This window comes from Muscardinus avellanarius (genome assembly GCF_963383645.1).
Source record: "Muscardinus avellanarius genome assembly, chromosome: 12".
Lineage (NCBI taxonomy): Eukaryota > Metazoa > Chordata > Mammalia > Rodentia > Gliridae > Muscardinus > Muscardinus avellanarius.
In genome coordinates this window covers 74,020,462-74,141,333 of record NC_137798.1, presented here as the reverse complement: position 1 = coordinate 74,141,333, position 120,872 = coordinate 74,020,462, and the positions used below count along the sequence as shown (strand labels likewise).

The 120,872-nt window shown below is 48.5% G+C and overlaps 1 protein-coding gene across 1 annotated transcript; it reads right to left on the bottom strand.

Moving 5' to 3' along the window:
* Positions 1 to 28,080: 28,080 nt before the first annotated feature.
* Positions 28,081 to 120,588, bottom strand: GALNT16 (polypeptide N-acetylgalactosaminyltransferase 16; the record flags this gene model as incomplete). The annotated part of the gene is made up of 15 exons (XM_080708108.1): positions 28,081 to 28,218; positions 31,966 to 32,091; positions 32,483 to 32,624; positions 34,930 to 35,013; positions 37,080 to 37,172; positions 38,925 to 39,051; positions 43,788 to 43,891; positions 44,213 to 44,297; positions 46,234 to 46,321; positions 49,523 to 49,644; positions 51,922 to 51,987; positions 52,729 to 52,796; positions 53,569 to 53,667; positions 57,369 to 57,526; positions 120,412 to 120,588. 15 exons carry the CDS (start codon positions 120,586 to 120,588, stop codon positions 28,081 to 28,083), a joined length of 1,677 nt encoding a protein of 558 aa, XP_080564234.1.
* Between the last annotated feature and the right edge of the window lie 284 nt (positions 120,589 to 120,872).

The following is a 120,872-nucleotide window of genomic DNA, read 5'->3' as shown; positions in this document are numbered from 1 at the left end:
AGCAGATGAAGGGGACAAGCTTTTTAAAAATGTATCAGCTAGCTGGGCGTGGTGGCGCACACTTATAATTCCCGCGCTTGGGAGGCTGAGACAGAAGGATCGCACAGGTTCGAAGCCAGCCTCAGCTACTTAGTGAGGCTCTCAGCAACTTAGTGAGACCCTGTTTCCAAATGAAATATAAAAATGAGTCTGGGAGTATAGCCCGGAGGTAGAAAGCCTCTGGGTTCCACCCCCCCACCCCCCCATACCACCAAAAAAAAAAAAAAGTATCAGCTACCTGGGCGTGATGGCTCATGCCTGGAATCTCAGTACTTGGGAGATTAAAACAAGAGGATCACAGGTTTGAAGCAAGCTTCAGCAACCTAATGAGTCTGGTACCAAGGTAGAATGCCCTGAGTTTAACCTCCAGTACTATTAAAAAAAAAAAGCAGCAGCAGCCAGGTGTGGTAGCACACACTTGTAATCCCAGCACTTGGGAGACTGAGACAAGAGGAGCTCAGTTTCATGGCCAACCTCAGCTTAGTGAAGTACTCCACAACTTAGTGAGACCCTGTTTTAAAAATAAAGAAGAAATAAACTGGGCATAGTGGTGCATGCTTGTAATCCCCGCTCTTTGGAGGTGGAGACGGGATGGCGCAGGTTCGAAGCCAGCTTAAGAGACCCTGTTTCCAAATAAAAACATATAAAAATACGTCTGGGAGTGTAGCCCGGAGGTAGAAGGGATTCCAGGAACACCAGTACCACCATAAATAAATAAATAAATAAATAAATAAATAAATAAATAAATAAATAAAATAAGAAATAGAGCTGGGGGTGTGGCTTGGAGGTAGAACACCCCTGAGTTCTACCTCCAGTACCAAAAAAAAAAAAAAAAAATAGTGGCAGTACACTTGCCTAGCATGTACAAGGCCCTAGGTTTGATCCTCAGCAACACACACACACACACACCAAAAATCAATTAAAGATATAATTAGACAGTTAATGTTGAAAGATTGCAGTACCATTTGAAGAAAATACTTGTTCCAATGTACTAATAGAATGATTAACCTCAAGAGAGAACGTGAGATAAAAATGGACAGAGTTTGTATTAATATTTTTTTGTTTGTTTGGTTGGTTGTTTTTTTGTTTTTTGTTTTTTGGGTTTTTTTGGTACTGGGGATGGAACCCAGGAGCATTCTACCTCTAAGCTACACCCCCAGCCCTATTTTTTATTCTTTATTTTGAAACAGGGTCTCATTGAGTTCCAAAGGGCCCCACTAAGTAGCTGAGGCTGGCCTCTAACCATGAGCCTCCTCTCAGCCTCCCAAATATTGGGATTACAAACATGCACCACCACGCCTGGCTATGTATTAATGTTCTTCATTTAAATAGGTTACTATTTTGGAGAAAGAAAGGAATAGATATATCAGGGACCCTGAAGCTAATGGGGAACACTTGGAACAGATGGAGGGGGTATACAGACATTAACATGTTTTAGTAGAACTAGCTAGTACATTTTGTGGCTTTCACTGGAAGTATTCAACCAATAAGGACAGAATTAGATAATGAATGCTTTTTGTTAAATAAATTTAAAAATATCCTGTTATGATGGTCTGCACTGCCCTACACAGAGATACTTTATATGAATATCCATCCTCTCTCCTCATTCCTACACAACTGTTCTCATTTTACAGTTGAATAAACAGATTTAAGAGCATTTATCCACAACCATGAAATAAAATTCAGATCTTTCTGACTACAAAGATCACATTCTTTCTACCACATGACACTCAGGGATCCCAATTATTGGTCTACCAACTGGTACTAAGGTGTGTACAGCACAGGTGGGCGTGGTGCCGTATACCTCTAAACCCAGTATTGATAGGCTGAGAAAGGAAGATTGTAAGTATGTGGCCAGCTTCAGCAACTTAGACCCTCTGCAACTTAGTGAGACCCTATTTCCAAATAAAAAATAAAATTCGGATGGGGGAGGGGGAGATATAGATAAGAGGTAAAATGCCTCTGGGTTCAATCCCCAGCACCACACGCACACACACAAAGTCTGCAGCACGATCAGTTTGGAACTTTTCATCAAATTCTCAGGCCTCCATTCTAGGTTGAATTAGCAGGTATTTCCTATAAAGGACCAATGGTAAATACTTTAGACTTTGAGGGACAGGGTGTGTGTGTGTGTGTGTGTGTGTGTGTGTGTGTGTGTGTGTTTAAAATGCAAAAACCATTCTAGTTTGCCAACGTACAAAAATAAATAAGGGTCTGGATTTAGTCTGTTAGCTGTAGTTTTCCAACTTCTGCTGTAGAGAATTTGATTTAGTCAGCCTGGGTTGGGACCTGGGAAAATAAGAAATTATAAAGAGCTCCCAGGCTTCAACCTCCAGCCATAATAGAATAACAAGGACCAGACTTAATAATTAGAAAGCTGAGCAAAATAAGTGAAGGTTCTAATTTTCAGAAACCAGACAACAGGCTACATAAGAGTTTGAGCGCTGAGTGAAGGAAAACAAGAGGAAGCCCTACACTTGGGCCTGGAGGCATCTTTTGAAAGGCAGGTACAAGGAGAGAATCTGAATAGCCCAGCCGCCTCGCAGAACTGACAGAGTTTGAGAGAAACTGAGAACTGGAGGGCAAAGTTGTGGAAAGGAGGGAACTACACAGAAAAAGTCCTCCAGAAATCTGCATGTAGACCCCTTGACATGTTTGCTGAGGACCAGACTGAGCAGACACAGCAGGACACCTCCCAGAGCTGCTGCAGGGTGGAGACGTGCAAGGTCTGAGCAGCCAGGATCCTGAACGATCGCCCAGGGTACGCACTGAAGCCCCAGTGCGTTACACCTCGCTGCTCAGAAACCCCCTCCAGCAGAGGCTGCTCAGACCTTCCTAGCGAAGTTATAAATAAGAAAATAGGTCTTGAAGGGGTCAAACTGGTCCACAAATAATTGGAAGGCCAAAATAAAGCCCAGTATTCATTAAAAGATGAATAAAGTAACACCCACAATTGTCCAACATTCAAATTACGAGCCATGAGAAGAAGCGGAAAGATATTACTCAACCAAAAGTCTAAAATCAGTCAATAGAAATTGATGTAGAAATGAGAGACATGGTGGAACTACCAGACAAGGACACTGAAATAGCTAGTAAGGGTGGGGTAGCCCAGTGGTAGAGTACTGGCTTGGCATGTGCAAGGCTCTGCCTTCTATCACCAGCACTGTAAAACAAAAGAAAAGCACCCAGGCATGGTGGCTTACGCCCGTTACCCCTGTACTTGGAAGGCTGAGACAAGAGAATTGCAGATTCAAGACTAGCCTCAGCCAAGACCAGCTTAGCGAGAACTTCAACAACTCAGTAAGACTTTGTTTCGATTTTTTTTTTTTTTTTTTTGGTGGTGGTACTGGGGTTCCTGGAAGCCCTTCTACCTCCGGGCTACACTCCCAGACCTATTTGTACATTTTTATTTGGAAACAGGCTCTCCTAAGCCAGCACGCGCGGCTGGCTTTGAACCTGCGGCTGGCTTTGAACCTGCGCGATCCTCCTGTCTCTGCCTCCCAAGCGCGGGGATTACAAGCATGCGCCACCACGCCTGGCTGTTTCGAATTTTTTTTTTTAAAGGGTTGGGTGTGTAGCTTGGAGGCAGAACACCTCTGGATTCAATCCCCCAGTACCAAAAACAAAACATTAAAAAAATCAAACTATTATAAATACATAGATATATTTTAATGGGATTTCTAGAAATGAAAAGTACAGCAGATTGAGAATTTCACTGGATGGCCTATAGTTAACAATGTACTATTGAAAATCAATGAAAAAAGCTGGACATGGTGGCTTGTAATCCCAGCGCTTGGGAGGCTGAGACAGGAGGATCGCACAGGTTCAAAGCCAGCCTCCCCTTAGTGAGGCTCTCAGCAACTTAGTAAGATCCTGTTTCCAAATAAAATATAAAAAAAAGGTCTGGGAGTATAGCCTGCAGGTAGAAAAGCCCCTGGGTTCCACCCCCAGTACCACAAGAAAAAAGAAAAAAAAGAAGAAAAGAAAAAAAAAATCAATGAAGCCAGGCATGATGGTGCATGTCTGTAATCCCAGTACCTGGAAGGCTGAGACAAGGACCACAGGTTAGAGGACAGCCTGAACAACCTAGAAGGACTCTGTTTCCAAACAAAAAATAAAGAGGGCTGAGGGTGCAGCTCAGAGCAGGATGCCCCTGGGTTCAGTCTCCAGTTCCAGGAAAAAAAAAAAAAAAATTAATAAGAGTTGGGCACATGCCTATAATCTCAATACTTGGGGGCTAAGTCAGGAGGATCATAGATTGAAGGACCGCTTCAGCAAGTAGTGAGACTCAGCAACCTAGCAAGACCCTATTTAAAAACAAAAAGAAGCCAGGCGTGGTGGCGCACGCTTGTAATCCCAGCATTCGGGAGGCTGAGAGCAGAGGATCGCGGTTCGTAAACAGCCTCAGCTACTTAGTGAGGCCCTCTGCAACTCAGTGAGACCCGGTTTCAAAACAATAAAGAATAAAAAATAGGGCAGGGTGTATAGCTCGGAGGTATTCGACCTTTTTTCCTTTTTTCATTGATTTTCCTTTTTTCATTGATTTTCAATAGTACATTGTTAACTATAGGCCATCCAGCGAAATTCTCAATCTGCTGTACTTTTCATTTCTAGAAATCCCATTAAAATATATCTATGTATTTATAATAGTTTGATTTTTTTAATGTTTTGTTTTTGGTACTGGGGGATTGAATCCAGAGGTGTTCTGCCTCCAAGCTACACACCCAACCCTTTTTAAAAAAAATTCGAAACAGCCGGGCGTGGTGGTGCATGCTTGTAATCCCCGCGCTTGGGAGGCAGAGACAGGAGGATCGCGCAGGTTCGAACAAAAAAATAAAAAAATAAAAACAAAAAGGGCTGGGGGTGTAGCCCAGAGGTAGAAAGCCCCTGGGTTCAATCCCTAGTACCATGAAAAAGAAAAGAGTAAATTTCAAATGTTTTTACCACTTAATGATAAATATGTGAGGTTATACATATGCTAATTGACTTAATTTAGTCATTTCACAATGTATAAATATTTTAAATCATGTTATTCATAATAAATATATATTTGTTAGTTAAAAATTAGTAATTCTATAGTTGGTGTTAAAATGTAATAAGAATTATATGTATAAGCAAAAACTCACTGCCTGAGATTTATAGCAGACTACGCCAAAAAAAAAAAAAAAAAAAAAGCCAGGCGTGGTGGTGCACGCTTGAAATCCCAGCGCTGGGGAGGCTGAGATAGGACTTCAGGTTCGAAGCCAGCCTCGGCTACTTAGTGAGGCTCTCAGCAATTTAGTGAGACCCTGTTTCCAAATAAAAAAGTATAAAATAGGTCTGGGAGTACAGCCTGGAAGCAGAAAAGCCCCTGGGTTCCACTTCCAGTACCACCAAACCACAACACAAAAAAAAAGTGAACTTTTTAAAGATAGGACTTAAAATTCAGGGGAACTTAAAAACTGAAACACAGAGGACTTTAAATAGATGCATGTGAGCACAGTCTCAAGAAAAAGAAGGCAGAGGTGGAGAGAGAAAAAATGCTGAAGAAATTATGGCTGGAACTTTTTTGTAGTTGTTAAAAAAAACCTAACTCAGATTCACCAAGTTAATCCCAATTATGATAAATATGAGAAACATACACCAACACACATAGTTAAATTGCTACAAACTAGTAATAAAGATAAAATCTTAGCATGCAGAGGAAAGCCAGACAGAGGGACAAACAAGAATGACAGAGGACTTCTCTTCCGAAACTATACAGGCCAGAAGACAAAGGAGTGACATTATTTAAACGCTGAGTAGAGCCAGTTGTGGTGGAGCAGTACTGAGCACTGTAACTTGAGTACTTGGAGGCTGAGACAGGAGTATATGGGTTCACGGCCAGCCTCAGCTACTTAGTGAGGCCCTCCACAACTTAGTGAGATCCTGCTTCAAAGAATAAAGAATAAAAATAGGGCTGAGTATGTACTTCAAAGGTAAAATGCCCCTGAGTTCAATCCCCAGTTCTGAAAAAAAAAAAAAAATGCTGAAAAGAAGAACAGTCAGCTCAAGATTCTGTAGCCAGAAAAATATGAAAAAATAAAGGCAATGGTTACCATGTACAAGGCCCTGGGTTCAAACCCAGCACAAAAGGAACACAACCCAAACACCTGGGAATAATAAAGGCGAGATAAAAGATTCTTTAGCACTGGCTTTGATAATACACATACTAAAATAAAACAATACAGAGGTTATCCTTGAATCCTCTGTGCAAGGAAGATATGCAAATCAGTGATATGTTACTTTTTGTGTGTGTGTGTGTGTGGTACTGGGGGTGGAACCCAGGGGCTTTTCTACCTCCGGGCTATACTCCCAGACCTGGTTTATACTTTATTTGGAAACAGGGTCTCACTAAGTTGCTGAGAGCCTCACTAAGTAGCTGAGGCTGGCTTCGAACCTGTGCGATCCTCCTTTCTTAGCCTCCCAAGCGCTGGGATAACAAGCATGTGCCACCATGTTTTTTATTTGAAGTACTCTAATTTTTTATTTGAAGTGTTCTCAATACAAAAGAAGCATGTAAGATAATGCTTATGTTAATTAGCTTGATGTAGCCATTTCATAATGTACACATATTTCTTTTTCTTTTTTTTTTTTTAGCAAGGCTGGGGATCTAACCCAGAGCCTTGTGCATCTCTAACCCCGTTATACATTTCAAAACATTATGTGGTATACCTGTAAATACATGTATATATATACATATATATAAGCATATATATATACATACATATATAGACTTTTTTTTTAGATTGGGGTCTCACTGCATTAACCAGGCTGGTCTTGAACTACTGGACTCAAGTGATAGTCTTACCTCAGTCTCCCAAGTAGCTGGAACTACAGGTGTGCATCACCATACCTAGCTCCAATGTATTCAGTTTTTATTTCTCAACTTAAAAAACTGAAAATAGGTCGGGCGTGGTGGCGCACGCTGTATTCCCCGCACTTGGGAGGCGGAGACAGGAGGATCGCACAGGTTCGAAGCCAGCCGCACTGGCTTAAGAGACCCTGTTTCCAAATAAAAAATATATAAAATAGGTCTGGGAGTGTAGCCCGGAGGTAGAAGGGTTTCCGGAACCCCAGTACCACCAAAAAGAAAAAAAAAAAACTAAAAATGTTAAAAATGTTAAAAAAAAAAAGGTTCTTCAGATCTGAGATAATTGGTTGCTAGCCTTCTTGTGCTAGAAGAAATATTAAATTCCTCAAGCAAGGTAAATAAAGACAGATGGAAACTTAGATCTACACAGATACATAAAAAGCATCAGACATAGTAAATATGTGGGTAAATATAAAACCCTTTCATTTTGAAGTTTTTTAATAAACAGTACAAACATAGCCAGGCGTGGTAGTCCACATCTGTAATTCCAGTACTTGGGAGGCTGAGACAGAAGGATCACAGGTTCGAGGACAGCCTTAGCAAGTAGTGAGACTCTCATCAATATAGTGAGACTCCATCTCAAAAATAAGGTAAGGCTGAAGATGTATCTCAGAGATAGAGTGGTAGAATGCCTCTGGATTCAAGGTTCACCCTCAGTACCACAAAAAAGAAAAAGGAATAAAAGAAAAAAGCCACCTGAGCATGGTGGCACACGTCTATAATCCCAGTACTTGGAAGGCTGAGGCAAGAGGATTGCAGGTTCAAAGCCAGCTTCAGCAACTTAGTGAGAAATTTAGTGAGACCCTGTTTCCAAATAAAAAATAGGACTGGGAGCCAGCTGTCCCAGTACTTTAAATACTTGGGAGGCTAAGACAGGAGGATTGCAGGTTTGCAGCCAGCTTCAGAAACTTAATGAACTCCTCGGAAACTTGGTGAGACCTTGTTTGGTTTAATTTTTATTTGTTTTTTGGTACTGGGGATGGAACCCAGGGGCATTTTTTCTCTGAACTACACCCCAGCCCTATTTTTTTCTTTATTTTGAAACAGGGTCTCACTGAGTTGCAAAGGGCCTCACTAAGTAGCTGAGGCTGTCCTCAAACCATGATCCTCCTGTCTCCGCCTCCCAAATGCAAGGATTCCAAGCGTGCACCACCATGTCCAGCTGAGACCTTGTTTTAAAACAAAAAGTAAAATCAGTCTAGGGATATAGTTCAAAAGTAGGATGTTCCTGGATTCAATCACCAGTAACACACACACACACACACACACACACACACACACACACACACACAGCTGGAGGTATAGCTCAGGGGTAGAATACCCTTGGATTTAACACCAGTAACAAAACAAAAAAAAAAAAAAAAAGGAGGAAAGCCAGACATCTGTAGCTCTAGCTAGGTGGGAGGATCACTTGATCACTTGAACTTGGGAGTTCAAAGTCAATGTGAGCAACATAGTGAGACCCCATCTCAAAAAAAAATTTTTTTAAGATAAAAAAAGGGTAGGGTATCAATATAATATGGAAGTCTAGGTATGGAGGAGTTGGCACAGTCATTCTGACCTCATCTTTACCTACTGGCATTCCAGGACTCCCCAGAACACACAAAGAACAGGTCGGCAAATAGATGAGATGTTAGATTTAGACTCAGCCGTATTAATAACCACATTATATGTAGATGGTCTAAATACTTCAATTGAAAGACAATTTTCAGACTGTACCAATAAAGTCAGACAACTGTATGTAGTTTACAAAAAGCCCTCCCTTTTTAAATTTTTAATTTTTTGGTACTGGGAGTTGAGCTCAAGGAATCTACCTCCAAGATACACTCCCAGCCCTTTTTATTTTGAAACAGGGTCTTGCTAAGTTGCTGAGGTCTCACTAAATTGATAAAGCTGGCCTCAAACCTATGATCCTCCTGTCTCAGCCTTCCAAAGTACTGGGATTATAGGCATGTTACACAACACCCAGCTAGAGACCCTCTTTAAATATAAAGACATAGAGCTGGCTGTGGTGTGCACACCTGTAACACCAGAACTTGCAGGATCGCAGGTTCATGGTCAGCCTCAGCAACTTAGTGAGAACCTCATGAATTTTGTGAGACCCTATTTAAAAATAAATAAAATAGGGCTGGGGGTGTAGTTCAGAGGTAGAACACCCCTGAATTCCATCCCCAGTAACACACACACACACACACACACACACACACACACACACAGATAGATGATGGATAGACAGACAGACACAGATTACAAGCAAAAAGATGGGGATATGCCATGTCAACACTAAACATAAGATGAGTGGCTCTCTTTAGTATCAGGTAGACTTTGTAACAAGAAGCATTACCAAGAATAAAGAGACATTATATAATGATAACGGGAAAAAAATCATCAAGAGAAAATAAACCTAAATGTATATGCGCCCAATAACAGAACTTCAGAGTATGTGAGATAAAACGCTCAGGAAATTCAGATGTGTGTTAGTCCAGTGCATCTCATCCCGAATGGTACACACCTGGGCATCAGCTGGCCCGAGGTGGGCTCAGATGTTCTGCATCTTTAATGAACTTCCAGGTGACCACACTTTGAGTAGCAAGGTGTCCTGCACCACACTTTCCCTGTGATAACATAGGAAAGTGTCTGGGATGCTGAGATGTCCAGTAATTAGTGGTAGTTTCTGACCAAGCAATGCAAGGCACATAAGTGGCTTTGAAAATGAACAAAGAACAACCTCCAGCAGTATGCATAGAGAAGAGCTTAAGCTTTTGTACCAAAAGCGTATAAAATTGTTCTGGGAGGGACAAAGGGGACGCGTTATCACAGGTAACAAGCATCATGTGTGAAGTCTAACCGAGCTCGCGGCTAGGCATCAATGCAAGGAAATAGGAAGGGCTGAGAGCCTGCAGTCAGGACATCTGAGGGACAGAGAAGTTGGAAGAAGCTAGCTGATGGTCCAGGGCATCTCAGTGTTAGACATCTTGCAGAGGATACCATCCTAGTGACTCACTTTCCTGTCACCTCCAATCCACAATTGACTTGTAAGCCTACTCTAAGAAAGATGCTTTAGAACCCCAGTACTTGGGAGCTTGAGATGGGAGGAATGCAGGTTCAAGACCAGCTTCAGCAAGTAGTGACACTCTTATATACCTAGTGAGACCTGTTTCAAAATAAAATAGGGCTGGGGCTATAGCCCCTGAATTCAATCCCCAGTACCACAAAAAAAGAAAAGAAAGGAAAAGAAAAGAAGAGTAGAGAAGAAAAGAAAAGAAAACAAGCCGCTTTTCCTTCGAAGACAATAGCAATCCCTTTGGCTACACTTAGAGAGCTGTGCCAATGCATCTAGCACACATGCACCTGTCTTTTTTGTAATTATATGCTTCCACTGGGTGCAGAATTTGAGACATTGTGAAAAGTTTGGTTTAAAAGCCTCTTCTGTGTCAAAGGTAATTTGCTTTATGCTTTTCAGGAGAGAAGGAAAAGGACTAACAAGAACTGATTACATCACTTAACTGAGACAGGCCCTAGGTCCTTGTCAACAGAGGTTTGAATTTAAGGTCTCTGGACTATAATTTAAAAGAAATGGAATAGATCATGGTTTCTTCCCTGGAAGTCTGGGCTGGAGGGGTTGCCATGGTAATGCTAACTCCTAACTCCATCTTCAGGCTTCTGTTGGGGAGGATCCCCAGGCTTGGCCAACTATTGCCTCTCTGGTGTTGGGGCAAAAGAGAATGTCTGAGTCTTCTAGGGTCAGTCCAGGGTGAACAGGCAGAAGTGTTCCCCACAATGCTGATTCCTTTCCCTAGAGGCCCTGGCCATCCCAGAGATCACTTTGCCCCGATGCTGCCTGTAAGCCCAGATCCTTGTCAGAAGCATGCCCCCCACTTCCAGCCACAGCGCAATTCCCTCCCAGTCGTGAAGCCAGGCCCCAGAGGCAGGGTGCAGGTGTAGCACAGAGAACTGTTAAGGAAGGGTTTGAAGGTGCTGTACCGAACGCCCTGAAGGACATGCTTATGAGAAGAAAGTCCTGATGTGGCTCCAAGGGGCCTGAAGACGCAAAGCCTTGACACCCCGGGAGACGATGGCTTCTCTCAGCCAGACCCCTGGGTTCTTTCAAGTATTTGGACTGAGCAATGGCTTTCTTCATGTGAAAGGCTGTGGTCACCACCGACACAATTACTTGAGAATGGTATGACCGTGTGTGGCCAGTGAACATGTCTGTAGTGTCACCCAGTTATTCCTGCAGCTGACCAGCACAGACACTGTGACGATGAGAGATTCTGGGTCAGCACTCCAGCAGACCCCCAGCACGAGCATGCTGCCCTGAGAGCCCGTGGGTGGGAGGATGGCCCGGGCTTCCGCACATGGCCACCCTCCTCCCCTTGATGAGCTGTCCTTGGAGCCCTGGTAAGTGTCAAGAGATGTGATAGAAATACAAGGTGTTGACACCCAACCCCTCGCCAGCAGCCACACTGCAGAGACATCTCCTGTGCCTGCTCAGCCTCTGACTCCCCTGGCCGCTCACACCTGCTCACCCAGAGTCGGCTTCACATCTATGTAACCAGCTGTCCTAATAGCAGTTTCTACCTCATCTTCACCATCTAACAACTGGTAACTGTGATTATAAGACCACTGTTACAAGAATTTTGTGCACGTCCTATATGTGTATTAAGCTTTAATAAAATTAATTCAACCAGGAGTGGTGGAACATGCCTGTAATCCCAGTACTTGGAAGGCTGAGACAGGAGCATCGCAGGCTTGAGGACAGCCCCAGCAAGTGGCAAGACTCTCATTAACCTAGCGAGGCCCTGTTTTGAAACAACAACAGCAACAAAGGACTGGGGGTGTAGCTTGGAGGTAGAACACCCTTGGGTTCAATCCCCAGTACAACAAAAAATAAATTAATCCCTAGACATATTTGTTAATACGGTAGTACCAGAGGGAAGTCTAAAAACATTCACATGACCATGAAGTTACTTCTGCATCGTCCAGAGGCCTGGGACCCTCAAGCAGCCCCGCCATGTGCTACTTAAAGAAGGAACAGAGTTCACCTTTGAACATTTCGCAGTTCTCTTCTGGGCTGTTCTTGTAGTACAGCTAAGTGCTAAAAGGTCTGATAAAAACATGAGGGCTGTTTTGTTTTTAAGTGTATCTATTATGCTACTTGAAGAACTGTTTTGAAATTGCGAAAGTTCGCCAGGCATGGTGGCGCACGCTTGTAATCCCAGCATCCGGGAGGCTGAGACAGGAGGATTGCGGTTCACAGACAGCCTCAGCTACTCAGTAAGACCCTCCACAACTTAGTGAGACCCTGTTTCCAAATAAAGAATAAAAATAGGGCAGGGGGTATAGCTCAGAGATCAAAGGCCCCTGGATTCCATCCCCAGACCCGCAAAAAAAGAAAAAGAAATTGCTAAAGTTGCTGAGACACATCAGAGATGATGCTGCCGTGGGCCATTCTGCCTTGCCTGGGGCCTTCACCCTTGTGTTGCTTGGTATTTGACAGTGTTCCCATAGAGACGATGGGCAAATGAGTGTGAGATTCCATATATCCTCCACCCTTTTGCTTATCATCTACCCATATTCTTATATTTAAAGAGGTTTTCTAGCCAAGTACAGTGGCAGACACCTGTCATCCCAGTCCTTGGGAGATGGAGACAGAATTGCAGGTTTGAGGCCAGCCTCACCAACTTAGCAAGACCCTGTTTCAAAATATAAAGGGCTTGAGCTGTGTGGTGACACATGCCTGTAATACCAGTACTTGGGAGGCTGAGTCAGAATGATTGCAGGTTCAAGGCCAGCCTTGGCAATTTAGCAAGACCCGCAGAAACTTATACCTTGTTTCAAAATAAAAAATAAGGTTGGAAGTGGAGCTCAGAGGTAGAATGCCCCTGGGTTTCATCCCCACTACCACAAAAAGGGGGATTTGAAGTCTAGCTTAGAGGTAGAATACCCCTAGTTTCAATCCCAGTACAAAAAAAAGATTCCATCAGGATTAAAGAATTATTTTTATTTTTATTAGGTTTCATAATAATATGGCTGTTTTATTATTATTATTATTATTAGTAGTAGTAGTAGTAGTAGTAGTAGTAGTAGTAGTAGTAGTTTTGAGCTTTTGAGGTGCTGGGGGTTGAACCCAGAACCTCTCCTGTGCTAGGCAAATAGTCTACCATTGAGCTACACCCCAGACTCCAATATGGCTATTTTTCTAAGTTATCTTTTAGAGTATCTCTAAATATCTCTGAAGTATTTTCAGATAAAATGACAGTATCTGGGATTCAACGAATCTTTTGGGAAGGTGTAGATGACACAAGAATGGCCACAACTTATCATTTTTTGAAGCTGCCTGGCTAGTCTTAATCTTTGCCTCTTTAATATGCTTGAAATTTTCCACAATAACAAGTTTACAAAGATAAAAGAGATTGAATCACATGGCCGTAGTGCTGAAGCCAGTAGGAGCATTTCCGACACTGGCAATGCACGCCCCCCCCCCCCCCACACGCTCCAGTTTGCCATTTGCAGGCCCTCACTCCCACTGCAGCCTCAGGGAAGGACCTATTGAGGCCACAAAGGGAGCCTTTGCTCTGGACTGTTGGCTGGCCACCTGGCAGAGGAACTTGCAGGGAAGCCCAGGGGCTCTGCTGTAGGCCTGGGAGCAGCAGGGGATGTTAGAGCCGCTGAAGCAGCATTGCTGGCATGCGCTAACGAGCCTCGCCTGGGGATGTGAACAGAGCGCTTGGCACCAAGGCCCGGTGACATTTCACAGCCTTGCTTACCCACCTCCCCAGACGGCTTCTGGCCAGACACCATGTGCCTTTATAAAAGCGTGCATTTCCCACCTCCAACGGCGTTCCAATGCCAGTTTTTATGAAGCTGCCGACTCTGCCCAGCCTCTGCATGAGCACCCCCAGAGGAGAAAAGTAAACGTGTTTTTTGAATACTCAATTTCAAGCCTCTAAGCTGGTCTGCATAATCTTTGCATCTGGCCCAGGAGTAAGCTGTCACATGGGGGACCCTGGAGGACTCCTCTTCTGGGAGTCAGAACAGCCAATGTTGTCCCACTAACTTTGGGCCTCCTAGTCGAGGAACACTGGTCCCCGGGGTGGTTGTGATCATTGCCTATTTGCAAAAGTAGGTCTTGCACCAGTGTGTGGAGAGACTTGGAGTGGGTATAGATGCATCAGTCTGTGAATTGTGTGGACAGAACCAGGGTCAGGGTGTTCCTCATGTAGATCAGCCGACTGCCCGTTCCCTAAGACCGGTCACTCACCTAGAAAACATGTCAATAGTTCAAAACTGAACTCCTCACCCCTCCCTACTGGCCTCATCTAAAGCAGCTCTTCCTGTCTTCAAAGGGTTGCTAGCCAGCCAGCCTTTCAAACCCGAGACCTGGGTCTAAGGTTTAATTTCTCACTTTCCGTATCCTATCAGTCGGCCTTTACCTAGCCTTTACCTGCATCCATTTTATCTCATTTCTTGCAATCATTCCTAAGCAATTACTACGTGCCAGGCCCAGTGCTGACATCGGGGATATGACTGTGATCGAGACAGTCTTCCACCATCTCTGCCTTAGTTTCTTACAGGTTTTCCTGTTTGGACCCTAGTCATCCAGGGCCTTGTTCAGACCCTCATCAGTTCTCAGCTAAGATTCTTTATAGTATTAGCATTGAGAGAGAAATGTGGAAGTTGTCAGAATTAAAATGGAGTCATGTGTGTCAACTCTACCAAAAAAAAAAAAAAATACTGTGGTAACCAACACAAAAGCCTGCCAGAATCACAAGTTTTCAGAGAGGCCACCACAACCTCATATCAAAAACGCTTCTACAAAGACGTCACCCAGCAACTGCCAGACGCCGCTCGGTGAGCTCAGAAGTATATTCAGCCCCGGCCCGATGCTATTCTTGTTATTAATCATTGTGACCAAGGGTTATTGTTTCAAAATATCTGCCATAAGACCTCAGTTTTGTTTTTAAAAACTTCCCCTCAACCAACATTTGGGAGGCTGAGACAGGAGGATCGTGGTTCCCAGATGGCCTCAGATACTTAGTGAGGCCCTTTGCAACTCAGTGAGACCCTGTTTCAAAATAGAGAATAAAAAATAAGGCTGAGGGTATAGCTTGGAGGTAGAATGCCCCTGGATTCTATCCCCAGTACCACAAAAAAGAGAAGAAAAAAGAAAAAAGAAAAAAAAAACAACTTCCCCTCAAGCTGGGCATGGTAGCACACACTTGTAATCCCAGTGCTTGGGAGGCTGAGACAGGAGGATTGCAGGTTCAAAGCCAGCCTTAGCAATTTAGTGAGACCCTCCACAATTTAGTGAAACCCTGTTTCCAAATAATAAATTAAAATGAGCTGGGGACATAGCTCAGAGGTAGAGTGCCCCTGGGTTCAATAAAAAAAAAAAAAAAAACTTCCCCTCAGCCAGGCATGGTAGGAGGCTGAGACAGGAGGATTGCAGGTTCACAGCCAGCCTCAGCAATTTAGGCTCTCTGCAACTTAGTGAGACCCTATTTCCAAATAAACAATAAGGTCAGGCATGGGGGCATATGCCTATAATCCCAATATTTGGGAGAATCAGACAGGAGGATCACAGGTTCAAAGCCATCCTCAGCAATTTGGTTAAGACCTTGTTTCCAAATAAAAAAATAAATGGATTGGGGATATAGCTTGGAGATAGAATGCCCTGGGTTCAATCCCCAGTACCACACACATACAAAACAATAAATAAATAAATAAGCTACAAATAAAGAATAAAATAGGGCTGGGGGTGTGGCTCAAGGGTAGAATGCTCTTGGGTTTAATCCCCAGCACCACACACACTAAAAAAACTTCCTCTTACCCTGTGCATTGAGCGCATTCAACATCTGTGAATGCGCTCATAATTTACTGTGGCCTGTGTATTCACATTAAAATCATCTGCTTTCTCAAATGATCATCAATATTCTTTGAAGAGTCTCTTAGATTGTTGTTTTGGAGGGTGTGTGTGTGTGTGTGTGTGTGTGTGTGTGTAGTGCTGGGGATTGAATCCAGGGACATACTACATCTGAGCTACACTCTAGCCTTTGTTTTTTTTGAAACAGGGTCTTTCTCTAGATTGCTGAGAGACTCACTACATTGCTAAGGAGGCTGTTCTCGAAGCTTTGATCCTCCTGTCTCAGCCTCCCAAGTACTGGAATTTACAGGCGTGCGCTATCGTGCCTGACTTTTATTATTTTGAAACAGGGTCTTGCTAAATTGCTGAGGGTCTTATTAAATTGTTGAGGTTGGCCATAAATCTGCAATTATCTTCTCAGCTTCCTAAATATTGGGATTGTAAGTGTAGGCCACCATGCCCGGCTATTGTGAATAATTTTAACAGAATTACCCAATACTTATTTGTGTACACACACACACACACACACACACACACACACACACCACGTGTTTGGTTGTTTTGTTTTGTTTTTTGGTATTTGGTGGTACTGGAGATTGAACCCAGGAGACTTTGCCACTGAACTACATCTCCAGCCCTTTTTATTTTGAGACAAGATCTTGCTAGGTTGCCCAGGCCAGGCTTGAACTTGCGATCTTCTGCCTACCCCAGCCTCCTAAAATGCTGGGATGACCGGTGTTGTCTAATATATTTGAAATATCTTTGAAGAGCTATAAAGAGTACTTTTTTTTTTTTTGCAGTACCGAGGATTGAACCCAGGGGCATTCTACCTCTGAGCTACACCCCCCAGCTCTATTTTGTATTCTTTATTTTGAAACAGGGTCTCACTGAAGGGCCTCAATAATTAGCTGAGGCCGTCTGTGAACCGCAGTCCTCCTGTCTCAGTCCCCTAAATGTTGGAATTACAATCGAGCACCATTACACCCGGCTCAGAGTAAATTTTTTTTTTTTTTTTTTTTTTTATGGTACTGGGGTTCCTGGAAACCCTTCTACCTCCGGGCTACACTCCCAGACCTATTTTATATTTTTATTTGGAAACAGGGTCTCTTAAGCCAGCGCGGCTGGCTTTGAACCAACGAGATCCTCCTCTCTCCGCCTCCTACACGCGGGGATTACAAGCGTGCGCCACCACGCCCAGCTCAGAGTAAATGTTTTACAGAAATAGTACAGTTGGTTTTTTGTTTGTTTGTTTGTTTGTTTGTTTTTAATGGTACTGGGGATGGAACCCAGGGGTATTCCTACCTCTAAGCTACACCCCAGACCCATTTTTTTATTTGTTTTGAAACAGGGTCTAAGTTACAAGGGGCCTATGTTGCTGAGACTGGTCTCAAACCTGTGATCCTCCTATCTCAGCCTCCCAAGTACTGCGATTACAGGTGCACGCTATCACGCCCAGCTAGAGAAAATGTAGTTTAATAAATTTGAAAGCCCCTGTGTTCCACCCCCAGTACCACCAAAAAAAAAAAAAAAAAAAAAAAAAAGAATAAATTCTGAGTCAGACATCCTTGTGTTCCAGGCCTTGCCATTTCTAGCTCTGTGACCTTGAGAGAATCACATAACATCTCTGAATCTTGATTTTCTCATTACACATGACGGTGATCATGATGTCTAGACCATAGAGTCAACCTGAGAATTACGTGAAGTAATACTTAAAACACTTGGCGCAGGTCCTAGATGCCCTAAAAAGCCAGTTCGATCAGCCAGCCACCCACTCCCCCTCCTTTGTCCCTCTCCACTCTCCTGTGGTGGAAAATCTGGGTCACTGTGAGTAGCTGCTAAGTGAGAAGAATATTGAGGAGAAAACCTAAGGAATTATTGCCTTTAGGGAAGCAATAACATTTCACTTAAAAATTGCTTGAGCGAAGACGTTGTAGCTGTTCGCAATTTGTATGCAAATAAACGGAAGACTCCTCTGTCCTGAGATGAGACGTGGCCCCAGGCAAAAGCTTGAAGAGACTACAGCTGCAAAAGCTTGAAGAAGACTACAGCTTGGGCCGCAGAGAAGCCTCTATCAGTTTCTCTTTGCTGCCAGTGCAGAGGAAACCCTTAGATAATTCCAAAGCTGCAGCCTCCGCTGCCTAGCCCTTTAAGGAAGTCATTAGCATGGAAGGCTGTTTTCTAACAAGCACGGGCATCCCCATCTGTATTTGCAGCATCTTCTCTGCTGTATAATCCTTACTCTCACATTCATTGTCTGTTTAATCAGGCGCTAATTTGGCATTAATTTGCAAATGCTGGGTCTCCCACAGCTAATGAAAAAGAATTTGCACTGGGCCAAACCTCACCTGATTTTATGAAGACCCAAGTCAATAGCCAAATTAGAAGAGAAAGTTGAGAACAAATGGACAGGTGTCCCAAACCCCAGAGACCCTCAGAGTGGAGCGAAAACGATTCTGTTATACTTATCTTCACTTGTTCAATCATTCGGCAAGCATGTGTTGAGCACCTACTGTGTGCTAAGCTCTGTACTAGCTGCTGTGGATAAGTCTTCCTGCAGTTTGCAGTTCAATGAGAATACAAAAGAAATGTACAGACCAGTCCAATACAACCCTTGACTCAAGGCAAAAGGGGGAATTCTGTGAGGCGTTTAGGGGCTCCCCCAGGGACCCCACTGTGGTTAGGGATGGGAATGGAGAAGCTCAGATAAGCACTTGGCATTCTGGCCCATGAACCGCATCATTTTCTCATCTTTAGGATCTATCTTTGCCAGGATCTCTCTATCTGCAAAGTTATCAAGTGCAGTAGGTGCTTGTCTTGAACACCTACCTTCTTAGTCCTGCAGATCCTGGGCCGGGCCTTCCTGAGAAGATCCTTTAGGCTTGCACTGAGTCTCACACATTCATTCATTAGCAAATGCTTGGTGAGCTCTTCCACACCAAGCTCTGGTGGTCCCACTCTGAGCACAACAAATCCTTCTCTCTCAGAGAGCTTGAGAACTCCTAGGGGCACCAGTATTTAGGAAGCTGTAACAGAAGCATTGTGGGTTCAAGACCAACCTCAGCAACTTAGAGAGACTCTTAACTTAGTGAGAGTGTTTCAAAATACAAAATAAAGAGGGCTCTGGGTATAGCTTGGCGGTAAAATGTCCATAGGTTCGATCCCCAGTGCCAAAGAGTGAGGAAAAAACAGTCACCTAGTCTCATTCAATCCGTAACAAGTCGTTATTATCCTTGTTTTACCAGCAAAGGTACCAAGTTTCAGAAAGCAGAAGTAACCTGCAGCAGGTGGCCCGGCTAGTGATCGACACAGCCAGGCCTGAACTCTCCACCACCAGGCCGAGGGTGAAAAGTCCTGGCCTGGGAAGGAGCCCCCAACAGCAGCGTGCTCTGTGTCGCTAAACATCTGTGGGTCCTTCTCCACAGCGAGCATGGCCTTGCGCTCCTCCCTCAGGCCTTCGCACAGCGCCCAGGCCGTGCCTCGTGTGGCAGCCCTCTCTGCTGCTCTGGAGGGGGGGGCAGGAAGCCCAAATCCTGTCAGGCAGAGGATGCAGAGGATGAGAGGGGAGGTCAGCTCTGCTCTGAAAACCCCAAGCGGAACAGCTCTTCCTGCCTCAGAGCTCTCCCTGCTGACCCCAGTATTCTGCAAGCTTTCAAGGCCTGCAAACAGCAAATTCTCTGATTTTTTTTTTTTCTTCACGTAGGTGAAAGCAATTGCCACACACAAAAAAAATGTTTGCAGCCAATTCAGCAATCTCCAGCCCGGGAAGGGAGTGGATGCCAGGTCATCTGCCTCTTCTTTTCCTGGTCAATTTCTTACCCCTCGGCCACCACAGCTGAGCTGTAAGGCATTGCCTTGATGACTGGGAATGTTCTGGCCTGCTGGAGCATCCACACTTGGGGATCTAGCAACTGTGGCCTCCCTGGGCAAGAGGAATACTCCTTAAGAGCCCTCAGACCGCTGTGCGTGCTTCCCAGCGTACAGGGTCTGGCCTCAGGCCTTCCCCCTTCGATCTGTCGGCGTCCTGCCCATCTCAGCCGAGAACACTGAGGCTCAGCGATGCTCAGAGGCTCACACATGGCTGGGTGATAACTGGAGTGATTGTTTTGCTACAGGCTGGAACTCTCTCTTCTCTATCCTGCTACTGCGAAGCAAAGCAGCCAATGAATAACTTGGACACATTAGATTATAATAAGTTCAAAATAAGACCAGCTGTTTGATGGGCACACAGAACCCCGAGTACCTAGGGCAGAGGGTCCCCGAAGCCCCCCTCCAACCTCCACCTTGGGTGGACAAACCACGGGACAGGACACACACAGGTCTGAACAAACACAAAACGATTGTCAGAAGTCAGAGAACCTCAATCCAGGAGAGCTGTGTAAAACAAGGCCTGGCCAGGATGCAGGGAGGAGCAGCCTGTGCCAACCAGCAGCCCTTGGCCCTCAGGGCCAGACCATTCTGGTGTTTCCCCTCCTGAGCTCCAGAGAAGATGCCAGCCACCAGGCCCACCAGCAGCAGTTGCCTTGGGCCCCGTGTCACGGAACATCATGTTCTCAGGTGTACCTTGTCCTGGGCTCCCAAAGTCCTGCCCTGGGACTCCAGGTGCCTCTCAGGCTTCTAAGAATCAGCCAGGCAAGGAGGTGAGGTGTAGGCGATGCACCGGGCTCAGAGTGAGACCATGCAAGCTCTGTGGGGGCCCTCTGGGTAGCTGGGGTAACAGTCTGTGGCCTGGGTAGCAGCCCAGGTAACAGCCCAGGGCTGGCCGCTGGCTAGTAGGGAGTGTTCCTCGGACCCGGAGCCTCAACTGCGGCATGAAGTGACAGCTCAGAAGTTTCAGGGTTGGTATGAACTCCAAAGGCCATGAACTCAGAACTACGTCATGCATAGCAGTATGGGTGGTAAACAGTATGGACCCTGAGTCAGATTTTAAGATTTTTTATGGTACTGAGAATAGAACCCAGGGGCATTCTACCTCCGAGCCATACCCCAGCCCTATTTTTTATTCTTTATTTTGAAACAGGGTCTCACTGAGTTGCAAAGGGCCTCAGTAAGTAGCTGAGATTGTCCTCAAACTGCGATCCTCCTGTCTCAGCCTCCTGAATGCTGGTATTACAAGCGTGTGCCACCACGCCCGGCAGACTTTAAGATTTTAATTCCTGGCTCTACCTCCTGCCAGCTGGGTAAGCTCATGATGGGCATTCTAACTCTGAGCTACACCCCCAGCCCTATTTTATTTTTTTAAACAGTCTCACTAAGTCACTGAAGAGCTGACTAAATTGCTGAGGCTGCCCTTGAACCTGCGATACTCTTGTCTCAGCCTCTTAAGTACTGAAATTCAGGTGTACTTGACTGTGGCCAGCAAGGGGGTGATACTGAAAACACCTACCTGAGTTGTGGTAAGGATCTAGGAAGTTAAAATGTGTGACTGTCAGCACCAGGTCAGTACGTGGTAGAACTGGCTATAAAGATCATCGGATGGAGGATCCATAGAAGGAACTTTGCCATGTACCTTATGGTAAAATGCACACCTACTCTGCAAGCTGCCTGGTGGGGCACTGATCTCCTGATTGATGGATCTTCTGGGGTAGAAGCTCTTCTAAACTGAAGTCAGCCATACGTGGCTGTGTTGGGGAGGAGACTCATAAATCACACAAAGCAAGGTTGGCATGTGGCAGCTGGCTCAGCTGTAACCCTCGGCCCAGCCTTGTGCCCACCCACCCTTGCCCCAGAGGGATCCATCACTGCCCACAGCCCCGTGCAGGCAGCCTGCTTAGAGGGGAGACCCCACAGCACACAGCTCCTACTGTGCCAGTAGGCAGTGACTCATGGCCCCCGTCAGGACCAGACGCTCGCGCAGTTGCTGAACCAGTGGCTCTCCAGCTTGAGTGGGTATCAGAACCCCTTGGGCGCTGGCTAGGCTCTGCTGCTAGGCCCCAGAGCTTCTTATTCAGTAGGTCTGCTGGAGCTAAAGTTTGCATTTCTAGGCATTTCCCAGGCGATGCCCAATAGTCTAGGGAGGCTGGAACTGGAGGATCACAGGTTGAAATGCAAAAAAGCATTCTTGCATTTAGGAATTAGTACTTTCTTTTTCCCTTTTGCAGTACTAGGGATCAAACCCCAGGCCTCCAGCCTGCTAGGCAACCACTGAGTTATGCCCCCAGTCCCAAATGTTTTATCTTTAAAATAAAAATATTGGAATCATATCCAAGAAATCACTGCCAATTTCAAAAAAATAATGAAATAAAATAAAAATAAATAAGCACAGCTTGAATGCTTTATCTTTTCATTCACTTATGCATGGCTGTGGAGGCAGGAAGCTGGAGTGGGCCTGGTTCTGAGAAGACAAAGCCCAGAGGAGACAGGTGTGCAGCTTCAGGAGGAAGGTGAAGACTGAGGCAGGGGCCGGGAGAGGTGGTGTGCACCTGTGGCCCCAGGGCTTAGGAGGCTGAGACAGGAGGATGACATTTTTGAGGCCAGCATGCTGTAATTTAGCGAGACCCTGTTTTAAAATTTAAAAATGCTGTTTTTCAAACAGGGTCTCACTACGTTTCTGAGGCTGTCCTCAAGCCTGTGATCCTTCAATCTCAGCCTCCCAAGTACTGGGATTACAGGCGAGCATCACAGTGCTTGTTTGGAGAGATTCTTTTAAGGCAGAGAGGTTTCCTTGCAGAAGCAGCATTTGTCTGAGCAGTACTGGGCCCACCAAGAGAGCAAGGTAGAGGGCAGAAGGAACAGTAAGAGCACGCACGAGGGGAAGCAGGAAGTATTTGGGAAGCCGCTGCAGGCCAGTCTGACTGGACTGCAGGTGAGGAAAGGGGGGAGGCTGAGATTGGCCAAGTGGCCTGGGCCACAGCGTGCAGTCTGCAAGGTCTAGGCAGGGCATCCCTGAGGGGTCCCGACTGCTGCCCAGAGCCCACTCATCTTCCCAGCACCCAGGAGCATGGAGGAGGCCAGTGCCTAGCCCCTGCTTGATGGCAACACAACCAGACACGCGGCACACCCAGAGGAAGCCCCCAGTGCCACTCTGCCACCCTTGCTGTGTCCCCTGATCTGATTAAGCTTCACACCCCACTTGTCCACTTCTGTGAAACCCGGGCCTGGCCATGGGAAGTGGAGAAACCCAGAAAGGCCCACCAACACATGGAGGGCGCCAGCCTCCTGCCTCACCCGGAGGCCCCTGACCACAGGTGGGGGGGGGCAGCCGGGGCCCCACTGGGTGGTCCCATAGCATCCGCCTCCAGAGACTCTTACCTCCTGGTTCAGGGCACTCTTCAGCCAGCCCCAGGGACTGGTGTCCCCAGTCAGTGCAGGGACTTCACCATTGCTTAGCTTGAGCCGCTAGCTCCTAGCTCTGGTCTCCACACTCTTCCGGCTCCGGGGTGGGGGAAAGGGGCGGAATGAGGAGAACAGGGAGGCCTTCATTCCCCAGGCTGCCTCTTGCAGCATACTCTACCTGGAGTCCCAGCCTGATTGTGCCCCACATGGCTGCCCCCAACCCCCAACCCCAGGGCCACCAGCTCTCCCTCCTGGCACAGAGAGCCGAAGACATAAATGTACACACACATCACCTGGGCCACTCGTTACAAATACAGGGATTTTGCCAGGTGTGGTAGCACATACTTGTAATCCTGTAATTTCAGTGGCCTGTAATCTCAGTGTTTGGGAGACTGAGACAGGAGGACCACAGGTTCAAGGCCAGCCTCAGAAATTTAGTGAAATCCTCAACAACTTAGTGAAACCCTGTTTCAAAGTAAAAAAAATTAAAAAGGCCAGGCGTGGTGGCTCACGCTTGTAATCCCTGTGCTTGGGAGGCGGAGACAGAAGGATCGCGCAGGTTTGAAGCCAGCTGCACTGGGTTAAGAGACCCTTTTCCAAATAAAAATATAAAAAATAGGTATGGGAGTGTAGCCCGGAGGTAGAAGGGTTTCCAGGAACCCCAGTACCACCAAATAAATAAATATAAAAATAAAACAGATATGGGGGTGTATCTCAGAGGTAGAATACCCCTGGGTTCAATCCCCACTACCACACACAGAAAATAAAGAGTCCGTGCACCCAGTCCACTCTTTGCACACTTCACGGGTTGAATTCAGAGGGAGAGGGCTGTCCCCAGATGGCTCTGGAGCCCTAATGCAGTTCAGCTACGACGACAGTCCTGCTGCCTAGCCAGGAGAGAGCAGCTGCGCGGCTCCATCCCCAGGTTTTTGCTAAGTGCCTGGCAGTGAACAGCCTCTGGCCATGAGAGGTCTGCCTGGGTCCCCTCCCTCCTTCCGGAGGAACACTGACTCAGACCAGCGCAGGGACACACAAATGCCAGACACACGAGGACATTCTCTGGAGTGAACATTTGGACATTATGAACTCCAGTCTTTCCAGGTTTCCTTTCTGGTCCTCTTGGGGGAGAGGACCACACCCCATCTGGTGGGGCAGAAGACATTCTCCACCAGACACCTGGACAGTGATAGTGATGCCCAGGTTAGTGTTTGTGTGTGTGTGTGTGTGTGTGTGTGTGTGCGTGTGTGCATATGGTATCAAGGGTTGAACCCAGGGGCACTTTAGCACAGGGCTACATCCTCAGCACTTTTTTTTATTATGAGACTGGGTCTTTACTAAATTACCAAGGCTGGCGCTGAACCTGTGACTCAGCCTCCCAAGCTGTGGGATTACAGTCATGAGGCCCTTTGTGAAAACATAAGCCATGGGGCTGAGCGAGGTGCAGGTCAGAGGCAGAATACTTGCCTAACACCAAAGCCAAGTCTCAAAGGCCCAGGATTCAGGATCCAGGAACCACTCCCTGCTGGACAAATGGGCAACCAGCCCCAGTGTGAAGTCCCTTCTGCCACCCAGCCCTCCTGCTCTGGGAGACTCTCCCACCAAGTTATATAAAGCCCATTAACGGCCAGCTGGAGGGATTTTGTGGATTTAGGGGCTGGCTAAAAGTTAACAGCCTCAATTTTTCTCCCAGATGGGAGGTACAGGAAGGAAGCCAGGCACAGTGACGCACACCTATGATCCCAGTACTTGGAAAGCTGAGACAGGAGGATCACAGGTTCGAGGCCAGCTTCAGCAAGTAGAAAAACTCTCAGCAACCTAGTGAAATGCTGTTTCGGTTTTTCAAAAGGGATGGGGTGTAGCTGGGAGGTAGAAGGCCCTTGGGTTCAATCCCCAGGACGCAAACCAAAAAGACCCAACAACAACAAAAAGGGGACGGGAGAGAAAATGGGGCTCTGAAGAGACAGTTTTGAAGCATCAAAAGAAGAGAGCCTGACTCTGGAGAAGTTGGCGCCCAGCCCCTTGTGGCTGGCGTGACAGTGGGCAGAGCGTGGGAAGCTGTCCCAGCCTGGACTGGGGGAGCCTGAGAAGATGCTGGGCAGTCAGAGGGGACAGATGGATGGACAGACTCTGCAGCCAGGGACTTGTGCGGTAACTCGTCTAAGTCCCAAGCCCGCTGGATGCTGTGGCCAAGCAGTGTGCGCTGCAGCCAGCCAGGGCTCTGCTCCAGGGGTCAGAATCCAGGTCAGTGTGTGGGGGGGGGGTGGAGATGGAGAAGTTAGTGTACCCTGGCCTCCCCACAGCAGACCCTATGCGCATAGAAGCAGCGTTTATTTTTACCTGGGTAGGTTCAGCTTCTGATCACAGAAATGGCGGGGGTTTCCAATTGGTTTCCATGGCAACATGAAGCAGAACATCTGCTACCTGATCAAGCAAGCCTCGGTTGATAGGACTCTTTCTAGAATTATTTTACTGCCCCCCCACAAGAAAAAATGAATAGCCTGTCTAAATTTTTACCACTGGTTTCTTGTGTGCTGGAGAAGAAGGACATCTCAGAGAGGCTGGGGCTGGCTCCCAGGGAAGGAGAGAAGGTTGGCCAAAGGTGAGAGTGATGGAGGAGCCCTTGGATTTCTATTTCCAACCCCCAGTAGCATCCGCGATAAGGCACCAGGAGCCCAGGATGAGATGGTTCCTGAGCTCCAGTCCCAGGCCTGCCTTAGGAGCGGGCCACCTGCTGGCTCCTCCCCACAGAGCGGCCAACCCTGGGTGCAGGAGAGGGTTGGACTCGAGCATGGTCAGTTTCCCTTTGATGGAAGGCTGAAGCTCCCGGACGGCTTGGCCCTGGATTCAGGAGGAAGGCACTGGTGCACATGAGCATGTAAGAAGTGGTTTTATTCCAGGTGTATATTTCATAAAGACAATGCCCTCAAGGACAGCTAGTGGCACATGCTTTGGTCAAGAGGAAAAGCAAAAACAGAATTGACCTGGGTCCCCACAAAGGACAGCTGACAAGCACAGAGCCTGGTCTAACCACAAGATATGAGGGCGAGACCCTCCAAAGATCCTCGGAATGGCAGTCCTCATTCTGGCTCGCAGCCCCAAAAGTACATGATTGAACATGGCGGGTCTGTCCCAAGTCTGTCCCAGGCTGCAGCAGGAGCTTCTCAGAGAACAGGGGGTCTGAAGCCAGGCCGGCAGCAGTGGAATGACACAACAGAGAATGGGAGAAGCCTGGCTGCCAAGCCTATGAACATACTGGGCACAGAAGCACTGCCAAGAGGGTGCTGGTGAGGGCCGGGAGGAGAGGGGAAACTGCTGGAGGATCCCCCACAGTTGGTGCTGTGAACCGCACAGGCTGGGCTCCCAACCCCCAGGGCCATGTGGAAGGGAACCGGGCAACAGAAGTTTGGGTATAGCAGGCAGACAGGGATGGCAGCGCAGGTGGATGGTAGCCCCCATCCAGAGCAGAGGTGTAAACCTTTGAGAATCAGGGATTTTAAAAAACTAGAGAAATCCCTCTTTTCCCGGAACCCCAAATAAATGCATACATGTATACACAAACAATAGTTGGAGGACAGCTTGGCCTTCTAGAATCTGTGAATTCCTTTGACTGTGCAGCCCCCTTTCCTATGAAAGAGGGCTAGAAGTGTCCACCCCAGGCTGGTTTGCTTTGGGAGGGAGTCCAGGGGTCCTGATTCCAATAGTCCTTTGCCTATGATCACCTTCCAAAGCCAGTGGTGGGTGGGTGGGGGGGCAGGGATTAGCAGAAAGGATTCCACGACCAGGCTGTGGGGGAGGTTTCATAGGTGTCTTCTCAATGGCTGGGAGAAGGAACTGGACTCCTCCACGCACACAGGAGCCACCAGCCAGCCTCCCAGGGCCTGCCATGGCTGATGCTTTGAGAGAAGCTCTCCCGTTAGGGGAAGGGACCGAGGATGATGCTTAGCCTATGTGACTTGGCCCTGGTGACTTAGGGGATACTCATGCCCCAGAAAAGAAGTCCCATTCTTATTGGCCACCATGACACATGATGCTGTATGTACAGAGGCAAAGACCTTTCAGAAAGCAGGGGTGCCAAACTACAAGCAAGGATGGGGCTGCCCAAGGCTGCATGACAGCTGCCTGTCCTCCCAGTGGGCCCAGGCAGGGCAGACAGGGCACCAGCTGGTCATCAAGGCCCGAGAGGTGTCGGCCTAACACATGGCCAAACAGAAGTGGAGTCTGTTTTATAAGCTGTGCTCCACGATGGCCCTTAAAGACCAACCCCTCTGCAGCCTCCTTCTAGGACCATGGGCACCCATGGGGGCAGGGCTGGAGGCATGTGTTGGGCTCATGCCCTGTGGCTGGCAAAGTGTGGGTGGGATGATGTTTGGGGAAGAGACATCATCTCTTTTCTTTCTGTTTCTTTGCAGCATCTCCATCCATGTTCTTCTGCAAATTCTCCAACCTTTGCCCCCAAATCCCATCTCCCATCCCCATCCCCTGGGTTGGCGTCTGTCAGGCCCTGAGCTTCACTCCTCCCTCCAGTTCTCCACCTGCCCTTGCAGGGGGCCACTCGCCTTCCTTCCCTCTTTCCCCAGCCTTCAGCAGCTCCACAGGCTGTCCACTTTCTCCTCTCACACTGTCCCCACCAGCAGGCCCCATGTCCCCACTAGGCCCCTGCACCCATGGGCAACAATAGGAGGGTGCACACACCATGAGTGGAGCCCCAGGAAGGGCCAAGGGAGAGGACAGAGGGCCAGGGGCACCTGCCCAGCCTCTGACCATCAACAGTCTGGCACCCTGACCATCTCCTCTCCCTGGGCAGGGCCGGGAAGGCAGAGGACAGTGGGCGTGCCCCGGTACTCTCCCCAGAAGAAGCTTTGGTGAAATGTGTGTCGTGGCAGGGGTGTTTTCTGATGGATCCGGCAGAAATGTGAGGAGATGGAAACGGCCCGCTTGACACTCCCCCACCCTAACCCCCTTCCAGTCCCAAAGTCTCATGCAAAAGGAACAGGAGGCCCTGGGGCCACTGTCATGTGTGTGGCAGCAGCTGCCACTGCTGCTCCTGGGCGTCAGCCTGACACTTGCCGGTCACCAGCTGGGCAGGCTTTGTCTCCAGGCAGAGGCCGCTGACTGAGTGCTGGATGAAAGATCCTTTTCTCTTCCATTTCTAGGAGGAAGGAGAGAGGTAGGAAGGTGTTGAGAAAGCAAAGGCTAAAAATAATGTGTGTACCTTCATTTTATATAACCCTACATATGCCTAGGACATGCCCTCCTCATTTAAAACAGACTGTGTCCCATGGGTTAGGGGGCCGCCCACCCCATTCCTCCCAACGGGCACCTGCTTCTGTAGTTTGGCCTTAAGTTGCTGTCTAGATTAGAGAAGACAATGGATATGCCCATGAGCTAAATCCAACCCAGGGATGTATTTTGTTTGGCCAGAACCATGTTTATTTCAAGTTTGGCTTAGTTACTACATATAAATCTGCATTCTATCTTTGTTTGGGGCACTAGACTCAAAATTTATTAGGAAGCATTGGTTGGTGGGTTGATGATTTCCCTGCCATCTGCTGTAGATGGGGCTCTAGTTCTGCACTTTGCCATAGTTCCTGCCTGATCCTAATTCTTCTAGGACTTCCCCACTAGCTCACTATAGGCACTTGAGTTTGCGAGTCCTGGCCTAGGTGAATCTCTTACTTTCATGAACAAGATTACTCCTAGCCAGGCATGGCGGTGTACACCTATAATCCCAGTACCTGGGAGGCTGAGATAGGGGGAGTGCAGGTTTGTGGCCAGCCTCAGCAACTTAGATGCTTTGCAATTTACTGAGATGCTGTTTCAAAATAAAACATAAAATAGGGCTGGGGACGTAGCTCAGAGGTAGAATGCCTCTAGGTTCAGTCGTCAGTAACACACACACACACACACACACACACACACACAATGTCTCCTTCCTGAAGCCTTAAGCTTCTAGCCTGGCCTGTAGCCATCAGGCTGTTACCTAACCCTCTGGTGGGAATTGGTTGCCATCTCTGCAGACATGGCCCATCCCGGTAAGATGGTGAGAGTACTTGAGTTCCTCTATCACAGGGTCATAAAGAGACTTCTGGATCACCTCCTGGTGGCTTCCTCTCCCAGGTTTGACAAGGGGAAAAGAGTTATTCTGTAGAACATTTTAGAAGGACCTGGATGGAGGATGGAGTGTCATCTAGAACTTGGAGGAGAAGGAATGAGGGCTGAGCCCAGGTTTCAGGACTCAGGGAAGACTGAATATCGAGCAAAGTCTGTTTGAGGTTTCTCTCCTGTTTGTTTTCCTGCTGGTTAACCATTTCCCTCTTCCCAAATCCACCTCGTTGTCCTCAATAACAGGTGGAAGCACTTCTGACTACATGGACGGAGCCCAGAGGCCTCTAAGGGGAGAGTCCACATTCTCATCAAGCAGCAGATGAGCTGCGCCCAGCCTCGGGGCCAGGGCTAGAGCTGCAGGAGCATGTGGGGTGATCAGGGTGGAAGGTGGGGGGCTGTGGATCCCAGGCTCCCTTTGGGAATGTGGAGCTGTGAGGGTCCAGGCTGAGAACTAACCTCTTGGGCCTGAATGGCCCCAAGGGTCAGGGGTAGTAAGTGGAGGAGCCATAGCTCCCTGCAGTCGCAATTCACAGCATGTGATCGCACTCTTCTACTTCCACCTCCATTTAACTCACTCCCCTGATCATATGGAGGGGGCAGGTCCCTTCTCTGGGCCTGCAGCCCCAGCACCTAGCCCTCTGTAAGCGGCTGCCCCTTTCTGTGCCTCCTCCATCAGCCCATGGGTGCCTTGGGGAGTCAAGTCCGTGACCTTCTTTCACCCATGTTGCCAACCTCATCTGTATATCCCTGAGCACAAGGTGGGACCCGGTGTGGTTTTATTTTGTGATAAATGAATGAATCACCCAATCATCAGGAGGTGCTCCCCAAATGGCAGGACCCTCACTTCCTGCCACTGCTACAGGCCTCCTCTGGGCCCCTCTCAGTCTCCTCTCAGTCCTGGGCCTGGCCAAGGACACAGTCTAAGAGACACAGTCCCATCTGCATAGTCTCTGCTCTTGAAGTGCCTTTCAGGGCAGGCAGGGGAGGGAGCCCTTTGTTTTTTTAAGTGAGGAGACTGGAGCTCAGGGAGATGTAAGGGATGACCCCATTGTACTTGGTCTAATGGACCTGAGACCCAAATGTCCTTGGGCATGGGGCTGGAGGGGAGCCATGAAGACAGGCCCAGACTCCAGAAGGCTTGGCAGTGGGCAAGCTGTTCATGCCTTCCTCCTGGGAAGGGAGGGACACAAGTACCCAGAGTGCTCAAGCCCTGGTAGGACTTGCAGGTGCAGAGCGAATGAGGCCAGGGAGAGTCCCATGGGCCCCAGGCTGGGTGAGCACAGTGGGCAAATGGAGGTTCCAGCCCCAGAGAAGCATTTGAGTGGAGGCTGCCAGGCAGACATGTGCAGCTCTGGCTTTACAAGGAGGGGTAGGTGTGGGCTCAAGGCTTTCCCCTAAGGAGGTCTGTGCCAGCCCCACCCGGGGCCAGACAGAAGATGGGTACCTCAGGGCAGAAAGGACAGTCAGATAGTGCTTCCAGCTGGGTGTGGTAGCCCACACTTGTAATCCCAGTACTTGGAAGGCTGAGACAGGAGGATTGAAGGTTTGCAGCCAGCCTCAGCTACTTAGGCCCTCTGCAACTTAGAGAGGCCAAGTTTCAAAAAAAATATGGCTGGGAGTGTAGCTTGGAGGTAAAATGCCCCTTGGTTCAATTCCCAGTACCTAAAAAAAAAAGAAAGAAAGAAAGAAAGAAAGAAAGAAAGAAAGAAAGAAATAAGAAAGAAGAAAGAAAAAAGAGAAAGAAAAGAAAAAAAAAGTGCTTCCAAATTGTACAGCAGCCCCAACAAGTGTCTCTCACACACTACACACACACACACACACACACACACACACACACACACGGCTGGAAGGAAGCACCTGGCTGCTTTTCCAAAATGGAATAGCAAACTCCCAGTCATCCCTAAAAAAAGAGCTGACCCAAGCAAGTAGGAAAGGGGTGGGCGGAAAACCCTGCAGGCAGAAGTAGAGAGCAGGCCCCTCCATCCCCGCTAGCCAGGTAGGGAGGCACTGCGGGAGGGGGCAGGGGGAAGGACCAGCAGCCTCTGGCCTTGGGTCCCATTCCTTGGGGAGTGGGCAGCCTCTCCGGCCAGGGAGGGAGAAGCGCGGAGGAGTTCAGCTGACTCCAGCAAGCTGGCTTCTGGCTCCTCTGTCACTGCCTCTGTATGCCCCAGGCACGTGACTTCATCTTTCTGAGCATCAGTTTCTCCCTGACAGGTAGGCCTGGCATGTCTCCAGGAAACTGATGCATCTGGGTCTTAGTTTCCCCAGTCAGTCAGCAGTCAAGAAGTACCTATTAGGCATCTACTATGTACTTAAGAGTCACAGGGACCTGGGTTTAAATCCTAGCTCTACCCTTTAACAGACGTGTGATCTGACTAATCCCCCTTGCTTTGCTCACCTATGAAATGGGCTCACTACTAAAGATGTCCCCCTCACTGGGTGGTCAATGATTGGACACAATGATCTATGTTAAACTCTTATAGCTGCAGTGAGAGCTAACACTTATTCAAGCTGTGTGGCTGTCAGGGGCTAGGGATACAGCATTAACAAGACAAACTACTGTCCCTACCCTCAGACTGGCAGGACTAACATTAAACAAAGACCCAAAGAAGCATTTCCCCATGAGCAAAATAATAGGCTGGACCTAGACGTTGACCTGGGCCCCGGGGACCCTCACTCTGGACTGCTGATCCGAGATGTCACAACTCAAGTGGAAGCCTCTCATGATCTCTCAAGCCTGCAGGTCGCCCTGGGGGGCTGCGCCCAGAGGTGGGGGAATGGGGAGGCTTACCTGCTTGCTTTCTCTCGGGTTGCACGTCTGCAGTGTGACCGGGGAGCCAGGGGAGGACGTTAAGGTGGAGGTAGCAGCCAGGCACTTCCCCTGCTGCTGGATGAGATGGTCACTGAACAGCCAAGCCTGCAAGACAAGAAGAGGATGGCTCTGATGGACAGATGCGTAGACAGCAAATCCAGTGTGTGCTTTTGAAGATTTCCTACAAATAATCTCAGAAGCCAGGGGTCAGTGTATGGGTGAGTGTATGGGTATAGAAAAAATTCAAAGAACTGTGCAGTTCTTTGAATTTTTCTATATATTTGGAAATGTTCATAATCAAATGCTGGGAGAGGGGAGCTTAGTTGGACTTGGGAGGGCAAAGAGGTACCAAGGGACACTGCAGGGTGGAGGGAATAACAGGACATGGGACCAGGGCAGCCAGGGCGCTGGTCCACACTGGAGTCTCCATGCCCTTGTGTTGATGAGGGTGTGACACTCATGTTTGCGCATGACACACAGGCCCAAAGCACCTTACCTGGGGTGGAGAGGGATTCTTGGCAGACCCTCTGCAGAGCCCCATTCCAAGCAGGAAGTCACCGGCTGTGTTCTGGCCCTGGGATTCTAAGCAATTAGCACCCTGCTTAATGATGCTAGGAAGTGCTTCCTTCACAGGGATCCTGAGAGAAAAGGCAGGGGTCAGGCTGATCCTCTGTCCTTCCAGCTTACCCACCCCCTCAGGCACGGAGGTTTCTGTGACCTGCAGGCCTGGCCAGCAGGGGGCGGGCAGGAGCAGCCTTGGCCTCCAGGGGTTCTTCTGAGAGCCCCAGGGACCTCCCTGGAGACCAGGCCTGGGATACAGAATCCTGGGCACTCTCTGTGGCGGTAGCCCTGGGGCAGCGAGCGGGTGGCGGTCATCACCAACTTCCCCAGCGACCTGGCAGAGCTGTCCTGCTGTCAGGGGCCCTCTTAAGTCTCACAATGATTCCCTCTCTATGGGTCTTCTCTAAGCAGGCTGCCATCAGACCTTACGATGCCTTTCTAGAAATACAATAGGTACCCATGCCTCAAGCCACTTTTCTTCTGTTAAAAAATTGTTATAATATGCTGGTTTGGTTAGAAGACGGGTTCATGCTATCTGCTTGGGTTGTGTGTGTGTGTGTGTGTGTGTGTGTGTGTGTGTGTGTATGTGTGTTTGGCAGCACAGGGGCATTCTACCTCCAAGCTATACCCCCAGCCCTATTTTTATTCTTTATTTTGAAACAGGGTCTCACTGAGTTGCAGAGGGCCTCACTAAGTAGCTGAGGCTGTCCACGAACCGCGATCCTCCTATCTCAGCCTCTTGAATGCTGGGATTACAAGCATGCGCCACCATTCCCTGCATGCTTGGGTTTATTGTAATAAGCGTGCAATGTCCACTCTGTGGCCAACACCCTCACAAATGTGGTGTGCTTCTGAGATACACAGCTTGCACACCTATTCCTGACAGTCCTACTGAAGGTAATAAATTAGCAGCTGCTGAGGTCAGCTGCAGGGCTCCCGCCTGGGCGAGGGATGGGGTTGTGGCAGTTGCGGGCAGGCCCAGGGAGGCAGAGCCTTTTCTTTCCGCCTCTTCAGTCTCCCTGTGACTTTCTGAGCAGTGTGGACCACTCTTAGGATCCTCAGTTTCAAGGAAACCTTGTCTCATTTGGGCTGATAACACTCCTTTGTGTGTGTGTGTGTGTGTGTGTGTGTGTGTGTGTGGTACTGGGGATGGAAACCAGGGGCATTCTAACTCCGAGCTATACCCCCATCCCTATTTTTTATTCTTTATTTTATTTTAATTTTTTTGGGTACTGGGATTTCTGGAAGCCCTTCTACCTCTGGGCTACACTCCCAGACCTATTTTATACTTTTTTTTTTAAAATTTGGAAACAGGGTCTCTTAAGCCAGCACAGCTGGCTTCGAACCTGCATGATCCTCCTGTCTCCACCTCCTAAGCGCGGGGATTACAAGTGTGCACCACCACGCCTGGCTCTTATTCTTTATTTTGAAACAAGGTCTCACTGAGTTGCAAAGGGCCTCACTAAGTAGCTGAGGCTGTCCGTACACCGCTATCCTCCTGTTGATGACTCTCCTTTCTAACCATCATTGTTGACCCGTGCCTGGCCCCTCACCTTTGGGACTGGGGGTGAGGAATCTAGATAGGAATGAGTCGTTGAAGCAAGAGAAGGGAGATTATGCTACTCATTTAACCCAGCAATGTGTGTGCTATATAATATGTATAGGTACAAATATATATCATACATGTAATTTTAATTATATATTTATAATATTGTGCATTATAACTACAATTATATGTTATGTAATTTATATATAATACATATAATTGTGTATATAGAAAAAGTTTATACACACACACACACACACACACACACACACACACACAATGTTTTTCCTTGCATTACGAGGGACTGAACTCAGGACCCTGGCCACGTTAGGCAAGTGTTCTACCCATGAACTACATCCCCAACCCCTTGTGATTATAAAATTAGTAGGTGGGCAGTATTTGTTTAAATGAATGTGCTGGGATTCTGTGAACGCAGCCCCTATCAATAGTTGTTTCTTATTCTGCTGCAGCTGCTGCTAAGCCTGTAGTATCTCAGCATCTACCTGTCAACGCCCCACCCCCACCCCTACCCCCACCCCGCCTTTGGCTGCTTTATGTCCTCAGGATATGCTCCCAGAAGGAAGAGAACAGAGTCAAAGGTGCAGAAGGCTTCTGTGGTTTTGGCTGCATAATGCAGTGTTGTTTCCCTAAGGGGACAATATCCGCTTCTATGTCCAAGACCCAGTCTGTTAAAAACCTGGTTCCTCTGTGCCTAATTGACAGTTCCTGGTAGTGCCCTCTCAGTTTCCCCAGGGCCTCCTCTTGAAGACAAACCTGGACAGCTAGAAGGAGCCAGACAAGGGGTGGGAGCGGGTGGCATGGGCAGCCACACTCACGTGAGCTCTGGGTAGACATTCTCCAGGTACCAGCGGAAAGACTTGCAGTCCATCTTCTTCCTCTGCTCGATTCGTGTGGCCACACTGAAGGGAGATGAGGCTGGGTAAGGCCATGTCATGAGGAGGGAGCCAGGGAAGGAAGGTGGCCCTCCTCAGGCCCCAGGTGGGTCCCTGGCCCCTACCTACCTGAGGCAGCAAGGGCAGGAGCCAGGCAAGCCTGCCCTGTCCAGCCATGGCCTCCTGTCGCCTCTGACCTACAACTTCAAGTCTCCTGTGTCTCCCCTCCCCTCTCCTTAAGCCCTTCCCTGAGCTCATCTTTCCAAGAGGCCCACGGGGCCCACGCTTTACCCTGGACTTCTCGCCCCTGAGACCTCAGCGTGCAAACTGCTCCTTATTTTCATAGCCAACAGAGACTTCATGAACTAGTTTTCCTTTCCTGCCTTCTGGTTTGTTTATTTATTGGGTTCAGAATATTGAACCCAGGGGCATTCTACCTCTGAGCTATACTTTCAACCCTTTTATTTTGAAACAGGGTCTTGCTAAGGTGCTGAGGGTCATACTAAGTTGCTGAGGCTGGCCTCAAACCTGTAATCTCCCTAGCTCAGCCTCTCAAGTACTGGAATTAGAGGTATGTACCAGAATGCCAGGCTCTGCCTTCCAGTTTAGGATAAAGGGTCTAATGATACGGAGAGCATGCTCTAAATATCTTTCAGTAGTTCTGGCAAATCAGAATCATCCTCTGGTTCCTCAGCATGCCACAGTTCAACCTGGTCACCCTCCTCAGCTACACCAACTGCATGGCTTCTGGCCAAGGACCCTCATTGCCACCTAGCCTCACCTGTGTCTTTGACAGTAAACTGCAGACCTACTCACCTCAGAAGGTTTCTGTGAAAATCAAATGAATTTAAGAAAACATGGAAGTGCCTAGCCTAGAATAGGTCCTCAGTAGGCATTAGTTCCCCATTAAAGGAAATAGTGAGCCGGGCATGGTGGCACATGCTTGTAATCCCCACGCTTGGGAGGCTGAGACAGGAGGATCTTACAGGTTCAAGGCCAGCCTCAGCAACTTAGTGAGACTCTGTTTCTAAATAAAATATTTAAAAATAGGTCTGGGAGTATAGCCCAGAGGTAGAAAGCCTCTGGGTTCCACCCCCAGTACCACCAAAAAAACCCCAAAACAAAAACAAGGAAATATTGACATTACTTTTTAATTAATTTTTATTGTTCTTAGTACTGGGGATTAAATCAGGAGCATCCTACCTCTGAGTGACACCTTCAGCCCTTTTTGTTTTTTGAAACAAGGCCTCACTAAGTTGCTAAGGCTGGCCTCGAACCTGCAACCCTCCTGCTCAGTCTCCCAAGTACTGGGAGTACAGGCATGTTCCACCACAATCAGAAATATAACTCTTTCAAAAAAGGATAGACATAAATAAAGGAAGGGAAGCTGATTCATCCATGATTGATCATTAACAATGTTTCCAAACTATTCTGGCCATATCCTTCTCTTGGAGGTAAATATGTATCTCACATCTTCCTCAGTGTAGCACCCCAGGTACACACCTGAGCATGCGCGCCCACACAACTGAAATGAGAGTTTCTCAAAACAATACTTACCCTTAATTGCAATCAACTCTGATTCTCTATTCTGTTCTGTACTAATCTAATCTATGGCATGTTTCTCCTCCTCTCTCTTTCTCTCTTTTTTTGATGCTGGTCACGACTCACTGAATTGATTTCACAACCCATCTGCATTTTGAAAATGCCTAACTAGACTGCAGTCATAACAGTCCACGACAGGAAAACAGGCTGACAGGTCACAATTCTGAGCGGGGGTGGAGGCAGACCCGAAATGTCTTCTGCAGGCGCTCCTTCCTAAGTACTCCCACCGATGCCCCTCTCCTGGCGGGCGGCTTGTGGACGGCCACGCGTTCACAGCAAACCTCTTACCTTTACTTCCCCAGCGTGTGTGCCCCTCGAGGACCAGGTCTGGTCCCTGCATCGAGCACCCTCCCGGGCCCAGGGGAGCCCATGAGCAGCAGAGGTCAGTTGCCAGGGAGAGTGTGAGCAGCTCCCTGGGCTGCTCACCACTTTGGGATTTTCTGGGGCTCTGGTGGAGGGAGGCAAATGCGTGGGGCAGGTTGGAGGCCCACCTGCCGAAGGCCTTCCCGATAGCTGAGGGCCGAGCCTCGTAGTAGTACTGCTTGTATTCATCCATCCACACCTCTGCAGTGCGCTTGGTATTCCTAAAAGGGTAGGAAAGAGAAAACAAGGCTACCAGTGAAGTGACAGGGTTTGGGTTAGGATCAAGATGAGCTCTTATAGAATATATATATATATATATATATATATATATATGTATATATATACATATACATATATACATACATATATATATATACATATATATATATGGAAAAAGAGTTGAGCTCTGTGCAGGAGTATATGCAAAACAATACTATTTAGGGTGGCAGAAATCAGTACAGCCTTCTGGGAGAACAGCCTGTCAATCTCCACCAGTTTTGAAGGTTCGTGTATTCTTTGATTCTCCACTTGAAGAAATCTGCACAGAAAATACCTGCCTGCGGGCAAAAAGGACGGGGCAAGACTAGTTGTTTAACAAACACTAGTGACAACCGAGACTCCCTTCAGTAGAACAGGCCACTTCCATGTGATGGAGAGCGAGGAGGCCTTGGGCAGGGAGGCCGTGGTTGGTGTGTGCTGTCCTGGAAGGAGGTGTGTGAGAGAGTGCCTGGACGCAGGGAGCATGCTGCTGAGGGGCACACAGCAGGGCCGGTGACACAAAGACAGAAGCAGATACGGGCGTGTCTCTATATACACGCACTGCATATATGAAAATGTACTTAAGGCCTGAAATGACAGACCAGCAATCTATTAAAAGCACTTTGTTTGTTTGTTTGTTTGTGTACTGGGGATTGTACTCAGCGGTGTTCTACCTCTGAACTATATTTCTACCCCTTTTCATTTTTTTAATATTGAAACAGGGTCTCGCTGAGGCTTGCTTCGAAACTGGGATCCTCCCCTCTCAGTCTCCCAAATACTGGGATTACAGGTGTGCATCACCATGCACATTTATTTAAAGGCCTGAAATAATAAGACTAGCTGCTATTAACAGTAGCTATTTCTGAAGAGACAAGACAGAGACACAGGACAAAGGGTAGGTAAAAGGACTTTCACTTTTTTCTCTGTAATAATGTAGATACATAATATAAATATGTGTATATTTAATTTATATTGGTACTGCTTCAATCTTTTTTTTCCTGCTGGAGTCTTTCAACTGTCAACATGTATTACTTTTATAATCTTAAAAGCAAAGATTGAGTGGGAGAAGCAAAACAAAATTCTAGGCCATGCAGTCGGCCAGACTTGGGCAGCTGCTGCTTTAAACACAGCAGCACAGGCTGCAGATGAAGAATCATCCTGAAGGGGGAGGGCCTGCAGGATAACTCCCCACCCGCCCTTCACCACCCATCCGGACAGTGGTCATGGGGTGGTCTTCCAGGACACTGCCCACTCTCTTCTGAAAAACATCGATGTGGGGACATGGATGGACAGGTACTTGACCAAGTCAAAGTTGGGGACTCTGGCATCCATGGCCAACACTTGAGGTTTAGTGGGTGAAGGGCAGAACTCAGCTGGTTATATTTGCTTTTTTTTTTTTTTTGGTAGGTCTGGGGACGGAACCCAGGGGCATTCGGCCTCCGAGCTATACCCCCTGCCCTATTTTTTATTCTTTATTTTGAAATAGGTCTCACTGAGTTGCAAAGAGCCTCACTAAGTAGCTGAGTCTGTCTACTCAGCTGGTTATCTGACTCGTCTTCCAAGACGCCTGTGGACAAAGGAGTCAAGGTGAGAGAAGTCAACTTCATCCTTCCTGCCCTGGAAATACCTGTAATCCCAGGATGTCATACTTGGGAGTGGACAAGTGGGGAAAGTGAGGTCTGAGAGGTTACAGGGCTCTCCCCACAGTGGCCTACCTGATGTAGGTGAGGGCATTGCCCTCCGGGAAGTTGTAGGGGTGCCGCTTCCTGAAGACATGGCCCACCCGGCTGCAGGGGACGATCTCCAGGCTTCCGCCGCACATCCACACCCTGAAGGAGAGCTCTGAGGAGACAGCGGCAGGCGGCCATCACCGGAAGGCCCTGGGCAGTCCCGCTGGGTGTGGGTGGGACGGGGCTGGCTTCCCTTCTCTTTGGCATCTCACTGGAGGCACTTGCTGGGGTATGACATCCTGGGTCTGGTTTCCCTACTCCTTGCCCCTGCCTACCCTGTGCACATATGTGTGCACACACACAAGGGCACACACCCATGCACACACACACCCTCGAACTAGGACCTGGGAGAGTAGCAGGGAAAGCTCTGAAGAAACCCCAAGACCATGAGCAGATAGAAAACTGTGTGCCAAACATTCAAGCATTGCCAGCCTGTGTCCAGGAGGCCCCAGGCAGATAGGAGCTAAGGAAGACGCGTCTGCCCATCGACCAGCCGTGGGCACTGGCAAGCGAAACCTCAGCTGCTCCTGCACCTCTCTAGGCCCAGGTGGTCTCTGTGCAGGCTGCTGCTGGCCCTCTGAGGGCACTGGTGGAGCTGAAAGAGCATTAGCAGGTGACTGTGGTCCTCAGAAGTATGGAAAGGTACGAGAAGTGCCACCGTGCTTCCTGACGAGGGCGTCACAGGTCACCCTCTCTGTTCTCCACTTGCCAATCCCCTTTCATGGCAAACAGCCACGTTGGCACCTGGCTGAGCCTCGCACAATCTCTTCTGACTTCCTCCTTCCCTTCATATTAACATTAGCATTGGACACCCTGTGGTGCTAAAACACCTCCTTCCTGCCCCAGAAAGTCCTTAATTAAAAAAAAAAAGAAAAGAAAAGAAAAAGACTATCTTTCAAGGGGTCCAGTCATGGTCTCTTTCTCCACACCCAACTTTATTTTTATTGTTTTATTTTTTGCTTTTGAGATGATGTCTATGTTGCCCAAGATGGTCTTGAACTCCTGAGCTCAAGCTTCTGCCTGTGGAGTGCTGGGATTGCAGGCTCTGCCACTGTGCCCAGCTACGTGTTTTGTTTTTTGAGACAGAGTCTTAAGTGGCCCAGGTTGGCCTTGAACTTGCGATCCTCTGGCTTCCCTCCGCCTCCTGAGTAGCTGGGATTATAGGTCAATGTCACCATGCCCAGAAGGACTATGAAGCTCCAAGACATTAAGTGACCTTTTCAAGGCCACCCACTACTCAGCGGCAGAACTGCCACGCGCTGTTGCCGTTCACACGTTGTCCAGCAAGACACGTATTTTGAATCAGACTCTAGTTTATCTGGCAAGCTTCTGTTGGAAATCTATTACATGTCCTACACTGTTCTAGATTCCTTTACACTCTAGTGGAGGAAGATAAAAATTCAGTAAGATAGGAAGGAAAACATACAAGTAAACAAGGAAATGTATAGAATATGAAATCTATCAGATGGTGATATGTGCAATGGAGAAAAATTAAACAGAATAGGGGCTGAAGGCTAAGGGAGTTGGAGTAACTACATTTGTGTGTGTGTGGTACTGGGAATTGAAACCGGGGGCGCTCTATCACTGAGCTACACCCCCAGCCCTTTTTATTTTTAAATTTGAGACAGGGTCTCATTAAGTTGCTGAGGCTGTCCTCAAACCCAAGATCCTCCTGTCTCAGCCTCCCACGTACTGGAATTACAGGCAGGTGCCACCACACCCGGCGGCTCCGAACTACATTTCAAATTAGGCTGATTAGGAAAGCTCTCACTGAAAAGGGGACTTTTAGGCTCAGACAGGAAGCAGGCAATGGAGAGTCCTGTGGCTGTCAGGGGAAGAGCTTTCCTGGTGTGAGATGGCAAAGGCGCCTGCCCAGAGGTCCGGGCCTGCCGCACAGGCTCAGCAGGGAGGCCTGGAGGCCAATAGAGCAGGGCGGAGTCAGAGAAGGGGCTCATGGGGTGTGGTTTTGGGGGGAAAGGCTGGTGTTTCAGGGCCTGGGAGCCAGGGTGAGGACTTTGGTGAGTATCATGGAAGCAGAGGAGGGACATGATCCTGCTATGTTTTATTTTTTTATATTTTATTTTTTGCGGGTCTGGGGATGGAACCCAGGGGCATTTGACCTCCGAGCTACACCCCCTGCCCTATTTTTTATTCTTTATTTTGAAACCGGGTCTCACTGAGTTGCAGAGGGCCCCACTAAGTAGCTGAGGCTGTCCGCGAACCGTGATCCTCCAGGTCTCAGCCTCCCGAATGCTGGGATTACAAGCGTGTGCCACCATGCCTGGCTGATCCTGCTATGTTTTAAAAAGATTCCTGGGGCTGGAGTGTAGCTCAGTGATAAGTACTTGCCTAGCATGGACTAGGTGGAGCCTTGGTACCCCCCCATAATAATAAATAAGTATATAAAGAAAAGTATCCCTAGGGAGACTCTCAATGAGGTTTTCACATCTGCCGGCCCCTCTCTGGTGACCTCTGGACTCCTAAGTTTGGCTGTCTCAGGGGACACAGAAACACAGTATGGGCATCTCCCTTCCTTCAACAAAGAAATATAATGAATGACTCAAACCCACCAGAGACAGGAGTCTCACTCCTCAAAACCAGTACCAGCAGCTGCTCATCTGAACAGCAGGTCAGCCTAGACATTTCTTTGAATTTCTTCTAAGAAACAAAACCCTGAGCAGAACCACTCGGTGTACCTTTCAAGTTCCCCAAGCGCTGAGCTCTCGCCTCGGGCAGAGTTTGAAGTGAGATATTTGATCATTCACTTGTTTCTGTCAGTCCCTAGCTTAAAAAAAAAAAAAAAAAAAAGGAAAGAAGGAAAGAAAAAGGTCTCTGGATGCAGGGAGAATGTTCTTTTTCCAGCTTTCAGAGTCTTTATGAGAAACTGACTTTGCCAAAGCTGCCTTCGGGCCAAGACCCAGGATACAGAGATCACTTAGGCCCAGAACACAGGAAAGGGGGTCAGGATGGGCGGCTCACTGCACCCCATTCCCAGGATGTACTCCTCCAAATGCCTGCCTGGAAATGGTTTCCAAGAGCAAGTTTCGGAAACCCCACGCCCGTTTCGGCCTAGTGGCCCAAGGTGGGAACAGGCCTTTTTTTTGGCTGGGTTTTCATCTGCTTCCTGGCTGTAGAGAAAGAGGAGAAGCCCTGCTCCTAACATCTCAGAGACACAGGCTTTGGTAACGCCCACACACTTAAGCGGCTCTGCTAAAGGAGCTGCGTGCGCCTCTCAGACATGGCATTTTCGGACTAAAATCTGGGAGGCAGTACCTGCCTCTGTTTCCCCACCTGACAAACGGATGGGATACCACCAGCTCTACTTGTTGTTCAAGAAACCTGGTCGAACAAAAGGAGACAGTGGGAAAGGCCTGTAAGGGCAAGGCCAGGTCTTCATACTTTACAGGCTGTGAGAGACCTGCCTTTGCTCTGGTGACCTTGTGGGGCGGCTCTGCCCTCCACCCCGCTGTCTGGGAGGTGGCCTGTGTGGGCTCACCCCTGGGCTTTCTTCCTTCCAATGACAGGTACAACAAGCAGGAAATGGGAGAGTTGTGAGGGTGGGTGTTTGCTCTCTGACCCTCTACCCAGGAGCACAAGACCGCAGCCCCTGTAGGTGTGTTCCCTCCCCCTGGCTTTGGAGCCCAGATATGGTTACAGCTCCCTGTGGTTATGGTACTACCCAGGACTATAGTGACCCTATCCTTGTATCTTGCCCACCCTACAAATATGTCCTTTAATGAACACCTACGTAGAGGGCACCATCTGTGTCCAGCCAGGACCTCAACTGATACACACTCTATCCAACTCCATTTCACTGATACCCTGGGAGCGAAGGCCCTTTGCTTCCTAGTTGGCAAATGAAGAAACCGAAGTTCAAAGAGTTGACTGACTTAGCTGGGCATGGCGCTGCATGCCTGTAATCCCAGCTACCCAGGAGGCTGAGGCCAGAGGATCAAAAGTTCCAGGCCAGCCTATTAGAGAGATCCTGTCTCAAAAAATTAAAAGGGCTGAGGAGGTAGCTCAGTGGTAGAGTGCCCCTGGGTCCCATTCTTAGTACTACTAAAAAAAAAAAAGTTGACTGACTTTACCAAGAACGCTCGGTACACACATGCGGGGGATGGAGTCTGGGCTCCCAGCCTACCTGGTGACCACTCCATGGTGGGCTGCGGCCCTAACACTGTCTGAGCAGCAGATCCTGTCCTGCTCCCTACTGAAACATTGGGCTCCCTCCCCCTCCCTGCTGCTTTGGGGAGAGCCAGGCAGCTTCCTGATCCTTGCGGGAGGGTCTAGTGGGTTTCTACTGCCTCATACCCAGCGAGAGTGGCCACCAGCACTGTGCTATGTATGCATTAACAACCTCCTCTCGTTTATCTTGTCCCCTCTTCCAAGGACACTGAGGCCCAGGGAGACTGTGCCTTGCCTGGGATCAAATAGCTCGCAGGTGGATGGCCAGGGCTGGCACCCAGCCTGGCCCATCATCATATGCAGCATCCCCCTGACCCGCTGCACACCCTTCTCAGCCCTTCTGGTAGGGAAGCAGCCATGTGTTGAAGCCATGGTCTGTGTTCAGTCTGTACATTCCTCAACAGACATGTCTAACCATGTGGCCACAGGCTCCCCCTAAGTACCTAAACCTCTTTGTTGACTAGCTGTGTGGCTCAGGGCAAACTGCTTTACCCCTCCAGGCCTCAGTTCTTTAGCCTTAAAATGGAGACCACAGTTCCTGCCTCAGAGGACCCTTAGGATAAATGATTTAGGATATGTAAAGCCCTGAGACCAGGGCATAAAATATGCTCGGTCAGGATTACGATCATTGCTGTTTGCTGTTATTATTATTCCCCAACTCACCAAAATTCTCTCCCCCCCAGATGTCCATCTGGGCATCATACTTTCCCAAGTGGTTAAACCAGGACTTGTCAATCACGAAGATTCCACCAGCTATGACAGGGGTCCTGAGGGTTAAGGAGAGAAAAGAGACGACATGTGAGATGGAGAAGTTAGGAGCCCTCTAATGGTCCCAGGACCCAAGGCCACTCGCCCCCAAGTTCCTGTCTGCAGTCAATAAAGACAGGATGTCGCCTACTCTCTGACCCCTCACAACTGTCCTCTGGCCTCTGTCTTCTCTGTCTCTGCAGGCAGGGTCCAAGGGAACAGAGTCAGCACTTAGACTGTGCACCCTCAGAGCCCTGGCGATGATCCAGCCTCCCAAGCACCTCCCAGGCCCCTGAGCCAGGGGAAGAAGGGGGCTCCCCAGAGCCCATGGCAGCCCTGACCTGATGGGCTTGGTGGGGTCTGTCCGGGTCATCTTCTGCTCCAGAGGGATCTGCTCCCACTTGAAATGCAGGCTCCAGTCGAATCCTAAAGGATGGAGTAGGGTGAGGATGGGGCTCAGGGCAGAGCTGCTGATCCCCTGGCCTCCTCTAGTCTCCCTTGACCAGAGCCTGGCAGTAGAGGGCCAAGCTCTGCACGCAGCCATTCCTTCACTCAGAAAGACCAGCTCTGCCCTTGTGGGGTTCACATCTACTGACCAGACAGACTCTACAAAGATAAGTAGATGTGGTGGTGCATGCACAGAATCAAGACACTGTTTCAAAACAAAAAATAAAATAGGGCTGGGGGTGTTACTCAGAGGTAAAATGCTCCTGGGTTCAATTTCTAGTATCACACACAAAAAGATAAATACACAATATGTCTGCTGGGGTGAAAAGTACTTAAAGCAGAAAATAAAAGACAATGCCTACATCATCGTCATCATTATTATTTACTACTATTATTATTGTATGTGGTACCAGGAATGAAATCTGATGCTCTACCACTGAGCTGCACTCCCAGCCCTTTTTATTTTTTATTTTGAGACAATATCTTAGTAAATTGCCCATGTTGGTCTTGAACTTGCAGGCCTCCTGAGTAGTTGGGATTATAGGGAGGCACCACCATGCCTGACTTGAATAAAATATTCTTAATGCAATATATTCAAAATAATATAATTTTAGCATGTAATCAGCACATAAAATTCTTTGTGTGTGTGTGGGGGGGGTACTGGGATGAAACCCAGGAGCATTCTACCTCTGAGCTATACCTCAAGCCCTATTTTTTTTTTTATTCTTTATTTTGAAACAGGGTCTCACTAAGTTGCAGAGGGCTTCACTAAGTAGCTGGGGCTGGCTGCAAATTTGCAATCCTCCTGTCTCAGCCTCCCAAGTACTGGGATTACAAGTGTTTACCACCACGCCTGGCTCAGCATATAAAACTCTAAGGAGATACTTTACATTCTTTCACACTTTCGTGGAAATCCTGAATGCTGCAGTGTGTTTTATTTATACTTCCAGCACATCTCAATTACAAATAGTCACTTTTTAAGACCAACCTCATTTCAAGAGCTCAATAGCCAAAAATGGCTGACAGTCACTGTATCATACAACAAGGTCTTGACCATCTCTGGGTGCACATGCTACAAATTCGTGCAAAGCTGAGGGCTCCCCCTACCCTACCCTAGAGACAGCTGTCATGTCATGGCTTCTGCCAGGACCAGTGGCCATGGACCCTGGGTGAGCAGAATTTTTGTAGGCTATACTAATGTTGGAGGAAGGAAACATAAGCAACTAGCCTGGCTCTGCCACTGATTGTGCCAGGAACTTTCAACAGTTAACTTTGGCATTTGGCCCTCAAAATCAGGGCTCCACCCAATCGCTCTTCATTTTATTTAAAATTTATTTATTTATTTCTGTGGTACTGGAAATTGAACCAGGGGCATTCTACCTCTGTGCTATATCTCCAGATCTTTATTTTATATTATTATTATTATTATTATTATTATTATTATTATTATTATTATTGCAGTACTGGGGATAGAACCCAGGGGCTTTCCACCTCCAAGCTGCACCCCCAGCCCTATTTTTTATTCTTTAGTTTGAAACGGGGTCTCACTGAGTTGCAAAGGACCTCACTAAGTAGCTGAGGCTGTCTGAGAATCGTGATCCTCTGGTCTCAGCCTCCAGAATGCTGGGAGTACAAGCGTGCGCCACCATGCCCGGCTTCTTTTTTATTTTAAAATAGGGTCTGGCTAAGTTACTGAGAGCCTTGCTCAGTTGCTGAGGCTGGTCTTGAGCCCGCAATCTTCCTGTTTCAGCCGCCCAAACGCTAGGATTACCATTTGGCTATAATTTCTCTTTGGAAGGAAGGGTTGCAGGTGGGGTAGACCCTGACAGCTGGGAAGAACACTACACCGAGGCTTTGCCTGTCCTCATCTGCCTCTTTTCAGGCCGACAGCCCCTTCCCTGGGGGCAAGACTCACCTCCACGAAGGTCTGCGGAGGCTGCCAGGTAGGCAAAATTATCCAGACTGATGACATCGATGATGGGGCTCACCACACGGGTGTGGTCCTGCAGAGGAGACACAAGATGGTGTGAACCCAGAGACTCCTATGCAAAAAGAAGGCCCGGCCACCTGCTCAGGGGAGGTTACTCAGGGACAGGGGTCGTCAGCGCTTCCAGCAGGACACGCCCGGCCGCTGCCCCAGAACCTGGACAGGCTCCACACTGGGCTCCTGGGTCCTCTGGGCACAGACTCTTCCAGCCTCCTCTCTGCCACGCTAGGATCTCAGCTCCCCTGGAAGCCCTCCCTGACTGCTGCGGGCTGGAGGCTTTCTTCCCGCGTAAGCAGTTCTCTCAATCACAGTCTGGACAGTTCCTGGGACGGTGACTCGTGAGCTGCCTGAGGTGAAACGTCTGTGTGTTTAGTTCACTGTCATTTACTTCTGCACACTTCTGAGTTGAGTCTTCCCAGCTGGACCGTCAGCAGCTTGAAGGCAGGGACCCAAAGGTCCCTGGGTAAGGTGGGTGGGGGTCTGCAGCTCTCGTGCCACATGTGGTTTAAGGCCAGACTGGCCAGTCCTTTCAACAGGAACCCAAATCCAAACCATCGCTGAGCAATGTGGACTCAACTGGCTTTCTAGATGACGGCTCGCACTGTATACTTCATGCTGATGCATAACTTTTATTTTTTTAGTACTCAGTATGGAATCCAGGGGCATTCTACCTTTTAGCTACACCTCCAGCCCTATTTATTATTATTATTATTATTATTATTAGTGGTGGTACTGAGGGTGGAACCCAGAGGCTTTCTACCTCCGGGCTATACTCCCAGACCTTTTTTATATTTTATTTGGAAACAAGGTCTCACTAAGTTGCTGAGAGCCTCACTAAGTAGCTGGGGCTGGCTTCAAACCCGTGCGATCCTCCTGTCTCCGCCTCCCAAGCGCGGGGATTACAAGCATGCGCCACCACGCCTGGCTTTATTTTTTAATTTTTGAAACAGAATCTCACTAAGTTGCTGAGGGTCTCACTAAAGGCTCAAACCTGCAATCCTCCTGTCTCAGCCTCCCAAGTACTGGGATTACAAGCACCACCATGCCTGGCTCCTCATAGAATTTTTTTGTTCTGAGAGAGGATTCATATGTCATAAAATTCACCTTTTTTTTTTTTTTTGGTGGTACTGGGGTTCCTGGAAGCCCTTCTACCTCTGGGCTACACTCCCAGGCCTATTTTTACATTTTTATTTGGAAACAGGGTCTCCTAAGCCAGCGCGCGCGGCTGGCTTCGAACCTGCGCAATCCTCCTGTCTCTGCCTCCCAAACGCGGGGATTACAAGTGTGCGCCACCACGCCCGGCATAAAATTCACCTTTTGAAAGCATACAGTTCAGCCGGGCGTGGTGGCGCACGCTTTGTAATCCCCGTGCTTGGGAGGCTGAGACAGGAGGATCGCATAGGTTCGAAGCCAGCCTCACCACTTAGTGAGGCTCTCAGCAACTTAGTGAGACCCTGTTTCCAAGTAAAATATAAAACAGGTCTGGGAATGTAGCCCGGAGGTAGAAAAGCCCCTAGGTTCCATCCCCAGTACCACACAAAAAAAGAAAGAAAGAAAGAAAGAAAGAAAGAAAGCATACAGTTCAGTGGTCTTTAGTACGTTTATAACCATCAGCACTGTCTAGTTTCAGAACATTTTCATCATCCCAATAGGAAACTCTAATTTACTTTCTATCTTAATGGATTTGCTTATTTTGGAAATTTCCTATAAATGGAATTCCATTTATAGGAAAGGCCCTTTGTGACTTTCATTCCACAAAGTTTTCAAAGTTCATCTATATTGTAACATATATCAGAGCTTCATTTGTTTCTATGACTAGAAAATATTCTATTATATGGACACACCACATTTCATTAATTTATTCATCAGATGATAGGATTTTCTGCCCTTTGGCCATTCTGAACATCTGTGTACAAGTTTTTGTGTGGATCTAGTCTTTTGTGTGTGTGTATGTGTGTGTGTGTGTGTGTGTGTGTGTGTGTGTGTGTGTGCACGCGCTACTGGGGATTGAACTCAGGCCGTTCTATCTCTGAGCTACACCCCCAGCCCAACTTATTTTTATTTTATTTTATTTTTTGTGGTACTGGGATGGAACACAGAGGGATACTCCCAGACATAATTTTTATACTTTATTTGGAAACAGAGTCTCACTAAGTTGCTGAGAGCCTCACTAAGTATGAGGCTGGCTTCAAACTTGTGTGATCCTCCAGTTTCAGCCTCCCAAGCACTGGGATTACAAGTGTGTGCCACCACGCCCAGCTTATTTTTATTTTGAAACAGAGTCTAGCTAGGTTAATGAGAGTCTCCCTACTTGCTGAGGCTGTCCTCAAACCTGTGATCCTCCTGTCTCAGCCTCCTGGGATTGCAGGCGTGGGCCACTATACCTGGCTAGTTTTAGTTTTCCTTTCTCTTGGGTATACTTAGGAGTGGAACTGCTGGGTCATCTGGTAGTCACGGTTCCAGGATGATTAATAATGTCAAACATCTTTTTGTGAGCTTATTGGCTATTTATATAACTTCCTTGAAGAAAGGGCTATTCGAATCCTTTCAGTTTTTTATTTATTTTTTTATTTTACGTTTTGGGTACTGAGGATTGAACTCAGGGGTGTTCTATCTCTGAGCTACACCTCCAGCCCCCCTTTTTAGTGTCTTGCTAAGTTGCTGAGGCTAGATGTGAACCTGTGATCCTCCTGCCACAGCCTCGGAAGGACTGGGATTGCAGGGGTTCACCACTGTGCCCGGCATTGCCCGGTTTTAAATGGGACTATTTGTCCTCTTCTGGTTGAATTGTAACCGCATCATCCTTTCCTTCCATCTGTCCACACCCTCACACAATGGAGAACAGCAGGCACGTGGCAGGAGCCCTCCCCTCTCCTCGGAGAGCTCTGGCCTCTCCTGCCTCCCTCCAGGGCTTCCCAGCCTGACCACAAGTTCTCCCAGCAAGCGACCCACCTCTCCCAGGAGAAAAGCAACAGGCGTCCATAGCCTGAGCCTCCTTGCCCACCTGGGCTTTCGTCCCATGCAGCTCTCAGGACAACCCGTGGGGCGAACATGGCAGCCACCCCTGTTTTCAGGGGTGAATGATCAGTGAGGCGAAGCCACAGGCTTCTTACCATGCCTGCCCGGCCTCACACACTGGTCCATCTGCCCACATGCCGGCACCATGGCAGGCAAGTCCCAGAAGATACCTGGCTGCCCCGGGGTCAGACCGGCTCACCTCCTTCACCCGCTGGAGCATGGGCTGCAGCCACTGCGTGTTCACTTCGCAATGGCTGTCCAGAAAAGTGAGGACGGTGGCTGCGGCCACGTCAGCCCCTCGAACTCGGGACCGGATCAGCCCTGCAACGGGAGAGGATGTGCTTAGAGCTGGGACTGAGCAAACCTGCTGCCCGGCGGCCCTGAAGTCCCGGGCTCCCTGCCGCTCCGAGGGCCAAGGTTTCCTGAGTTACGGCGGGACTGGCCTTCTCTTTGCATTCCTGTATGCTTCTCCCTCCATCCACGGCCCATAGATTCCCTGGGGCCACAGCACTCTTGCTCAAGATTTTTCACTTTTGTTTATTTTGCAGTTCTGGGGATTGAACCCAGGGGCATTCTACCTCTGAGCTACACCATGAGTCCTATTTTTATTTTATATTTTAAATTTGGAAACAGGGTCTCACCAAGTTGCTGAAGTTGGCTTTAAACCTGTGATCTTCCTGTCTCAGCCTCCCAAGTACTGGGATTACAGGCATGCGCCACCATGCCGGGCTCCATGCTCAAGTTTAATGAACGGAAAATGCAATACAGTATGGTGTGGTCCTGAAGGAGAACCAGAAAACAAAACCCTTTCAAAATTCCTGGGGGCTCCCCTGAAGCTGCACCACCAGTGAGACAGGAAGAGAATCTTCTAGACAAGATAGGCTTCAGTTTGTATGCCAGCCCCTCTGCTCACCCAGATCCTGTTGTTTAACTCCTCTGAGCCTCTGTTTTTGTTTTGTTTTTATTTTTAGCTTTTTGTACTGGAGATTAAACCTAGGGGCATTCTACCTCTGAGCTATACTCCCAACCATATTTTATTCTTTATTTTGACACAGGGTCTCACTAAGTTCCAGAGGGCCTCACTAAGTAACAGACTGTCCTCCAACCACGATTCTCCTGTCTCAGCCTCCCAAGTACTGGGATTACAAACATGCGTCACCACACTCAGCTTGTTTGTTTTTTATCTATAAGATTCTGTCTTATCTATAAGATTCCTGTGTCAAGATGAGACAAGACAAGGAGACAGCCTGGTGCTGGGGGACCTACATGTTAGGGTTCCCTCTTCTTCTATCCCCATGCCCTGACCAACTGCTTCCTGAAAGGTCAAGAATGGCCTCCCTTTCCGTGGCTCCCTGCCCGGGGTTGAGGGCCTGCCTGGTCAGGAGAGAAGTGGCGCAGCTGGTCCTGCCCTTGCCAGAGCCTCCACCTGTGTCCTGTGGGCTGTGGGGAGGCCTCTGGATTTGAGTGGCTTCTTGGAGAGATTTCCTGGTCATGCCTCTGCAGGCACTCTGCCACTATCTAACTAGTCACCCACCTGTCCAAGAGCCCACCAGTCCTCTCCTTCTACTTCAAACGTATCCAGAAAGCATCTGATCATAAATTTGCACCCACCGCTGGCAAAACGCCAGAGGCCGTGCATTCCCAGGACGGTCAGCTCCTACAGTACAGTGTCTTGGGAGACATTTCTCCTTGGCCACTTCTGTGACAGTTTGAAGTTCTCCCTATGACTTTGGCCTGTGACTGTGGCCTCATTCATCTTTCTTAAATCTATCTACCACTCTCCTCTCACTCTAAAACCTTTGGCAGCTCCCTGCTGTCTACCTTCGCAAGGCTAAATGCTTTCTTCTGGCTCCTAGAACCTTCTGTCATCTCAGTGTACTCCACCCACTACCCCCTGCTGACCAGGCCCGAGTTTTCAGGGAAGAAAGTATAAGTAGAGGGAGGCTAACCTTTAGGGTCAGACTCCCCGGGTTGGAATCCTGGATCCTCTTTTTGTCACCTGGACACTTTACAGAACTTCCTGAGACCCGTTTCCCTAACTGCAAAATGGGACGATGGGCAGTTGAGAGGATGAGTGGGAGAAGGTGTGCCGGGTGAATGCCTGCATGGGGCGAGCGCTCAGGAAGCCCAGCGTGCCCTCCCTTGCTCCCCTTCACCTGTCTCACGAAGACCCCACCCCATCTCCATATTATTCACACAGAACTCCAACTGTCCGTGGGGGTGGTGGATTCTGACCCCTTGGCCGCACAATAAGCCTCCTGAGGGCCAGGACCATGCTCGAGAGGTCACAGCTGCTTGACCCTTCCCTGAGGTTTACTCCAAGCCTCCCTGTGCAGACCTCTCACTGGATCCTTACAATATCCTGGCACGACAGTAAGGGCGCCAGGCCGCGCTACCATGTCCTACGTCTCCCAAGGGACAACGAAAGCATCCAGAATTGGAGAGACCAGCTGGGCTGTGACAGGCCCAGTCTGGGGTAGAAGGAGAGTCTTCTGCAGATCCTGGTTCCAACCATCAGGAAGGCAGCAGGGCCAAGCTGGCCTGGTGTGACCATGCCCAGACACGTCCACGGTTTGCACTCGAGGGCCAAGCACTCACCCTCCCTCCTGTCATTGCGCAGGCACTTGACCTTGGGGATCCTGGTCAGCAGCAGGCAGTCTTCAGCTAAAGTGGAGGGGAGGAAGGCAAGTTCATTCAGATACGAGCATCACATCTGACCATTGCGGTTTGGCTGCTATGAAACTTCCCAGGAGTTGTCCCGTACCAGATGTGGGAAGGGTTGGAGGATGGAGGGCCATGGTCATCTTTACTGGCCAAAGGACTGCCCTGCCCCACTCCCAAACCAGATTAAAGGATTCTGTACCTCGCCACAGGGGGCGCCAGAGAGCACCTGCCATGGACAATGGTCCCACTCTCAGAAAGCTATAGAGAAGAGATACTTCTGCATATGGCAGCTGGAATCTTAAGGGATGCTGTTCATATTGCTTCACTGGAGGGGGCACTGGGTATTGAACCCAGGGGTGTTCTACCGCTGAGCTATACTCTAAGTTCTTTTTGTTTTTGAGTCAGAGTGTTGCTAACTTGCTGAGACTGGCCTCAAATCTGCTATCCTCCTGTCTCAGATTCCCAAATATTGTGACTACAGGCATGCACCACCATGCTATTGCTTTAACTAAAAAAAAAAAAAAAAAATGTCATGTCACTGGTGTACCTTCCAAAGCAACACTACTCTTTCTCCTTTGGTACCAGGGCTGGAAGGAGTCCTAGAAAAGACCAAGGACCTCCACGTGTTGGTAGGGAGGTCAGTGTGTGGCAGCCAGGACAGACTGAGGAGAGCTTGCCTCTGGTTCCGGGGAGTCGGGGTGCGGCAGGGAGGGGTACGGAAGGAAGTAGGTGCATACTCACGATCAGAACTGAAGTCATCCACTAAGATGATCTCGTGGATTAAGTTGGCAGGAGTTCTGTTCAGGACACTGGTGGGGACAGAGAAGAAGTCTGGGTTTAGGGGCCATTTACTCCCATTCACTCTTCCCACACTCAGCCCCAGGGCCAGCACAATGGTCGTTGCAACTGCTTACAAACTTGTTGGGCTCTGGGCTCTGGGGAGAGTTCTCTAGGCTCTTCCCTGGACCTGGCTGACACTGCCGCATAGACCCTCAGCCACATGGCACCAACCGCATATGGCTGCGCTAGTTGTCTGGGCAGGAGCTGCCTGCCTGGAAGGCTGGTGAGGCTCCTGCTGGCCCCAGGGTCAGGAAGGATGTCTCACGAAACTCTCCACTGCTGCCCTCCTTCTAGAAAAGTACACCCAAGCTTCTTGAGTCCATCGAATACCACTCCTTGTCACTCCTTTCCAAATCCTACTCCTGTCTAAATTTGTTGAGGAAATGGGGTGAGTGTGGGTTAAACTTGACCTCAAGACCAGGCTCAGGAGGACAGAAGGGACAGCGTTCTCTGTTAACCAACAGGCTCCTCCTGGGCTGGCACCCACCCTCCTGAGACCTCATGGCCAGCCCTGCCTCCCTCTGCTCCCAACCCCTGCACCTCTGCCCTCGTGCTGGATGCCTGGCCTCAGGTTTGTAGACTTCTGGGATCTCCCTGACTCCAGCTTCTCAGCAGTCGGGGCTCAGCCTCCCAGTGCCCGTAGGTCTTCCTGCCACTCAGTCTCACCCTCAATATCCTGCAGGCGCCTCCCCGGGGCCTTGGGGACAGCACCCCGAGATGAGGGATGGTGGCTGGGCTTACCTCTTCACCGTGCGCAGGAGGGTGGAGCGGGCCTCGTTGTGGAAGGTGATGATGACACTGGTGGCCGGCAGGTCCGAGGAGTAGGTCAAGGACGGGCAACTGAGAAGGGAGCAGGGAGGTCAGAGGCCAACTGTGGGGGTGTCCTCAGGCAGGCCCGGTGCTTGTATGTGTCTAGGATGCTGCCCCCTAGAATACCTCTGTGAGGCAGGGGATGCACCCCATAGCCAGGGCACAGGCCCTGCCCCTCGTCCTTGTGCCTATAATCCATCTCACACTGGCCCAGCACCCTGATGCCACCCATCCTGAGACCCTAGGAGAGAAGCAGCAGGTTAGGGCATTCCTAGGCCTGGGATCTCTTTCCCAAAGACCTAGAGAACCCTGAGCTCCACACACACTGCCTGTGTAGGAGGGCTCCCTACTGTGTACAGGCCTGGGTCCCAGGATACAGCCTGGAACCACACAGAAAAGCCCTGGACCATGAGGCAGGCCAGTGAGCCGAATGGGATGCAGGGAGAGGCAAAAACCACCTCCCTTTTGTCTTCTGATCCCCTGGGGCTGCTCCCAGCTCAGGACATTTGGGAGGGTCTAGGGGGAATGGCCCCCACCCTGCCTGCTGGGATCCTCCTGCTCTCTGCTGGCAGGAATGGCTCTGCTGGAGACACAGACAGAGGGGGTTCAGGGTTCAGAGGAAGCCAGCCTCTGAAAAGACACCACGGACATTCCTGCCGCCCTAACCTCTCGCCAGCCCCACCATCTACAGGAACACTTTTGGACCACTGGCTTTCCTGCCAGCCTTCCTCCTGCTGTTTCTGCGAATGCATTTATTCAGGCTCCTGGGCCGGCTGCGAGGCGGCTGCTGGCTTTCATAAGCGATCTGCTTTATTACAATTGCTCTCTGACTATTCCAGCAGCGACTATTTTTTCATTACGGCATTCATCCCACTGACAGCAGCTTCCAGCCGGAATTCTCAGGCCCATTTCCTGCCCTGCAGAGCAGACGGTCAGCCAAGCAGGAGTCCCCGAGCCTGGATCCCCATGGGAGAAATCCTGCCAGACTTCAAAATCCTTCTCCTTGAGAGGGAGGTGAGGCGGCAGTGGGGGAGGGAAACTCCCTCTGCCCCAGAAGCAAAGCTTTCCAAGCCTGCTCCCGAGGGCCTGAGGATGGACGGGGGCAGGAGTGGGCTCAGCAGACTGAGGAGCGTGAGGTACCCAGTCTCCTGGCACTGACCTGCAGAGCCCCCGTTCTCGGTCTTTGGTCCCCAGCCATCAGGTGCCCACGAGGGAGGAAATCTGGACAGTAATGACCTTCTCTCCCTGGAGAGGGCAAACCTACGCACGCCCTGTGTGAGGATGATCTTAAACACCACCTCACCATGGGATTTAGAGCCATGGGGATGGGCACCACCTCCCAGGAGCCGGCAGTCACCAAGGGGCTGTGCCAAGCCTGTGCTTTGAGTTTGGCTCCCGGGGTTTTCCCTGTGATCCTAATAGGTCTGTCTTCTGTGGTTTACTTCCCCTGCATGCCCCTGGAAGGGGGATCCCTAGACTGAGGGCTGGGCCAGGAACTGGCCTGACAGTTTGGAGTCCAGCCAAAACTGTAGTCTGGGAGAGTGTGGGTCATACAAAGGCACCAGTTCCACCATGGGAGGCCCTGCTTGCCAGACCTCCTTTGCCTGCTCTACATGTGTGCATGCACACACACACATACACACACACACTTGCATATGCATATGCATATGTACACAGACATATACAATACATATATGTGTACGCACAAAACACACGTGTGCTCATACACATGCCTACACACATGTATATGCACACACATACACACGATCACATACACACAACAAACATGCTCACATATGCACATGCACACACAAACGTGTGCACACATGCATACGCACACACGCGGCACTCCTCCTCAGTCCCCCGAAAGGGCTGGGTGGTGGCATCTGCACCTCCCCACCTCCCCACTGCCTTGGATGCACAGGTCCCATTCCACAGTGTGCACACCCCCAGGGCAATTCCTCCTTTACGTTTCTCCGTGAACCCCTGAGAAGGTTCCAAGTGGGGCTAAGCTGGGAGGGTGAACAGATGGTCCAGGCCAGCCCTCAAGTCACAGGTGGGGATGAGGTGGCCAGGGCTACGGCTCCTGTGGGAGGCCGGCAAGCTGAGCCACAAGACCTCCCTGCCCCCATGACTAAGGGAGACGGCTCCAGGGCTGACTGAGGAAGGACTTCTGAGGCCTGCAAGTGGCCCTTAGACCTGGGTGGGGGGTCTTGCCTTGAAGCAGGGGTATTGTCTTATCTGGTAGCATGTGGGGGTTCTGTAGGCTGCCGGTGCTGGGGCAACAGGACTGTGGCTGGGGCTCTCACAGCCCTGCATCATCTCACCTTGCACAGGCTGCCAAGCCCACTAGACTTCAGGCATGCCTCCATGGGTGACAGGGGAGGTATCAGAACCAGGCCCTCTACGCCAGGTCTCACGCGCATCCTTTGTGCTATACAATAGCTGCCTGAGGTCATTCTCGCCTACTCTCAAACCAGGACCAGACGGAGGCCAGCCAGCTCTGTGTACCCGGCTGGGTCCAACGCGGCTCCAGTTTGTCACTCAAAGCTGCAGGCAGAGTGGGGGATCAGCCGCAACAGCGCCCTTGTGGTTCTGTTAGAGCGCAGAGGAGAGCCCTGGCACTAGCTGGTGCTGGCAAGGAACCTTCCCGGAGGACAGGACACTGAGCCAAGTCTTGAAGGACATAGGTGAGGTGGGGTGTGCAGGCAGAGGGAACAGCAGGTGTGAAACCAAGGAAGGGAAGGAGGGGAGCATAGGATTTGGGAACCGTTAAGTGCAGGGTGCAAGGATACGGAGGCCAGGGCCTGCAGGGGCTTCAGCTTAAGGAGTCAGGCTGTTTCTGCAGGTACTGGCAGGAAGAATAAAACTGGGGGCGCTGATTCTCCTCTAGACAGGATACATAAGGCCTGGACCAATGAAGAGCCTGGTTAATGACGTGCCAAGGGCTGGCTGCTCCTACTGAGCTGAGTCAGAGCAGGACAGGAGTGGGGTCCCCTGACCCTGGCCTCAGACCTCCCCCTCCCACACAAGCAGAATTGAGAACAAGACTGGGAAGCAGATGGGATTGTTGCTGAGGGGCTGGGGTAGCAGGGCAGCAGGAAAGGAAGGAAAGGCTTCGATGGGGTGGTCATAAACTATGGGGCTTGCACCGGGTGGGGCTGGAGGCCCCTCTTCAGCTGCCTGGCTCTCCCACCCCCTAAATCTCCCTGGGGTCCCCTGGACAGCTCATTCTTCTGGAGTGCAGATGAAGTGCTGAGGGGCCTCCCTGGTCCCAGCTAGAGGTTTCCCTTGACCTTCGCTGGTCCTAGAAAGGCCAGCGAAATAAAGAGACAGAAATTTGAATTAGTTTTTGAATGCTGAATGTCTAAACCATTACTAGACCAAGACTGGAAATCCTCCTCATTTTTTTCTTTTGGTAGTACTGGGGATTGAACTCAGAAGCATTCTACCTCCAAACTACACCCCTAGCTCTTTATTTATTTATTATTTATTTACTTATTTTTGTTGCTGTTTCTTTCATTTTTGTTGTTTTGAAACAGGATCTCAGTGCTGAGGCTGGTCTTGAACCTGTGACACTCCTGTTTCAGCCTCCCAAGCTCTAGGATTACAGGTGCGTGCCACCACGCCAAGCCTTCGTGTCTTAAATATGTGGGAATGAAAGAAAACAAGCTAAATGGTGCTGGCCTTCTGTCGACCTTTTTTTCTGGTCAACGCAGTGGAGGTCGTACCTGTAATGGCGGGTGTCTCGGATGGGCCTGTCCGGGCTCAGCTTGTCACTCTCCAGCTGGTTGAAGGCATGCTGCCTGTAGGGGTCCTCTCCCGGCTTCAGCTGCTTAGCCGACAGGTATGCCTTCTCATCAAAGCCTTTCGAAGGAGTTCCTGTCACCTGAGACGAAGGTCAGCATCAGAGAGGACACAGCCAGGTGGGAGTGAGCTACATTTTCTCATTTGTGTGCTACCCCGGCTCTCCCCATTATACAGGTGAAGAAACTGAGGCCAAAGAGGCTTTAAAAAAGAGTTCCAGCTAAACGTGGTGGCACACATCTATAGTCCCATTACTTGGGAGGCTGAGACAGAAGGATCACAGGTTGGAGACCAGCCTCAGCAACTTAGCAAGACTCTCAGTAACCTAGCAAGACCCTGTTTCAAAAACAAAAAAATTAAAAGGGCTGCGGTACCACAAAAAAAAAAAAAAAAAGTGTGCCAGGTGAGAGCAACTAAGTAATGAGGTCTGATTCAAATTGGTCATTCTGAGTCCAAAGCCCACACTCTCAACCAAACGTTCTTTGCTGGAGATGGAGAGGGTGGGTCCCAAAGAGCGCCCACCTTCCAGGACAAGGTATCCTAAGGGGACTAGAAACCAGAGTGGAGACCTGCAGACTGACAGCCTCCTGGGGGTGTACTTGGGCTGGGCACCTGGCTAGGCACAAAGGGGGTGCCTCATCAGAAGAACCCCAGGGCTTGGACAGCTGCTGCAGGGAGATTGGCTTGCGAGGACAAGCAAGCCCTCACAGGCTACTGCCAGAGTCCCCAGAACTCAGTGCACAAAGGTGCAGTTTCTCCAGGATTTGCTGCTGACGCCCCATGTCAGATCCACTGGGCCCACTGGTGCTAAGTGCTGGGGAGTGACAGATGGCGGGTCCTAGAGCCCAGCCTCTCCACCCCCCAACACCCTACCCTATGCTCCTGGAGTCCCCAGTGAGAGATACTGGGGAAGAACACATCAGAGATGAATGGATGGATGCCTGCATCTCGACATCTTATTACTTGAACCGATGTGCAGGCCAGAGGTTCCCCAGAGTGCCATAAAATATCAACTGTGGCTGGGCGTGGTGGCGCACGCTTGTAATCCCCTCGCTTGGGAGGTGGAGACAGGAGGATCGCGCAGGTTCGAAGCCCCCCTCAGCTACTTAGTGAGGCTCTCAGCAACTTAGTGAGACCCTGTTTCCAAATAAAATATAAAATAGGGAGTATAGCCCGGAGGTAGAAAGCCTCTGGGTTCCACCCCCAGTACCACCAAAAAAAAAAAAAAAAAAAAAATCAACTGTGAGTACATTCCAGCCCCAACCCTCCCACCCAAGCAGCAGCCCTGGGCTGGCACACTGAGGCAGCAGGAGGAGGGTGAGAGTTTTCCATCCACAGAACCTGAACTCTGGTGCAGGCTCGGCCCTAGAGATGTTCCAGCAAGGCAGCTGGGGGACCCCTGTGTGGGGTGATACTGGGGAGTCCTGACAGCAGCTAGATCATTCCAACATCCTTGAACAGGAACGCTGTAGGTATGGGCGCTCCAACCTCCTAAAATGCTGCCTCTTTCTCGCTGGCCTCCCATCCTAGGAGTCTGTAGGGACCTCCCCAAGGGCAGATCCGGAGGAGACCTCCTGTGTGCCCTGGGTCCAGCCCTGCACTAGACACAGATGCCCAGGGCGGGTCTACTCAGAGGATGGCCCGCTGCAACACTGTAATATCCTGAGTTGGTGCCGTGCCAGGGGCTGAGCAGATGTGGCAGTGCTCCCCATGGACTCAAAATCCATTTCAGGAAAGACAGAAGGGAGAGAAGGCGGGAGGGAAGGAGGGAAGGGGAGGTTCTACAGGAGGCCTGGATTGCTAGGAGAATTCATGCCGTCCAACTCTGGGAGTGAGAACGAAGAGGAGAGCGATGCTTTGTCCTCCCCACCTGGCACAGGAATGGTGCTAACGCTGACCCCAGCCCCAGCTGTGGGTCATGGGAATGAAAGAAACCTCCAGTTGATGGCTGAGGAGCTAAAATTAAAGAAAAACTGCAGAGGGAAGTTTTTGAAGCTCCCAAAGGGAGATTATATCACTTCATTATCTTACAAGTCAACTGTGGGAAATAACCATGTTTATTTATTTAGGACTTATGGCCACTGTGGGCCAAGGAAACCTCCAAGTCCTCATCCCACACTCACTACTGCCCAATAAACACTGATTGAGAGCCACTGAGACAGAGGGCATCCTTTTTCATTCATTCATTTGGATCACCTGAGCGTTCATTTGTTTACAATGCATGAACTCATTCATTCCTCATTCATTCACTCAACAAAGTTCTGCTGAGCGTTACCTATGTGACAGGAATGAAGAATAGTTCTGAGGCGGTTTCCTGGCTGGCCACCTTCTCACACCTCACCCAAGGCTTTCTCAGGCCACAGTGAACGTTGTGGAAGAATGTCTGGCTACAGCTCTCTAGAAAGATTCCTTCCAAGGCCTCAAAACTGAGTTAGATAGCCTTCAAGATGCTATCAGAAGTCTGTGGGTCCTTCCCAAAGGTCCATGGCCTCTGAGTGTCCCGACACTCTTCAGGATGGACCACGCTCTGGAGTAAAGCCCTGGAGACAACTTGTGAAGAAAGTGCCATAGAAACACTGGACCGGTGCCAGGCATGGTGGCGCATTGTAATCCCAGCATTTGGGAGGCTGAGACAGGAGGATTGCAATTCAAGGACTGCCTCATCATCTATTTAGTGAGGCCTTCTGCAACTTAGTGAGACCCTATTTCCAATTTTTAAAAAATAAATAAAAAATAGGGCTTGGGGTGTAGTTTGGAGGTAGGATGCTCCAGGGTTCAATCCTTAGCACCAAAGAAAGAAGAAAGAAAGAAAGAAAGAAAGAAAGAAAGAAAGAAAGAAAGAACTGAATGAAGAAATAATGTCTAAATATTGTCCCTGCTCTCAAATTATTACAATCAACCAGAGAGAAAACAACAGCAAAAGCCAGGCGTGGTGGCGCCCGCTTTTAATCCCAGCACTTGGGAGGCTGAGACAGGAGGATCGCACAGGTTCGAAGCCAGCCTCAGCTACTTAGTGAGGCTCTCAGCAGCTTAGTGAGACCCTGTTTCCAAATAAAGTATAAAATAGGTCTGGGAGTATAGCCCAGAGGTAGGAAAGCCCCTGGGTTCCACCCCCAGTACCACAAAGAAAGAAAGAAACCAACCAACCAACCAACCAACCAACCAACAGCAAACAAATGGGATCTCTGGCACATAACAGGCCTCTGTGATCTCTCCTCCCAGAACACCTGGACTCACAGTGGCCCTGTGACAGGTGCCCTGTCACCTTGCTGGACTCGGTCTCCTCTGTTGCCCTCCCTCTGCTGCAGCACACTGGCCTCTCTGCTGTTGCTTAAGCCTAGCTCCAGCTGCCCTCCCCTCAGCCCCTGGGTTCTCCATGTCTTCCTTCTGGAAGGCTCTTTCTTCTCCCAGAAGTCTGTTTAGCTCACTCCTTCACCTCCTGCAGAGCTCTGATGGAAACTAGCCTCCTCTGGGCGCTGTCACGACCACTCTGTGTAAAACAGTGCCCCAACCCACTCCTCTCCTTCTTTGGCCACATTTTTTTTTGTACTGAGGATTGAACCCAGAAGCATTCTACTTCTAAGTTATACCCCCAGCCTGTTTTTCTTTTCTTATTTGGAAACAGAGTCTCACTAAGTTGCAGAGGGCCTCACTAAGTTGCCAAAACTGGCTTCAAACCTGTAATCTTCATCTTGTGAGCCTCTCAAGTAAATACTGGGATTATAAACATGTGCCACCATGCCCAGCTCCTTGGCCACTTTTTGCCACAAGAGTATAAGCTTCATCAGAGCAGGGGGTATCTGTTTTAATACTGGATTCCAAAGCCTATAGCAGTGCCTGTTGATCACAGGCTCTCAAAGACAGTAGCGAATGAATATATAAGCAAAGGGTAGTGCTGACCTCAAGCCTCCCAACCCTTAAACCCCTGGCCAAATGTTACCCTTAGAACTGAAGTGGATCGAACAGGTGACGGTAGTTTTTTCGTGCCTTAGGGATCTTCTTCCCCATTCACACACTCCTGGCAGGGCTGTCACTCACCGTCTCCGTCCTGCCAATACCCCGAGTACAGGAGTGAGCACCAGACTGGGGTTGGGCCAATCATATCACTGCACCCCTAGATATGGTGATTGGTTTAGGAATGGTCATTAGATTCAACCTAGGCCAATCAGAATCTTCCCTGAGACTTTTCTATATGACAAGCTCTTTTCATCAGCTCTATATCTCTGTTAAGTTCAGAAAATGAGAATCTTCTTGCTCATCATATGGAGAAATCCAGTCTGAAGAATAAAACCAAAAAGAAACAGTAAGAGTCAAGAGACAGGAAGAAAAAGCTCTGACAATATTGTATAGGTCTTTAGAGTCAGTTCCCCCCTCCTCTCCCCCTTTCCCCATCTACCTATTTACCAAGTACTAGGATTACAGATCTGTGTCACCATGCCCAGCTTATTAAATTAGTTTGAGTTAGGTGTGTGTGTGTCTCTCTCTGCCTTTTATTTTTACTAAACTAGTTGAGTGTTGTTGTTGTTGTTGTTGTTGTTTTTGGAGGGGTGGGCTGGGGAATACTGGGAATTGAACTCAGGCAGCCTACCTCAGAGCTACACCCCTGGCCATTTTCACTTTTTATTTTGAAACAGGGTCTCACTAAGTTGCTGAGGTTGGCCTTAAATCTGTAATACTCCTGTTTCAGCCTCCCCAAGTACTGGGATTACAGATGTACACCATGACGCCATTTATTAAACTAGTTTGAATCAAGTGTCCTGCTCTAGTAACCAAAAGCTCAGAGCTATCAGCCCTTTTGTTTTTGTTTTGTTTTGTTGTTTGTTTGTTTGGTGGTACTGGGGTTCCTGGAAGCCCTTCTACCTCCGGGCTACACTCCCAGACCTATTTTATACCTTTTTTTTTTGGAAACAGGTCTCTAAAGCCAGCGCAGCTGGCTTCAAACCTGCGCAATCCTCCTGTCTCCGCCTCCCAAACGCGGGGATTACAAGCGTGCGCCACCACGCCCAGCCTCTATCAGTCCTTTTAATGAACAGAAAATCATTCTCCAAAAGTAAAAAAAAAAAAAAAAAGCAAAAACAAAACCCAGCAAATGAGCCACCAATGGCTATGACACAGTGTAGGCGGCAGCCATCCATTCTGGGCTGTCAAGCTGGTGTCTGGCCTTTGGCCCAGGGGCCGGCACCCAGGGCTGGGTGGGGCAACCCCATCGCTCTCCAGCAAGTGGGGCTATGACCAGATTTTGAGTTGGGGGTTCCATCTGGACCACTAGGACGCCCTCACGTTGCCATGGTGAGGAATGAGGGCTGGGGAGCTGCTGAGTGACAGTCTGATGAGCCTCCCACATTCCTCCAGCCCCCTGCAGAGAGTTCTTGGCTGAAATTGAGGCAGTCGCCTCCCTTCCCAGTCTTCGTCGTTTTAGGGAGTGCCAAATCCAGCGCTTCTCTGTCCAATAAGGTCAATCACATCTGAAAGTGTTTAAGTCGAAACAATGGGAAGACTTCCCGTATTGGAGAGTCTTATTTTCGGTCCATCACTTTGATTAAACTTTGAGACTTGCCTGACTTGCTTCAATTTTTTTCCCCCCTGCTAGATTTGCTTATTGCTTCTTGGGCTGCTAAATTTAGGAAACAAATGGCAAAGGGGAAGGTTTAAAATAAGAAAGGAAAATGTTTTCCATGTCAGTTTCATCAAGAACAGTTCAAACCCCAATCTCTACGCCTTGTAAACTTTCTCTTAAAACACATACTGCTTAATAACACATTTTCTTAATACACATACCACTAAATTTTATATTTAAACAACTCCAACTCCTTTTAAATAATTGCTACCCAATTTCCTTTTACTGCCAATAAAACAGGTACCTGCTGGGTTTGGCTTTCACTAAATTTCAATGAAACTGCAAATAAAAAGGCTCCGGTCCTATTTTATGGATGGCTCCTGACTTTTTTTTCCCCCCCTGAGTCTGCTATAAACCAAAAACACCTGATGAGTAATGCTTCCCAACCGCTCCCCCTCCCCTGAGAGCAGAATCTCACTCGATGTTTCTTCCCAAGTTGAAAGACTGCCATTCATTACAAGAACTGGGAAGCTGAACACATGACTCAAGGTTTCCGAGCTCAAGGTCTCAGGTTCCAGGTTTCCCAAATGCAAAGATGGGTTCCTCAGGGCCTTCCTGAGACCTGCCAGGCGCAGGCTGGTGGAATCACAGGATTTTAGAACCAGGAAGGATCCTCAAGGCTATCTCCTTGGACACTCCTTCCCAGCCAGCCTCTCCAGGCCTTTGGTATTTGGCCTCTATTTGCACTGACCTGGAGCTTTACCATCAGCAGAGCAAACAGCAACTCAGCTTGAGCCTAGTTACCATGGAAACCCACTGCCTCCAGCACTTCTGTGCCATGGAGGCTCTAGCTCAATTTCATATCAAGAGGCAGGGGTTAGGGGCTGCCTGGGGACCCCCACCAGGGCCTCCAGCTTAGGTTCCCACCATCTCTTACTGTCACCTTTCCAGTGGTGCCGATGACACCACTTCATGACACCAGTGGTCTCACCAAGAAAGAGTTCTAGTGGTCTTATGGGTTCCAGTGGTTCTGATGGTCTCACCGAGAGAGTGGGGGAAGGCCCACTACCCAGTCCTTTAAGGATCTGAGCCAACCAGTGTCCTTATTCAAGGCTGGGTCAAGGCATAAATCCACTGCTCCAGACAGCCTCTGCTCAGTTCCAACAGGTACAACAGGCTCCCAGATCTCCATTTCCCAACCTGCCTGGCCTGTTCTGCTCAGGCAGAATGGAGAGATTCTGAGGGTGGTCCCTGCCAGAGAGTTGTGGTGCAATATTTCAGCTTCCGCCTATGTATCCATTTATCTGGCTTTGGTAGTCCACGACCAGGTTTGGAAAGGGTACTAGAACCCTGCCTACCACCCAGCCATGAAGCCCAAGTGAGGAGAGAAGATTGGGTCTCGTGCAGTAGCAAGCTCATGGTCACTGTTCACCAAGGGTCTACTGTGCACAGGGTGTGGGGGAGGTACTTACTTCCATCTCCAGATACTCCTATAAAATAGGTGCACTTTTTTTTTTTTTTTTAGTACTTGGTATTGAACTCAGGGGCATTCTACTTCTGAGATATACCCTCAGCTCTGTGTTTTATTTTTATTTTGAAACAGGGTCTCCCTAGGTTGCCAAAAGTCTTTGCTAAGTTGCTGAGGCTGGTTTTGAACCTGTGATCCTCCTGTCTCAGCCTCCCAAGTACTGGGATTACAGGCGTGAGCCACCACACTCAGGGAGGTACATTTCTTATTCATACTTGACAGAGGTGGAAACTGAGGCCCAGGGAAGTATAATAGCATGCCCAAGGTCACAGAGCAGCTGAATGTCTGAGCTGGAACTGGAATGGATGCTGTCTGGGCACTGAGCCTGGCACAACGCCTTCTCTCTGTGCTATTCCTGGGCCCAGATGTGCCCCTTTCCAATTCTGAGTCCCTCTATTCCAAGGCAGGCCAGCTTCTGGTGCCCAGCACCCACCCGGGCCCTGCCAGGCATGGGCTGGAGGAGGCTGACTCCCTCCTGGGCCCAGGGATTGGAGCACTAGCTCATGACTCAGATGGGAACTTGCCTGGTGTAATGCTGTCACCTCTTGGCCTGCGCACAGGCTTGGAAGTACTCCTCTGCTTTTGGCTCAAAAGAACATGGGGCGGGGCGGGGGGGAGGAAAAATACAAGAGTCTAAGTTACTCAGACCAAAGCATCATACAACCAGACTTTCCTGGATCAGCCTGGGTCCTCCTAGCTAGGGACACCCTCAGGGTCCTGATGACCTTCAGCTGCAGTCGCAGCAAAGAAGAGACAAGAGGATCACAGGTTTGAAGGCTGCCCCTGCAACTTAGCGAGATAATCGGCAACATAGCAAGACCCTGTCTCAAAATAAAATAGGGCTGGGATGTAGCTTGGAGATAGAATGCCTCTGGGTTTGGCTTTCAGTACAAAAAAAAAGAAAGAAAGAAAGAAAGAAAGAAAGAAAGAAAGAAAGAAAGAAAGAAAGAAAGAAAAGAAAAAGAAAACAAAGAAGAAAAAAAGAGAGAAAAGTGGGTGGCAGGGGAGGCAAAACCAATTCCTACTCAGGGTCTTATCTGCCTGATCATTTCAATTCTCCAAACAACGTGGCCATGCTCTTCAGCTGAGAAAGGGAGAAGTGCAGAAAGGGCAGCAGAGACAGGGCAACCTCAGGGCCTCTTGCGCCCAACAAGTGCCCTCTGTCCGATGTACGTTGCGGATCAGCACCTGTTCCACTGTAGTCCCGAGTGCAAAGTGTCAAGGTCAGCAGCTGTCACTGTACCTCAGGTGCTTCCTACTCAGAAGCTACTAAACTTGGGCCTGTCAGGAAGTCACTGGGAAGATAAAAGCAATATGGAGCCCTGAGATACAGAAAATACATACGGTGTGACTTGAGAGGGTGATAATGACCTATGGCTTGTGACTTATAATTAAACAAGTGGTACTACTCACAAGAATGCCCACCAGAAGTTAAACCCAGAGGCATTCCACCTCTGAGCTGCACCCACAGCCCTATTTTATTTTATTTCATTTCATTTTAATTTTTTGTGGGTCTGGAGATGGAACCCAGGAGCATTCGACCTCCAAGCTACACCCCCTGCCCTATTTTTTATTCTTTATTTTGAAACTGGGTCTCACTGAGTTGCAGAGGGCCTAACTAAGTAGCTGAGGCTGTCTGTGAACCGTGATCCTCCAGTCTCAGCCTCCCGAATGCTGGGATGACAAGCGTGCGCCACCGCACCTGGCTCAAAGACAAGTTTTCTCGGCACGCTGTAGACGTACACACAGGGATGGGAGGAGGTACAGTGTTCACTGCAGTTTTACACAGTGCACTGAACCAACATTATTAGTGAGCAGCCACACAATGTCATGAAATATAACATAATCTAAATAAAATACTTATTATGTGTTTGTCCATGTTTTCCTTTGACTGCCCAGAGCTGAAAGAAGAGATACATTTATCCTCTGTGTGTGTGTGTGTGTGTGTGTTTTACAAGGAATTGAACCCAGAGGCATTCTGCCTCAAGCTACACCCCCAGTTCTATTTTACTCTTTATTTGGAAACAGGGTCCCATTAAGTTTCGGAGGGCCTCACTAAGTAGCTGAGGCTGGCCTCGAGCCTGCGATCCTCCCGTCTCATCCTCCCAAGTACTGGGATTATAGGTGTGCGCCAGCTGCACCCAGCTAGACACAGCTTATTTTTGAAAATGACTCGGGGACGTGAGGACACTTAAATCCTCCTGGACTTAATATACAGATTCAGTGTGATCCTGATCAAATGACAATAGCGTTGGAGGAAAGGTTCTGCTGAAATAGCTTAAACATGAGAAAATAATCAGAGAATATCTAGGGAAAAAATACTTACAGATGGGAAAACAGAACTGCCAGTAGTAAGACATAAGACTACAGATTTCATATAGCATTTTAAATAGCAGGTACAAGACAAAATAAACCAACGGAAGAAAGTAGAAGTCAGACCCGAGTAGACTCAAGTATACACGAGGAGCCGGCATAAGATAAGGCTGCTGAATCTTCAAGCCGCAGCAGGAAGGGGGAGATGTGTTACCCAGGGAAGGGCATCAGGAACAGTGACGAGACAATGTGGAAATGAATAAAGCTGAGCTCATTCTTAAACCAAAATAAATTCCAGGTGGCTGAAAAACTTAAGTTTGAAAAAGAAACCAAGGAGCATAAGAAAACAATTGTTTTTGTTTTTCAATTTTGGACATGAAGACCAAATGCCATAAAAGAAAATGTTTACATAGACTGGGCACAATGGCACAGGCCTGTAAGGGGAGGCTGAGACAGGAAGATCACAGGTTCAAGACCAACTTCAGCAAGTTAGGCTCTCCACAACTTAGTGAGACCCTGATTCAAGATAAAAGATAAAATAGGGCTGGAGAGACAGAATAGCTCAGGGGCAGAATGTTTCTGGGTTCAATCCTAAGTGCCACAAAAAAGAAAAAAAGAAACAAAAAGGAGTAGGAGGAAAGAAAATACTGCATGAAAGTTAACACTTAGCTGAACATGGTGGTACGCGACTATAATCCCAGTACTTGGGAGGCTGAGACAGGAGGATCATAAATTTGAGGACAGCCGCAGCAATGTAGTAAGACTCTCAGCAACCTAGAGAAATTCTGTTTTAAAAAAGGGGGGGCGCTTAGGGTGTAGCTAGGAGGTGGAATGCCCCTAGGTTTAGTCCCCAGTACCACTAAACAAACAAAGGCTGTGTAGCTCAGTGGTCGAGCACCCCTGGGTTCCATTCCTTGTACCCCCCACACACATGATATATAAATTGCCAATAATAAGTGAAAAGATCTTCAAGCTCATTGATTATTAAACAAGTACAAGTTAAAACAAGATATAATTTCTTGCTAATTCTTCTGGCACAGTTCAAGAATAATTATCAATGCACAGAATGTTGACAGTCTGAAGAAACAGAAGCTCTTATATGTTAGTAGATTATAAATTGGTACAATTGTGATGAAAGGCTGTTTGGCAAATATATGTATCTTTTCCCCCCAGTATTGGGAGTGGAGGCCAGCAGCACTCTACCGCAGAGCTACATCCTCAGCCCATTTTATTTATTTATTTGGTACTAGGGATTGAACCCAGGGAAATTCTACTTCTGAGCTACACCTCCAGCTCTTTTTATTTTTTATTTGGAAACGGTCTTTCTGAGTTGATGAGGATCTCACTAAGTTGCTCAGGCTGGCTTCAAACCTGCAATCCTCCTGTCTCAGCCTCATAAGTACTGGGGTTGCAGGCATGTGCGACTATGCCCTGCTCCCCCGCCCCTTTTTGGTGGTACTAGGGATGGAACCCTAGTACCTGTAGCTTTCTACCTCCAGGCTACACTTCCAGACCTACTTTATATTATTTGGAAACAGGGTCTCACTAAGTTGCTGAGAGCCTCACTAAGAAGCTGAGGCTGGCTGCAAACCTGCATGATCTTCCTATCTCAGCCTCCCAAGTACTAGGATTACAAGTGTGCACCACCACGCCCGGCCACATACATCTCCTAGGCAGGCCTCAAACTTGTGCTCCACCTGCCTCCTGAGCAGCTGGGATTACAGGTGTGCACCACTGCTCCCAGCAACCTTAGCCTTTTAATATTACTCTTTGACTTAGCAGATGTTCTAGTTTTCAGGTTAAAAAAAAAATGCCATATTCTCTGAGATAGTCTCATTATACCACTGTGCTCTTGGGAGCCCCTCTGAATATGCATCTGGCCTGGTTCAGATGATAGATTATATGCTCACCTTACATTGCTAGGCATTAACCCTATAATTAAACTCTTGCAGTACATGAGATGCACAAGCACAGTAACTGCAACATTATTTGTAATAGAAAATGCTGGAGCAGGGCACCATGGTGCATGTCAGTAATGCCAGTACTTGGGACAGGGGGAGATCACAGATGTGCAGTCAGTCTCCGTAGCTTAGTGAGACCCTCTGCAACTTAGACCCTGTTTCAAAATAAAAAATAAAATAGGGCTGGAGGTATAGCTTGTCACCGTGGGGTTCAATCCCCAGCACCAGAAATAAAAGAAAATGCTAGAAATAGGAATCTATCAGTAGAGGACTGATTAAGTAAATTGTGGTTTATCTTTACATTAGAATTCTAAACGAGTCAGGTGTGGTGGTGCATGCTTGTAATCCCAGTACTTGGGAGGCTGAGACAGGAGGATCGCAGATTTTGAGACCAGCCTGAGCTACTTAGTGAGGCCCTCTGCAAAAAACAAAAAAATCTAAATGAGTGTTAGAAGGAATAATTTAGGTATGAATAGTGTAATTCATTTTGTATAAAGTTTCATAAATATATGTAAATGCATAAATATATCTGAAAATATACATGGCAAACTGCTGGACAGTGGCCACCCTTGGAAAGTGGTTGGAGGTGAGCTGGGGAAATTTAAGTTTTTTTGTTTGTTTGTTTGGTTGGTACTAGAGGTAGAACCAAGAGGCATTCTACCCCTGACCTTCACCTCCATCCCTACTTTATTATTTTTATTTTGAAACAGGGTCTCACTAAATTGCTGAGGCTGATCTCGAACCTGCAATCCTCCTGTCTCAGCCTCTCAAGTACTGGGATTACCGGCATGTACCACCACACCCAGCACTCCTAGCCCTTTACTGAAGCTGACCTCAAATCTGTGATCCTCCTGTGTCAGCATCCCAAGTGCTGGAATTACAGGCATGTGCCACCACATCTGGCTGAAACTGACGAATTTACCTTTTCCTTTAAACAAGGCAGATCTCTCTCTCTCTCTCTCTCTCTCTCTCTCTCTCTCTCTTCTCTATTTCTCTCTCTCTCTCTCTCTCTCTCTCTCTCTCTCTCTCTCTCCAAGTAAGCATTTACCCTTTTACAATAAGTAATTAGGATCACTAGTTCTCTGCCAAAGATAATAGGGTTCAGCTAATCAGTGTCACTATCAACATCCTTCCCCTGAAGTGAATCTTTGGAACAAACAGATGGCGAAAGGTGAGCCCCCCTTCAGCTGCAACCCTAGAAGCAGAGGCACCAGGAGAAGCTGTTCCTGATGGCGGGGTGGGGTTGGGGACAGCACACGGGGTTGGGGACAGCACACGGGGTCTGAGCCTCCGCCCTGGCACGGTGCTTTCACAGGGGAATTTATCCTTCAGGTGCTGCATGGAAACCCAGCTTGCCGCTTCCTGAATCTCAAGCTCAACAACTGAAACCTGGGTGAGGGCAAAGTCTGTCCGCACTACCCTCATTAGCCAGGCCATGGAGTCAGATCAAGCACATACCCATGGGAAAATGAATAAAGGTTTTCTGTTCTGTTTTGTTTTGTACCAGGGGTACTCGACCTCTGAGCTATCACCCCAGCCCTATTTTATTTCTTCATTTGAATCAGGGTGTCACTAAGTTGCAGAGGGCCTAAGTTGCTGAGGCTGGCCATGAACCTGTGATCCTCCCATTCAGCCCTCAAATACTGGGATTACAGGCATGTGCCACCACGCCAGGCTTAGAGGTTTTTTTTAGATCTGTCGCCCTGTGTGCAGAGAGCGGCAGACACGCTAAGAGCTGAGTGCACACATTTTGCTGAATCTCACTACTTGCTGAGGCTATTCTTGAACCTGCAACCCTCCTGTCTCGGCCTTCCAAATACTGGAATTATAGGTGTGCGCCACCATGCCTGGCTTCCTTTTGCCCATTTTAAACACTAACAAGCGGCTGGTGCTGAGTGCTTATCTTAGTAACAGCTGAAGGAGGTGGGCGGGCAGGCTGAGGAGAGCTAAAGGGCTGTCAGTCAAGTCCCTGGGGCGAGTCCACAAGCCCAGCTGCAGCCGGGTCAGTTACCTCTGAGCACAGCACTTGCCAGAGCTGCAGAGAGGAGGTAATGATACAGCCGTGCAGCTCGGCGTATGAGCATGTTAAAGGAATCATAGCATGGAGTCCCCAAGAGGCCTCACTAAAAGGTTGCACAAAAGGAGGGGCTGAGCCAGATGATCTCTAAAACCTCTCCCACCTTGCACAGGAAATGATCCGGAACGACATCCAGGCATCCATCGCTGTTGGAGACATACATTGCAGGTCAAGGAGCAAATGTCAACAGTGAGAACCAGGTCCATAGACTAGGATGTCGAACAGCCTAGTGCTTCTCTTCCTGTATCTCTGTGCTTGGCACGTGAAGGTGCTCGGGCGTGTTTGCACACTAAGTGTGCACATCATGTCCCTGAGACCCAGGCACCGTGGGAGGTGACTTGTCACCAAAACAGTGTTTGTTCCCCCAGAGGGTCTTGAGCCCAGACTAAATGAGAAGAATCCATCTCTAGCATGGGGGAGCCCCAGGAAGCGGCTTCCCCTGCGAACACCCTTGGGGGCTCCTGCCAAGTGCACGAGCTAAGCAGATGGACGCGTTGGCTTTGGGTCCAGGAGGGATGGAAATGTGTGTCTTACTATGTAGGAAGAGTCCTTGGTGGGGAATAGCGTGGCATGTTAATGGGGGAATAGCGCTTTTCTTCTGTAACAAATATCTCTTAGTATTACACCGAATGGGTTTTAAGCCGCTAGAATTGGTACCCTTTGGAAAGCCATCTGGTAGTAGTGCCATATCCTTTGGCACGGGGCCTTTTCTGTTTAATTCTATCTACTACCTCTCCCTAGCTGTGGCAGTGTGCAACAAATCTCCGGCATACCCAGAAGATTTAATATAATTTTGGAAAGAGGGAGGAACATGTATAAATATGTCATCTCACTTGTGACTTCTTTCTCTCTTTCTCCCTTTCTTTCTTTCTTTCTTCTCTTCTTTATTTCTTTGGTGCTAGGGACGGGGAACTCATGGACTTGTGCGTGCTGAGAGCACTCTACCATCGAGCTACACCCCCAGGCCTTGGGATGCCTATTTTAATTAATCATAACTCAAATTATAGACAAAGATTAGTAGCCGGGCGTGGTGGTGCACGTTTGTAATCCCAGCATTTGGGAGGCTGAGACAGGAGGATTGTGGTTCCCCGACGGCCTCAGCTACTTAGTGAGGCCCTTTGCAACTCGTGAGACCCTGTTTCAAAATAAAGAATAAGTTTCAGAAACTTAGCAATACCCTGTTTCAAAAGAAAAAATAAAATAGGGCTGGGGGTATATGTAGCTCAGAGGCAAAATGCCCCTGCATTCAATCCCCAGTAATACAAGGAAAGAAAACAATCTAAATGTCAACAGCAGGGGAAAAGAGTAAATATTCTGTCAACTGAAAAAAATATTTGACAACCTTTTAAAAATTGTTTTGTAGATTGTGGAGAAATAAGAAGGATATTTACCCCCCCGAAACTGAAATCAGGCCGGGTGTGGTGTGGTGGTGTTCCGCTGTAATCCCATCTACTCAGGAGGCTGAGGCAGGAGGAGAACAAGTTTGAGGCCAACCTGGGAAATTTAGCAAACTCTTATCTCAAAATAAGGAAATAAAAAAGAGCTGGGGATATAGGTTAGTGGTAGAGCACTTGCCTAGCATGTGGGAGGCTGATTCAGTCCCCAGTACTGAAAAAAAAAAAAATTGAAATCAGGATCTTAAAGAGATATAAGCACTTTTACTTATTCACAATTGCTAAGCGGCAGAAACAATTTAAACCTCCATCAATAAATTGAGTAAAGAATATGTGGGTTAAACATACAATGGTAGACTTCAGACTAAATATAAACCTTGCACCAGGTGTGGTGGCATACGTTTGTAATCCCAGTACTTGGGAGGCTAAGACAGGAGGATCCCAGTTTCATGGCCAGCCTCAGCAAGTTAGTGAGGCCTTCTGCAACTTAGTAAGACCTTGTTTCAAAAGTAAATAAAAATTAAAGTAGGGCTGAGGGTATAGCCCAGAGGTTGAATGTCCCTGGGTTTTATCCCAAAGTGGAAGCATCGAAAATGTCAGAGAATCAAAGTGTCAAATCCATGGTTTGTAGAAGACAGGGGTAGGGAGAAGTGGAGAGTTAAGAATCCACAGGCATCGCCGGGCGTGGTGGCGCACGCTTGTAATCCCAGCGCTTGGAAGGCTGAGACGGGAGGATCGCACAGGTTCGAAGCCAGCCTCAGCTACTCAGTGAGGCTCTCAGCAACTTAGTGAGACCCTGTTTCCAAATAAAATATAAAATGGGTTTGGGAGTATAGCCTGGAAGTAGAAAGCCTCTGAGCTACCCCCAGTACCACCAAAATAATAATAATAATAATAATAATAATAATAATTCACAGGCGTGAAGGTCCGCTCTAACAAGATGAGTAAGCTCTAGAGACCTGCTCATAACATTGTACCACTGGTCAATGGTAATGTAGCGGACACTTCCAAATTTGTTTAGAGGGTAAATCTCATGTAGTAAGTGTTCTTACTACAATCAAATAGAAAACGCTATAAATGGAGGCTGCATCCTCCCACTCACTGACATGTGAACTACTAGAAGTGCCTTAAACATTCTGAATACCTCTTTATTTATAAAATTAAATCATAATGTGATCTGTAAACAAAGTTATGGGATACCCTTTAAATGGAATGCATTGCAATTATTAAAAATGATGTAGAGCCGGGCGTGGTGGCGCACGCTTGTAATCCCTGCGCTTGGGAGGCGGAGACAGGAGGATCGTACAGGTTCGAACCCAGCTGCACTGGCTTAAGAGACCCTGTTTCCAAATAAAATGTAAAATAGGTCTGGGAGTATATCCTGGAGGTAGAAGGGTTTCCCAGAACCCCAGTACCACCAAAAAATAAATAAATATTTTAAAAAAGATGTAGAGAGTCTGGGGTTGTAGCTCAGAGGCAGAACATATGATTAGCATGCTTGAGGCTCTGGGTTCAATCCCCAGCATCTCAAACATTAAAGAATAAATAATACAGAAATAAATTTTAAACATGAGGAGATATCCATCATGCAAAGTTAAGTGGGGAAAGAAACAAGTTACAAATTAGTATGTGTGTTGAGATTCCTTTTTTTTTTTTTTTTTTTTTTGCATATAGGGATTGAACCCAGGGACATTCTATCTCCGAGCTACACCCCCAGCCCTTCTTATTTTTTGTTTTGAAATAGAGTCTCACTATGTTGCTGAGGCTGTCCTTGAATCTGCAGTCCTCCTGTCTCAGCCTCCCAACTACTAGAATTACAGGCGTGTGCCACCAGGCCTGGCTTCGTTTATCTTTTTTTTTTTTTTTGGTGGTACTGGGGTTCCTGGAAGCCCTTCTACCTCCGGGCTACACTCCCAGACCTATTTTTTATACTTTTTTATTTGGAAACAGGGTCTCATAAGCCAGCGCGCGCGGCTGGCTTCGAACCTGCGCGATCCTCCTGTCTCTGCCTCCCAAGCTCGGGGATTACAAGCTTGCGCCACCACGCCCGGCTCGTTTATCTTAATGAACAATTATTACCTCTATCCAAAAAAGTAGCGTTAACAATACTAACTCTAAAAAGTCAGTGGCAGCATAAAAAAACTGCTTTCTGCCTCTTTTTTTTTTTTTTTGGGTGGTACTGGGGTTCCTGGAAACCCTTCTACCTCTGGGCTACACTCCCAGACCTATTTTATATTTTTATTTAGAAACAGGGTCTCCTAAGCCAGCGCACGCGGCTGGCTTCGAACCTGCGCGATCCTCCTGTCTCCGCCTCCCAAGCACGAGGATTACAAGCGTGCGCCACCACGCCCGGCAGCTTTCTGCCTCTTAATGGGAGGGTGGGCAGGATACAAACTGCACATGCCCTGTGGTTGCAGTTATATAAACCTCAGTTATATAAACCTATGGCCTAGACAGGAAAGGCCTAATGAAAAATAAAAACTGATTTGTTCAGATGGGGAGATGATAAGGGATTTCCTATCCTTTTCAGTAGCCTTTGCCATTTTTATGTATTATTTTGGGGGGATCCTGGAGATTGAGCCCAGGGGTATTCTACCCCTCTATATCATCAGGCATTTTTAATTTTTGTTTCAAAAATAGGATCTCATTAGTTTGCTGAAAGTCTCACTTTGTTGCTGAGGCTGTCCTTGAACCTGCGATCTTCCTGTCTCAGCCTCTCAAGTACTGGGATTACAGGTGTGCACCACCATGCCCGGCTAATATTTATTTTTAAAAGGAAAAAAGAAAAAACCTTTCAGACTTGTTCTTCTACAACCTCTGCTGTCCTTGAAATGGTTGTCTTTGTGGTAGGGATGCTTTACTAAAAAGAGCATCTTCACAGATATCTAGCACTGTGCATGGGGAAGGGATGGCCTCTTCAGTAAACAGCTGTTCCTGGGTGAAGCCTCTACCATAACTACCCTATTTCTTATCAGCCCTGACCCTTGGCCCCAAGCACTTGGAATTTTTAATTTAATTTAATTTTTGGCCTGAGGATTGAATCCAGGGGAAGTCTACCTCCAAGCTCTATCCCCAGTCCTATTTTATTTTTATTTTGATACAGGATCTCACTAGGTTGGTGAGAGTCTCACTATTTGCTGAGGCTGTCCTTGAACTTGGGATCCTCCTGCATCCCAGATACTCACCAGAATGTGTTCAGGCTAAGTGGCTCCTCCCTTTGTGTCTCCAGCACTCCTAGGCTCCACCCTTTCAGTTAGCTTGGACCTCATGAATCCAGTTTGCCCACCATGAAGCTTCATGTCTCAGGCCTTGCTGGGCAGTGACAAGGTAATGTAAACCCGTAATAATAGATCAATGCAACTTAACCCCCAACAGGCAGTCTTGAACGTGGGTGCTGAGGGTACAGTCTTTTGTGGAAAACATCTTGGTAAGAGGACTCAAAGCCTTTCAAAGTTTTACACCCTCTGGTCTAGCAATTCAGATTCTAGGGTGTTATAAAATAATAAGAATATGAAAATAACAGGTACAAAGATATTTGCTCAATATTTTTGTATAAATAGTAAAACATTGAAAAAATCTAAATGTCCAACAGTAGGAGGTTGGTTAGATAAATTATGGGAAATCATAAGGTTTCCATGTAAAATACAGGACACTCAGTTAAATAAGAATTTTTTTTTTTTTGCAGTCCTGGGGAATGGAACCCAGGGGCAAATAATACCTTTAGTATGTCCCAAATATTACATAGATATATTTTTTATCCTAAAAAAATTCATTATTTACTTGAAGTGTAAATTGTGACCTAGTTATACTAAAAACTTATTTGTTGTTTATCTGAAATTCTAATTTACTTAGACATCTTGCATTTTATTTTTAAAATCTCATCACCCTATACATCCATATAATAGAAAACTGCAAAGAAATTAAAACTCATGTTTTAGCTGGGTGTGGTGGCGCACGCTTGTAATCCCAGCATTCGGGAGGCTGAGACCAGAGGATCGCGGTTCGCGGACAGCTTCAGCTACTTAGTGAGGCCCTCCGCAATTTAGTGAGACCTGTTTCAAAATAAAGAATATAAAATAGGGTAGTGGGTGTCGCTCGGAGGTTGAATGCCCCTGGGTTCCATCCCCAGACCCACAAAAACAAAAACAAAAATAACTCATGTTTTTAGAGATGTATTTAAATTGTGTTTCTTCTTGTGCGTGCGTGTGTGTGTGTGTGTGTGTGTGTGTGTGTGTGTGTTATAAGGATAGAACAACCCAGGGACATTCTACAACTCTGAGCGACACCCCCAGCCCTTTTTTTTATTCTTTATTTTGAAACCGGGTCTCACTGAGTTGCAGAGGGCCTCACTAGGTAGCTGAAGCTGTCTGCGAACCACGATCCTCCTGTCTCAGCCTCCCAGATGCTGGGATCACAAGCGTGCGCCACCACGCCTGGCTATCTCCTTGTGCTTTTAACTAGAATTTCTCACTTTTCATTTCTTTCATATTTTAGACTTCTGCACAAGATTCTATTTGAAGGATTCCACTAGTAAAAGAAGATTGAAAAATGATGCTATAGAAAAGTATTTAATATGAGAGGGTGCTCATAAAATATTAAGTAAAAACATCACATAAAATCAGTATGATTTGAGAGAGATAGACAGCAACAAAAGACTTTTAAAAAATTCTTTTAAAACTGAATGTGGTGGCACAGGCTTGTAATCCCAGTACTTGGGATGCTGAGACAGGAGGATCGCAACTTTACAGCCAGCCTCAGCTACTTAGTGAGGCCCTGTTTCAAAATAAAAATAAAATAGGGCTGGAGGTATAGCTCAGAGGTAGAATTCTCCTGGGCTCAAACCTCAGAACACACCACCACCATCCCCTGCACACACACGCGCGCGCACACACACACACACACACACACACACACACACACTTTTTGAAAAAAAGTTATTATCTCAGTGGGCATGGTAACTCATGCCTGTAATCCTAGTACTTGGGAGGCTAAGAAAGGAGAAGCACAAATTTAAGACCAGCCTCAGTAACTTAGCCAGGTCCTTTTCCAAATAAAAAATAAACTAGGGCTGGGGGTATAGCTCAGAGGTAGAATGCCCTTGGGGTTCAAACTCCAGCACCATATACACAGAAAAAAGTTATTATCTCCGATTGTTGGGATTATAGATGATTTTTGAAAGATTTCCAGAAGATTTTTCTCAGATTTTGTATAATAATCTATTAAACATACCTATTTTTAAGCCAGGCATGGTGGCACACACTTGTAATCTCAGCCTTTGGGAGGCTGAGAAAGGAGGATCATGGTTCACGGCCAGCCTCAGCTACTTAGTGAGGCCCTTTGCAACTCAGTGAAATCCTTTTTCAAAATAAAGAATAAAAATAGGGCTGGGGGTGTCGCTTGGAGGTAGAATGCCCCTGGTTTCCATCCCCAGTAAAAAACAAACAAAAAAATCCTATTTTCTCAGATGACATTAATACTTTGACAACATTAAGTCTGTCTTAAATTTGTGACCTATACACTCCCTGTGGTCCTACTCTCAGAAAGTATATTCACAGAAAAGTTTGTGTGCAGCCCCTTCCCTCTCTTCTTGCTAAGAACCCCTCCTTAGGTCTTGATTCTAGAATGTCATTCCTTAATCTGTCTTCAAGGCAGGGGTTCTTAACATTTTTGAGGGAGAGGTGATCATATACCTGCTCTGAGACCCTGTTAAAAGTGGGGGACTCTTTCCTGGGGTGGGGCTTCAGGGGTTCACAGACCCCAGAGATCCATTCTTAGGGTCTAGGTTCAGGACCCCTAGGTACCATTAGGGTCAAAGCGACTAAATATACAGATGGTGTGTGTGTGTGTGTGTGTGTGTGTGTGTGTGTGTGTGTGTGGAGAGAGAGAGAGAGAGAGAGAGAGAGAGAGAGAGAGAGAGGGAGAGAGAGAGAATGAGGAAGAGGAGGAAGAGGAGAAGGAGGCCGAGGCGGAGGAGAGGAGGGGATGTGATGCAGAAGGATCTCTTGCACTCTGGGTACAGCTGAAAGGCATTCAGTTTGTGAGGGCACATGCAGGAAGAAGAGTCAGAGTCAGTGACACCTCTTACCTCCTCTGATCTGTGCCTTTAGATGCTGAATGGGCAGGAGGAACGGCTGGGGAGGAGGACACAGAAGTATTGCTTCAATTCCAAGTTGGCTGCCTGTGGCTTTGAAGGCTCTCTCAAGGAGCTGTACAGAGAGCCAACCTTGTTTATAGCCCCAGGACTGAGTCCCTTGCTAGCTGCCAGGGGAAGGAGACTGCCTGGCGCCCAGGGTGGGGAGGCCATGAGAGGAGAGGATGACTTGGTGGTAGCGGTCCGGATGCTCAATGGGCACGCCCCTAGGGACCCCGCGGAGTTCTGCAGGTGCCCCCGCCTGCAGAACTTCAAGCATCACCCTGGCCCTGAGCAGGGAAAGCGAATTTAGTCTTCTGAGGGATTGGGATATGCTGCCTGGGCTCCCAGGGGAGACGGTGACAGCAGCACCCAAGCCTTGGGGTGGTCATAGGCCTGAATAGGTGTGTGCTCAGGTGTGTTAGATAAAGGGGTTAGATCTGTGCTCCTCGAGGGAGGCCTCTGAGCCTCAGGGATCTGAGGCCATCCATCAAAGACCAGGGAAAGACCTGAGACAAACAGAATGTATCAACCTGCTTTCAAAGGTTTGGACATTATAGGTAGAGATTCCTCATGCCTCTGTAATGAAATAAGAGATTCCCCCAGCTTTGTGGGCCTCGGGCCCTGCCCACTCCAGAGGAAGGTGTTCCCTGTCCTTGGCAGGGCGAGAGGCTCTAGGGATGGGCCCAGGAACCCTGCTGATGTGGTCCAAATGGTTAGGGAGCAGGCGGCAGAGCTGGGGACTGGCTAGCCTCCCAGGGATCTGGCCCCAGAGTTTCCTGGGAGTCCTGCTGAGTGAAGCAGGGCCAGGCGAGGGACCTGTGGACATGACCCAGGGCCTGAGTCTCAGCCCCACGGTGGATGAGCTGTAGAACATCAACCACAGCACCTGAAAAACCGGGCAAGGCAGAACCTCCTCCTCCAAGAACTGGAGAGCCCAGGAGAGAATGCCCACACAGCAGTGCCCAGCTGCCCTCGCTCCCCACCTTGGGGACTGGGGCTGTGCCAGACCCCCCCAGGCTGGACAGCAGAACCCTTTGTGGCAACAATAGCACAGCCGCCCACCCCTTTCCTGCCCCTACCGTTGTCCACTCCTGGCCAGGGGCTCATCCCAAGGCACTGCATCCTAAACATGCACATCCAGAGGCTGCGTCCTATCCTGGGAGAGCTCTGAGCCAGGGTGGGAGGAAGCCCCAGCACAGCAAAGGGGAGGGAGTGGCCAGGAGACCATGATCTCTGGAAGTCAAGAGAGAGGGGAGAAGAGAGAGACGGAGACCCAGTGTCAAAAGCTGACAGCAAAGAAGGATGAAGGCCAGGAGTCGGGATCTAGTCTGATGTGGAGGTCCTTGAGCAGTCGGGGCAGAAACCTGCCGGGAGTCAATTCTAGAACACAGGACAGGAGAGAAACAGCGGGGCAAGCACAGATAATGCTGCCGGGAGTTTTGCTGTTTTTCACGTAGCCAGAGTCTCAGACCCAGCACGGCCTTCCCAGGGCTCCTGAGGGTGTCCACGCCCACCCCCAGGTATGGACATCTGCCTTGTTCGCCTCCTCTCAACTTCAAACTAACATCTCTTGTGCTTCGCCAGGATTTTCCCGTGGTTCAGCAGGAGGGCTGCTCTGAGATGAGCTGGCTCGTCCTCACTGCGCAGAAGGGCCAGGTCTCAGCCCCCAGCCACGTCCCCAGCAGAGTCTCAGGATCTCTTCCATCACTGGGCTGCCTCTGCAGGGCAAAAGCCCAGCCCCAGGCCATACAGACGCCCCTCCCCTCAGCCACACCCCAGCCAGCAGCTCCACACCACAGAAGCTGCCCAACAAAGCTCCTACCCCTTCTCCACACCGGCCCTCAGAGTTGGTTTATTAAATTGTCTTCTGCCAGAGGACCACTTACTTACAACAGCTGTTGCCACAGCAACGGAGCCACCAGCCTGCGGTTCTAGCTAACAGCCGTGAACCTCCTGCTGGCTATTTGGCTTGGGGAGCAGCAGGGGAAGATACCCCAGAAGTATCTGGAGTGCCTGAGAGGCTGAAGCAAAGCTGGGAAACAGGAAGGGAGGGAGAGAGACGAGCACTTGTGGAATTGTTCTATGGTCCACCAACAGATTGGGGTGGAAAGAGCTGGTCCCCATCCCAGATAAGCAAGCCACTCTCTAGAGACACCTCTCTGTCCCCTCACCCCATTTCTGTAAAATGGATGAGGGAGAGCCCTGGGATAGAGAGAGAAGCATACCCACCCAAGCAGATGAAGGGCACCGGGCACCCACTAGCTCAGAGGTAGAGTGGGTCACAGGCGGCTGGCAGGGGTGGGACCCAAGGTTGCTCTTGAGGGGCTGGAACCCCTATGCCCTCTGACCCTTCCTGAGAGAACTGCCTGCCTGGCTGGCTGCCTCCCTCCTCCCCTCCCCCCCTCCCTTCTCTTCCTTCTTTCTTTTCTTTCTCTTGGTACTGGGCGTTGAACCCAGAGGTATTCTACTTCCAGGCTATGCCCCCAGACCTTTTTTATTTTGACTGAGGGTCTCACCAATTTGCCAAGGCTAGCCTCAAACCTGCAATCTTTCTGTCTTAGCCCCCCCAAATACTAGAATCATAGACATGTGCCACTACGCCCAGCTAGGGACCCTTACTCTTATTTATGTATTTTTTTTCGGGTCTGGGGATGGAACCTAGGGGCATTCGACCTCCGAGCTACACTCCCTGCCCTATTTTTTATTCTTTATTTTGAAACAGGGTCTCACTAACTTGTGGAGGGTCTCACTAAGTAGCTGAGGCTGTCCGCGAACTGCAATCCTTCTGTCTCAGCCTCCCAGATGCTGGGATTACAAGCGTGCACCACCAGGCCCGGCTGGCCCTTTCTTTTAATACTGACTATTTTTAGTCTTCATTATAGTTGAGTGACCAAGGATTTTGAAGTCACACAGATAAAAATTCAAGGCTGGGCTCCTTCACTTCCTACCTGTTTAATATTAGGCAGATTACAGACCCTTTCTGAACTTGCCTTTAGCTGTGAAATGGGCAATAGCAATGCCATAGAATTATTCCTGGGGTTAACTGAGATTGGGCACATAAAGTGTGCAAGACATAATGCCTGGCACACAGCAAGCTCTCGCTACTGGGGTATTATCATTATAACTGCTTTATCACCAAGGGTGATTAGGCCAATTAGCAGAGCTAGAGGAGGAGTAACTGGGAGTCTTAAAAGAACCGAGAATGATACAGCAAACCCCAGCACAGCATCTACAGTATGGTATCATATTTTTATTTTAATTTTTTTGAAGTACTAAGGATTGAACCCAGGGGCATTCTACCTCTGAGCTACACCCTCAGCCCTGTTTTTCATTCTTTATTTTGAAACAAGGTCTCATGAAGTTGCAGAGGGCCTCACTCAGGAGCTGAGACTGGCTGCAAACCGAGATCCTGTCTCAGCCCCCCAAATACTGGGATTACAAGCCTGCGCCACCACGCCCAGCTTCATTTTGGTTTTTATAAAAATGTGTGTGTGTGTGTGTGTGTGTGTGTGTGTGTCTGGCTTAGAACACACGGTATTCTAAGCCAGGCGTGGTGGCGCACGCTTGTAATCCCAGCGTTTAGGAGGCTGAGACAGGAGGATAGCGCAGGTTCGAAGCCAGCCTCAGCTACTTAACGAGGCTCTCAGCAACTTAGTGAGACCCTGTTTCCAAAGAAAATATTAAAAATAGGTCTGGAAGTGTAGCCTAGAGAAAGGAAGCCCCTGGATTCCATCCCCAGTACTACAAAAAAAAAAAAAAAGGTATTCATAAAGATCAAAAGATAGGAAACACTCTATTAACCAATGGATGAAAATATCCTTAGCTATTGTCACAGATTGGAGTATTATTAATATATACACACACATATATATATGTATCATATATATATCATATATATATCATATATATCAGAAATATCAGAGGATATTTCTAGATGACAGTGCTATAATTTTTTCCTTGTTCTTTGTTTTTCCAACTGAACATGTAATACTTATATAATTAGAGGAAAAAAATCACTCTTTCACTTTTAAAGGTTAGAGATGAACATAAAAAATGAGCTAAGGACTAAAAACCACCGAATGGTACACTCTTCATGGGTGAATTGTATACTATGTGAGTTAGATCTCAATAATGCTTTTACTTTTTTTAAAGCCTTAAAATATGGATCAAGGTATGCAGGAAAATGCAGAAAACTGTCTTCTGATGTGGAAAGCCGTCTAAGTATTATTGTTAAGTGAAAAAACAAGCATAAAACAGTATGTATAACACACTTCCGTCTGTGTAAGACGTGGGAAAAGATGCTCCATTTCCTCACGTATCAGTCAAGCCATTCTGGAAGAATACATGAAAATAACAGTGGGTGAGTGAAAGCTGAGCAGATGGGACTGCTAGAGAACTTTCCAGAATGAAACTGTATACCTTTCTATATTCTTTCGTCTCGCAACATTATATTACGTGTTTGAAATGAAATTAAAATTCATATGCTAAAAAAGAATTTAAAGTGTCAAGTGATATGATGTCTGAGATTTGCTATAAAATACTCCAGAAGAAAAAGAGTAGAGATTCTGATGAAGCCACAGCAGCGAAATGTTCGTGTTAAATGTAGAAGGTTGTTGATGGATCTGTGAGGTTTATTATATGTTTGAGATTTCTCACAATTGTTAAGATTTAAAAAGGTAATCAAACCAGGAGTGGTAGTACATGCTTGTAATCCTAGTATTTGGAAGGCTACAACAGGAGGATTACAGGTTCACAGCCAGCTTCAGCAACTCAGTGAGACCCTGTTTCAAAATAAAAAATAAAATAGGGCTGGGGGTATCACCTGGAAGTAGAATGCCCCTGGATTCAATCCTCAGTAACACACACACATGCACACACACACACACACACACACACACACACACACATGCACACACGGTATTCTAAGCCGGGCGTGGTGGCGCACGCTTATAATCCCCGCGCTTGGGAGGCTGAGACAGGAGGATTGCGCAGGTTCGAAGCCAGCCTCAGCTACTTAATGAGGCTCTCAGCAACTTAGTGAGACCCTGTTTCCAAAGAAAATATTAAAAATAGGTCTGGAAGTGTAGCCTAGAGAAAGGAAGCCCCTGGATTCCATCCCCAGGTATTCATAATGATCAAAAGGTAGGAAACACTCTATTAACCAATGGATGAAAACATCCTTAGCTATCATCACAGATTGGAGTATTATTAATATTATTCATCAATAAGAAAACAGACTACTCATGAAAACACATGGCAAGGAGTGCAAGGAGGCAGTGACATCAGACTGCACACCTCTGAGCAAGTCCACAGAGCTGGGTCAGTGAGTGGCCGCAGGGCTGGGATGGGGGTACTTCACGAGGCTTCTGGGATAATGGACATGTTCTCAATCCTTTATGGTGATAACTGCACAATTATAAATTTGGTGAAAGTCCCTGAACTTTACATTTAAAATCAGTGAATCATATATATTTAAATTATACCTTAGTAAAGTGAGGTTTTTGTATGTTTAAATGTGGTTCTAGGGATTGAACCCAGGGGTATTTGCCCTCTGAGCTACACCCCCAGCCCTATTTTTTAAAAAAATTTGAAACAGGGTCTTGCTAAGTTGCTGAGGCTGGCCTCAAACCTGCAATTCTCCTGTCTCAGCCTTATAGGCCTCACACCCAGCTTAAAGTGGATATTTTTAAGGTAAAGGAATGGGGCTTTGAAGAGGTGGTAGTCTGGCATTAGACTTCCTGGGTTAAGATGCCAGATACCCCTGTGCAGCTGGACAAACCATTTACCCTCCAATGTCCTTCTGTATAAAGTGTCCTGATCAAGACAGGCATGATGGCGCATGCTTGTAATCCCAGCATTTGGGAGGCTGAGGCTGGAGAATGGTGGTTCGAGGACAGCCTCAGCTACTAAGTGAGGCCCTTTGCAACTCAATAAGACCCTGTTTCAAAATAAAGAATAAAAGTCGGGCATGGTGGCGCACGCCTGTAATCCCCACGCTTGGGAGGCGGAGACAGGAGGATCGCGCTGGTTCGGAGCCAGCGTCGCTGGCTTAAGAGACCCTGTTTCCAAATAAAAAGTATAAAATAGGTCTGGGAGTGAGGCCCATCAGTAGAAGGGCTTCAAGGAACCCCAGTACCACCAAAGAAAGAAAGAAAGAAAGAAAGAAAGAAAGAAAGAAAGAAAGAAAGGAAGAAAGAAAGAAAGGAAGAAAGAAAGAAAAAAAAAAAAGTATAGGGCTGGGGTATAGCTCAGAGGTAGAATGCCCCTGGGTTCCAACTCTAGTAGGTGGTCATCAGATTTTAAGGGCCAAATGCTTAGCCCCCATACCGTACTACCTCAGAATAAGGTCACCTAGTGCCGGTCACTCTAAGAATCAAATGGAAATAATTAGTACAAAGTGCCTACATAGTCTGTGCTCCATAAATGCAGGCCAGGCAAGAAACCACAATTTAATTGACTCGAATGGCTTGGGTTTGTCCAATTGTATTCTAAAATGTTAAAGAGAAAAAAGCCAAGCCTGTTTAAGAAAGTGCTAAACTCTGCAGCACAGCCACGAGGAATCCCATTTCTACTTGGTTTAGACATTGAAGGATGGGAGTAGAGAGAAGTCAGCGCAATTCCTGCAGTGCCTGTTTTTTTTATGTTTTTGTTTGTTTGTTTGTTTGTTTGTTTTTGCAAGGCAAAGGGTGGTGTGCCGAGGAGTTCAGAGCCCAGGCTTTGGGGCCAGACACAGCCAGGTTTGATCCTGGATCCTTTACCTATTTGGCTGTCTGATCCCTGACAAGGCACTTAACTTTCTGTTAAGTCAGCTTCCTTGTCTGTAAAATGGGTTGAGAAGAGCTGTGTGGAGGTGTGCGCACTGCACGCTGCAGTGCGTGCTGAGAGCGGTACAGGTCCATGGCGCACACACGGGGCCTAAGCAGTGGAGTTGAGATCTTCCACCTCATTTTCTTGTCACCTACAGATTCACGTCTTATTGCAGCTCACTAAGGAAGTGTAGTGCCATGTAGCAGAGGCGATGCCAATGTCTCCTGCTCCCAGCGTTCTGATCTGACTCTCCAGAACAGAGAAAGGAGGAGGCCCACCTGGCATCACCTGGGGGGGGGGGCAATGGCACCTGTGGCCACTGTTGCCATCCTGACAACAGCTGACAGCCTCTCCACGGGCAAGCAAAGCTCACCCCACTTCACTGATGAGAGAAGGATGAGGTGCCTTAAGCAGATCTGTGGGTTTGGTATAAGAAAAGATCTCAGGGGAGGGACAGAGTAACATTCAGTAACGTTCATCTTCCTAGAGGAAACAGAAAGAGAGAGAGAGAGAGAGAGAGAGAGAGAGAGAGAGAGAGAGAGGGAGATGGAAGGTGTGTGTGTGTGTGTGTGTGTGTGTGTGTGTGTGTGTCTGGATCTAGGCTGGGGCCAGAGGCTGGCCAGATTAGACATAAAGAAGAACTTTCCATGGGCCACAGCATCCATGCGGGTATAGGGGGCCGGCCTTGGTGTCTTCAGGGCATGGGGGCTGAGCCAGGAGCAGTCAGGTGGCTCCCTCCGCCCGCGCGGGTTCTGTGATGGCGCTCTGCCTGCACTGGCTCGGTGTCTTCTCCCAGGAGGAGCAGGGCCCCACAGGGGCAGCACCATTAAACAGCTGACCCACCCACATTTCCCTCCCTGATTCTAGATGAAGGTTGGAACAGGGAGCAAAGGTGGTCTGGCATCCCAGCCAAGAGCGCTAACTCAGGAGTGATGCCACCCCCTGAGTGGGAGTCCCAGCTCTGCCACACACCACCTCTGTGGCCTCAGGCAAGTTACTTAACCTTCCTGTGCCCCAGGACCCACCCCATAGGGGTGCTGGGAGGAGAAAATGAGACCATGCGTGTGAGATGCCTAGCATTCCTGAGTACAGAGCTAGCACTCCATGGTTAGCAGCTACTAGAAGGCCAGTGCTGAGGCAGAGACAGAACCAACACAGGTCCCCTTCCTCACGGGAAGGGAGCCGGGAGAGACCCAGGAGGAGGCCATCGGGTCAAGTCCTCCCCATGCCAGCAGTGGCCCTGGGGTCACAAATGTTACACCCACTACAATCATGACAGCAGTTCCTCTGAACAGCCTGTCAGGCAATTCCACGTGCACTGTCTCATCAGAGCTCCCGTTTGCCAAGCCTGTGGGCATTGCCGAAACACCTGCTCTAAAGATGAAGAAACTGGAGGAGTCAGGGAGGCTCCCAGCCAGTGGAGAAGGGCTGGAGCCCAGGTGTCAGACTTCCGCTCCACAGGCTGTCCAGGATTCATGGCAGAGGCGAGGGAGTCTGCCTGTCGCTTGCTCTCCTCCTGAGCATCAGGGCCCGATGGTCAGGAGTGCAGAAGGGAGGCCCCGCGGCCAGGATCAAGGTTGGGCTTGGCTGCCTCCCCGCTTCCTGACCTGGCCCTGGCTCCACTGGGCTGTGTCCTCGGCCAGCCACTGTTTACACACTGGTCTTCCCAGGTGCCTCAGTGTAGCAATGCCAGACAGTCAGAGCCAATCCCACGGGGGTGTTGGGGAGGGGCGTGAGGGAAATACTCTGACAATTCCTACATAAGATTTATGTAAAATATGAAGTCTTGGGGAAAAACAAAGATTTGTTCTTAAAATATATGTATGTATGTGTGTATATATATATGTCAGCTGGGCATGGTGATGCACACTTCTAATCCCAGCATTTGGGAGGCTGAGACAGGAGGATCGCGGTTCGCGGACAGCCTTAGCTACTTAGTGAGGCCCTTTGCAACTCAGTGAGACCCTGTCTCAAAATAAAGAATAAAAAAAAGGGGTGGGGGTGTCGCTTGGAATCAGAATGCCCCTGGGTTCAATCCTGAGTACTGCAAAACAAGACAAAACTCCCTTATCCCTTCACTGTAAGGTAAAGCCCACTGAAGCCGAGAGTTTAAGTGAGCTGTGAGTGCAAGCCTCTAAGTCTCTCTGCGGGCCACAGCACCTCCAAGAACCAAAGGGAGCTCTGTGGGTCCCGAAAGATGTGGGGAGCCTCTCCAGGTGACATTAGTTTCATCATCCATGGAACCCAGATGGAGGGGTCTGACATCTCATTCTCTCCAGCAAGGGCTGAAACAGCACTTTCATCGGCCACCCTCATCCTGAAGGGCTGGCAATTTTCTGAGCCTATTATGATCAGAGCTGAGATTGTGTTCTGAGTGCAGAGGCGAGGCATACAGAAAATTTTCTGGATCTGTCTTTCTCTCTCTTTCTTTCTTGTGGTAATAGAGTGGGCCCCAGGGGCATTCTACCTCCGAGCTACATCTCCAGATGTATTTTATTTTTATTTATTTATTTTTGTGGTATTGGGGCTGGAACCCAGGGGCTTTCTACCTCCGGGCTACACTCCCAGACCTATTTTATATTTTATTTGAAAACAGAGTCTCACTAAGTTGCTGAGAGCCTCACTAAGTAGCCGAGGCTGGCTTTGAACCCGTGCGATCCTCCTGTCTCAGCCTCCCAAGTGCAGGGATTACAAGCGTGCGCCACCACGCCCGGCATTTTTTATTTTTATTTTAAAAGAGGTTGCTGAGTCTACTTGCTGAGGCTGATCTCGAACCTACAATCCTGCCGTCTCAGCCTCCCAAGTACTGTGATTACATCTTTCTTTCTTTCTTTCTTTCTTTCTTTCTTTCTTTCTTTCTTTCTCTTTCTTCTCTCTCTCTGTGTGTGTGTGTGTGTGTGTTACTAATGGGAACCCAGGGATAATCTATCTTTGAGCTATACCCTCTAGCCCTATTTTTTAATTTTAAAACAGGATCTCACTAGGTTGCTGAGAGTCTCACCACATTGCTGAGGCTGGTCTCAAACATGTGACCCTCCTGTCTCAGCCTCCCAAGTCCTGGGATCAGAGGTGTGCACTCCCATGTCCAGGTAACGTGACTCTTTCAATTGCTCCCACCTAGCATCTTGGGGTCAATGAGAGCCTTTCTCTTTTTTGTAACCTTTTCATTTGCTCCTGTCCATTTAAAATAATCCACAGTGAATCCACAGGGCAAATTCCCACCAACAGCATGCCTTAGCTCCTCTGGGGGAGGGGGTGTCCAGACAGAAGACGCTGGAGTCGGAGGGCAGAGCTGTTGCCTGCCTCAGGCAGCCTGGGTTCAGTTCTGCCGTGTCTCAGGACAGCCTGCTCTTCCCCCGCCTTCCCGCTTGGCGCATGGCCATCCAAGATGTTGGTTTCCTGAGGCAAAGGGTCCTTATCCTAGGAGCACTGATTTGGTAAAGGAACAACCCCCTCTCAGGATCCCTGCTACATCAGGTGAGATGACATGGGTCAAATGTGAACTTGAGGGCTTCTCCAAATAGTGGGTCTGACAATGAAGATGACCGTGGCGCACAGCAAAAAATCCCAAGTGCCACCGTCCCTCATTTCCTGAAATCTAACACATCAGATCGCCAATGTTGGCTGTTGAGGCATATGTGCATATTAAATCAATTAACAAAAGCAACTGGGAGCCATTTCTACTCAGAGTGTGGGGACAGCCTTTGTTTTGAGAAGCCTGATATCCATTTTCCTTACCCAAGAGCACAAGGATTTTTTTTTTTTTTTTTTGGTGTGGTACTGGGGGGAACCCAGGGGCATTCTACCTCCGAGCTACACCCCCAGCCTTATTTTTTAGTCTTTTATTGTTAAAACAGGGTCTCACTGATGTCCAAGGGGCCTCACTAAGTAGCTGAGGCTGTCCGTGAACCACGATCCTCCGGTCTCTGCCTCCCAAATGCTGAGATTACTAGTGTGCGCCACCACGCCCGGCACCAGGATTCTTTTAAAGGACTCTTTCCCTTGTCTCTGAGGGCTGCCTCCCTGGGAGGGTAAAACCAGGGGCTTGTTCTCCAACATCACCACCACCACGGTGGAAGCCAGAGGAGCTCCTGCAGCCCCTTTTGAGACAGCCTACTTCTTGCCAAAGGATGACCACAAGACTTGGGCTGAGCCAAGCAGCCCTCTCGGCCTCAGGGAGAGAGTAGCCGCAGAGAACGTACAAAGTCTGAGCCTCCTAGCAGGGTGAAGCCTTCAGACCTTCCGACCACACAAACCTTCTGAAGCAGCCCAGCCTGTCTCAATCATGCTAATGACAACCAGAGACTTCCAAATGGCTCCACTGGGCCTGATACGAGTTAAAGCCTGGGGGTTCTATCGAAGCCATCACTGCCACCCTGGCTCAGCCCTCCTGGGCCTCTCCCATGTCTGGGCATCCCCAGAGGCCCCAAAAGAAAACAGAAGAGCCCTGTCCACCTGCAGGAAGAGAGCCTGTGCCAACCCCAGGCCCCAGCACCAGCCCCCGTCCACCAACACGACCTCTATTTTCTAAGCGCCAACCTGCCAGACCTTGGGTTGAGGTTTTAAGTTTCCAACACTATAAAGACCAACTATTCTGCAATGTATAGTGTCCTGGGTTGATTAAAACCTACTGGGACTTTCCAGCCCGTGAGGATGTGCCCCGTGGAGATCCCTTGAATCTCATTATCACCGAGTAATTGCAGATGGCAAAGCAATGAGGTTAGGGGCCATGGCGCGCCAGGCCTGGCTAGGGGCCCACTCCATGTAAAATGAATGAAGGAAAGGCTGCCAGCCCAGGCTGGGTCTTGGGAGTGCCCTGTGCCAGGGTTGCTGGTAAGGAGGTGGCATCTCATGTGGCCAGCATGTTTATGGTGTGGGAACAGGAAGCATCACCACCAGAGTTCATTCCCAGCAACCACATTAGAGGCTGCTTTCCAGCTGCTACCAACCTGCTCCCATGGCATTCTGGTTCACCTCAATGCAGAGCAAATGTCCTGAGACTTTTGTGTGTGTGTGTGTGTGTGTGTGTGTGTGTGTGTGTGTGTCTGAGAATGGAACCCAGGGGCATTTGACCTCCGAGCTACACCCCCTACCCTATTTTTTTTATTCTTTATTTTGAAACAGGGTCTCACTAAGTTGCGGAGGACCTTACTAAGTAGCTGAGGCTGTCTGCGAACTGCTATCCTCCAGTCTCAGCCTCTCTATGCTGGGATTACAAGTGTGCGCCACCACACCCGGCTCAGTCCTGAGACTTTTAAAGAGGCAGCATGGTATAGAGGCTCAGAGTGTGACTCAGAGACCCAGAGGCCTGGACTCCCGCCCAAAGGAGCTGTGTGACTTCAAACAAATCACTCTCCCTGGCCTCCGTGTCCACCCCATCCACTAAGCCAGCAGGCGGCCTTCAGGTCATTTCCTCGGCTTTTACCTCCCTCCTCAGATCTGGCCGGAGGCCTGTGTGCAAGCGCTACACCAGGTGAGTTTGCTCTGGACCTGGAGGCTCGCTGATCTGAAGACACATTGTGGGTTCTTAGTGTCTGTCTCTGAGGACTCAGGAGATCAGGGAGAATTGCAAGCTCCCAGTGCTATGGAAGGCTTTCTATGAACCCTTAGAACTGGTCACTAAATATCCAGATGGGATCAAGCAGAGAATTTCCTACTGGATTTGGGGTGGGGCTAGCACGTCTCACTTGAAAGCAGCTACATCATTTCCAAGCTGTAGTTTCATCGTAGATCCTAACACAAGAGGCGGTGTGGCCGAGGAAGAATGTTGGGGGCAGAAGGTGGAGCCTGGGTTGGCTCTGCTGCCCAACAGGTTGCTTTTTGTCTGCGTAAGGTTGGTTGATGATTTCTATTCACTTATTGATTATGTATTCCTTGTAGTATTAAATGCAGGAAGGCAAAACCGTGCCGAGGCATGAAAGGCAGGGAATAGGTACCCTTCCCACTCACAGGGAGGGAGCCTAGGCCACTGGAGCAATTTTAATTGCTATACTGATTTTCTGGCTGCACCCAAAGGGAAGCACTGGGAGCTGCTTAGTCTCACTGCTTGCTAAAAGAAAGCAATGTGTCTTTACTGCCCTGAAATCCACAAGTTGATATCCTCACGTGACTGAGTACCTGGCTAGTGGCCGCTAGGCTGGGCAGACAGCAACCAGGGCCTCTGCCCTCAGGGAGCCCACGGCTGTTTACCTCCTGGATTCTCAACAGTAGTGGAAATGCAACAGCAGCGTCGATGTGGGTGTAAAAACGGGGACCTAGCAGGGTGTGGTGTGCACGCTTACAATCCCAGTACTTGGGGGACTGAGACAGGAGGATTGCAGGTTCAAGGACTGACTGCCTCAGCAACTTAGTAAGACCCTGTTTCAAAACCAAAAAAAAAAAATAAAAAGAGCTGGGGGTATAATTCAGACATAGAATGTCCCCGGGTTCAACCTCCGGTAATACAAAGGTAAAACAAACAAAAACCAAAGGGGACCTATACAAGTGAAGGGTGTGATGCAAAGCTATGATGCTACAAAGACTACAAAGACATACCAAGAGCAGCCAGATCACAACTCACGGCCAGGGTGTCACTTCCCCATGGCCCGGCTGATGTGGAAAGCCAGGGCGGGGAGAGACGCACACCTGGAGACCTCCGTTACTCATCGACTCACCTCGGCTTTTGGCAGGAGTTAGACACCGGCTAAGTAGATGCCCAGCATTTTACAAAATTCTGGGGCACATGTGTCCCTGATTTTTTTTCTCTCTCTCTTCTGGCATTTTTTTGGGGGTACTGGGATGTTGTTGTTGTTGTTGTTGTTGTTGTTGTTGTTACTGGGGTTCCTGGAAACTCTTCTACCTCCGGGCTATACTCCCAGACTTTTTTTTTTAATATATTTTTTATTTGGAAATAGAGTCTCTTAAGCCAGCGCGGCTGGCTTCAAACCTGTGCGATTCTCCTGTCTCTGCCTCCCAAGCGCGGGGAATACAAGCGTGCGCCACCACGCTTGGCGGGAACTGGGGATTTAACCCAGAGGCATTCTATCTCCAAGTTATACATCTAGCCCAATTTTATTTCTTATTTGGAAACAGGGTCTCATTAGGCTGTGGAGAGCCTTGCTAAATTGCCAAGTACTGGGATTACAAACGTGCGCACCATACCTGGCTTTTTTTAGTATTTTTGTTGTTGTTGTTGAAACTAGGGGTATTCAATGTCCAAGCTACAACCTAAGGCTTTGAAAATTTTGTTTTAAAATTTTGAAACAGAGTTTCACAAAGTTGCTGAGGCTGGCCTTCAACTTGTTATCTTCCTGTCTCAGCCTCCTAAATACTGGAATTATAGGCCTATGCCACCATGGCTGGTTAAGTGTCCTTTTTTTTTTTTTTTTTTGCAGGTCTGGGGATGGAACCCAGGGGCATTTGACCTTTGAGCTACACCCCTGCCCTATTTTTTATTCTTTATTTTGAAACAGGGTCTCACTAAGTTGCAGAGGGCCTCACTAAGTAGCTGAGGCTGTCTGTGTACTGTGATCCTCCAGTCTCAGCCTCCTGAATGCTGGGATTACAAGTGTGCACCACCACGCCCGGCTTAAGTGTCCATATCTTTTACTGGAAAAAGGGCAGATTGTGTTGAGATGCCAGCCAATGCCTGCCTGCTCACAATGCCTTTATTTATTAATATGTTTACATTAATTATAAAACTTCTCTAGCATACCATGAAGTTGAAAGACTGGTAAAGTGAACACCCTTGTACCATGTACCTGCTACCTAGGTTCTACCACTAAGGTTTTGCTATATTTGCCTCATTATATATCTACCTTCCTATCCATCCTTTCATCTCTTAAACAACTCATATTAATTTTGTGCTGAATTTTAAAGGAAGCTGAAGACTTCAATACACTTTGCTCAAACACTTCAGCATGCATATTATTAACTAAAACTCAATCTCTGTTTCATGTTTGTGTATGTAAAATGCATATATTTTTCTTTTCTTCTTGAACTAGATATTGAACCCAGGAGCATTCCACCATTGAGTTACACTTCTAGCCCTACTTTATTTTTTAATTGAAAACAGGTCTCACTAAGATATTGAAAGCCTTGCTAAGTCACTGAGGCTGGTTTTGAATATGCAATCCTCCTGTCTCAGCCTCCCAAATACTGGGATTATAGGTATGTACCACCATGCCCCACTAACATGCACATATCATAAGGGCAGTATTGGATAAAATTTGATTCATGCATGTACCCGTGTAGGCCAGAGCCCAACCAAGAAACAGAACATTAATATCACTCCAGAGAGTTCCCTTTTAAGGGACTCTGCCCTTGCCCTCACCCTCATGTCCCCGGTTGCTCTCACATGTACGTTCTGCACGCTGTGACTCCAAGTACCAGGCTGCAGCTGTCTGACCAGGAAGGATGGGTGCCTGGCCCAAAGCAGCCCCTCCCTTGACCTCAGGCACCTGGCTCAGCAGGATGAGCTAGGCCAATCGGAGGCTCTCGGGAAGAAGGAATCTGAGGGACTGTGCTGGCCAGACAGGCATGCTGAGCTGAAGGGCCAGGAGGCAGATCTGGGTCACCGTGACCAGGGGCCACACGCCAGAAGAAGCCAGGTGTAGCCAGGAGATGAAGAGACTCTGAGAAATGAGTCCATCCCCGAGGGAGAGCCGCGAGAGGGCCTCAGCCGCCTCCAGTTTCAGTAGCAGCTCTGGTTCTCAAGTGTCCTCACAAAACCATCTTCATGAAGGGAACCCAAGCGGGCCTCTCTCCATGCCACGACCGTGGCCCAGTGGCATGAACGCAGCACCGTGCAAACCCAACAGCCAGCCAGGAAAGGCAAAGGACCAGCCTTGGAGGATCAGCCTTCTGCTGTGTGTGACAGGCCATACTTGTGACCTGTTTTACTTTCCCAGACAACAATGGCCCCAGTGACAACAATAATGATGCCAAGTACAAGCCAATACCCACACCGGGAATGTGCCAGCTCATTTGATCCTCGTGCTAGTCCTAGTCACTCCGGCTGTCTCCATTTTGCCACTGAGGAAAGAGCACAGAGGGGAAATTTGCCTGCGATCACTCAGGTAGCAAGTTGGGGAGCAGAATTCGCCATGTTGGGAAGCTGCGAGTCACAGCAGTCCCGAAGGAGCAGCTCCCGTCCCTGAGTGCTAAGTTGTCTGTCCTGATGTATCTGCCACGAGCCGGTGGCCATGTGTAAAGCGCCTCCTCGCTCTGGTCAAGGAGCAAGAGGGTTCTCCACACCCGCCCCAGGGTGAATTAGCTGACCACACTCGCAGCTCTGGAGACAGCTGTGTCCATCTGTGCTTGCTGATGGGCATGGCCCTGGTCTCGATGGTGGCAGGGCGACCACACCGTGGGCATCAAGGTGGCAGCCCTGCGGGGAAGAGCAGGCTTCTTTTCCTCATGGAATCGCAGTGGGTGTTCAGGTGGAAGATAAGGAAGAGATCAGGGGTCTCCGTGACTAGTGAAAAGTCAGGATGACTCTAGTCTCAGGGCACAGTGCCACACATCTGTAGTCCCAGTGACTGGGAGGCTAGGGCAGGAAGATGACAGGCCAGCCCGGCGACTTTGTAGCCAGACTCTGTCTCAAAATAAAAACTGAATAAGGGCTGGGGTTTAGTTCAGTGATAAAACACCTCTTTGTAGCCAGACTCTGTCTCAAAATAAAAAATTAATAAGGGCTCAGGTTTAGTTCAGTGATAGAGCACCCCTGGGTTTAATCCCCCATCCTAGAACTCTAAAAAATTAAGATTTAAAAAAAATCACTCAGCAAGGGAGGTGTGAACACCATAAGGCAGGAGCCCCCTCCCCTTTTTGTAGTTCTGGGGATAGAACCCAGGGGCATTCTACCTTCAAGATACACCCCCAGCCTTATTTTTTATTCTTTATTTTGAAACAGGGTCTCACTGAGTTGCAAAGGGCCTCACTAAGTAGCTGAGGCTGTCTGCAAACCATGATCCTGCTGTCTCAGCCTCTCAAATGCTGGGATTACAAGCATGTGCCACCACGCCCGGCTAAGAACCTATTTTTCCACACCAAGAGAGAGAGCTGAGCTGAGACATTCTCCTCAGGTGCATTCTCCCTGGTGTTATCCCTGCCTCTGTCACCACCCACCCCCACCTTTCTACAAACACCTTCAAGACAGGGGCCAAAATGTCTTATTTACCTTTTTGATTCCCCCGTACTTGCATAGTTTATAATGCATAGCAGGTATTTATGAAACTTATCTTAAATGAATGAGTACATGACACAGGGAAGCTGAGAAATCAGAGGAATAATAATAAAATTGCCATAACATTTACTAAGCACTGGGCACCATGCTAACAACATTGCTTATATAAACCATCAACTCTTTTTTTTTTTTTTTTGTGGTACTGGGGTTCCTGGAAACCCTTCTACCTCCAGGCTACACTCCCAGACACCTGTTATATATATGTTTTTTTTTTTTAATTTGGAAACAGGGTCTCTTAAGTCAGGAGGCTGGCTTCGAACCTGCGTGATCCTCCTGTCACCACCTCCAAAGCGCGGGATTACAAGCGTGCCCACCACGCCCGGCCTCCATCAACACTTCTTAACCACCTTATGATAGTTACCTTATGATAGTTACTGAGGCATCAGAGAGGCTTACATAACCTTCCAAGGTCACATTTGGCAAGTGGTAGCAAGAGTCTGTGACCCTGGCATAGAACACCAAGCTCATCGGTGGCCTGAGCCCAAGAGTTAGGACCTGTCTGAGGCCATATGTGACCCTGGACATGCATGATGCCACCTGTGAAGGGCCAACTCGGGAGCAAAGAAACAGCAGCCATACCAACACTGGTCAGCCTCCCTCCTACTCAGCCAACACTTTCTGCATGCCCACTAAGTGCCAGGTTGCCCAGCCCCTGCCACAGCCAGGCAGACATGTTGCTGGCACTCAAGGCAGCCGAGTGAATGGCACCAGCCATCATCGTTTGTGAGGTGCTTGTTCTGTGCCTTGGTGAGCACGGAATCCTTTACTGTGATCCCCAGGACGGCAAGTATCTGTGCCTTGGTGAGCACGGAATCCTTTACTGTGATCCCCAGGATGGCAAGTATCTGTGCCTTGGTGAGCACGGAATCCTTTACTGTGATCCCCAGGACGGCAAGTATCTGTGCCTTGGTGAGCATGGAATCCTTTACTGTGATCCCCAGGACGGCAAGTATCTGTGCCTTGGTGAGCACGGAATCCTTTACTGTGATCCCCAGGACGGCAAGTATCTGTGCCTTGGTGAGCATGGAATCCTTTACTGTGATCCCCAGGACGGCAAGTATCTGTGCCATGGTGAGCATGGAATCCTTTACTGTGATCCCACTGGACTGATGAGGACACTGAGGCTCAGTGGGGGGTCACCTGTCCCATGCTGACGACACGTATGGACAGTTATCTGCGTGGCAGGCGCTGTTCGGTGTTATGAAGTGAACGCCGTCGCCGGCCTTTCCTCTCACGGGCTCTGCATGCAGTGGATGGGGGAGAGGGACGGCAGGAAGGAGCAAACACAAGACGCGATCATTTCCAGGAGTGGTAAGTGTGGGCGGGGAGAGCAGGCAAATATTCCTCAGGCCTGGGGTAGGGCATGCTGATCTAGGCAGGAGGACAGCCTGCGCAAAGATCCCAAGGCAGAATGGCTGATATGCTGGTGGAGAGCAAGGGGGATGGGGTGGAGCACAGGGAAGAGAGGGCACAGGAGAGATCAGGAGAGTAGGCAACTTGAGCCCAGGCCTGTGTGCTCAAACACCATGCACTGTCCAAGCAGCCAGTGCACAGGGGACTACACAAAGAATCGCCTCGAAAAATGATAAAGGTGGTCCCAGGTCACAACACCCCTGAAGGAGATAAACCCTCCCCATGCAACTTGAATTGTCTGTACATTTAAAAAAAAAAAGAAAAGAAAAGAACTCCGAGCTGGGTGCGGTGGCACATGTCTGTAATCCCGGTAGCTGGGAGGCTGAGACAGCAGGATTGCAAGTTCAAGGACACCCAAAGCAATTTAGCAAGACTCTGATTCCAAACGAAAAATAAAATAGAGATACTTCTGAGTTCAATCTTTTGCACCAGAAAACAAGGCTGTACTGGGCTCCCCACGGCTGGACTATGGAATATCAGGCCATAGAATGACACACGCCCACACCCTGGAATGGACTGAGAGTGAGCTGAGTCGGTGCTACTAAAAGGGCCCCTTTCCCTAGGAGCACGTGGAGCCAGAAGACTGGAAGTTTCAGTTGGTGTCCTGACTGCTCAGGGGTGCAGTGACAGTCCCCTGCAGCAAAGGAGGGATCCCCACTGCCAGGAGCAAAGGAGCAGGGCGGGCAGACACGCAGGGTGCTGGGGCCTGTGGCTTTGGGACTGCCCCTTTCCTCTTGTCCTCTTCCTCCCTCCCACTCCAAGGGCTCGATGGGGGCCTTGAGTGCCCCCCCCCCCAACAAGGCGTGGAGCTGAGCCAGGTTTCCCTCTCTGTCTATGGCTGAATGGTCCGGAGCCCAGCCACTGGTTTTACATCTGAGCACTATGGCTGATTAGCTGGCAAGTCCTCTCTGGGCCTCAGTTTCTGGAAAATAGGGGTCCTGGGGACCCCTAGTTCACAATGCTAAACCAGAGATGCCTCCAGCTCTCAGGCCTGGTCTTGGCACACAGTAAGCCCCGGAGGTCTGGGCGCTGAGCATTCACAGTGGACCAGGTGCCTGCTGTTGAGATAAAGCACAAATCCCGACCTGCCCACAGGGTGTACGAGGGACAGCCCAGGAGGAGCAACCTCTAGCCCAGGCCAGGCTGACCACAAAGCAGCTGCTGCCCTGGTGTCAGGCAGGCGGCAAAGACCCTGGACTCCCTCACTTGGTGACTGGAGCTGCCCCCCACGGCCCTTTCTTTTTCTAAGAGTTGCTAGTATCAGATTGGTGACCTTCGAAACTGACTGCAGGGAAGGGAAGGGGCCCCCTAAGAACTATGGCTTTTGTACCAAGGGGAGGAAGGGCAGGGACTAGAAGGCCGAGACTTCACATGGTCCTGAGGAGAGCCTGGCTCTCTCAGGGAGCCGGAACAGCTGGAAGCAGGGAGCCTACTCTGACTCTGCCCACACCACACCCCTCACCACGGAGTTACTCAGCCTCTGTGAGCCTCGGCCAGCTCCCCAGGGCCAGGCACTGTGCTGGCTGCCCAGTCTCCCCTATTGGTAAAAATAAGAAAACAGTATGGTGGCGCCTGGTGTGGCTGGCCCACGCCCTATAGTCCCAGTACTTGGGAGGCTGAGACCGGAGGAGAGTTGCAGGTTCATGGCCAGCCTCAGCAACTTAGTGAGGCCCTGTTTCAAAATAAAAAATAAAACAGGGCTGGGGGTGTAGCTCAGAGGTATTATGCCCCTGGGTTAAATTCCCAGGACCAAAATAAATAAATAAATATATAAATAAACAGTATGGTAGTTCCTCAAAGAATTAAAAATAGAATTGTCACAAGATCCAGCAGCAATTCCACTTCTGGGTATATACCCAAGGGAATTGAAAACAAGTCTTGAATACATATTTTTACACCCATGTTCATGGCAGAATTACTCAAAATAGCCAAAAGGCAGAAAGAATCCATGTGTCTGTTGGTGGATGAACAGATAAACAAACAGAAGAATATACATAGGATGGAATATCAGCCTTAAAAAGGAAGGACATTCTGCCACCTGCACTAACATGGACGGGACTTGAAGACATTGTTAAATGGAATGAACCATTAAAAAGTCAGTATTTATATGATCCTGTGTTAGTTAGATATAAAATATCCTCTAAAGAGCTCATTTATTAGTGTTTGGAGCTGGCGTGATTGAGTCAGGAGGGTTGTAATCCCAGCAATGGATAAATTCATTGTAATGGGTTAATCTGGGTTAATCTGGGTGGTGGCCCAGGCTGCAGGGTGTGGCTGGAAGTGGGTCCTTGGGGTGCAGCCTTGGGGATTATATATGGTTCCTCCTTCCCCTGATCCCTCTCCTTTCTCTCCCTCTCTCTGGATCCTTGATATCTGCCGTCTCCAGCCTCACATGGACTAAACCTGAAACTGTAAGAAAATAAATCTTCTTTCCTTTAAGTTTTGTGGTCAGGTCTTTAGATTATGGCTGTGAGAGTGCTGACTAGAACATCTCATATCATATAAAAATGATTTATATGAAGGACCTAGGGTAGTCAAATTCAGAGAGACAGGAAGTGGAACCGTGGTTACTAGGAGCATGGGCGCGAAGGCAGACAGTGCTTAATGGGGATAGAGTCTGAGTTTAGGAAGAAAAGTTCTGGAGACAGTGGTAGTGATTGTACAACAATATGAATGTCCTTTATACCATCAAATTCTGAACTAACAAGGGGTTAAAATAGTGATGTTTAGAGGCCGGGCGTGGTGGCGCACGCTTGTAATCCCTGCACTTGGGAGGCAGAGACAGGAGGATCGCGCAGGTTCGAAGCCAGCCGCACACGCTGGCTTAGGAGACCCTGTTTCCAAATAAAAATGTAAAAATAGGTCTGGGAGTGTAGCCCGGAGGTAGAAGGGCTTCCAGGAACCCCAGTACCACAAAAAAATAAAAATAAATAAAATAAAATAGTGATGTTTACCCGGGCGTGGTGGCGCACGCTTGTAATCCCCGCACTTGAGAGGCAGAGACAGGAGGATCGCGCAGGTTGGAAGCCAGCCTCTTGGCTTAAAGACCCTGTTTCCAAATAAAATATAAAATAGGTCTGGGAGTGTAGCCTGGAGGTAGAAGGGTTCCATCCCCAGTACCACCCAAAAAAATATATAGTGATATTATGTTTATATCATGTATATCATACCACAAGTATTTGTGTGTGTTGGTATGTGTTGTGTGTGCGCGGGCACGGTACTAGGGACAGCACATCAGGGGCATTCTACCTCCAAGCTACACCCCCAGCCCTACTTTTTATTCTTTATTTTGAAACAGGGTCTCACTAAGTTGCAGAGGGCCTCACTGAAGAACTGAGGCTGTCCTTGAACTGCAGTCCTCCTGTCTCAGCCTCCCAAGTACTGGATTACAAGCCTGCGCCACCATGCCCAGTTTCACAAATCAAATTTAAAAAAAAAAGGAAATCAATAATGGGCATAGCCAGGCATGGTGGCACAGGCTTGTAATCTCAATATTTGGGAGGCTGAGATAGGAGGATCATGGTTCACAGACAGCATCAGCTACTATTTAGTGAGGCCTTTGCAACTCAGTGAGACCCTGTTTCAAAATAAAGAATAAAAAAATAGGGCTGGGGGTGTAGCTCGGAGGTAGAATGCCCCAGGGTTCCATCTCCAGTACTGCAAATAATAATAACAATAATAATAATAATAATTATAATAATAATAGGCATCAGGTCACCATTACTTCTGTGTAAAGGGTGGATGGCTGCCTGAGTGGATTGTTCTAGGCTCCTCTGCATGGGCTGTGGCTTGGGAACAGAATACCCAGTGGCCTCAGGTGAAATGGCAGTCTCTCTCTCTACCCACCCAGTCTTGTTTCACACCGAGTCCTCCTCCATCCTCAGATGACCTTGGAATTGGGGTTACCATGCCAAGCTTTTGCTCAGGCTTCTGTCTGACGTTCCTTCTCCTGCCTCAGGCTTCTGATTTGCCAAGACTCAGGTATGAGCCAATGCGCCTGCAACTCAGGAATTTAAGGCAGGAGGGTCTCAAGTTCTGAGCCAGCCGCGGCAATTCAGTGAGAACTTGTCTCAAAATAAAAAAGGCTAAGGATGTAGCTCAGTAGTAAAGTGCCCCTGCATCCAATACCCAATACCCCAAACAAACAAAACACAAAAACATGTTTGTTTAAACCACATGAAACTGCCAGTATTTGACTATTTTCACCTAAAAAACTATTTCATAGCCGGGCGTGGTGGCGCACGCTGGTAATCCCCACGCTTGGGAGGCGGAGACAGGAGGACTGCACAGGTTCGAAGCCAGCCGCGCTGGTTTAAGAGACCCTGTTTCCAAATAAAAATATAAAAAATAGGTCTGGGAGTGTAGCCCAGAGGCAGAAGGGCTTCCAGGAACCCCAGTACCCCCCCACACACACACACAAAAAAAACAATTTCATGTAGCTCAATTCACTCTAAATATCCATCAGCTGGATGAGGTGGCGCACGCTTATAATCCCAGCATCCGAGAGTCTGAGACAGGAGGACCATGGTTCGAGGACAGCCTCAACTACTTAGTGAGGCCCTTTGCAACTCAGTGAGAACCTGTTTCAAAGTAAAGAATAAAAAATAGGGCTAGGAGTGTAGGGTGGAGGTAGAATGCCCCTGAGTTCCATCCCCAGTGCTAAAAATAAATAAATAAATAAATAAATATCCAGCATGGCTGGGCATGGTGGCACATGCTTGTAATCTTAGTACTTGGGAGGCTAAGACTGGAGGATCTCAGGTTGGAGGACAGCCTCAACAAATAGTGAGACTCTCATCAACTTAGTGAGACCCTGTTTCCAAATAAAAACAAATAGGACTAGGGTATAGCTCTGAGGTAAAATGCCCCTGGGTCCAATCCCTAGTACCACACCAAAAAAAAAAAAAAAAAAAAAAATTCAGTATAAATGGTGATTATGTAATCTAAGGAACAGTCACACAACTATTCATGAGATGATCATTAAGAAATAGATCGAAGAAGGCAACGACACAGAGAAGTGTTCGTGAGATAGTGCGAAGTGAAGAGAAGAAGCGAAAAAACAGTATAAAATCTATGAGTTTGTTCCAAAAAATCTGACCCGAAGCCAGATGTGGTGGCGCATGCTGTAACCCCAGGACCTGCGGAGCTGGGACAGGAAAAGCAGCACCTTAGCGAGACCCTGGCGCAAATTAAAAAATAGACAGTGCTGAGCGTAGAGGTTGGATGTAGAATGTTCCTGGGTTCAATCCCCACCAAAACAGTGTGTGTGTGTGTGTGTGTGTGTGTGTGTGTGTGTGTAACAATTATTTGCAAAAATGTTGACTGTGGTAACCCCGAATGGTGGCATCTGGGATGAGTTTTGTTTCCTTCTTATTTTTGTGTCTTTATATATTAAATATATATAATTCACTCTTCTTTCTTTCTTTTCTTTGAGGTACTGAGGATTGAACTCAGAGGGATTCTACCTCTGAGCTACACCCCCAGTCCTATTTTTTTATTCTTTTATTTTAAAACAGGGTCTCACTAAGTTGCGGAGGGCCTAAGTAGCTGAGGCTGTCCACAAACCACGATCCTCCTGTCTCAGCCTCCCAAGTACTGGGATTACAAGCGTGCACCACCACACCCAGCTATATAATTGAACTTTCTATTAAGACTTTGTTATCCTCTTACCCCCAAGAAGACATGTGCATTTGTGCTATTCATGCCCTTTACAGATTATGAGAGCCCCTGGCCTCAGTTTCCCTTCCTGAGCGCCCCAGAGTGGAAGTGCTCTGCCCACCACGACTGCCTTCCAACACCAGCCCAGCTGGGTTGACCTCGACTTAAGAGAAGACAAGCCAAGGACTGCTCTGCTGTCCTCCAGGCAGGTGACAGCAGTGCCTCGTGGGCAGCCTGGGAGGGGCAGGCGCCTTGCCTCCAGCCCTCCCCTGCACCTCCTTCTCCATTTCCATACATGTGAAACTCAGCCACCTTGTGATACTGGCTCTTTTTCTTCTTTTATTTTTAAAACATTAGATGGAGGAGGTTTTTGCTAGTTTTTGTTTGGGGGTGGGGGCGAGTTTGAGATAGGGTCTCATTATGTTGCCTGTACTTGCCCTGAACACCTGGGCTCAAGCAATTATCCTGCCTCAGCCTCCCGAGGAGCTGGGGCTGCAGGTGTGTGCCATACACCCAGCTCTAGATTTAAGGGTTTTGAATTTCAGAAAATATAAAGACAAGGAGTACAATGACCTGCACTGCCACCAGAATTAACAACTGGTAACATTTAGTTCCATTTGCTCAAGACTCTCTTATTAAAAAAAAAAAAAAAATGGCCAGGCGTGGTGGCGCACACTTGTAATCCCCGCACTTGGGAGGCTGAGACAGGAGGATCGCACAGGTTCCAAGCCAGCCTCAGCTACTTAGTGAGGCTTTCAGCAACTTAGTGAGACCCTGTTTCCAAATAAAATATAAAAAAGGACTGGGAGTATAGCCCGGAGGTAGAAAGCATCTGGGTTCTACCCCCAGTACCACCAAAACAAAATTAAAAATAAATAATTAATTAATTAATTAATTAATTAAAATGGCTAGGCCGGGCGTGGTGGCGCACACTTGTAATCCCTGCGCTTGGGAGGCAGAGACAGGAGGATTGCGCAGGTTCGAAGCCAGCTGCACTGGCTTAAGAGACCCTGTTTCCAAATAAAAAGTATGCAGCCCAGAGGTAGAAGGGCTTCAAGAATCCCTAGTACGACCAAATAAATAAATAAATAAATAATAGCTAAAACATAAAAAAAAAAGTCAAATTTCCTCTGGGCCCCTCCCTCATCTCTCTCCAGGGACACTCACTTTTTTCTTTTCCTTTCTTTCTTTCTTTTCTTTTTCTTTTCTTTTTTTCTTTCTTTTTTTTTTTTTTTTTTGGTACAGAGGATGGAACCCAGGGGCAGTCTACTGTTTTTTATACTTTATTTTGACACAAGGTCTCACTAAGTTGCAGAGGGCCTCATTAAGTAGTTGAGGTTGTTCACAAACCACAATCCTCCTGTCTCAGCCTCCCAAATGCTGGGATTTACAAGCGTGCGCACCACACCCAGCTTGGACCCTCATTTTTCTCACTTTTATAAGTGTGCCACGTATCCTTTTTTGTCCATTATTATACTTTGAGGTACACACACACACACACACACACACACACACAGATACTGCAACATGTAAATTTTTTATTATTTTTATTTACATAAATGTATAAAGTAAACCATCTTGTTCTATAATTCGATTTTTTTTCCTCCTTCTAACATCATGTTTTTTCTCTTTCAGGTTACTCACACTGCTACATATTGACTAGTTCATCTATTTTTGCACTGCAACGTTCCCATCCCAGGTGGTGGCCCGCTCTCTTTGCAGGGAACTCTCTGGGGCATAATAACACCAAGACTTTCCCGACCTCACAGGGTCCCAGAACTTGGAGAGCCAGAGCCAGCTGCAGGAGCCCTCCTTAGCCTACATCTGTCTAGTCCATGAAGCCTTGCAGTCCTGTCCTTGTCCTTCTGCCTTCACAAACCCTGGTACCCGCAGAGATCACTCCTTCCTCACCTCAGGCCTTCAGTCGACCCACGAATCCCTCTCTGCCCTCCGACTCCTCACCCTGACTTCAAGAGACAGGGCCATCTTCCCTCCTAAGCTGTGACGTAAGGTGGTGGTATCCTGAGACGTAAGCACTTCCTCGGGCTTGGAGCCAGGCAGCCACTCGTTGAATCCTAGCTCTGTTAGTTGGTAACCAGGCATCTCTGAGTCAGGCTCCTTATCTGTGAAATGGGCATAGTGACACAGCTCACAGGCCTGCTGTGCTAGTTAGGGGGAAAGTGCCAGGTACGTTCTAGGCCGTAGAAAGTGCTTCCGCCGCTGCCCTTCTTCAGCCTGTTCTCAAACTAGCAGTCCCAGCAATGTCTCTAAGTCACCTTACTCCTCTGTTATAATGTCCCCTGGGAGAACTCATGTATTGGCAAAAATGTTCAAGGGTGATAGAACTGAATCATGAGGGCTGTAATCTCATCAGTGGGTAAATCCACTGATTAATTAATGGATGTATTGAATCATAACATAGGCAGGTAGGGTGTGGCTAGAGTTGGTATGCCACTGGGGGCGACCCTGGGATTAAAGGTCCCTCAACCCCTGCCCTTGTTCTCTCTGCTTCTGGCCACCATGCCCTCTTCTCTGCAGACTTGACCTGGCCTGACATGTACTGAATGAAACCTCTGAAACCTCCAGAACTGTGAGTAAATAAATCTTTCTTCCTCTCAGTTGTGGTCGTCAGGTACTCTGGGGTCACAGTAATGAGAGTGCTGAGCAAAACATACTCTTAATTGTGATTTCAGATGCAAGATCAAGAAGGCTTTGCAACAATGGCATTGGTCCAGGGGGAAGCAGGCCGCTTTTCCATGAGGATGCTTAAACAGGCCTGTGGAGAGGTCCTTTGGAGAACGGAAGCCTCACACCAACTTGCCAGCCTTGTGGTAGAAACACCTCAGTCTGTTAGGTGACTACAGCCAGAGCTGACACAACCTCACAAGAAAACCCAGAATCACACTGCCAAGCCTCTCACGAATGCCTGATCCACAGAGGACAGAAGCCAATAATTGCTATTTTAAGCCATTAAGTCTTAGGGGAATTTGTTATGTAGCCTTATGTAACAAATTTAGAAGTTAACAAATTATAACAACTTGTTATTGCTAAGGAGGTATATGCCAATGCTTGTACAGTGCTTATCATGTGCTAAGCACAGTTCTAAACTCTTTATGTAAATTAACTCAATCTTCACAGCAACCCTCTGAAATAGTGTCTGCTAGTATCCCCATTCTACAGGTGAGAAAAATTAAAGCACAGAATACTTTAAAAGCCAGAAATGTTTTCAAATACCCATCACCCTCATTTTGTGTGTGTATGTATGGTACTAGAGATTGAACCTGGGGCATACTACCTCTGGCCTATACCTACAGCCTTTTCCTTCTTTCTTCTTCTTCTTCTTCTTTTTTTTTTTTTTTTTTTTTTTTAATCAGGATCTTGCTAGGTTGCTGAGAGTCTGGATACATTGCTGAGGCTGTCCTCAAATCTACTAGCCTCCCAAAAGCTAGGATTACAGGCCTGTGCCACCACACCTGGCTAGCAGCACCTGCTTTTAAGGAAAGGTGGAAAAGAGAAAACACAGGAAAAGGGCCAAACCTCCCCTCATCCCCCAGACCTCAGGGTTCCTGCCCTTCTTGGGTTTATGGCTCTTTTTCCTGTGGGGCCAAGAAGTTGGCTCAGGACCAGAGCCAAGCTCACTTCCATCCAATAAGGAATGGGGGCATTAAGGTTTTCCTGATGGAAGTGCCGACTAAAGTCCTGTGTATCTCTTTATGTTTCTGGCTCCTGGAAGGGACCACTCTTCCCTCTGCCCACATTCTGACTCAATATAAGTTTCATCCTGGCTTCTTCAATGTGGCCAGTGCTTAAAGCAAATCCAGTCTCTAAAGTGAAGAAAAATCACTCAAAGAAGACAACTTCACTTTACGCTGTGCTAATAAATACGAGACCTATTTTCTAAGACCCCTTTCTAAGTCCTTTGTAGACAAAGCTGATCAATCATAGCCTCTTCCTCACTCAGCCCAGAGCAGCTTCAGAGTCCTCTACCTGGTCCTCCAGCCCTCCACATCCACAGGTTCTGAGCTGACTGCAGAGCTGAGATCTATTTGTCATTCTGGCCCTAACAGGACAAAGACGGAACACCAAAAGCAACAGACTGGAACTAATCCTTCTCCTTTCCAGGGGACTAAAAGGCTTCCCGTCACCACTGCTCCTACCCCTCTTCCAAAATCGTTTTCATCACAGCGAGAGCTTAGAAGGGATTTCTAAAAAGAGAAGATGCTGCATGAAAATATTGGCCTTAATTTTAATGATGGTAGGACTTGGCCCATGCTGGCAGATGTCCTGGGCCCATAGATGATGGGGAACCAGGAAGCAAGAGCTCAGCAGCAGCTGGACCAGAGAGGACTCATCCTGAAGTCTAGGTAACCTAGGATGTTTGCCACATTCCTCCCTCTAAGTATGAACCTTCTTGGACAACCTCTTGGCCCTTTAGAGAGGGGTCATGAACCAGGGTGAGCACCAGCACTTTCCAATGCAAACAGAATGCAAGCCACATATGTACCTTAAATTTTTCCAGTAGCCACATTAAACAAGTAAAAAGAAACAGGTGAAATCAATTTTGATAATATAGTAGAGAGCTGGGCATAGCTTAATGTTAGAGCACATGCTTAGCACACTCAAGGCCCTGAGTTCAAATCCCCAGTAACTGCCCCCCTACCATATTCTAACCCAGTATTTCCAAATAGTATCATTTCAACACATAAAAATTAAACTGTTTTATAGCTGGGTGTGGTGGTGCACTCTTGTAACCCCAGCATTTGGGAGGCTGAGACAGGAGGATCATGGTTTGAGAACAACCTCAGCTACTTAGTGAGGCCCTTTGCAACTCAGTGAGACCTTTATTTATTTCAAAATAAAGAATACAGAATAGGGCTGAGGCTGTGACTTGGAGGTAGAAACCCTTTGGGTTCTATCCTCAGTACCACACACAAAAAAAAATTAAACTGTTTTAATTTTCCTCTTCTTCTGCTGTCTTTTAAATTCAGTGCGTATTTTATAGTTAACTTCAATATTTTTTGTGTATGGTACTGGGGATTGAACCCAGGGGCATTCTATCTCCAAGCTACACCCTCCCAGCCCTATTTTGTATTCTTTATTTTGAAAGCGTGTCCCATCACACCCAGTTCATTTCAATTTAGATGCTAAATTTTCACTAAAAGTACTTGATCTGTGGTGAGATTTCATTAAAATTACAGTTGAAAAATGTAGATTCTAGCTGGCTATGGTGGTGTATGCCTATAATCTCTTGGGAGGCTGAGACAGGAGGCTCATAGGTTAAGACCAGTGCACAGTAACTTAGTGAGACTCTGTTTCAAAATAAAAATAAAACATAGGGCGTTAAGGTGTAGCTCCATCCCTTTGTGTTTGTGTTTTTGTTTTTGTTTTTTTTTTTATTTTGAAAGGGAGCCTTGCTAAGTTCCTGAGGCTGGCCATGAACCTGTGATCTTCCTGTTTCAGCTTCTCAAGTACTGGGATTACAGGTGTGTGCCACTGCACACGCTCTGTGTTTTTAAACAGAGCCATCCCACCTCACTCCATGCCCTACATCAGGGCCCAGGTCCAGACGTGGTTCAGAGACCTTCCTTGTCTAGAATGGCTATTGAGGTGATGTGGCATTCTCTACTACATAAAAAGGGGGTTGTGCCAGGCATATTTGTGCATGGTTTTTTTTTTTTTTTTTTTTTTTTTTGGTGGTACTGGGGGTGGAAACCAGGGGCTTTCTACCTGTGGCTATACTCCCAGACTTACTTATACTTTATTTGGAAACAGGGTCTCACTAAGTTGCTGAGAGCCTCACTAAGTAGCTGAGGCTGGTTTCAAACCTGTGTGATCCTCCTGTCTCAGCCTCCCAAGCACAGAGATTACAAGCGTGCACCACCACACCCAGCTATGCACGCTTTTAATCCCAGAATTTGGGAGGCTGAGACAGGAGGATCCAAGGTCTATGGCCAGCCTCAGCAACTTAGTGAGGCCCTCTGCCACTTGTTTTTTTTTTAAAAATGACTTGTTTTTTTTTTTTTTTTTTAAATAGGTTGAGGGGTGTAGATCAGGAATAGAATGCCCTGAGTTCAATCCCCAAGACCACAAAAAAGGAGAGTTAGCAATCTTGGGATGCTTCTGAGGAGGAGTCTTTTTTTTTCCAAAACATGAGTGTCAAGCCTGGTGTGGTGGTGCACACTTGTAATCCCAGTAGTTGGAAGGCTGAGACAGGAGGATTGCAGGTTCTCGGCCAGCCTCAGCTACTTAGTGAGACCCTCTGAAACTTAGTGAGACACTATTTCAAAATAAAGAATAAAAAAATAGGGCTGGGGGTATAAGTCAGTGATAGAATGCCCTGGGTTCAATCCCCAGTACCACTAAAAACAAACAAACAAAACCATGAGTGTTTTGGAAAAAGACACTGGCCATTTTCATGCCTTACAAAGGTGGCACCAAGTATGCCCTAAAACATCCCCATGGGCAGCCTCTGCTCTCTGCCTGGAAAATCCCCTTTGGCTTGTTCCTCCCAAAGGCATTTCATTACCTCCCCTGGCCCCTGCTGCAAGTTTTCCTGTCCCTTGATTCCTTTTCTTCATCCAGCTTCTTGTGTTGGTGAGCTATTTGGGGGTGGTGCTCAGTCCTCGCCATTCACCCCTTCAAGCCACCAAAACCACAGTAGGTATCACTAATCAATCCCGTGCTCTTCCTCTAGGCCCTGGAATAATTATGCTCTGCCCTAGCCCCTGGAATAATTCCCCAAGCCTCCCACCCCATTGAGAGATTCCATGGGGAGAGGGAAGTGGGCTTTGGAGGAAAGGGTCAGGCCCCAGACCTGAGAGGCATAGGCAGCATGCCCTGGACCTTGCCCACCGACTTTGGAGGACAACATGGGTGTCCTGGGCTGCGGAGCCCCAAAGCCAGACCCCATGAAATAAATGACAGGCCTCGAAATGTCAGAAGCCCTCTGCAACCGTCCTGTGAAAAAGTTAAAAGCCGGAGCCGCTGTGAGAAGATAAAGGGATGGAAATGTGAACTCTGAGAGACGCTTCTGAAAAGCCCTGACTGGCAGCCGTCTGTGACTCAGCACAGGTGACCTGATCCACAGAAACAAAGCGCCTGCGGCTTGTCAGGACACAGGAAGCCTTGTCATTCAGTCACCTGGGCACTGGGGAAGCCACGAGCCTCAGGGGGACGCAGCAGCCCCCGCATCCATGCTGCGTGGGGTCCCCGGTTCTGCCAGGCCTTGAGCTGCCCGTGCAGGTGCCCATCTCAGTCTGGGGCAGGCTCCGGCCTTCAGAGGCCCTGCTCCAATACAAGGGGAAGAATTCCAAGTCCCTGCATTGCCAGAAAGCCATTTCCAGAGCCTCGACTGTACCTGAGGAGAACACTGTGAATCAGACCAGGAAACAAAGGCAGATTTGATCAGGTACCACCCTTTAGAGAAACTCCTTCCCACACAGACGCTCTAGAGACAGCCCTCCCCCAGCCACTCCAAATCTCAACAAGAGCCCCATTATCTTTTGTCTTTTAAATCTCTTCAGGCACCAGCACCCTCCCTTCCCCCCTCACTAGTCTCACATCACACACACAATACACATACCATGCACCTATCATACAACACACACACACACACACACACACACACACACACACACACACACACACACACTGCTCATACAAGTGCATCATTGATCCCACAATGTAAGGGAAACAAAGTGTTCCGAGCCACAGAGCATTAGGTACCAACACTCACAAATAAATTTGATCATCTTGCTGGAAATTTTTCAGACAGGAATGAAATAGTTTCCCGACTTACCAAGCCCGGACACTGGCCAGAACTGCTCACTTCCTGATGATTCAGGGGTGTGTTTCTAAGCCTGTCTTTACCCCGGCCACAGGCCTAATGATCTAGCCTCTCCCTCTGCCTGCTTTTCTGCTTGCTCAGGCTGCCCTAGCCAAGGACACCAAGCACACACCCTTCAGGGACTGACCTGAGCCTCTGCTGTCTGAAAAGCTCCCTGGATGTCTGCATGGCTCACCTCTTCCCATTCCGGCCTCTGCTCAGAGTCAACTCTCCCGGGAGACCCTTCCTGGCCATGTCGCCTATCTTTCTGCCCCCCTATACTGTTTTATTTTATTTTTATAGTATTTTCCGCTACCTAATAAATTATATTTATCTGTTTATTTTCTGTCCTCCCCAACTAGGATGCTAGCTTAATCCAGTTCTATTTCTGTTTTATGATCTCCAGTGGCTGTAGCCATCTTGGCAAAGAGCAGTTCCTCAGTAAATAATTGTTAAGAGAATTAATACACGATACCTTTGGCATTCTGACCAGCGTGTTTGTGCAGAAGAATTGTCACTCCTATCTCATGGGGTCCTTTTTGGCTGGTCCTTTGCTGTCAGTTGCCACTTCTCAGGGTGGTCAGCAGCTCCTAGCAATTCCTCATCTTTGTCTAATCTGCTATATTTGTAACCAAGGAAAAGCTAAACATTGCCAGGAGATGACCAACCTCCTGATCCACTTAAACTGATTTTTCTATTTTTTAATTTATTTTAATTTTAATTTTTTTGGGGGGGTGGAACTGGGAATGGAACCCAGGGGCTTTCTACCTCCGGGCTATAATCCCAGACCTATTTTATATTTTATTTGGAGACAGGATCTCTTAAACCAGCTGAGGCTGGCTTCGAACCTGCACAGTCCTCCTGTCTCAGCCTCCCAAGCACGGGGATTACAAGCGTGCACCACCATGCCTGGCTAAACTGATTTTTCTAAATAGTGTTAATTTCTAGGTTGTGGCCTTGGGCAATTTCATGACTTTTTCTGTAACCAGGGGACTGCACAGGGGTCTTTGTAGCTTCCTTCCGGACTCGGATTGTCGAGATGTCTGACATCTGTCTGGAGATACTTCTGCATGCACAACTGTGTGCATCCCCAGATGCATTCATAGATACCTTTAGCTGCTAGCTTTGCAGGGGGGGCTATGTAGCTGCTCCAGATGGTGTGTCAAGGAAGAGAAGAGTGGGTAGGCCCAGTTTCTTCCTGAGAATTGAAAGGTTTCAAGCACTTCTGAGCTCTTTGTACACCTCATTCCTGGCCCCCACCCTTATTTTCAGATCATGAATTTCTAGACCTTGAGCCCTGACTGAGGATCATCTCACTTTTACAGACCATTTTTCCTCCTCCCCCTCTTCTTCCCTCTGTTAACAAATGGCATGCTCTCATTATTTTACTGACCTAAGAGGTGAAGACCTGTAGGTCTTACTTTTGCAGGTCATTGGGCTTAATGAAGGTCAAGGATGGTTTGATCCTGGGCTTTAACCCTTACCTGGCAGATTAGGAAACTAAGGCCCAGAGCGTAGAAATGACTCCACTAAGGAGCCAGCAATGGTTTGGATTTAGAATGCCCCCTAGCTCACAGAAACAAGGTAGCAGTTGGAAGTGGGCTTGGTGGCTAAGGAGGGGCCCCTGGGGCTGTGGCCTTGGGGACTATCTATGGTTCTCTCCTCCCCTTGCTTGTTCTCTCTGTTTCTGGCCTCCGAGATGTGAGGAGCAGAACCTCAAAGCTCTCCCTCTCTCTGCTTCCTGCCACTACGTCCAGAGAGACCTAGATACTCTAGCCACACATGGACTGAACCCAGAAACTCCAAGAAACTGTAAGCAAATAAAACCTCCTTCCTTTAAGTTGTGTGGTCGGGTATTTTCTATTTTAACAGTAAGAATGTTGACAGAGATCAAGACAGCGGCTCAGGGCTGGCCAGCTCCTTCCACTCCCTTACCCCACCTTCCTAACAGCCAGCGTCTGCTTCCACCCGGGGCCACCCTACTCTGCTAGGGGCCAGGGCAATCACGTAATGGCCGATCTCACAACTCTAAGCATGTTAAAAGATGTCACCTACCTCTGAGCTGAGAAACCATGCCTTCCCTGATCTACAGAGCCACATCATACTTTATGAAACAGCAAGAGAAAAGGGCTGGTGCCCAAAAGCTACATGTGAAGCTTTTCCTAACAGGCCCAGAAAAGTGGAAAAACTACAGATTTACTTCAGCACCTCCTCAGACATGACCCAGCTGAGCTTCATCTTGCTCACACAGGGTAACAAGCAAGGTTTTCATTTGCCCCTCTTATTCCCAGTACCCCCAAGCCACCGCCCTACCTGCTCTGGGACCAGCACGTCCCACTTTTTCCTCCTCCTCCTCCTCCTCCTCCTCCTCCTCCTCCTCCTCCTCCTCCTCCTTCTTCTTCTTCTTCTTCTTCTTCTTCTTCTTCATTTTTTTACTGTGGATTCCAGGAGCATTCTACCTCCAGGCTACATCCCCAACCTTATTTATTTATTTATTTATTTATTTATTTATTTATTTGGTACTGGGCTTTGAACCCAGGGGCATTCTACCTGAGCTATACCCCTGCCCTATCTTTTTACTTTTATTTTGAAACTAGGTTTCACTAGGTTGATAAGAGTCTCACTATCTGCTCAGTCTGTCCTCATACCTGTGATCTTCCTAGCTCTCAAGAACTGGGATTACAAGTATGTGCCATCATGCCCAGCTAATTCTTTATTTTGAAATGGGGTCTCATTAAGTCATTGAGGCTGGCCTCCAACCTCTGCTGTTCCTGTCTCAGTCTCCCAAGTACTGGGATCATAGCGGTGCTGCCACCATCACTGGCTGGTGCTTCCTACTTTGCACCTCTGCCTCTAACCACCCTGCCTCCCGCTCCTCTCCTCTCCTGGCAGCTCCAGAGGAGGCTGGGAGGGAGTGGCGTGAGGGAGGAGCACTGAGCAGTCGGGTTTCTTTTCTTTTCCTTCCTTCCAGCCTCAGGGTGTTGGGCCAGCCTTGCTTCCAGGGTGCCACATCTCCTGTGGTGCAATAATTGGACCCTACTTGATGATAGCGAGCCTTTTTTCTCCCCTACCTGCTGCTATTGGAAGCACTTATCTGCTGACAAGGCCTGTGGAGAGACACCCTGGCCAGACCTTGCACCACTCCAATGTCGGAGAGTTCTGAAAAGAAGTTTTTCTTCTGTTGGAAAGAAATCTCTCTTGCTACGACTTTTACCTACTAGCCAGTTCTATTCCCTGGAACCCCACAGGATAATTCAGATACGTCTCTTGTCTTTTCTGTAGGCTCAATGCTAAGCATTGATGGGAAATTTAAGGAAAAAAAGAGGGAGCTGCAGTTAAGAACTTTATACTTTGAGGAATCAAGAGAGATTCTAATCAGTCATCAAATATCAATTTTTCTTGGTACTAGGTATGGAAGCCAGGGGCATTCTACCTCTGAGCTACACCTCCAGCCCTATTTTTTATTGTTTATTTTGAAACAGGGTCTCACTGAATTGCAAAGGGCCTCACTAAGTAGCTGAGGCTGTCCTCAAACCGCATTCCTCCTATCTCAGCCTCCTAAATGCTGGGATTACAAGCGTGCACCACCACGCCCGGCTCAGTCATCAAATATTTTAAAAATAATTATGTATTAGTTTTATTTTTTTATTTACAGTACTGGGGGTTGAACCCAGGGGCATTCTACCTCTGAGCTACACCCCCAGCCCTTTTTTATTTTCTATTTTGAAACAAGGTCTTGCTAAATTGTGGAGGGCCTTGTGAAGTTGCTGAGGCTGGCGTTGAAGCTGAGATCCTTCTGTTTCAGGCTCTCAAATACTGGGATGGCATATACCACCATGTCCAGCTAGTTTTATCATTATAATGTTAATAGATGCATATTATGGAAAATGTTGGGGAAAAAAGATGGAAGAGGGATTACCCATAATCCTAATTCCCTACTGCTAACATTTTGTATGGTTTTGCATTTCCTCTCCCTACCCCAACAAATGTTGATGGAGTGAATACAAACCAAGATGCTGGTCGAGAGGCTCCAAAAAAGAGTCCCTGACTCAGTCATCCCTAGGAATCTGACAGGGACAGGTTCCTAGGATACCAAATCCAGTGATGCTCAAGTTTGTTATATAAAATGGCAAAGTATCAGCATATAATCTATGCACATTCTCCTGAACACGTGTGTGTGTGTGTGTGTGTGTGTGTGTGTGTGTGTGTGTACATATGATACTGAAGATTGGACTCAGGGGCTTTCTACCTCTGAGCTAAACTCCCCAGCCCTTTTTATTTTTTTATTTTGGAAATGGGATCTCATTAAGTGGCAGAAGGCCTCACTAAGTTGCTGAGGCTGGCCATGAACCTGCAATCTTCCTGTCTCAACCTCTCAAATATAGATATTGCAAGTGTTCACCACCATGTCTAGCTTCCTGTATACTTTATTTATTTATTTATTTACTTACTTACTTACTTACTTATTTATTTTGCAGTACTGGGGATTGAGCCCAGGGGCATTCTATCTCTGAGCTATATCCCCAGCCTTATTTTTTCTTCTTTATTTTTGAAACAGGGTCTCACTAAGTTGCAGAGGGCCTCACTAAGAAGTATCTGAGGCTGGCTGAGAACCTGAGATCCTCCTGTCTCCGCTTCCCAAGTACTGGTAATACAAGTGTGGGCCACCATGCCCAGCTTCCTGTATACTTTAAATCATGTCTAGGTTATTATACCTAATAAAGTGTAAATGCCACATAAATAGTTGTTTTGCTGTTCTTGTCATTATTGCTTAGGGTATAATAAGAAAGAAAAAGACTGTACATGTTCAGCACACATGTAATTTTCATTGAATTCAACCATCTGTGGTTGAATCTATGACATGGGCTTTAGAGTCAGAAACACCTAGTCAATGCACTCACTATGAGTGAGTCTCAGTTTACTCAAATGTCAACTGGACCAAATGGAACCGCGCTCATTAGGTTGTTTGAGGGGATTCACACAGCAGCCAAAGTGTCTGAGGAAGGTAGCCATCACACACATTATAAACAGTAGACATTGCTACGGAGGCCAGTCAGAGACAGACGATCAAGGACCACGGGATTCACAGGGAAAAGACGAGGCCCTTGCAATATCCAGAGAGGGCCGTGCACAGCCTCTGTGACTGTGCCAGGCGAGCACGCTGTCTGATTAAGTGAACCAAATGCGGCTGCCAAGTGCAATCAGCATTTGACCCCCGTGTGAACGCTCAGCTTCCCCACCCCTTCCGAGAGCCTTGGGCCTTGCGACTGTTTAGCCTCCTTGTGTCTTTGCCCTGCTGTGTTTGGCAAAGGTGCTCCAGGTCTCCTCAAGAAGCAGGCAGGGCTTAAATTCCCAATCCTGTAACTGTAATGAGCTGCTTGGCTCCCTGCTCCCCTCTGACCTCAGGGAGGTTTCTCCATTAGAGAAAGACAGTCCGCTGGGCAGCTCAGCCCGGCCCTGACTACCAGTGCCCCCTCCACATCCACCGTGAGTGGCATTTTTAGACCCCAAGGCTTCCTATGCTTGCTGAACTGACAAATGCCACCACCAGAGAAGGAAGCCATGCTCCCACGGCCCTGGGAGCGGCTGCTGGGGGATTGCTGTCAAGGTTAGAAATAAAAGAGCTGCCAGGAGAATGAATAGTATTCTCAAACTAATCCTGTGCCCTTGGGCCTCTGGCTTCCCAGAAAGGACTCCTGGGCTGTCGGCAACCCCAGCAGACCTGGGTGTTTCTCAGCTATCCCCTATGTCCTATGAGCAAGTCTCAAAATAGCCCAGAAACAGACCCCCCTGACAGGGAATTGGGTACTTTAAGTGGGAACATTTGGCAAAGGGAATTGTGGGTGTTTTTGCTTCTCCCTCCCCCACTCTCTTTCTGGAGTGTGGCACCTAGACAAATTAAATACAAAATCATTTTCTGTCATTTAGGCAAATCATATTCCCACAGCTCCCAAACGCACACATTATAAATAAAATATAAACCCATTCGGATCTTACTGGATCCTCTGCTCTCAGTGAACAGAGACAGCAAAGCCTTCATCCGAGCTCCCTTCTGCAAGGTAAGCAGATCCCCAAAAGGCCTGAGGGTGACTGCAGGACCTTCCCCTGCCCAGGAAGAGTCCCTCTCTCAGCATAAACCTCACAGCACCCAGCAGGTGAACTTCCTTAAAGCTATTTACTTACTTCTAGAAATGAAACTATTATTGGTTTATCAAAGCATCAGCAAATCTAGCCAATTGCTTAACCCAAATTCACACAGATAAACCAAGGTCCAGAGATGGTAAATATTTTGTCCAGGGTCACTCAGTAGTACCTCAACTTCAGGATAAGAAACTCCAGTTTAAAAAAACTCTTGCCTAAATTATCTATATACTTAGTACTGGAGACTGAACCCAGGGCATTCTACCTCCAAGTTGCACCTCTATTTTTTATTCTTTATTTTGAAATAGTGTCTCACTAAGTTGCAGAGGACCTCACCAAGTAACTGAGGCTGGCTACAAACCTGTGATCCTCCTGTCTCAGCCTCACAAGTACTGGGATTACAAGGGTGAGCCACCAGCTAAGCTCTTTTATGTTTTTGTTGTTATTGTTGTTGTTTTGTTGTTTTTTGTTAGTTTTTTGGTGGTACTGGGGGTGGAACCCAGGGGCTTTTTCTACCTCCGGGGTATACTCCCAGAACTGTTTTATACTTTATTTGGAAACGGTCTCACTAAGTTTCTGAGAGCCTCACTAAGTAGCTGAGGCTGGCTTTGAACCTGTGTGATCCTCCTGTCTCAGCCTCCTAAGCGCTGGGATTACAAGCGTGAGCCACCACGCCCGGCTCTTTTATGGTCTTAAATAGGAGTGTTGTTGCAAGTGAATGCATCTCTGCTGAAAACACCCACAATGGATAGTTTTTTTTTTATAAAGTGAAATTCCACGTAACACCTTGGCCTCCCACCCTGCCTGTTAGAGAACTGGCATATGGAAAACCTGAGTCCCAAACCAAAACAACCACAAAGTCGTCCCCCCCCACCCCCCTCCACTGGGACGCCCGAAGACTCCAGCCACGTCTGTTCCACCTCCTCCATTAGCTGCTGTCCTGCACCAGTTCTTCGTTGTAGGGGATGTTCCCAAATACACTGCCATGTCTGGAAAAGAAGTCACAGCCTTGCTACATCATAGGCAGCCATAGGAGGGTGAAATCGGCATCTCCTTTGGTTTCCCAGATTCCATAACCAATTTTTCACATCAAAATTTGTGACACATGGGCTGACAGCAGGACAGAATATTAAAACTCAAGACCTCCCTGAGAAATCGGGCCATACGGTTGCCATGCCGACACCCCACAATGCTCAGGCATGGCTCTCCAAGGTCCAGAAACAACTTGGCTGGCTTCAGATAGTCCAGACAGCGTGATGGCAGAGCTGCCCCTGGTCCAGCCTCTCCTGCAGCCCCGCCCTTGCCCAGCTCAGCTGTCTGATTCCCCAAGGGAGTGATGATAACGCTTGTCTGAATTTGCTCAGCCTGGTAGCTGGGCTGGCCACCTCATTCTCTAAGAATCTGAAAACCCATGGCTCCCCAGTCTTTTGGCTAAGATCAAGTGTAGAACCTGAAAATCTGCATGCAGCATCCCAGTCCAACTAGATGGGGAAATGTTTTGGAATGGCAAAGACAGTGAGGGGTTACCACTAATTTCAGGGAGAAAGCTGCATCTGTCCCTTTTAAGGTAAACAAAGGGTTCAGCTCCTAGAGATGCCTGAGCCTGCCTTCTCTAACCTTTCTTGCAATTAGAGTGGAGCTGCAAATAAATATCAAGGAGATCTGAAGCCTGGACAACTGACTGCTCCCAGAAGTAGGCAAGAATCCTACCGCAGTCCTTTATAAAAGAAGTACTTATTAGGACTTGCTGGGTGCATCAGTGTTGGGATACAAGAGCTTCCACCATAGTCCCTGTATGCGCCGCTTAAACATTCAGCTAAAACATAAATGGAAGTAAATCAACAAATTAACCCCAAGACAGGAATACAATGCAAGGCAGTCTCAGGGGCGGTGATCAGGACTGATGCTAGTGGAAGAGACATCCTGGGCTACAGCTTGAGAACAAGACAGGTGGCTGTGTGCTAAAGTGTGCAGAGAAGACTTGGTCACTCCTCTCTGAAACCACCACCCTTCCTTTCTTCCTGTACCTTCTCTTCCCAGCTCCCAGGTAGCTTCCTGATTCTCTGTCACACTTTAAACTTAGCTCTCAGTTTCTCATCTGCAGCAAGTCAACACCTGTTGGCACAAGGAGGGGCAAGAAGATGTTCACTAGGACCCTCTCCCCTTGACTTCCAATTCCCACCCCTCAAAACTAGTGCCGTGTCCCTCCAGCTGCCCCCGGGCTGGAGGGACACACGCTCCCCAATTATTCCAGGGCTGACATCTGGGAGAAGCAGGAGAGAAATACCCCAGCAAGATCAGGGCTCAAGGGTCTATAGCCCTTTCCCCTCCTCTCCTTCCTGTCCTCCCTCGGCCTCCTCCCACCGGGTCAGAGAGAGGGCCTGGACATCTCACCAGCCTGCCTCTATTTACCCTGCCTTCCCTGAGATCAGGCTGGTCCTCTCCAGGAATAAGAACAGAGGCAGCTGGGACCCATGGTGTGGGAGCTCCTTGGGATCTGGGGCCACTACTACTTTGGCAAGTTCCTGCTCCAACCTATCAATTTACCTAGCTCTCAGCACTCTGGGGTCTTAACATAGGAGGCTTTTCCTCCAATCTTTCTGTCCAAACATTGACAAGTGCCTTGAAAGCAGTGTCCTAGGGACGGTGCTTTGAAAGCAGTGTATCTACAGTCCAGAAGGGAACAATCCACCGACTCCGGCTTGCCCCGGAGCTGCATCCAGACTGTGATCTAGGATAAAGCCCACAACCCCCAAGGTCTTCTTGGCCAGGCCCTAAAATAATGTTTTCCTTCCTCCTCCCCGTGAAGGATTTTAACTTTTCCCAAGTGGGTAATGAGAGCGGGATCGGGGCAGGATGGGGATATGAAACTGGTCCACACCAACCCACCCCATATTTCTGGAGTTCAGAAGTCCCTTTGGACACACGTCTGTATTCTCCACGCGAGCCTCCCGCGGAGCTCCTCGCCTCTCCTCCCCCAGGCCCACAGCTTTCAAAAGTGCACACTCCCCCCTCTCCTACCACCCCCCACCCGCCCCGTCCGGCTCGCTCTTCCTGTCCCTCCTCCTGTCAGGCGGCCCCCGCCGGCCGCAGTCGGTCTGGAGTGTCGTCCAAGGATCTCAGTTCACACCCGCCCGCGCAGAGTCTCCCGCTCAACAGGTGCCCCTGCCTGGCCACCAGGAGCTGTCACCCGAGCCCGAGCGAAGGCGGCGACAGCAGCGCCCCCTGCAGGGCGGCTGGCGCTCCGCACCAGCGCCCGGGTCCCCGGAGCGCCTCGGGCGCCGCCGCTCCGCCGAGGCCCCCGGCGCGCTGCACCGCCTTTGTTTCGCCTCTGCTCGGACTTCCCGAGACTGACCCCTCGGGAGGGAATGGCCAGCCCCGGCGCGCACACAGCCCGCTCACCCGCGCGCGGGAGCCCTCAGGCTGGGGCCAGGAGCGCGAACAGGACCAGACCTTTTCCCAACCCAGAGGGCCGGGGCGCGGGAGGGGGCTGTCAGCCGCGAAGCCGCTGGGCCGGACCCCGGCTGCGGAGGCTGCGGCGCGGGGCGGCCGACGTCCCTGACTCCAGGGGGCTGGAGCCCGCGCGCACCGCCACCTACGCGCTCGGCGGCGCGGCTCCCACCGCCTCGCTGCGCACCAGGGCCGGCCGCCCTCCGCGGCGGGCGAGGCGCCCCCGGCCCGCAGCCCCCCGCCCCGGCCGCGGGGCCAGGACGGCCCCACGCGCCCAGCCGCGCGCGCAGCCGGGCCCACCAAACTTGCAGCACTTTCTCCCAGCCCCCACCGCTGTCACCTCCCTCCATCCACACACCCCGGCCTCGCCGGCCGGCGGAGGTTGCCATAACAACGGGCAGGAATGCTCCGACGTTTACAAAGCCGCCCGGCGTGGAGGGCCCGGCCCCGGGGGGCTCGGGGCCGCCCGGCGCGGGGCTACTCACAATGAGCGGGATGGTGCGGTCCTCGCGGAGCTGCTCCGGCCTCCCGCCGGCCTTCTGCGCGCCCCGGCCGCCCGACGATGCTGCGTGGGCTCGGTTGTCCTGCCATAAGTAGTAGAAAGTGCCCAGGATCCAGGCTACGGTCAGGATGGCGATGGCATTGGCGCGGATCTTCCTCATGGTGGGCGGACGGGCGCCCCGGGTGGAGGCCGGCGCCGGGGTGCTCTCGGGGCCGGGGTGGGGGCGATCGCAGCCCCAGCTGTTTGTTTTCGCTCGCGCCTGGCTGCTCAGTCCTGCAGAGCAGAAAAAGGAGAGAGGTTGGAGGGGAGGGTGGGGGTGATAGGGAGAGACAGGCGCGCGCAGCGATCCTCACGGTCCTAATGCCCTTCAGCGCGGCGCGCGCGTCCCCCGGGCGCCCATTCATTCGCGCGCTCCAGCCGCCGCGGGAGCCTCTGCGCACCGGC